General features: G+C 42.3%; 11 protein-coding genes across 18 annotated transcripts in view; 4 read left to right on the top strand and 7 right to left on the bottom strand.

The window, feature by feature from the left end:
• ccdc22 (coiled-coil domain containing 22) overlaps positions 1-3,301 on the bottom strand; it is a 19,787-nt gene extending 16,486 nt beyond the window's left edge. The window contains exons 1-3 of the mRNA XM_012826155.3: positions 2,828-3,301; positions 2,034-2,211; positions 954-1,086 (exon numbers count right to left, since the gene is read on the bottom strand). Of these exons, the coding sequence (XP_012681609.2) occupies positions 954-1,086; positions 2,034-2,211; positions 2,828-2,877 (361 nt within the window). The 5' untranslated portion in view covers positions 2,878-3,301. The remainder of the gene's footprint in view (positions 1-953; positions 1,087-2,033; positions 2,212-2,827) is intronic.
• Positions 3,302-4,364: 1,063 nt separating this feature from the next.
• slc38a5b (solute carrier family 38 member 5b) lies at positions 4,365-18,579 on the top strand. 2 transcript variants are annotated; one of them, XM_012826162.3, is made up of 16 exons: positions 4,365-4,588; positions 9,232-9,378; positions 9,842-9,911; positions 10,021-10,136; positions 11,303-11,376; positions 11,731-11,823; positions 12,364-12,445; positions 12,757-12,839; positions 12,974-13,032; positions 13,541-13,654; positions 14,128-14,207; positions 14,567-14,667; positions 14,912-15,036; positions 15,640-15,784; positions 15,965-16,068; positions 16,312-18,579. In XM_012826162.3, the coding sequence occupies exons 2-16, from the start codon at positions 9,323-9,325 to the stop codon at positions 16,414-16,416; spliced, it is 1,407 nt and encodes a 468-aa protein (XP_012681616.1). In that variant the 5' UTR covers positions 4,365-4,588; positions 9,232-9,322; the 3' UTR covers positions 16,417-18,579. The 2 variants fall into 2 exon arrangements, with proteins under 2 accessions (XP_012681616.1, XP_012681615.1); XM_012826161.3 differs by lacking the exon at positions 4,365-4,588 and adding an exon at positions 6,950-7,106.
• Positions 18,580-18,949: 370 nt separating this feature from the next.
• On the top strand, positions 18,950-25,411 carry wasb (WASP actin nucleation promoting factor b). Its single transcript, XM_031566203.2, has 12 exons — positions 18,950-19,280; positions 20,485-20,625; positions 21,004-21,090; positions 21,393-21,489; positions 21,576-21,602; positions 21,730-21,765; positions 22,121-22,319; positions 22,433-22,475; positions 22,800-22,953; positions 23,267-23,715; positions 24,145-24,250; positions 24,561-25,411. The coding sequence occupies exons 1-12, from the start codon at positions 19,176-19,178 to the stop codon at positions 24,614-24,616; spliced, it is 1,500 nt and encodes a 499-aa protein (XP_031422063.1). The 5' UTR covers positions 18,950-19,175; the 3' UTR covers positions 24,617-25,411.
• A 794-nt stretch (positions 25,412-26,205) lies between these two features.
• Positions 26,206-57,279, bottom strand: sema3gb (sema domain, immunoglobulin domain (Ig), short basic domain, secreted, (semaphorin) 3Gb). 2 transcript variants are annotated; one of them, XM_012826012.2, is made up of 18 exons: positions 56,801-57,279; positions 44,115-44,242; positions 34,292-34,452; positions 34,014-34,076; positions 33,723-33,842; positions 33,459-33,552; positions 33,202-33,321; positions 32,865-33,010; positions 32,440-32,554; positions 32,272-32,341; positions 31,701-31,845; positions 31,215-31,437; positions 31,021-31,109; positions 30,864-30,905; positions 30,088-30,245; positions 29,895-29,962; positions 29,294-29,421; positions 26,206-29,115 (listed from the first exon to the last, which is right to left on the bottom strand). In XM_012826012.2, exons 2-18 carry the CDS (start codon positions 44,209-44,211, stop codon positions 28,639-28,641), a joined length of 2,316 nt encoding a protein of 771 aa, XP_012681466.1. In that variant the 5' UTR covers positions 44,212-44,242; positions 56,801-57,279; the 3' UTR covers positions 26,206-28,638. The 2 variants fall into 2 exon arrangements, with proteins under 2 accessions (XP_012681466.1, XP_031422062.1); XM_031566202.1 differs by having other exon boundaries at positions 29,294-29,418.
• A 10,458-nt stretch (positions 57,280-67,737) lies between these two features.
• On the bottom strand, positions 67,738-80,107 carry foxp3b (forkhead box P3b). 4 transcript variants are annotated; one of them, XM_031566201.1, is made up of 14 exons: positions 80,084-80,107; positions 79,416-79,457; positions 77,152-77,313; positions 76,684-76,758; positions 71,222-71,333; positions 70,681-70,840; positions 70,382-70,483; positions 70,142-70,229; positions 69,851-69,925; positions 69,397-69,553; positions 69,151-69,227; positions 68,939-69,040; positions 68,636-68,757; positions 67,738-68,510 (listed from the first exon to the last, which is right to left on the bottom strand). In XM_031566201.1, the coding sequence occupies exons 3-14, from the start codon at positions 77,290-77,292 to the stop codon at positions 68,477-68,479; spliced, it is 1,245 nt and encodes a 414-aa protein (XP_031422061.1). In that variant the 5' UTR covers positions 77,293-77,313; positions 79,416-79,457; positions 80,084-80,107; the 3' UTR covers positions 67,738-68,476. The 4 variants fall into 4 exon arrangements, with proteins under 4 accessions (XP_031422061.1, XP_031422059.1, XP_031422060.1 ...); XM_031566199.1 differs by having other exon boundaries at positions 77,152-79,457; positions 80,084-80,105; XM_031566200.1 differs by lacking the exon at positions 80,084-80,107 and having other exon boundaries at positions 79,416-79,665.
• Positions 80,108-83,651: 3,544 nt separating this feature from the next.
• On the top strand, positions 83,652-91,616 carry gpr173 (G protein-coupled receptor 173). Its single transcript, XM_031566197.2, has 2 exons — positions 83,652-84,817; positions 89,531-91,616. Exon 2 carries the CDS (start codon positions 89,813-89,815, stop codon positions 90,974-90,976), a length of 1,164 nt encoding a protein of 387 aa, XP_031422057.1. The 5' UTR covers positions 83,652-84,817; positions 89,531-89,812; the 3' UTR covers positions 90,977-91,616.
• A 6,713-nt stretch (positions 91,617-98,329) lies between these two features.
• Positions 98,330-104,153, bottom strand: suv39h1a (suppressor of variegation 3-9 homolog 1a). 2 transcript variants are annotated; one of them, XM_031566194.2, is made up of 6 exons: positions 103,934-104,153; positions 103,411-103,556; positions 102,575-103,243; positions 101,669-101,815; positions 100,278-100,407; positions 98,330-99,010 (listed from the first exon to the last, which is right to left on the bottom strand). In XM_031566194.2, the coding sequence occupies exons 1-6, from the start codon at positions 103,980-103,982 to the stop codon at positions 98,763-98,765; spliced, it is 1,389 nt and encodes a 462-aa protein (XP_031422054.1). In that variant the 5' UTR covers positions 103,983-104,153; the 3' UTR covers positions 98,330-98,762. The 2 variants fall into 2 exon arrangements, with proteins under 2 accessions (XP_031422054.1, XP_012681529.2); XM_012826075.3 differs by having other exon boundaries at positions 98,330-98,993; positions 103,934-104,146.
• A 1,523-nt stretch (positions 104,154-105,676) lies between these two features.
• On the bottom strand, positions 105,677-109,056 carry si:dkey-16n15.6 (organic solute transporter subunit alpha). Its single transcript, XM_031566193.2, has 8 exons — positions 108,790-109,056; positions 108,538-108,678; positions 108,290-108,441; positions 108,079-108,152; positions 107,671-107,826; positions 107,081-107,192; positions 106,486-106,738; positions 105,677-106,265 (listed from the first exon to the last, which is right to left on the bottom strand). The coding sequence occupies exons 2-8, from the start codon at positions 108,608-108,610 to the stop codon at positions 105,799-105,801; spliced, it is 1,287 nt and encodes a 428-aa protein (XP_031422053.1). The 5' UTR covers positions 108,611-108,678; positions 108,790-109,056; the 3' UTR covers positions 105,677-105,798.
• A 1,994-nt stretch (positions 109,057-111,050) lies between these two features.
• Positions 111,051-116,798, bottom strand: porcnl (porcupine O-acyltransferase like). Of its 2 annotated transcripts, none has more exons than XM_031566191.2 (13): positions 116,578-116,798; positions 115,727-115,880; positions 115,122-115,314; positions 114,816-114,859; positions 114,477-114,658; positions 114,165-114,295; positions 113,849-113,974; positions 113,595-113,695; positions 113,157-113,233; positions 112,742-112,805; positions 112,121-112,206; positions 111,676-111,786; positions 111,051-111,530 (listed from the first exon to the last, which is right to left on the bottom strand). In XM_031566191.2, the coding sequence occupies exons 2-13, from the start codon at positions 115,860-115,862 to the stop codon at positions 111,432-111,434; spliced, it is 1,350 nt and encodes a 449-aa protein (XP_031422051.1). In that variant the 5' UTR covers positions 115,863-115,880; positions 116,578-116,798; the 3' UTR covers positions 111,051-111,431. The 2 variants fall into 2 exon arrangements, with proteins under 2 accessions (XP_031422051.1, XP_031422052.1); XM_031566192.2 differs by lacking the exon at positions 116,578-116,798 and adding an exon at positions 115,967-116,567.
• A 5,895-nt stretch (positions 116,799-122,693) lies between these two features.
• pdzd4 (PDZ domain containing 4) lies at positions 122,694-138,599 on the top strand. Its single transcript, XM_031566190.2, has 8 exons — positions 122,694-125,320; positions 130,179-130,217; positions 130,734-131,020; positions 132,671-132,761; positions 133,082-133,180; positions 133,517-133,579; positions 134,092-134,193; positions 136,425-138,599. The coding sequence occupies exons 1-8, from the start codon at positions 125,261-125,263 to the stop codon at positions 138,465-138,467; spliced, it is 2,784 nt and encodes a 927-aa protein (XP_031422050.1). The 5' UTR covers positions 122,694-125,260; the 3' UTR covers positions 138,468-138,599.
• Positions 138,600-140,913: 2,314 nt separating this feature from the next.
• LOC105898897 (IQ motif and SEC7 domain-containing protein 2-like) overlaps positions 140,914-141,460 on the bottom strand; it is a 64,450-nt gene continuing 63,903 nt past the window's right edge. Inside the window, exon 14 of the mRNA XM_031565518.2 lies at positions 140,914-141,460. This exon is cut by the window's right edge and continues 3,354 nt beyond it. The gene's annotated coding sequence lies outside the window, so the exon portion shown is untranslated.

Below are 141,460 nucleotides of genomic sequence, written 5' to 3'. Positions count from 1 at the left end.
TACAAGAACTGGTAACTTAAATGTTGGGAAATAAATACAAAACAGGACTTTGTCCATGTTCTTGTTGGTTTCATCGACATTTAAGGAAAACATGTAGTTTTTTTTAGCTTTTCCGAAATACGTCTTTTAATCTCTGGTGTTATGCCGTTTGTGTTAAAATAGCTGGCATGCTGATTGGATATCGACAGTTTAGTCAAAGCAATTGTCTTCAGCTATTTTGTGGCATAAATTCACCACAGGGTTGGGCGAGCCTGAAAGACAGATCTTGCGATGAACATGCACACGCGTATTTTCAGGTCACACACACGGTCAGTTATTGATGCCGGTACTACAGCTTTTTTCCGGCTAGTTGCATATAGTAGCTTTCTCGAGCACAAAGTGCAGAAGCAAGCACCTGCTTCTCTTAACTTCTTAGTTACACCAGCTACCAAAAGGCTTACTGTCCTTCCCTATCTCTTCTATCTATGCCCAGCGCCATTTATTTCTCAATCCTTTATCAACTAGGAGGGCATCTTCCTCAGGATTCATGAACTTACTCTCCTACCTACTCTCCTTCGGTGAGATTTCTCTACGCAGCATAGACAGAGCGATAGAGAAAAGTCGGTGTTTGAAGCACATTTTCCCAAGACCCACCCCAATCTACTTCTGATTGGCTAATAATGTTATTTTGAGAGCGGGAGAGTTGTTCTCCTTTCATTTCATTGGCAGACGAACTCATAAACTCGAAAGTGATGGTGATGATATCGAGACGTGTGTTTTTTTTTTTAAAGATAAGTCTTTATTCCACAGCCAAACGCTGCACGCCGGAAATCCGGCACGGTGCCGGAATACTTTAATCCCTGACATATACAACAAAAAAATCCCTTTATATATTCATGCAGGATTTAGGCAACACATTTCCTGAGGTTGTGAAATACCATAGAGAGGAAAGGTCTGTCCATTCTGTATTTTACCTGCAGGCTGATCGGAGGCCTCTGCACTTTCTCTAGGAAGCTTCTCCACCAGGAACATAAGCAAGGACCGGATCTCTGGTTCATTGCTGTAGAGGAACGTCTGGTAGCCAATCTCCCCCTTATAGCCCAGGTCCTGGGCAAGACACAAACCAATATGATCTTTAAAGTGTACCAGCAGCAATTCTGTCAAAGGGCTGTGTGGTTTTGAAGCATACTCCTTACATACCCCTTACAATCTAGTAGTTACTATTGGCTTCCATGGTTGTGCTGCTCAACTCCCATTCAAAAGATTGTAAAAACACTATGCATTATAAGATAACTACAAATAACCCATTCAGTATGAACTGTATTGGAAGTTAACTGCTTTAAAACAGACACTGAACTGCTTTGCCTGAGTATAGCCAAGGTCCTTAACTGCTTTTTCCCAGTGGAAAGGTAGTTAAACCAAAGAGCAAAAAACGCTTATGTTACACAAACTGATTACACTTTGAGGACTACTAAATTGCAACCCCTAAGACACAACTCTTTATGAACATACCAGCAGCAAAGCAAACTGCAAAACCAATGCAGTTGTGAACTGTCTCTGACTTCATAGATCAAAGAATGTTGTTTGATTTATCTACCAAGCACTGCTTTTAGTATAACTAAATCCCCTTTGCAAATTATCTGTTTTATGGCCTCATGCTTCACATTCACACAAGTTTGTTAGAGCCACAGTTCAACTGACAAGTATAAAAACAGTGTAATAATTGATTCACACATGCATATTATAACCCCATGCAGATGGTTCCTGCTTCACAGTATTGCCTTACTCTAGGACTAGGTGAACAAAGCTGTACATAGACATGCATTTAGGGCAAAAATGCAATGATTATTCCCATGTCCCAGTAGCAGTTGGTTGTATTTTATAGCAGCTGGTTCTATTTTAACTACAGTCTGTTTTTGTAAAGCACTTCAACCAGGTGACCAAATACAAATGCAAGTACCAATTCACATTCATGAAACAACATGAATGCACATAACTCATGCTGCCATCGATCACACCCCAAAGACCAACCTACCCCAGCTCTGTGGTCTTACCTGACAGGCCTGGGCTAGACTCATGCCCAGACGGAAGCGGGCAGACATCCCAGGGGGCAGCAGATGGGAGAGGCCGCTGCCCAGCGCAGCATCGATGACACGCAGGCATCGCACCACAGCCTCCACGATCAGCTCGCTGGTGAACTGCTTTACACTCTCCACATCCTCTCCCACATCCCTATGAAGAGAGAGTTACAGACTCCTTTTAAAAGTGACATTTACAGAGAAAGATATTAACAACATACCAGTTTATGCATTTGCTACCAGTCAGAAGTCTCTTAGGGCACACTTTATGTTGGCCTACACTTGTGCCACTACAGGCAATGCTGACACTGTAGACAATGTTTTATTTCCAAGGATAAGGCTGACAGCACGCACACCAAGCATTAGGACAGACCACTGAAGCATGACAAACCTACAAGTGTGTGTATATGCCAGGTCTCATGGCATGCAAATTGAAAATGTAATGCACAACACATCTCTGACGAATTTCCCTGCAATATAGAAACGTATTGCTTGAAATGTCCCAATAATTCACAACAACTTTATAAGCCAAGTAACACTTAGATCGGAGAGACATTTTGCTACCTAGGTTAGGCCATAACTGTTAAATGTTGAACACCTGTAAAACAAGCAGCCAGTAAAAAGTACAGTGCCATTGGTGATAGAAAGGTTGTGCAAGTTTTTCGAGGGTTGTCCCGTGAAAAAAAACAGTTAAGCTGAAGAGGTTTTGCTCACAAGAAAGAACATAGCCAGTCTTAAGAAACAATCTCAGTGAACATCAAGTTACTTACGTGCCAACCTGCCTGAGCGAATGAATCAAAATTCTGTCAACTTCCTCCATCGCTCCAAGATATTGGCAGCTTCGTGATAACTCTCTTCTGAAACGATAAGCTCCACCACCACTGCCGAAATGGAATTCATATGGTTCTTCTACAAAATCACTTTTAAAGCATCAACTGCACTTCAAATTAGCTTACGAGCTAGCTAGCTAGCTACTGCAGGGTGGCTAGCTTCTAGCGACCAGGGGTCTCCAAACGCCAGGGTAGCCGAGGAAATTAGCTAAAGTCTGCTAGCGATTGAAAATACACTTTCGTCCCATTTTGTAAGCATGGAGACTTCGATTCTTTTTTATCAGCGCTATACTTTTCATCACACCGCCTGTTTCCAGTTAACTACTCTGCTCCTATGTTTGACAATCGAAGAATGTCTAAAATTCTGCATCTCAAAGTAGACAGGAAGTCATATGCGAGCAGTAGTGTTTCGCATTGCCTTGTGGGACTTTTGGTTTTGATTAATCTACAATCGCAGGAAGCTTGAGGAAGCAATATCGGTAACAAAACTACATTTTCAAAAGTGCATTTCACATAAGGGTCGCATGACCACGGATGACGCTCAGACACGTGCGCAACATCGAGTGGATGAGGGTTGTAGAATCTTTTTTTATTACTGGAAATAATACACGGTAGGCTAAAAACCTACTAGTAAAAGGCTAGTAAGACACAATATTGTACAAACCGATGATATATTAAATATAAACCACATGGTCGTTGATGAGCCACAGTTTTTTCCAGGTTATATCCACCCCCTTCAGGGTAGTTTGAACATGAACCAGGTCGGAAAAATTGTGTATCATACAAATGACAAATTATTTAAAAAAAAAAAGTATAGCCTATGTATATCACAAATATGCAATTTTACATTGTGAATAAAAGTGACAGCACAGATGTAATAGTTTTAATGAAGTTGTCCACATGCAAAAATGGAAACAGAATCACACTGTTAATTTAAAGCTGTGCTTTTTTGATAACCTAGTCTACTATGACCTGCGTCTACAGTCTGATAGATATCACAAATAGGCTGCTGAAATGTAAATGCCGCCTAGCTGCAATAAGCAATCAGGGAACCTCAAAAAGAGATAGACATTTCTGCCTGCCAACTATTTTATGACTGCTGCACATCCAGGGCAAGGGTGAAGTCCTAGAGTAGCTAGATAGGCAAGAACAAAACTCTCAGCATAGTTCATGTTTCTTGGCAGAAGATGTAATGAGTGATGCAATTTCATTCGAGAAGCTGCCTGATAAAAACAAACGTGATACTTAAATGTAATATCAAGATGGTAGTGTGCCCATCTGTCAGTACTGTGGCATAGTATGTGTTTACGCCAAAACTTCTGGTCCCAGTAGGTTCCTTCCCCATGAAGCTCAGTACATTCCAAATTTGCAGTAATTTTACGCGTGCATCCAGAAAGCCCTCTATCCTGGTTTCAGCTGGCACTAGGAGTGACTTGTTAGTGTGACATCACAAGAAATTTGAGACAGCCTCCCTTTTAGTGCCTTTCCTCCACATGTTCACCCCCCTATCTGACTCTCCCTTCTCTCACTCCCTCTCTCTCTCCCTCCCTCTCTCTTTCTCTAGATCTATAGTGTCTTTTCTGTTGGCTCTTATTCTACTCTTACTAACAACACTGAGAAAGACTTTACCTTAAGCAATACACTTCAAGGCAATACTACAGCAACTGGTTTTTGGAAAAGAGACTTCCATTTGCAGCAAAGGTGAGAACTCTGCATTTCTTTTCAGAGCACCCATACTAGCCACATGGGCCATAAAAAGACGCAACTCTTTTAGACAGGAAGGGTATAGCTGAGGAAACGTCCACCTTCAGGGTGAGAATGGAACCTTTCCTGTTGGCAAAAATCAGTGTACATTCTTTTCTGCACTTTTTTTGCCTTTCCTTCACATTAATTCTGGTATTTGACAGTCGTGTTGGCCTTCTCTTTTGCATAGCTGGGTGTTAAGCAAGTATGTGCAGAGTAGCTCTCCATACCATAGCATCAACAGTAATGGCACACAAAGAAATACTATGTAAAAAGGGTTGTTTTTCAATAAACTGTACTACCACTACTTTTGTCTCAATACACTAGCACCGGACACTGCTAAATGCTAATTTTGTGTACGTTTATAGTTACAATTGCATTGCTCCTGTTATCCGATTAACCTCTTTGTGCTACAAAAGCTTTACACTACAGTATTGTGCATTATCATATTGCCTGCATTCTAGCTGGCATTTGTGAGTTGGAAATGTTGTGATCAAAATGTAACACACTTCTTAAAATATTTGTTAGAATAGTCTGTACCTTTAAGTGAATAAAACCCGATGACCTTAAAATTCATTTCATTTGCCATTGCTCCCTAATACTCTTTTAAATGCTGAGCTACTTCGAAAAGTATGTAGGATCCCCAGAGGGGAATAGCTCAGCTAACCTAAGCGAAGTTTACTGTACAGTATGTTATTCAGCAGCCAGTGTTTAGGTGAATATGGTAGGTGGATATATGTAGACTCTAAGTAAAAACATATGTTAATCTCGATAGCTCACTGCAGTTTTATTTGTCTTGTGAATAGGGTGAGTACATTGTTAAAGTGTAGGATTACATTTTGTCCAACCCTCTGGATGAAACACCACTTTTTATGTGTTATGTAACATGCAAGCTATACCCTCATAGATGGGGAGAAAATAGGTCAAGAGGAATTGTAGTGTTTTTATGTTTGATTTATTTTGGAATAAGGCCGTTTGCCGTCATACCAGCTAGATTGCTGGCTATCTATGAAAGAAAATCTCTTACCGAATGCTGAAACTAATATAGTTTATTAAATTAGCTTCTACCACTGCAATTTCTGCAACTGACTGCAATTTCACCATTAATCTTGTCCTTGGAAGTTGTGAGTATTAAATTAATGTTTTTGCCCGTTGTGTTGAATCGTCACTGAAATGGTAAAATGGGTCAAAAGAATCAACAAAGTGAAATTGAGAAATCTGACTCCCCCTCCCCATGTTTTGTGACTCCCATGTGGCATTCTGCGTCATGCAGTTGGACTATTCTCATGGAAATTTTTAAAACTCTCTTCCTTTTCTCAAATACTCTCAGTTATGAGAAAACCGTCTGGAGTAGCAACAGCAGGAAGTTATGGGCTACAAATTCATTTGATACATCTAAAACATCCATGCCTTACAATCCACCAATGGGCTTCTGCCTTTTGCGCCAAGCATGCATGCTCATGCGTATCCTGCCATTATTTTGGCCTGCAGTTTATGACTGCAAATGTGCCCAGTACATTATATACAATGACTTGTGGAAATAGCCATTATTTCTGAGGCATTGTCATCACAATTGCATACGAATGAGACTGCTGTCATTAGTTAGACCAAAATAGTGTTGAAAGCGGATATTTCCTAGCTGTCTGCAAACAAACATGTAACTAAAACAAATACAAAATGTGTAGAATTTGTGAACACACCTTCTTTACAAAGATGTATTGAACTCAAAGACATTGACACAGTTGGGTGGAGGTGTCAAGTCCCCTGGGAAATTCTGAGATGCAAGTGTAGGCATGTCTCTATAGTATCTTTGTGTGTCTGACATAAAAAGAGCATTTGTATTCTCCTCCTGGCCCAGTCGTGAATCATGTAGGTGTCAACACCATGAGGATTCATTTTTTACCCTGATTAAAAATCTAAGTAAGCCTGAGTTTGAACTGAGGATAAAGTCACTTATAGGTTCTGCTGAGACAAGACAAGGTGAACAGACAGAGAACGGACAGTTGGAATGAATAAGAAAGTTACCACGCTGTTTGATTGATGCCAACAGATGACCCTTGGCTGAGATATAGACCGTGACAGTAAGCTTGGTTTCAGTTAGAGAAGTGTTTCGAGTGTTAAATCACAAATATACATTCATACATTCATAGATTCAAAATTCTTTTGGCTTTGGGCTCAATATTCAGGCACCAGGGAGATGTAGTAATGAAAAAAAACAACAACACTAATATCGAAAGTTATTCAGACAGGAAAGAGTTAAGAATGGGTGTTACTAGACACTCTTTCCCGCCCCTCTCTTCCAAATGTTTTAACAGAGTGCTAAGAGGGTTAAGCAAATAGCTCATTGACTGGCTGCATATATACCCACAACATTCAAAGGGTTCATCTGGGATAGTAAACACTGAAGAATCCCTGGGGAGAAGTAGTGTCGCAGAGATCAGTGTTGAGAAGTGATCAGCAAACTTTTCCATTGTGGGTAAGTTTCCTTGGGGAAAAAATGCACCAGTGAGGTTAAATGGTTTGCTATAAAATTATGTGTGTCTAGATGACACTCTTGCATCATACTATACATCATACTACTAAGAGACTTATAATCTGTCTCCTTCACTTCACGTGTGTGTGTGTGTGTGTGTGTGTGTGTGTGTGTGTGTGTGTGTGTGTGTGTCTGTCAAATGTCCTGTCAGGTTAAATTACATGGGAAATAACACGGGGGAAGGGGGGGGGGGGGGGGGGGGGGGGCTTTTGCATCTGTCATGTGTAAGTTATAGCTGTCAAGCAAGTTTTTGTCATTTCTTGGGAGAATGTAACAAACCATATACTGTACCATGGCTTGTCTTTAATGTCCTTATAAACACTAGATGTAAACACGTTTACTAGATGTTTAAAATCTGTGTTTAGGTTTACATTAAATATTGTCCACTTTGTGTTTTTCTATCTTACTCATCAGTATTGAGGTCTTGTTTTATGTCTTATTCATCGTTAGAACTCTGGTTGTCCACAGGCCACTTTAATTATTTAAATGGATGGGCCTGGTGAATACTGAAACTGCACAATGTAGAAACAGTCAGTAGTCAATGTATGTAATCAGAAAAAGCATGACATTTCAAAGTGATTGAGTCTTCACTAATGGAAATACATATACTTTTTCAATGTGTATTTTCAGAACAGGCCGTTGGGAAGACGTGCAGTGGTGTTGAAATGACATGAAATATTGCTCTCTTGGTTTTGCATTCCCAGACTTGCTGATGATATGTTATGAGAAACAAGTATAACCCTAACAATTATGCTTGACAAAGAATATCTGCTACACAAATCTCTGATTTTATTGACCTCTGGGATCTGTATTTGCTGAAAACAAAGTATGACATTTTCCATTTTGCTTGTCTTCCCATTCAGACTGGTCTTTCCTTTCCTCCAATGACTTTATTTCAAATATAAATCAATGTTAAAGATCTTGTGATGTTGTGAGTGAGAATATAATCTTGTCGGTGCCTGGTTATATCATGTAATACAACAAGGCTGCACCAAGTGGTGGGGAGTTGCTTGTAATGTGTGGACTGCATCCAAACTCTTTTGAGCCACGTATCCATCCCCCAAGTAAAAATACTGCACTGGAAAAATACTGGACAGCTAGAGATGCATGGATAGTTCACATCCAGGGCAGTCTCCTTTGTTGGAGTCAGAGTATTATATGCAGGGAGACTACCACTTCCCTACCTGTATGAGTACATTTACATTTACATTTAGTCATTTAGCAGACGCTTTTATCCAAAGCGACTTACATATGTGCGACTTACAATGTATACACATTTTACATTTACACTGATGGCACACTGCACATCAGGAGCAATTAGGGGTTCAGTGTCTTGCTCAAGGACACTTCGACAGGGAATCGAACTAGCAACCTTCTGATTACTAAACGACTTCTCTACCACTGTACCACTGAGTATAGTAATACGTTTTATGCTTAGCAGTGCATCCTCTGCATCATTTCACTTCTCTACATAAGTACAATGTTCAGTGGACGTTTAGTAAATACTAAATAGTTTTTAACATCACAACATCAGCCCTACTATTGCCTGATTGCTCTTGTACTCCTATACTAATTCATGCGTTAGTTTTATGTGATGTCATTTATGCTCATTGTGTCATAATTCAATTTAATACGTTTTAAAGATGTCAGTCGAAGGAGATAACAAAGTTTAGGGGTCCAGAGAGATCTCTATAGACTCCTTCCTTCCGATTAAAATAAAACGTAATCTAAAGGGTCTTCACATTTGAAAAGAAGGGAAGGGAAGGGAAGGAATGGGAAGGCTGAGTGGAAGTGGAAATCAATCTCCTTTTTCCACATGTCAGAAGGCTGTGGGAAGCAGACACATGGTATCACCCTGTAATCCTATGGGCAACATCTTGACAGGTCTCATGGTTACTCTTTAAACACGGCCTTGCGACCATACGATTTTTTTTTTGCCACCCTGTTGAAATTGTGTTCCCCGAACATTGGGGGAAGTATATATCGCTCAAGGAATCTTTTCTTTTTTTCATTGAGATAATATGATTTTATGTTTGAAATCCTGAGGAATTATTGTTTTATTTTACAGAATTTACCTGAGGGAGCTCAAGAACCGCAACACTCCTAACGTCACCGTAAATTGTGCATATCAAGAAACTTGTGCCTCTCTGTTAAGAAGTATGGAACTGCATAAGATGTCAAATGGTCACCACGACTTTGTCCCTTTGGAAGAAGGGTATGTTTCCTCTTTGACTGAAGTTACTGATACCCAACATTACAATAGAAATAATAATAATTCTTCATGTTCTTCATTTGTCACCTTAAGGATTGTCTCTTGTGATAGAGGTTGATTCCGATAATGATTGAATTAGCTGGTGTGCCATATCTCAGGTTTCAAGCTGGAGATCTATCTAGGATTGACTATGAAGTGACTATGAAACTTAATTTGATTTGAGTTCAGTTGTGAGAGCACAGTGGAATTATTCGTTTCTGGAGCCTTTTTTGACAATTTGATTACATGCTTTCTCAACATTTTTCTTCTAAATGTGTACTGCATTCACTTGCTCTGTTAAGTTCAATCATAATACACAAGACATGACTTATAACAGTTGTAATATTCACAATCAGTGCACAGAAGGTTTTGTGGCACAGTATTGTTTAGAACATTAGCTTTACCTGTCCTCTTTCTCACATCAAAGGTTTGAACCTGAACAAGAGGAGTTTCTGCCCCACAAGGATGATGGCCAAAATAAATCACAGTTTAAAGATGTGAGTATCTTTGGCCGAATGAGGTTGAATGCCACTGTTGCCTTGTGATGTTATACTCAGGCCATGTTGATTTAGTCAGGTCTAGTCATCTCTCTTGTATTTCTTTCAGTTTGAAGGCAAGACCTCTTTTGGGATGTCTGTTTTCAACCTCAGCAATGCCATCATGGGTAGTGGAATTTTGGGACTGTCATACGCCATGTCCAACACCGGCATCATCGTCTTTGTGTGAGTGACATTATAAGCAGAACTGCAAATATAATATATATATATATATATATATATACTGTATATATATGAATATACACACACACACACACACACACACACACACACACACACACAGTATATATCCAGTATTCCCTGCATAAATGGCCCAATGCATCTAGAAAGAAAGATAAACCATGAATCATTTTTTCTGAGGGGTTCGATTGTTCATTGTCCACAGGACTTTGTGGCGCTCTTGGCACACAAATGGGAACTGCCCACAGAATTCAGCAAAAAGTCACAGTTGATTGTGAGGGTCTTGACCGATCAAGAGGCTGTGTGTGTGTGTGTGGGTGGGGGGTGGGGGGTGGGGGGTGGGGAGTCCATGAGGTCCCCAAATCGTATTACAGGACTTAAATATAGCCCTGGGCTGACAGATGAAGTATGGCCTTGCCTGTGAAACAAACTGGTGCATGTGGGGTGACTGGAGGGGGAGGAACCCAAACACACGTGAGATGCATTGCTTGCACAGGGACCTGTGTTGCATGTGTCAAGGTGGCAGGAAGATAAAATGTTTGTTAACACTCCATTGTGCTGTACACTGGGAGGCAGGGCTGAACATGTGCAAGATAGCGAGTCCAGTCTCAGTGGCACTGCCTGATGGGAACTGTCCAAATTGCAATAAAACAAATAAAGCAAGCAAGCAAGCAATGGAACAGATTTCTGGTTCGAACATAGACATATACCACTCTCAAATCAATAGGCACACTATACTGTGATGCAATAAGGTGAAACAGCTTGATATTTAGTCTGTTTGACATATAAGTTCAAGTAATAACTGGCTTTTGACTAGGAATAAAGAATAATTTAGCTTTGTCTGTGACATTTTTGTGTGAAATTCAAGCATCCAAAATGTACAATTGTTTGTGCCCAATGTTTAATGCCTGGTTTACATGTGTATATTTCTGTTTTATTTCTAAGGAGGTTAGAAACCATGTGGGTTTGAAATAAAAAATCAGGCTTAATTGGGATTGGGCACCTTATTTTTAGACCAATGTCGTACAAACATTGGCCCTCAGTGTGGTGTGATGCGGTCGGCAACCCACATGATTTATGATTGGAAACGTATGACTTTGGTTAGCTTGTTTACCCAGTTGTCTTCAAATTGCTGTTTTTCTCATCACCAGGATCTTGTTAACTTGCATCGCTGCTCTGTCCTCATACTCTGTCCACCTGCTTCTAAAAAGTGCTGGAGTTGTGGGTAAGGAGTTTACAGTCTCAGTCTCAAAAGCACACTATATTTGTGGCTTTTAAGTTGAAAATGAGTTTATCGCAGGTCAGTTAATAATGAAACTGAACAAACCTTGGAATTAAAATGTCTAAAATAATGGTTTGTTAACCAAGGAATTACACTTCTTGTCCAATATCTCTTAAATTACATTTCTCAGCTCATAAATATAAACTATTAACTTCAGCATGAAGAGACATGAAGTACAAGTTAATTTCCGAACTTCACTCACATTAAGTACATCATTTAGATGATATTAGTTAAATGATTCATTACTTTTATTTGAAACAAGAATGAAAGAAAATAAAAACCTTTGATCATTTCCAGGTATCCGTGCTTACGAGCAGCTTGGCAAGCGTGCGTTTGGCCAACCCGGGAAGGTGTTAGCTGCCGTTGTAATCACCATGCACAACATCGGGGGTAAGTCTTGGCTTGGTATCACATCAGTTATTTGTTTCAATTTCTCATTCATCATAAATGAAGTATGCCAAATGAGTATGCCAAATAAAGTATGCCAAATGAGTATGCCAATGGTCTAGCACCCAATTCAGACCTGTCATACTCATGACCATTATGTCAAACATTCGCTATATGGTGTTAGCAGGCATTGTATGTTGACGTTAGCTCACATAGGTAGGAGAAAACAAGAAAAATGAGGCCACATCTTGTTATACCAGGAACATGTTATTCCACTGTGGCAGGGGCTAATGTTGGATCGGGCACAAGCCAAAAACCGCATGGACACTCTCTCACTCATAATCACGTGGAACATTGCTACCGTTACGCAACATACCCTTGTGGCCTATAAAACAAATATTGAATTGTTTGGCACCAGGGTTTTTTGAACATTGCTGCAATGTTTTCAGCCTCTGCTGAACACAGAAGGCCCAGTGCAGCCACTCGTGACTTTACGTGTTTGTGTGGCGACTGCCTGAGAGAATCTTTTGTGTCTCTCCTCAGCCATGTCCAGCTACCTATTTATTGTGAAGTATGAGCTGCCCCTGGTCATCCAAACTTTTTTGGGAAAGCATTCCAACACTGGGTAAGTGACATTCCATTTTAGTATAGTCTGGTGCCGTCCAAGTCCAGCCCTCTCCCTTACCACATATTCAATGTCAGTTTGTGCAAAGGTCCAGGATTAGATCAAACTTCTATCATTCATAGTGGCCACGTTCTAAATAGACCTGCTGCTCTAAATCTGTAACACACTAGTCAAGGGTAAAGAGGAATCTGTATTTATATTTGACACTACAAATTAAACCTGCCATATGGAGAATAAAAGCCTTATCACGATAGCAATAAGAATGGCCTACATGTAGTGTAGAATTTTAATATCTTCAAACCCCTCCACAGGGAATGGTTCCTGAATGGCAATTACCTCATCATCATCGTCACTATCTGCATCATCTTCCCTCTTGCCCTCATGAAACAGCTGGGTATGTCTGCATTCTCCAGTAGGACGCTAAACTGACTGACTAAATTGTCAGCTTGCAAATGCCCTGTACATTGTTGAGACACAAAGGGCGCAACTTGTAATTACTTTATAAATGAATCGTTAATTTATTTGCAGGGTACCTTGGCTACACCAGTGGTTTCTCTCTGACCTGCATGGTGTTCTTCCTATGTTCGGTAGGTGGACTTCATCAGAACAAGTCAATTCAAAACTGAAATGTATTGGTGGTGTGGAAACATTTCATTTCATAAAATAAAGTCCTTACCAGTTCCGAAGGTAAAGGATAAGAACAAAATGAATTAAACAGACTTATCTGCTCTGCTTCTTGATTCACTAATTGTGCAATTACTAAATCTGGATTACTCCAGAATAATAACATAATATAATTATTACATTTACAAATTTTCTTTACTCTCTTTACTATCTAAACAGTTTGTAAAATGGTTAACATCCATGAGTGATTGTTCAGTACATTACAACCTCTTTTGACATAAACACCAGAGGAAGTTTAATATTTGACTATACATGGCCCTGAGCCATGACTTCCTCCTATCAGACACGTATGCAGCAGAGCTCAGAAAGCTGAATGAGTTACCACACATGGGTTGTATTTCACACCAGTGCCTCTTCTCCTCACCCTGTTATAGTGCCTGTCTGCCTCATTGTCATAATGCTGCTTTGCAGGTCATATACAAGAAATTCAGCATCCCCTGTCCTTTTGAGGAGTTCGGCAATAGCTCCATAAATGCCACGCTTGAAGAGGATTGTGAGGGGAAGTTCATCACCATTAACCAACAGGTTAGGGCAATAAATGATTTTCCTTCCTGGCTAAAGGTGAAAAAGAAGTGTCTAAAAGTTGCCAAGATTCAAGCGCATAGAAATTATTAAATGTCGGAATTACTTTTGGGGAGCCCTCGGTGAGGAGCCATCACCACATAAGGTTAGAGGCTATTTATAAAGATTTTGGAGAGGCTATTTATTATGCCATAAGATCTGTGCATCTAAACTGCAGGCTTGTTACCAGGCAGGAACCACGTGCTCGTTATGATATCGTAGTCTTAAAACATCTCAACATAATCTTTTCTGCAGACATTTGGAATCGGGCCATTTGTGCCTAGTTACCTCAATTGTGTTATGAATAATCTTGTTTTAGAGTTACTACACCATATACATTTTGTATGTGATAGCTTTGTCAATATTAGTAATACTAATATTAAATATGATACGCATGATGAATTAAAATGATTAATAATCTCTGACATTGTGTTTAGACTGCCTACACAGTTCCCATCCTGGCGTTTGCCTTTGTGTGTCACCCCGAGGTGCTGCCAATCTACACTGAGCTACGCAAGTATGTCGTCTATAAACGCTAGCTCACAGCATAAATAGTACTCAACTGTATGCCAAACATCAAGTTAGGCTGTTCTTTATGTACACACGTAGTGCATGTCTGCAGCACGTAGAGTATACCCTTCTAAGAACATCAGCGCTTCCTAGATTAGTTCTGTTGCCCCCAGTCTGCACTCTTGTAGTGAAGCTATCTGCTTAATAGAGATATTAAGGAAGCAATGGCTGCTCTTCTTGGTGGGATTTTCTGTTGAATAGAAATTATTTAGAACTGAGATGTCCGTGTTTGTGATAATGTAGGAACATCTTGATGCTTTTCTAATTTTTTGTTTTTTTTGTTTTGTTTTTCTTTATCTCCGTCAGTCCCACCAAAAGACGCATGCAGTCAGTTGCAAATGTGTCCATATTGGGCATGTTTGTCATGTACCTCCTCACTGCAATCTTTGGCTACCTCACCTTCTATGGTAAGAGAAGACCACTGATTTGGTCAAATTCTGCCACCATTGGACATTTGATTGGCTGGGTCCCAGAAGGTCTGAAATGAAATTTGATTGGCTGGGTCCCAGAAGGTCTGAAATTACATTTGTAATGAAATGACAATCAGGTCTTTGTACTCTGCATCTTGCCCTGTGAATACCTAGAAGTGGTACTTTGGCTGTTTATTGTACATTTGTACTTGAAGCGACATCAATTGTTTTGAACTGACAGGAAATGTGGAGTCTGAGCTGCTTCACACATACAGCAAGGTGGACCCCATGGACACGCTAATCCTGTGCGTGCGATTGGCCGTCCTGGTGGCTGTCACACTCACTGTGCCTGTCGTACTCTTTCCGGTGAGAGCATATCAGGCAAAAAAAAACTCATACTCATACTCTGAAAAGTACTCAGCTTGCATACTCATACACTGAACAGTACTCAACTTGCATACTCATTATCATACTCTTATTAGTACTCAGCTTAAATACTCATACTCTTAAAAGTACTCAGCTTGCATACTCATACTCTGAAAAGTACTCAACTTGCATACTCATACTCTGAAAAGTACTCAGCTTGCATACTCATACTCATACTCTGAAAAGTACTCAACTTGCATACTCATACTCTGAAAAGTACGCAGCTTGCATACTCATACACTGAACAGTACACAACTTGCATACTCATACTCTGAAAAGTACTCAGCTTGCATACTCGTACTCATACTCTGAAAAGTACTCAACTTGCATACTCATACTCTGATTAGTACTCAGCTTGCATAATCATACTCTGAAAGGTACTCAACTTGCATACTCATACTCATACTCTGATTAGTACTCAGCTTGCATACTTATACTCTGAAAAGTACTCAACTTGCATAGACTTATATATACATCAAGAAAAAAACCAAGTGAGTCACTATCTGATCCTGTGGGGACTCATGTTGAAATGCCTGTGTTCAGATCCGCAGGGCGTTGCTGCAGCTGCTTTTCCCAGAGAAGCCATTCCACTGGGCCCGCCACATCTCCATCGCTGTCTGCTTGCTCATCGTGGTCAACATACTGGTCATCTCTGTGCCCAACATACGAGACATCTTCGGCATCATCGGTAAGATGGGAGAACCGCAGGGCTTGGTATCAACCTGCAGCTCAACAGAACTTCAAAAGCACACTTTCCAGCCACCTTTCCAGTTGCACTCATAGTGCAATTATGAAATCTCTCTGTATTTTCTAAATCTCATGAGGTGTCCTCACCACATATTTTTCCGTATTTTCTCATGTTTAACAGGAGCAACATCGGCACCCAGTCTGATCTTCATTCTGCCTGGCTTGTTTTACATCCGTATCGTCCCCACAGAGGATGAGCCTATGAATTCCAGAACAAAGATCCAGGTAGGCCCTACCATACATTTCACAGGAGCTTCTGTCGCACATACCACATAAGAAATGTCTTATTAACATGAGCTAAGCTCAGGTGTGGTAGTAATGAAAAACACTACTTTCAGCATAAAAAAGAAGACTGAGACAAGGCATATACATGAAATCCTTATTAGCTGACAAATATCATCATGAATAAATGGTCATAAATAAATGGTCATAAATCCTCCTTGTTTCCTCCTCCCCTTTCACCCCCAGGCTGCCTGTTTCACTGCTGTGGGTTTCATCTTCATGATCATGAGTCTGACCTTCATTGCCCTTGACTGGATCAATGGAGAGAACAGGAGTGGCGGTGGACACTAGTGCCACCCCCTGTCCAAAAGAGGTCGCGGCGCCTGTCCAGGGACCACCCTGTGGCCGTCCCTGGCCACAGACTCAGGTCGGCTCAGTCAGATAAGCGGAGTCAGTCACAACGGACAGGCCGGACCCCCTCCCTCTGATCACGGTTTTACCTCCCTGTGTTGTGGTAAAACCATGTTTCCCGCCACCACCTTTGAAAAACAACAAATAATAATGTCTGTTAACTACGAACTGTCATGGTAGCCATGATAGTCGCAGAGGAAGTGGAAGTGAGGTCACGTCCCCGTGTCAGCAGTTTGGGGAGACGTCACAATTGTTTCAGAGAAGATGACCATTTTGTTGCAAATCATTAAATAATTAAAAACTATTAAATTAAAAATACCCAGAATATGTCTTAGGCAGGCCCATCAAAATGGTCCAAAACAAAGAGGATGCCAGAATAGGAGAAGAAAAGAAAAAAAAGAAAAAAGAGAGTGGAAAGCTAAATTTGGAAAGCTAAATGTATCCGTTCAAACAGGACCTGGAATTTCCAAATGCCGTGCTCCTTTTCTCACATCAGTGCTGCCAAAACTTTTTTTTTTTTTTTGTTCTGCTTGTTTGCTTTGCTCTTACCATGGAACCCTGGGTTTGACACAACAGTGCAACAAGATGTGGGCGTAGAAAAGTAAACATCTTAAATAACTTGTATTTTTTTGGTCAAAAAAACGAAATGCTGCTAGACCTGTAATAATGGTGTACGTCCGAATGGACATTGGAATGATAATGTACTCTGGTTCAATCCTTCATCTTGTTTCAGATGTTACAATTCATTAGATTAGATTTGTCAGGGTCTGAAAAAATATAAGTGATTTGACTAAAATAGCTGTTGTGAGTCTTACAGCATTTTTTTTTTGACAACAAATAGTATGTACTACATCTTTTCCCAAAATCCCTCAAAAATATGATAATTTCAATTGTTAGCTGTGGAGATTTGTCAGATCAACTGATGCTACTGTGAAAAAAAATGTGCTGGAGAATAATTAAGCAAATGTAACCCAAAGACACCTTTGATATAATTATCAGTAATTTATTTATGTCCATTAGACCAGTCAAAACTGAGGAAAATGTTTGTGCTTCTATGTGAAATGTTTTGGGAGTGGAGGTACCAGAGTATCTATTTTTACATTTTCTAAAGAGGATTCATTTCGTTATACAGCTATACACTACATTTGCCTTGCCCAATCATATGCCGCTTTTGTACTTTATCTGGATCTTGAGAGTAGCGAAACGCTTTGATCTGTATTTTTTAGCAATGGGTTGAAATGGGAGTTTCAAACACTTGCTGGTGCTGTCGAGGGCTTTGTAAGAGCAATATTTTTAGTTATGCTTTACTTGGAACTCTCTGCCATGAGAGTAACATACCCTTGCCACAAACATGTCATGGTAGATGCTGTATCCGGTCATTAGTCATAACGACAGATGATATCCAGTGACAAGACAATGTCATGTTACCATTATCAGTAATCGGCATGGGTGCTCTCTGAATTTCAGATGTCACATGCTTAAAAGCTGGTACTAATAATATAACACTGTCACATCATTGGACACAGACTCCCTTGACTCTAATGAGAGGATATGACATGTGCTGGACATGTTTATGTCATGCTTATGGCAGTATTATTATTAAGGGTTAAAGGAAATTGTTGAAATATTTTTCACCATCTGGCTTGTACAATACATTAATTGGAAATTGCTTTGCATGTTTACCTCAAGGATTATATGTATACTATGCCTAGCGGTGACAATCACCAATGCAGAGATGAGACAGAAAAGGGAGATGAGGGTTATGAAACTGTTTCGTGATATTAGACGTATCATAGACTAAAGAACTGATGTGAGTATTTAAACAAGCATTGCAATTCAGAGGAAAGAGGTACCCCACATCATCTAAAACTTCATTACTCAGTAATGGAGTGAATCTAATATGCTTTCAGGCATTAAGAGAACTTGGGTCCTTCTTAAGTTTCGTCCACAAGTTGTCATATGTGATGACTGGCCATGAATCAACAATGGAAAGAGCTGATCTACCCAACACCCGTCCAATCTGGGGGTTAATGCTCTGGGTCCCTGAGACTGTGAGACTCAATTTGTTTTAATGTGTTTCAGTAAAGGTGATTGGTCATCAAATTTTGTGTATGAGTGTTCTTTTCACTTTCTGGGGGGATAGGTATGATGAATGGATATCTTGTCACTGATGTTGTTATTTAAAAGTTATGGAATCATTCTTTCCATACACAGCTGATTGTATTTGTGTAACTATAGGCCCATCTTCTCAAAATGAATAGAGTAAGCTATATATTAATAGATTAAATTACAGCCATGTACCACATACCACTGGAAAAGTACACATTTATTCTGGATACCCAGACATGTCAGCGTGTACAACAACAACTTTATCAACGACAACAACATGTTTTTACAATATCATGAGAAAAGAGAAGGCATGACTTCACATAAAGCTCCTCAGCAAACCTCAAGCAGTGCTAACTACAGGAGCTAACTACTCACACAACTTGTGCATGCAGCAGGGGTGTGTGCATGTAGCACTCTGCCTGTGTGGTTACCAGACATCCACTTCCTCTTTAGCTCTCACATCAACACAACGTTAAAACACGGAAGTCCTGGCAGCACTCTGTCTCTCAAGAGGCTTTAAGCTAACAGGGAGGGCGGGGGTTGGTTCTGAACGGTTCTGGGGCTCCCAGGTGATCCACGACGGATGAGAGATGAGTCGAGGAGGGAAATCAAAAGCTCAGGACCACGTCCACAGCGTGCTCCTGAGCATCCAGGAGAATGAGCGGGTGGAGGACATGCTGGGGAGGAGATGTGTGGTAGGCAAAACACTCTCTAAAGCTTTGGTATTTTCATATAATAGGGCACCTATCAAGGTATCTCCTGTGTGCATGGACAAGATAAACCTGGTTTATAATGACTGTACAGGTTATTTGAAACAAAGGGGTGACTATTGCCCCATCTCTTGCAGCTCATGTCTCTTTCATGAGTCATCGTCAAAAAACTGTTTTCATACTAATGACATGTCACATACAAAATTAGCGAATGATGAAAAAATGCTACAATCTCGGTTTCATGAGAGCATCCTTAGCTGTTACAGTCACAAAGTTTTGCATATTTGGCTACTGCAGGGTGCATCATGACTTCAGAGTAAGGTGACAGGAAACTGCATTTGAGGCCATTTCCTGAGGTGCCACAGCATGTTGACAGACTCTGTGATACATGATCTACTGAATGGAACAGTATAGTATACTGTATACTATACAGTATACTTCATGACCCCTTTTCAGTCTTGAATTTAAATCTCCTAAACATCCAAATACAGAGTTGCCAAATTTCAAGGTTGACTTGATAATGGATTTCCCCCCCCATGCTGGCTTGAAAACGTAACAGAAAAGCATGTGTCTCACACCAAAAGCATGAGAATTGCCAACCCTGCCAAATATGATGTCTATTGCAATAGATTTCTACAATTGAAATAAATCGAAAGTGAATACACAACTTTTTGTTGTAATCAGCTGTAGAATAAGTCACAACAAGGGTAGGAGTTTTAGGGAAATTATGTTTGTGTTTTACACCGTAAAGCCCGACTTCTCAGTTACGTACTTCCTGAAGTTTCCCAAGAGTTGACCAAACCTTCTTCAGAAGCAATGTGTGACAGATAAGGAGTCTAAAGAGAGGAATTGGTGCCAGCTAGATGAATATATATAGAGAAGTTGAGCAGATACTTCCACATTTTTTTCTGTGTAAGGCTTTACTCACTGTGCAAAACACACATTCATCATGCATGCAAACATAACTGCTTTGCCTTCCATTTTGGTCATTGTGTCTTTTAAGCCTTCTCACAGCATTGCATGGGCAGGTTAAAGCCCCAAATAGAACAATAATCTTAGAGACCAACTCACACAAATTCCTTTGGTGTGAATTTCTGACGTCTTATGCTTTCAGTCCAACACCGCTCCTGAACAGCAGTCACAAATGTGAAAGCCCCTTTTCTCCCCTCTGGTTTGTTTACTTGGCCAGACGCTGGCGACTGCAGTGGTTCAGCTGTACATGGCCGTGCCTCACTCTCCCAACCAGTGGAGCATCCAGCACACAGCCATCGTTTGCTTCGTCAAGGACAGCCCCAGACGCTCCTACTTCATCCGTCTCTTTGACATCAAGGTTGCCGCGGTTACTCCTCCTCTCTCTCCTATGAGCATGAGTGCATTTGATCAGAGTATTTTCGTCAGCTGTGTCACTGGTCACATAAGGACAAGCATTATTAAAGCCTCTTAATATTGTGTATGAGAATATTTGTTGACCTGACCCTTTTCATGCAATTATTTGTAAATTATCGTAGGTTTATTTTCTAATCTATGTGAAAATAAGCATGTTTATGTTGATATACTGTACCTGATATTGGCTAACTATTCACATCACACAGTACAACACTGTCTTTTGACAACTCTGTCTAAACTGGTTTTCATAAGCTCTGGTGTCTTGAGTGTCTGCCGAATGTCAGTGTAAAGTATGCAGACTCAGTGGGCATGTTTTTATCAGGAGGGAAAGCAGATATGGGAGCAGGAGCTGTATGAGGAGATGACATACTCCAGCCCTCTAACCTATTTCCACACCTTCTCAGCAGATGTGAGTACCCACAGTCCTCTGGGGCCCTACTGTCAAACATGCAGCCTAAGGGTCAGAGTTCAAGAACAAAATGTGCTGTGTTGTGATTTTTTTGTGGGCTGGAAGATTGATTTTCCACCATGGTGGCTGAACTAATTTGACGTGGTGCAATAAATACACCCAATATCACAGTCATTGGGAGCACCAACACAAAATAGAAAGACTTCCTGAATAATCCAATGGGAACCTATTGTGATGTGCTGGACAGTCAGGGAAGATGATTCCTAGCCTTGTGATCCAGCAGTGGGTGCTTTTCTGTGCAGGACTGCCAGGTGGGTCTGAACTTTTCGAGCGATCAAGAATCCGAGGCCTTCAGGGGAGCCGTGGAAGACAAGATTGCCCAGAGGGCTCAGCGCCAAGGTCAGTTTGGTCCTCAGATACAGGAGTATTTCAAAAAGACTACTACACCCACAGTGTCATCCACTATCTTATTTATTTTATTGCAGAGAAGAGACAGCATCATACAAGTAAAGGTATGTTTAAATGTCTCTTTCATATACATCTGAAACATGTTCCTGTCATTTTGTCATGTTGACTTCTCATGTGAAGTGTGAACGTCCATATGGGCTTGCTGCTGTTTGACATTTCTTCTTCTTTTAGAGAAACGTGGCCTGCCGCCACTGCCCCCTCCTAATGGTGAGTCATTTTCCATGTGTCACACTCAGTTTGCCTTCTGCTATGACTAAGTGTGAAAAGAATAGAACGCGGTGTCGCATTTTTTTATATGGGTAGATCTACGTAGATCCAGTTTCATAACATTCTGTAGGAGGAAAACAGTTTTCTGACCCATATTGCAGAGATGATATCAGTGGTGTCAAAATTACTCACACTTCATTCATTTATGTCAGTACACTATTCAAATGAGGTACTGTATATGGCCAGCTTACTCCTGCTGTGTGTATACGTGTGTGTTCATGTGTATGTATGTGTGGGTATGTGTGTGTGGGGTGTGTGTGTGTGTGTGTGTGTGTGTGTGTGTGTGTGGCATTAGGACCTGGTCCAGGATCACCGGTAGCATCTCTGGCCACTGTCGACATCTCAACCCCTGACATATCGCCATCACGCTATCGACCCCCTGTCCCAACTCCTGCTGGTCTCTCCAGCCTGGGGAAAGGAAAGAAGGAGAAAAAGAGCAAGAAGAAATCAGGCAAACTCACCAAGGCCGACATCGGCGCTCCCAGTGGATTCATGTAAGCCTGTTGTGCAGGAAAAGACAGCTCCTGCAATCATCCAGAGATGCCCGTTTCACCCATTAATTTATCATTTTTTCCTTTACATTAATCTCTTCTTTGCCCATTTGCAGGCATGTGACACATGTTGGATGGGATCCAAACAAAGGTTTTGATGTAAGTTTCTTGAGTTTAATGAGTACATTAAAAAACACATTATGAAGAGAAAGTATCCTAATGCCAGAAAAATATCTGGCAGAGACGGGGCAAATTATAACCTAGGTTACTTATTAAAGCATGTAGTAAGCATAGATCCCTGCTGTGGTCTGCAGTATGGAGCCAATAATAACCTCCGCTGCTGATGAGAAGTGGTCTTATGATACACCAGATTACTTTTTGGGCCAACACAGGTCACAGAGGAACATTGGCTGAACTCACGTTGCAAAGCTAATGTCATTGTCACTGCTGTCTGTGCCTCCCTGTACTCTTCCCTAATGACAGACCCAGAACCTGGACCCAGACCTGCACAAACTCTTCGCTAAGGCAGGAATCAGTGAAGATCAGCTGATGGACCCGGCGGCCTCTAAACTCATTTATGACTTCATAGAGCAGAACGGGGGTCTGGATGGGGTCCGCATGGAGATGAGGAAAGACGGTGCGTGTTTTTACTGTCACCTCTCTCTTTGAAGGTGGAATTAAAGGGTGGTTATAATCTAATTCACTTTCTGTCAAATTCACCACATTTCTCGTGGTCCTCTATGATGTTCGTACATAGTTCTGGCTCTGTGAATGGGCAACAAACAAAGGTCCACTGACCAAGCAATACACTGTGCCAGTGAATCAACCATGTTCTCTTCAGGAGCACTGCAGTGATCTTTTACCAGGATTGAGGACTCACCTTTGAGAAATGCTATGCAGTGGACTGGAATGGCCAGTGTTCAAGATGTGTTTGTGTTTTCCACATGCAGAAACTCGTAGTGGCCATTCCGCTCCTGCACCCCCTCCCCCGCGCGGTGACCATGGCCTGCCCCCTATCCCAGGTCATCCCCCTCGAGGGCCCCCATCCCGAAGCCCAGGGCCTTCCTCCAGTCGTGGTCCTTTACCCCCTCCTCCACCTGTGGGCAGACCAGGGCCCCCGGCACGTCCTCCGCTCCCCTCTGGCCATGCGCCTCCCCCACCTCCTGCTCATGGTGGTGGCTACTCAGCAGCACCTCCACCGCCTCCGCCAATGGGTGGAGGAGGACCCCCGCCTCCCCCTCCGCCTCCGCCCCCGCCACCTGCCTCTGGTCCGGTGTCCTGCCCCTCCAGCAGTCCTCGGAGCCCAGCTACTTCCAATCCTCCTCCTCCTCCTGTTCCAGCTGGAGGGGGTAGAGGTGACCTGCTGGACCAGATTCGGTCGGGGAAGAAGCTAAAGATGGTAAGATGTGTCCCACTATCCTCTTTGTTGCCCTCAAATACCCACTCAGTAACCAGTGTCACAACAGGAGCGCATGAGCAGGTGCCTCCAATGTTAAGGACAGTTTTCTTTAGTACCTCATACAGCCGATCACAGCCTACAGTGTCTCCAACAAAAATCCCATTCTAAATAGAAATGAACCTCTACTGGTTATTCTGTTGCTTCTTCCTTTTGAATTTACGAGGCACATTTCCCTGAACTGCTTTTTTGTTCATGTCCACACATGAACAGATCCAATCTAACTGTGAAACTGTGGGAGGCACAGTGGTTGTTACTGTTCCATGTAAATCTGGATGTGTGCCATGAATAATTATAAAATGCTGATGGGTTCTTTCTGGGAATGCTGCATGTTGCACTGTGACATGACGTTCTTCAAACCTGTGTCACCAGGTGTCAGATTCAGACTCAGGCCCCCCCCCGGCTCAGCCCGAGGAGGGAATTGTGGGAGCACTCATGATGGTTATGCAGAAGAGGAGTAAAGCCATCCACTCCTCAGGTAACACCCACATGCCTGGAGCTCGCATGTATAGCGCGTGTGTGTGTGCGTGTTTGTGTGGGATTATTTCATTTAGAGCATGGCTTTAATGCAGAGAAACTCTCTTTTCACTGTTTTAATTATGCCTGTGCCTTGATACTGGTGGCAAGTTCCAATGTTATGTAACTGCAGCATTAAGGTGGTGTCAGAAAAGGGATGTGACCCAAGACAGGAGGCTCTCAGATTGTGACATCAAAAGATTTTTCTTTTAGATGTATATATTTACCAATTCTATTCTTGTTCTATTCTATCCTATCCTATTTTGTGTTAGGAGATGAAGAGGATGATGGTGGTGATGATGAAGACGATGAAGAATGGGATGATTAATTTTGTCATGTTGGTTATTTTTCAAAGTTCTGTCTCTACAATTCCCTCATGTTTTCTTTAGTTTGACTCAGTGAAAACCAATGTAATATCACAGCACTGACCCGTTTTGTAAATATATAATACCTTTGCAGATATCTAAGTTCACATAAATGTCCTACAAATAATCTACAATCTACTTAAGGATGAAAATAGTTTACACTGTTCCTTGTCCTGTCCATGAAGTAATATTGAAAGAGGCTTCAGTGTTTTGGGTACACTTCAGACTTTAATGCCATTGACATGTTTTTGAAAAGGAGTCCAATATAGATTCATAACGCACAGAGAATGATAAAAAAATAATGTCCAACTTTCTGTGTTGCTGGTGTTCAATACCCTAACTGTAGATTTCCAGGGAGAATTTTTGTCATTATTCACCCGAGCCGACAGGATGTTTTCGTGGTCTCCTGTGTGGTTAGTCCAAAACAATTGAAGTCCCCAGAACATACAATAAATCTGAGGGGTTTGGACCGAGGATATAGCACCCCCCTCTGCAGGACTGGCTGAGTACAGCAAAAATGTTGGCAAAAGTTTGCGGAAAAAAACTGTCTATGTGGCAGTGCACACTGCCAAACCATGACTGGTAACTGGTAAATCATTAAGTGCTCGAGTTTTTTTATTATTTTTTTAAAGAGCTGTCCATACTGTCCAATTGTTAAGGACTCCCACCGCTGACACGCACACACATACACACACACACAATATGGTTCTCCAGAAATGAAGTGTGAGTGAAAGTCAAATAAAAACAAAAACACAGAGCGACTGCTTCCCCAAGTTTATAAAACAGTTATATATCTATTGAAATTCCAAAAACGCAAGAAATATAACAACAATAATAAAATAATATTTATTACAAACAACCACGTTCACTTAGTCTGGCAAAACAAAAAAAAAAAATTAAACACATCTACAAATACAAAGAACAATTAAGATGTAGCTTGATTTAGTTCAATGACAAAACACTCAACCCAAAGCACAGCAAGACAAATAGGAGCCAAGCACTAGCCTCTAGTCACGAGCCTCCTCTGTGTGCTTGTGGTTTTTCACTGGGAGGACACCAGCCTGGCATGGATGTTGGCTTCAGTGATGGAGTGACTACAGAGGGAAACATGTACCCTCTGCCTGTGCAAGATTATTGTCTTTTTTTGTGTTTTCATACTGTCTGTATTGATTTAAATCTTTCGGACTGATCAGGAACGGGCTTGACATGGATGTGGTTCCTTTTGTCTTGCTCATGTGATTTGGTACAAGTGATATTCCATAGAAAGTGCTAGAAGAGGTAGACTTTTCTTTTTTTTAAATAAATCCTGCAGCTAAAATTTCCCTGTTACATACAGTACGTCTTCCCTAGCAGTTCCCTCTCTAACATCTCATATACCTATTCACTGAACACAATTATCATTGAACAGGACTGTTGTATTAGTTCAAATAGCATGAGCACTGTGGGCCTAAACTCAGCCTAAATATCCTTGCAGTGCTAGTATCAAGGTTTGTTTACAGTGCTGTGGCTTCACCTCCATCAGCATTCACCCAAAAAGTCTACCTCTTTTCTCTTTCCATGAATACTGGTCCTGTTAATGAAAAACACACAATATTAGAGGGCTCACCGAACCCAGTCCCCTCACCCCATCACCAAAGTGCACAACTTACAGGAATATGTACAGTCTCAAAATAAATATTTGCCATGGCGAGGGTGGAAGAGAACAGAGGAGTAATGAATAAGAGCAGTACCTCAATTTGACCAATAGATGGCACTGTGGTAGTAGTATACCTAGTGTTTCTATACACATGTGGAATCCGAAATCCATTTTTTTTAGTAACAAACATGAGACAGAAACTATCACAGGTCATCATAAAGTCTGAAGTCCTGTGTCATGCTGACATGAAATTGAAACGTTTAGCATCAGGGAAAATTGCAAACTGGTTGCTTATAGTTAGATTTCACACTGCTGTAAGGGGTTTTCCCAGTGTTTGGGGTGGGGAGGAAAATATGCACAAAATGATATTCACTGTTATCTAAGCTACTTTTCCAGCACAGATGATACATGCACTAGTAAAAATGAAAACATCTTACTTGCATTTTTTTTCTGCCGTGAGTGTTTTACAATAAGTACACAGGTTGACTGCCTCGCTGTAGGCTATTGTATATATGCTCTTTAGTTTTTTGTGGACTACAAATGCAACAGTGATAAGGTCTCAGTATATCTTTGTAGGACACGCAGGACACATAGAAAAAAGACTACTGAACTAGCAGAGGACTTCACCTCTAATAGTATCACTCGCATAGATTAAATTCATAGCTATATAAAAACATGACGGCTAATTCAATGACAATATTCGCATGACACTGGCTCTCATCCAGTCCAATAGCCTTTAGTGCAGATTTTGCTGCTTGAGAAATGAAACACTGTGTCTTAGCAGTAGTAGTAGTTTTGGTCCATAATTTAGACTTGTGACTTGGTGACACATTGCCTTGAAACTGACAAATTTAAATCATGTATTTTTGTCTTGTTCTGGTTATTATGATGCAGATTTAAAGAATATGCACTTCTTCTACAGTGGGATTGAAATACATTGGATATGCAAGAGGAAGTACAGATATTATTAACTCTTTTTACATTTCGAAACATACGATAACATTTACATTTACTTGCTGCTGGCATTTTAAGTACTGAAACAAATTATGTCATTGTAAGCCTAAGGGGACATTTCACTTAATTGAATTTGAGCCAAATGAGAACAAGTGGTCCTAACCCTTTAAAGACAGTGTTCAGGAGTCCTTCAAAGGTGCTGATTTGAAGGGGGTGAATACTTTAAAGTTGCTGACTACAAGCACCATACTTGCTTTCCAAATGAATAATACTTACGACTTAAATACAACTGAAAATATTACTGTTTGAATCTTAAAACATGAAACACATACTGAAGGCAACATAATGATACAGAGGGTAAAAGGGGGCTTTGAACGCAAATTGCTCTGGCTCTTTGTGGTATATAACAGCCAATTCATTATCCCCACAAGGTCTTTCAGGCTTGTATGCTTCATCCTTATATTGTCAATAGCTTGGTCTGATCATGTTACCTGTTGTATTTTAGGGTTGCTTCCACAGGTCTGAAGATCATCATGTACAGTATAAACGCCCCTTGCGGCTCTGTGCAGCATTGTATTTCCATTCTAATCCTTCTGTTAATTCACTTTAACAAACTACTTAAATGAGCAGTATGAATGTAACAAGTATTTAAATACTGTTTTTGAGTCATCTGAGTCACAGACAGTGAATGCTTTGAAAATGATCACTTTGTGAGATGGCTGCAGGTGTGCTACGGACTGTGAGCTTTCTGAGTTACGATGTTACATGCAAAAGACAGGGCATGACCAATGTATATCAAAAGGTGAGCAAAACAGTACCTCCAGCCATAGGGACCACAACACTACAGCGGATGTGCTGAGCTAACTACGGCATTTACACAAATGCAGGGCCTGGTTCGCCAAAAGCATCATAGTGCTAGGGCCCGCTGTGAATTAAGGGGGGAAAGGATGAGAACACACTCTCTGTTACGACCACCTTAGCATTACAACAGTTGTTGTGAAGGGAGCCCAGGTGTTGTGCTAACTCATTATATGAAGTGACAGTGTGGTCAGTGTTGTATTAAGCCTCTGCATCAGGGAGGTTCCAGCCCTTCGCCTGATGAACTAACGCCACAGTCCAGGACGTCTCAACTTGAACCTTTCCTTATCTCAGTCAGCACAGCGATCGCCACGTCAGCAGATCCCAGCAGCTCACACGGACTCTCTGTGATGGAAGCAAAATGAATCTGGAGCATCTCTTGTCTTGGAGTGAAGGTGTCTGGAATGGGGGAGGGGGTTAGTATTTTAAGGATGTGTGTGTGTGTGTGTGGGGGGGGGGGGTGGTGGTGGTGATGCAGTGTCTATGACGTAGGACAGCGGGGCTGGAGAGTGTGGGGCAGGGGCTGGGCTGGGCGTGTTAGTGGTCTTGGGGTTCCGGCTCGTCGGCTTCATCTGTGTGTCTCCGGCTGGTGCGCTTGGGCTTCTGTGGACGGACGGCGCCACCAGCGGCGGGAACAGCGCCACTCTGCTGCCAGTAAGACTGGCAGTACTGGTTTATGAGGCGCACCTCTGGCTGCGAGGGGAGTTTGGGAGGGTACGCCTGGGGCGGGGGAGGTGGCGGTGGGGGCTGCCGCTCCTGCTGCTGCTGTTGGTGGTGGTGGTGGTGGTGGTGGTGGGGGTTGTGGCCGTGGTCCGGCCTGGACTCGGCAGGGATGTCGGGGGCGGTCAGGGCCTCTACGATCTCGCGGTCCAGGATGCGGAGGGAGATGCGAGCCAATGTGTGCTTGAAGTTGTTCTCGGTGGCCAGGCAGTGATAGATGCCGGCGTCCGACTGAGACAGGGACTTCAGCAAGATGCCGTGGCCAGTCTTCAGCACCTCTTTGTCACGATTCAGCTACACAGGTGAGAACAAGGTTTGTAAATGCTATACTTGAGAACATGGACATTTTGTGCTGTCACCATTCACTGAATTTACCTATGAGAGAGAAAAAGTACTAGGATAGACAATACGATGTGTGTGTATGTAAGACATTTGATATTTCACTTGATGACTTTATGATTTATCATCTTACTGCTTTCCTTCTTCCATCCTTCTGGCAGAGCCATTTGACTGAGGCTTGAGGAGACCTGGGCTGACACTCCAGGAAGGTGCTGCTCCCCTCAACACCAAACTGCACAGTTTCCCTGAGCCTCTTCTCTACTGGGAAGACCACAGACACACACACACGGGGACAATGCAGATGTGTGGGAGGAAAGAGTTCACTTACTGCAGTTCAGTTCAAATAGGCGAAGGCAAACACAAAGGCTGTTTGATACTGCTAAAACTCAACATTTGTTACGACAAATCCAAGGCCGTGAGAGAATTTCTTTACATCTAAACCCAAAGTAACCTCCACAGGAAAGAAAGGGATTGGACAAAAAACTAGTGTGCAATTAAAACTACAATTTCTACATTGTGCTTGATTGTTACTTTTCCCCACAGTACTAAACATAGTTATTTAACTGGTAGTGCACATAATAAAAAAAATGCCTATCTTCAACTCCACCATAAATACATGGATGACTTGTGACTAAATGAGTAGCATGCTGTATTTGTGACAACGTGCATTATAACTCCTATATAAACTCCACACCTCTCCTTCTGAGTACGTGAGCGCTGTAGCCATGACATACCTTTGGCATTAAAGCCTCGACACTGCCGCAGGGGGTCTCCATGTTTGATGTCCTGTCTCCTGCTCCTCCTAAAGCAGGCAGAGGACAGGCCCGGTCAGCTATGTGCCTGTGTGTCTGTGTGACTGTGTGACTGGGTGGGGGGGGAGCACCAGGGACACCTCGTGAGAGGGCTTTTAGTGGGAATGGCACGCACCTTTTGGTCGACGGTGTGAAGGGGGCACAGTTCTCGCCGTCCCAGGCGCAGTAGGGGTCCCGCGCCAGGCAGCAGTCCGAGCACGCCTTCCCGTAGACGCCGCATCTATGCAGGGACACCTGGGTCAGGCCCCGCTCAGATGACACGTACAGCTGTTGCTGTAGGTCAAAAAGCACAGGGGACAACACAGTAGTCAGAGATACAGTACGCTACGGCTACTGCATTCAGTCACAACTGGTCTCAAGGACTGTGCTCAATCTGAACTAATTCACCTGTACACGTGCACTAGAGTGAGCATGTGTGAGGTGTTTTCTGATTCACTCGTGTCTGAAAGCAGAGGCCTTTGTTTGCATTTTGTTGTGGATACCGGTGGTCTGATATAGAAGTCAACTGCTGACAATAATTCTTCCCACATAAGCAGGTGCTGCTAAGGCTGTGTGCTGTGTGCAGAGTGTTTACATAAGCTGCTGCAGTATGCTGAGCAGCTGAATACATAGTTTTTGAACATAGGCTTGACATTGGGCATGGACATGCAAAATGGCAATGGATATTATCTTAATTTTTTGTGTAGGCTACATACTCATACTTTCTGTTGTGTTTTCCACAAAAAAAACCTCAAACATGTATAAAATCGGTGTGAATGAATTAAAACCTCATACTAAGGCTATGTGGTCCTGGCTATAGTGCAGACATTCTATATATGGTACATAGAAAACAACTCATTCTATACATGGTACATATAGATGGTGATTATAATAATTGAACTTGAATTGAACCCTTTTTGAAGAAATCCTCATTGTTTTGACTGGAGCGGTAGTCTGGAAAAAATAAGTGTAAGTGTACAATTATAGTTTATTAACATAGCATTAACTCAGACTCATAATGTAATCCCCACATAATATCACAGGTATGATGACAGAGAGGAGTGGTTACCCTAAAAACTTCCACCTCCTCCAGAACGAGCTCCTCCGTAGAACTGAGGTCTTTAGGAAGGACTATCACTTTCTGGACAGTTCCAATATCTAAAAGTAATGGGGAGCATATTTTGAGTCAAACTTGTCGGAGTAGATTCTTTAAGTCCTGCAGGTGCTCTAATTCATGTATGGGAAGGGAAACAAAAGGCATACCTGTCCCAAGGAAGAGAACTTCGTACCGCCCGTCGGAGGCATCCACCAGATCCACAGCGATGGTGGTGAAGCGGTAGTCGACGCCAGTGCGCACCACCAGAGGGCGCTTGTGGAGAGGGTAGATGGGGTGGTACATGAGGGGATGCGCACGGACAAAGTTCACCGCCTCATCCGAGAACTCTTTCGTCGTGCGAAGGCCAGGCGTGAAGGTTCCCCCAGGGCACTGAAGGTTAAATGTGGCAGATTACACAACCAAATCCAACCCTACAGCTCATTCGAGGCATTTTTGTGGGAAACTCTTTAAACAAAAGAGGCAGCTGAAAGTTTACACGTCTACACATACTGCTATGTATAGAGCTGCTATATTAAGGACCTGCTGTGTCACAAAGCAGTATTCATTCACTGTGTTTCAACAAATACGCTTGACATAATCTCTAAACAAACAAATGCATTGATGTGGAGCCTATGACGCGGTGGGGTGCGTACCGTTCCCGGGCGAGGGTAAGGGATCTTGCCCGTGTAGGGCGTCCACTGGTAGTTGTGCCCGTGCTTGTGGGAGAAGGGTCCGTTAAAGACGTTGCGGATGTCAGCCATGGAGTAGACACACACTGCCGAGCCTTTGAACACAGAGCTGAGGGAGAGATGAGAGATGACAGAATGAGCCACGCAAACACACGCCAGCAGCTCTCAAACAAGGGTGCTGCCAAAGATTACTGGAGGACAGAAAAGGTCTTGGCCTTCTTGCTAAATTATTATGTTATGGGGGCCCCTGCCCAACTGTGGAATGCCTAAATCTGTCCATTCTGACTTGTAAGACAACACTTCATTGGATCCCCGTAGAATTTGACCGACAAAATCATTGCTAAAGTTAACCGCAATATTATTTACTAACAGACAGCTAAATGGTAGATTCTTGTGTGGTTTCCTCAGCGATCCTAAGAGGACGGAAAGGAAATCCAATCTGATTATGTGAACAGTAAACTGTAGGGATGTAACCAATCAGACTCAAACTTGGAGAGGGATTTTGTCGGTGAAGCAAGACGTATACAACACATACCCGGCAGTGGAGAAGACAGCATACACTATGGGGTTTCGCTCATCTTGAGTGGACAGTATGAAGACATCTCCTGAGAAAGACATGGCATGATTGACATATGATTACTGGATGAGAATGCTGACAGAGCTACAAGTAGAAGAGACTGTGAGTTGTAGGAAGTTGCCTTACGTAGTTCATCAAAGTAGGTCTCCACCCCGTCGCTGCCGATCACCGAACACACCAGACGAGCTTTCAAGAAGGTTGTCCACCTGTTCACTAATGATCTTTGACCTCCGTCATCATTCTACAGCAGAGAGGGGAACAAATGAATCCTCAGTCACTAAGTTATCTTATTTCACTTTTTTTTTACGTGTCCTAACATCACACAACAAACAAACTCTTCAACAGCTCATTTAAGTACTATTTTGCAAGTTCTCAAAGGAATTGAGATCCATGGACAATAATGACATTTTAATACTATGTATAGATTTCACCAAAGGAGCTGCCTCAACATTGTCAATCAAAAGAAGTTGATATGCAGTTTCAGAGGTTCTCTGAGGAGTTTTATGGGAAACTACAAGAGGGTGCATGGGTCTGTTGGTTGAAACGCCTACCAGGCAGACGCGTCCAACCCGGGACAGGACACCCGGGCTGCCCCCTCCAGCAGCATCCAGGCTCTTCTCCCGGAAGAAGAAATAGAGCTTGTCGTCATTCCTCTCTGCACTATCCGGAATCTTCTGGATCCGGACAAACACCGGGTCTAGGAAAAGGGAAAAGCAAGACAAAAGGTGAAGCCTGAGATTGTTGACTAAGAAGAAGAGAAAAACCAGTAGGGGTAAAACAAACAAACAAACAAACAAACAAAAGAAGCAAACTTCTTTGTGGAAGTGGGGCAGTCATTAGTGTTTCATCATGCGTTCGTCCTCTGCTCTGGCCACGGGTCAGACTCACCATTGAGCCACCTGGAGTCGTGCTGCTCGGTCCTGACAGCTGGCCTGTCTCCCAGAGTGCGGAAGATGGCAGGGTCCGTGCCCATGAAGTCCACATGGACTCCTGCGTACAGATTCCCATCTAATGACAGCAGGGATTAGGGGAATAACCAGAAAGAGAGACTGAGAGAGAGAAACATGGTGACTGATGACAGACGGTGTGTTGCCAAAAGCTAATTTGCTATCAGCACGACGAACAGAGACAGAGGGAGGCCTTACTGATGAGAGCTGCGGCACTTTCCTGACGTGGGTCGTAGGGACACTTCCCCTTGCCCGAGTCTGAGTAACCAGGGACCAGCCTGAACAGGTACTCCTGCAGGGACATACACACACACACACGGGTGAGAGGATAGGTTGGTGTGGGGGCATACAAAGAGAGGTGTTAATTACATCTTGTTTGATGAGATCCCCATGGGAGTGAGAAACCATGGTGACCCTGCAGGGGGCGACACAAGTCGCTATGGTAACAGGCAGTTGGCATACCTCCGCTCTCCAGCCACGGTTGATGAAGGTGCAAATTGGCCGGTAGCCGCCTGTGCCACAGGTGTACAGGTGTGTGCGGTTCCACGGCTCAATAAGACGGATGAAGTTGGCACACTCACCCTAATGTGTGGACACAGAAAGACAAAATTAGAAGATTAGAAATACTAATTTGCTACTACACACCACAATAAAACACCTAGACAGTGACATTAAAGCCATTCAAAGGTAAAACGATAAAAGGAGAAAAAGCAATAAAACAACAGGCATATTCCATCCTGTCTCCTAGGTTACCTGTCCACCTTTTCCAGTCAGTCTGCATTCTCCTTTCCTCTGAGTTGTGGCAGGCCAGTGGATCTGAGGAAGGACATGCCACTGAGTAAACCTTTTCAGACAAACTGTTGCTATGCTCAACTCAGCTTTAACACAAACATCACTTTCAAAACATCATAGTGTCATGGTAACATGGCAACAATCATTTGCTTAATATGTTTTGAGTCCCATGTGAGCAAGAGACGGACCTGGCATATTCATGTCACATCAAATATCCTTATAAAAAACAGACTTCATACAATGAGCGGCTCCTTGTTGATGTTCTGCATGTCCAGAGCCACCACGTACTCCCGACTGCCCAGGTAGAGGCGCCCCTGGTCATGGTCCATGTGTAGGATGCGGTAGTCACTGGTGTTGAAGGAGAAACTGAAGGGACGGATAGTCTTGGTCTCCAGCAACTCTGAGCAGACACAGACAGACAGACAGGCCGACAGACAGGCAGGCAGACACAGGAGATCATTATAAGCATTATACTCTTCCAACCCAAAACAGTCATTATGGCTCATTGTCGATTTCAGTGTTTTCCGGCTCATTAAGCGTGACTGTGGGTTCATTGTTGAGGTGTATTCATTGTTAGGTAAAACTGCAACCCTTTCTAGCTGAGAAACCCTGGAACGTTTAATTTAACAAGCCTCCCTAAAAAAAAATTGCTTCAGAAAAGAAGGGTGTGGTAAACGGTAAAATGCCATGTAAAGAATATAACTAATATAATAAGACAAAAAAATTACTTCTTCATCAAATTAGTGAATTAAGCAACTGTAGTATGCACAGGGTGCCAACCCACTGAAGAACTGCACAGGGTGATAACAGCATACAGTCTGCAGCTGCAGAGGCTTTCCCCCCCGCCACGCCTCTTTGCTCTCTCCAACAGCAGATGGCACTAAAACCACCTCCCATCCCCTCCTCCTCACCACCAACACCCCTCCCCATACACACACCAACACACACACACACACACACACACACACACACACACACACACACACACACACACACACACACACACACACCAACACACACACACACACACACACACACACACACACACACACACACACACCTCCCTGCACCCCCAGAGAGCGGAGCAGGTGCTGGGATGAAAGATGGGATCAGATGCCTCCCCATCACGCTGGCCCACGCTACACGGATGGGTGTGAAGCTCAATTAAAACACCTCTCCTTTTTGGATAAATGTAATGCTCTATAACACTATCCCTGGCTGTAGAGACAATAGTGCCTTTGTTAAACTGTACTTTTCCCCTTCCAATTCCCAAGTACTGGACTAATGAAGACTGGTGTTACTGGTGTAACAGTGAAATATCTGAATAGGGAAGCGTTTTGAAGTGTTAAAGTAAAGACTTGGGGTCACTGTTTTTTACAGTGTGCATTCACTGAAATGCTACATTCATTTGACTTCATTAATACGACACTGGACCATTTATGCAAGGCATGAGGTCTTTGACATGGACAAAATAACAGACTGGCACACTGAGAGAAAGAGAGAGAGAGAAAGAGAGGGTGAGGGGAGAGGTGTGAGGGAGGGCAGTTGACTTTAGACATAAATCTAAGCTTATGAGGACGTGAGGACATCACTGCCCCCGCATAGTCCTGGTGTAAGAGCGTGTTTGGCGCGCAGAGCTTGGGCGCTATAGCGACTCGGAGCGAATCCATAAATTACTCATGTTAACCTCCCCGCACCCGCAGCCTCCACTTTGATCTCTCAGGCATGAAAGAGCAGCCTTCCAAATGCTAACCTGTCCAGCACCAGGCCCCTGAATTTCATGGAAATAAAAATAGCGTCAACGCTCGTGGCAAAAAGGTCACGGCCATTCACTTGCTGCTGTTCTTGGAACACAGTTTAGACAATACTTCTAGGGTCCTGCTGATTTACCTTCGAAAGCTGAGATGCTAAATACATAATAAAAATCCAGAAAAAAACTAAACGATAAAATAAAGTAAAAGTGGGTCACTGAAAAACACTTTAAAACAATTCTATTGAATCAAAAACTTGAAATGTTTGAATGGAAAAGCATGTTAACATTTAAGTGTGCAACTGCACACAAACCAGTTGAACAAAAACACAAATTTATGTGAGTAAATTGAGAGCTATTATGAGAATATATTGATAGATATGGTGACAATATAATTGTGCACGTCAACTCCTATGACACACTTGCATGTCTCAGCATGACAATGTGTAGACATGTACTCCATCTCTCTCTATTTATAGACCAACAAGTAGGTGAGTATGGGACTGAATGTTAGTGACAAAGGGGATATGCTTGTGTGCATATGTGAGGAGGTCTACAGTCTACTGTGTGCAGCCATGTTTGTATGTCTCTATGTGTGTTTAAGTGAGATAAGCCAGTCATAGATAGTCATGTGTGTGAAAATAGACTATTCATTCTTCATCCATGTGAGTGCATATGTATGTGTATGTCTGTGTGTGTGTGTGTGTGTGTGTGTGTGTGTCTCTGTCTTATCCAGGGGGCTCTAACTAGGTGGCGAAGTGTGGCCCGACTGTCTGTCTCTTGCACAGCTGTGGGGGTGATCCTCCAAACATGCCCAGAATGCCGTGCGTCATGACTCCCAGGGGAGCATGGGATTCCTGGCCACTCGCTGTGCCGCTGGCTGCTGGGCTATTCTCAGTGTCTCTCTTATCCCATTCCAAGTGGCTTTATCCCCGAAAATCCACTGTCTTTGGGCAAGGGAGGGGGTGAGGCTGGGCTTCCTGAGGGAGAGGACGCACCTGCTGAGCAGAAAGGTCAGACCCAAAGCACAGGGCTGGGTGACTACCTGCTGGAGAGAGACCGAGGGGGACTGGGCATTCGTACGTCTAGGGACTGCAGTAAATTCATACTGTTCTTAGATGATGTCAGTTTTCTCTTCACAAAGGATTGAGGGTTCCTATTGACAAGTTGCTCAAACATTTGTTTGAGTTTTTTTGCCTGTTTAAGGTTGCCCCTCTTGTAAGTACTGAGTGTTGTTAAGGAATCAAAGCTGTTCGTATTGCTTGACCAGTTAGCAATCTAGCCAAGCCAATAGGAGTTTGAGTAAGTTTGGTAAAAATGATCCATCCTCAGAGTGTGCATTTAATGAATAACAGATGCTGAGCACAACATTCACAATACATTAACCAAAGCTGTTTATCATAAATACCCTCATATCTCTAGTGACTTCTTAGTCCTCCATTTTCTCACACCAGCTGTTCATGACAAAATGAGCTTTTTTTTTTATTTTTACAAAAACAAGTAAACAAAAAGGCATGAAGTGTTTAAACTTCAGATGAGAAATGAGCACCAGACGTGGACAAAGTACACAACTTCGTAACAAGACTTTGACTAGATTTGACAAGATTACTTCAGGACTAGTCAGTAACATTAACTCGGCATGTTCGCTAGGTAACTATTACTATGCGTCAGCAGTGGATTCACACAGGATCCAGTCCCAATGCGACAACTTGGCAGGCAAATCCAAACAAAAATCCCCAACCTACTAGATGCACAGACAATCTCATTGAAATGGTTTATCTGGAATTAAACAAATGTTTCCGGTAAACAGAGCAAACATTTAAAACAATATAAATCTTCATTTCAGAAATCTCAAAGATGAACTTTAGATATGGCCATGGGGAATCAACTTTCAGGTTTCCCGCCCATTTTCATTGACAACATTTCAAAACTTTTCCATTACTTCAAGTCAATTCAAGTGGAAACTATCCCACTACAGAAATTTGTACTACTAAACATAATCCATGGAAGAGCACAATAGCACAGATAATTCCATTAGACCTACATACATCAAAAAATAAATTTCATGGCTTTTTCGATTTGATTTTCGATTTCGATTCCATTCGATTTGATCCGATCTGATTCAATTTAATTCAACACGGTTGGACTCAGCTAAAGAAAGTAAAGAAAGTACTTCAAAACAGAGAAACCTTGAGCACACCCGAGCTCTGGAGGGGGCCCATGTGAGCCTGGGGCAATGTCTCCAACTCTCCCACTGTCTTCAAATGAACAGAGTTCTGGTGGAGGCTGCATACAATGAATAATTCACAGCAGCTGGAACAGTTGGTGCATCTACACACTCCACACTCTTTATCGGCGCGTGGAATGAAAGATTAGTTGTTTTTAAAAAAAAAGAAGAAAAACCTCATGTAGGCGTTGTACATGATTAAATGAATCAAAAGTGCTTAGGGACTAGAGTGTGTTAGGTATGGCAAAAACAAAGACGGAACATGCAGCACTGTGAATGTTGTTTATGGCGAGGGAGGACGTTTGCTGAGTGTATATTAAACTAATGTTGGAAATTATGACAAAACTAACATCTCGACCTCCTCCATGTTGGCACTTTCTACAGAAAGAGGGAAAAATAGTGAGAAAGACAGGGCAACCAAGGCTGAGAGAGAGGGGGACAGATAGAGAGACAGATAGAGAGGGAGAGAAAGAGGGAGAGAAAGGGTAGAAGTGAGAGTGAAGAGTTTGAGGGAGTGCCATTACCAGGGGTGGAATCTGATTTTGGTTGCCAATTGGCCACAGCGATGGCAACTGAACTGCATGTGCATTTGAGCGCGTGCCACCGTGCGCCCGAGCCAAGTAGCGGCCAGGCCCTATTGCAGTGAGATCGGTTCCTGAAAGAACAAAAGTGGTCACTTTTTCCATTCGCAACAAAAAACGAAATGGTCGAAATTAGTGCAGCTCTCCACAGGGAGAGCAGAGCTGAGTCTTTACTTAATTAGAAACAGAGTGATGGAAACCGGATCTGGAGTTCATACACCAATATGGAGGACTCAAACCTATGCTGTTCAACAGTTTCTCCTCAGATATCATTTGCACCCTGTAAATACGTCATCTTTAGGCAGAATTACTGTATGTATCTCAGATTTTTCTTCTCTCCTGAAGCCTTCAGTGTAGTTTAATCAAGTCCATCATTTACAGGGGTGACTGCTCTAAAGCAATTTGAGTGTTAGAGTGAAGGCACCACTGAATTTCATCATCATCACAGGTTATAGTGGATGTGTCCTCCTTGTCAGTCAAGGCCAAACTGACAGCATCTCCAAGAACAATGCTAATCGTGACTTGAGCCTCCTCAGTGCCAGTTGTTGCTGCTCAATGTATCTTTTCTCCAGATAGATCAACACTTAAGAGTCGCAGAATGACATTTAAACCTAGAGACGCAGGAATTTTAACGATCTCATTCCCCCGAGAGAGAGAGAGAGAGAGAAAGAGAGAGAGGGAGAGAGGGGGCGAGAGCGAGAGCGAGAGAAAAAGCGGTGTGGTGCAGATGAGTTTCAGAAGCTCGGCCAAGTTTGGTAGCTCATTAAGAGCCATTAGTGCCTCCTGTGCTGCGCTTGTCATTCCAGATCGTGCGGTTTTGGGCGAGAGCCCTCCTTTTAGCTGAGTCTCAGCACAACCTCAGCACACAGGGACGCAGAACACACTCAGAGGCCCGGCTGTAAGCAAAGCGGAGGAGAGGGGGAAAGTCAGACCAGCGTGAAAGGAAGGAGGCCCCCTCATGCAGTGTGTGAATTACATTATGTAAGGTAATGAGGCAAAGAACGGGAGCCCACATATCTCTCAATTGATTCCCAGCAGCAACTTGGCTTTCAGCAGATGCACTGTCAGTGTAAATATACTCCTAATGTTTGCAATGCAATCAGGCCCACAATTGCTGAGGCACACTAATAAGTCTCGCGTCATCGTTGTTATTTTTTTTTGGGGGGGGGGGGGGGGGGGGGGTTGAAAAGCGCATATTTCAGCTTTTCAAAACAAACTGTTTGGACTGTGGAGGCTCGCCAACAACTCTAAAAAACCTCTTCAGAGAGGACAAGCACACAGGCACACATCCCGCGTGGCTCTCTGGCCCTCTCTCACGGTTAATCCTCTTTAGAGCCACACAAGGGGTTTCAGAGTGGCCTCTAACCGGGGATCCCACTGGACTCCGGGGCCCGTATCATTGGTTCTCATTATGAATCGGCTAAATGAGCAAAGGGCCCCATGATGTGGGCTCCTAAAACCACTCCAGACATTTTCATATTCTCAGCGCTCCGGGCCGGAGGAGTGGCTGGTGGCCAACTCATGGAGAGACGCCAGGTCTACGGGCCGGACAGTACCGCCCGAGAAGCCCATACAGAAAGGACCTTTTTTACAAGGCTCGGACGGCTGAAGTATGTCATTTAAGAGGAATCTGACAAAGTTTCTCCAGGGATAGAAATGGGGGTATGACTTGAAATTCACTTCCCAAAACTTGTAGCCCTTAAGTCCATAGGCTTTTCTCTTTTCCCTTGTTAAAGCTTCCAACAATGGAAACAAACCGTCGTTTCTACTAACCATTTGCAGATTTGTGAGGGACCGGTTGAAGGCATATCAGCAAAGCCTGGGATTTAAGTTGATGTGGTGTCTCATGCAGTTTATCTGATTTAAAACAGTTCCTATCAGCATATGTGTCTAAGTCTGTCTATGTGCATGTGTATGTGTGTGTGTGTGTGTGTGTACACTGCACATGTAGTCACTAAGAACGCCATACCAAGGAAACTGCGTAATGAATAATACACAGATTGCGCTACCGCCTGCTTTATAAAGTGCCGAAGGCAGAACATTCAATCACATATCTGGCAAAATACGGACTACATTGGACTATTACTCAACTGCTGTTTGTCATGGTGTTAATTTTATTTGACAGTTTTTGTTGATTTCGGGTACTTTCAGTTATGAAATGCGTAAAATATCTAATATTATAACATTCTGAGATGAGAAGTTGAACTTTATCTGACCATGGCTGAGTGTTTGCTTGAATGTCTTCATATGATGTATTAAGATTGGCTTTATGTTTTTAAATGTTTTTGGGAAAGTCACGGCCAGTACTTGACCACTCTCTGAGTGCTGAAGTCAGTTCTCAGGTTTTGGAGTCTGCCCTTTGTCGGACTGTAAAAGCAGGCAACATCTGCAAATGGAAAAATCGCTTCCCATAAGGTTATTTTAAAAACGTTTTGGCGATTAGTCCATTCGATGTCTCCGTCCCTTTCCCACATTTGCACTGGAGAGGAGAGAGGAGGAGCGGGAAGGAGAGGCATTGTCGTTTTTGGAGCGAGGTTCCATGGGAAACAAGCCCAGACCCAGTGAGAGCAAACAGCCTGATCCCGTCCACTTTCCTGTCACTTGTCACAGTGAAGAGCTCCCAACACACACACACACACACACACACACACACACACACACACACACACACACACACACACACACACACACACACACACACACACACACACACACACACACACACACACACACACAAACACACACACACACACACAAGCACAGGCACACAGATAACCTCACACACTGACCACTCAACCATCATCACAGCAGAGAAAAATACACAAGCCTATTGTTGTGGTGGTTGAATCAAAGTAGAGAGGCAGTCGGATAGTTAGATCAGGGATAAAATCAGACACTTTCAATCCCAGCAAGGGATTCATAGTATTTTCTTCTAACTGTACTAAGCAACAAGTCAATTAAACCGTGTATGCTGTGTCTCCACAGTGTCATTTGGATATAATGATACAGAAGAGATAACACCAATACTAATACACTGTACGCTGTAACAATGGTCATATTGGAGATAAATATACTGTTGGCGTATAGATGGATGAATGTGTGTGTGTGTGTATGTATGTGTCTGTGTGTATGTGTGTCTGTGTCTATTTTGGGGGGGTGGGGGGGGTGGTTGTCAGTGGAGACAGACACAAAAAGAAGTTTAAACAGACCATCAAACATCCATTGAGTGTTAGTACGCGGTATTCCGTGGTTTAGGGAGTATATTTCAAATACTGGAACCTGACCAAGGACGTCAAGGTCAGAGCACTTGCTCCAGCCTTGGAAGAGAAATGAGGAGGCGCTGGCCCCTCAGCCCCTTTAAGCCGTACGGTTATGGGGTGCATAACACATGTGCCTCCCCGGCATAACCTTCGTGTCTCCGCTGCATATTGGGGCAGGTTGTTGGAAGCGGGCCCGCACATTCTTCAGGGGCTTCCCTGTGCCTGGGTCTGAGGTAAACACAGCAACTGTGTGTGTGTCTGTGCGTGTGTGTGTGTTATGGGGTGGGGGGTGGATGGGTCTTGGTCTATTTATACCTCTGGCTCACGCTGTTGGCCTATCCCGTTTCCCAGAAGACAAATCTGTTTCCCTGTCACCTACGCACACAATAACCCCAGGCAGCCCACACCTTCTGTCCCCACAGGCCAATTCTCCTGGGGTGACCCCCCAAAACCTGTCCACCTGTCTGTCGCTTACGCTTCCACTCATACTTCACCATCACAAATATCTACCTATCAATCAATCAATCAATCAATCAATCAATCTGTCTGAACCCCCAAAAACCTGCTGTCCACCTTTACTCTGTCCAACTATCAATCAACCAATCAATCAATCAATCAGTCTGTCTATGTCAGACTGTCTATCTGTTTGTCTAACCATGTTTGTTCGCTTTGCTCTAAGTTACCCTGACTGCTCAGCCTTACTTCTGTCTGTGGCTCTTACTCTGCCACGGCTCCACACAGATCCCGCTTCTCTTTGTCTCCTTCATTTTCTCTCTGCCACACCCTGATTCTCTCCTATTCTCTTGTCTTCTCTGTTGTTTAATGCTTTTTTCTCTTTGTTTTCTCCTTCTCCCTCTCCTCATCTGTCGCTTCTCCAATCCCTCCATTAACTGTCTGATATTGTTTTCCATATAATGCCAGCCCAGCTTGCCAGCAGCTCAATGCACTGACCTCCCCTTCCATGTTTCCCCTCCCCTCCCCCTTCCCTGCGCAGTGGCACCCTGGCACAGTGCCATCTGGTCCTTTACTCCCGTACCCCGAGGGAGGGGTGTTGGGGTGTGGTGGCAATGGAGGAGGAGGAGGAGGAGGAGGAGGAGGAGGGGTGTGGTGGTGTCCCCTTTGTCACACATACGGTCGATCACAGATCACAGGGGCCTCGGAGGCTTGCGGTGAGGAGCGGAGTGACACCAGGAGTTGGGGGGGGATGGGGTGGTGTGGGGGGCACGTTTTATGAAGGCTCTGGGAATTGCACTCTCTACCAGAGCTGAGAGCATATTCATGTTCATCCAGCAATAACATGCACCCACCTCGCATGTACCCATATTTTTGGGAGTAAACACAAGGTCGTATATGACCTAATATAACTTATGCTCACAGCATAGTGAAGCAGGCAGCACACAGGATAGGAATAGGACAGGAATGCGTGCACTTGTTGCACTTGTCGCCCCCCCCCCCCCCCCCCCCCATTGTAATCTGGTTTTTCTGGTTTATTTTAAGTATGCTGTGACACGTTGCTGTGCAGGAGGACAGGGAGTCACCTCTCAAGGGTATAAATGAGGTGATGAGCCGCAATGGCGGCAGCATGCAGTGGCGAGAGGAGAGCAATGCCGCGGAGAAGGAGGAAGAGGCGGAGGAGAAAAAGAGATGAGCCATAATGGTGGCAGCGTGTGGGAGCATGAGAAAATTCTGGGCTGCTGGGCTGAGGGCTGCATGCAAAGTTAGAGGGTTGAGCTCCTCAGCAGCATGATCTTTTTTCGGGGGCTTGATGGGGTTTTTCAGGGGGCTTGATGAATGATGCACCGCATGTGGGAAATCACTTGTAATCAGAGAGCTTGCTTCATTGGAAAGTCTGCAAGCATTTGGACACTCTCCGTTCTCCCAATACAACGTCTCATTGTTAAATATGTACGTGTACCTGTGTTATTCCTGTGCATGTTTTGATAGGTGCTAATGTTATGTAAAATGATAACTACTGAATGCTAAATACAACAGATATGATTACAATTTGTATGAAATTAGCACAAGTAAATAGTAGTAAGCTTTCAAAGAGAGGCATTTTCAATGGTGTGACCTAGGTTAACAACAGTCTGGGCTTTGTTTGAAGGGCTCGCTTTAATGTTTCATGCGAAGTTGAGAGTGGGCTTTCTTGAACCTGAATGTGAGAGTATGGTGAACGAATAAAAGAGCGGGCCAACAAAGGATATGTGTTTTTCATGAACATGCAGAAAATAAAGTAAGCCTCACCTTTGAAAGACAAATGCACTCTCGGGGTAGAGCGGGGGTTGCCATGACAACTGTAGACACACAAACTCAAGAGGAGGAGGGCCTGTGTCGTCTCCATAGCGATGACAGCCAAGTTAACCTCCTGAGACCTACAAAAGAGGTTAAGAGAAGTTGAGAACAAAGTACAGCTTTAACAGTAGCTGCTGAATTCCCCATTTACTCCACGGCGGCGGCGACTCCCCACTCCAAGCCTCTTACCGCCTGCAAATGAGCCTGATGTTTTTTCAATACAGGATCTACAGGTCAGTGCACAAGTGAGGAAAACAGCATTGCCAAAAATGTTTAAAATGCATTCAGCCAGCCCTAGGAGATTACTCTCCTTCTGCACTGTAAAAATCACCCACGCAGAAGAGCTGACCCAAATGAAGACTGATTCACAGGTAGCATATAGGAAGGAAAATGGATGTTTTTTTACCCTCTAACACACTAGAAATGTATCAAACTAATGCAATCAAACTCAAATTCTGCCACATGTCGATCAAATAATTTAATCTTGAGTGAAAAGGGGGAGCAGGCATATTGAATTGAGAAAATGACAATTTCACACATCACGCTCTACCTGTCTGTGGACATCAACCATCACATGTTTTTTGTTATCACTGAAGGGAGCAGCTTGCCCTGTGCGGAGCCACACTGAGCTCCATCCCAGGACCCTGTGACAGTAACAAAGTGCTGGATTGTGTGGGAGAGGGCAGCTTAGGGTCTCTCCTTGCAGAAGTGACACGCTCCAAAAGAGATTAGAGAAGTATGCACTTGGAGAAAGAAAGAAAAAAAATGAGGGGAGTTCTTATACACGGCTGCCAAATCCTGCCAGCTAATGCAAATCCCTGTCACACTGTCTTGGTTTAAATCTTAAAGTCTTAGTCTAGCGGCGGCAGGAACCACAAATAAAGAGAGGCGAAGGCGCCCCTCCCGTTGGCCCCTCCGTGTTCGTGTCTGCTGGGCGTGCGGGAGGGCAGAGATGCTACGTGTAAAGACTGAACCGCTCTCAGCTCTCTGGTTGTCAGGGCTAACCTTAAGAGGATCTCCTTACCACACCTTGTAATTTTACAACATGGTTCTTTTTTTTCCCCTATGACTGACCTTCCATTTCATCCAAGACCAAGCCCTGTGTGTGTGTGCATGTGCATGCGTGTGTCCTTGGCCGTCTGCAGTGCACCACAGACTTCAGAGACCTCTCAGTCCAAAATCAGAGATTTACATGTAAAACAGTAGAGACTGTGTGAACTGGTGCTTTCAGAGCCATCTGCCTTCTTGCAGAAGAAAAATGTGTCACCTTTACTTGTCATGGGATTCTACTTACAGTAAGACAGATGGAATATAATGGTGTGAGGCATACTGTACTATAATACCATTTTAATGTAACACTGATATAGTAACTATGTAAATAAACCAGGCCTCTAGTGCTCTAGACTTCTATACTTCCAAAAATGATGTGATCAAACCTTGCTGGGTCTACTGTTCTTCTTCACCATTCTTCACTGTCTGTTGCCTTTATAAAGTGCAGGCAGTTAAACGAGTTTTGAGTGACTCTGACATTTGGACCACATCACATACGTCAATGTCAAGATTTTGCGACATGGCAGCAAATCAAAGCATTTATCCAGCAGCTATGTTCCTTCTCTTAAAAAAATAAAATAAAACCACTCCCTTTAAATTTCCAAAAGGTTGTTAAAGAGTAAAAAAATTATGATCTTATTTGACTATTACATTGACCGTAGCGAATGCCTATCTAATAAACAAAATAGGCCATACAAGTTAGCTATGTCACTTTGAGTGCAGGAAGAGACATTGAGTTGAGATCTCTAGCAGTGCCATATTCAACGTCTCAAGACATACCCACCACACAGTGTGTGTCTATGTGTGTCAAAGCATGGAGGAGCAGAGTCCAAAAACTGAACATTCGACATATGTTTAGAAGTCTGAACATGCCTACTCTCTAATTATGATCCACAAGTGGCTGTGGGTTAGTTATTATCAGTCCCAAGCCAGTATGAGTTTCAGAAAGAGGACCACACCTGCGCAGTGAAGACAGCGTAATGAGCCTTAGCTATGCAAACAGGCAGAGTCTTAGAATAGCAGGAGAGATACAGTCATGCCGAAAGGGCAGGCCTGAAATACAGAGGAGAGACAGCAGGGCAGGAGCCCTTTTTCTTTTTCTCACACGGGGATGGTCCTGTACATTGTGCAGTTATTTATATTAATGTATTAACAGTCAGCAAATGATGCGTAACAGAACATAACTGAGAGACCATCTGAACTGTACCCTGCCAAAGAAAGATATGATTTGAGAAAAATAGCAGAGGGAGCATCTTCACAACAAGCCTAATTAAATATTTGCGTAAGATTGATCAAATGTCATGTGTCTGTGCATAGGATATGGTAACGCACAGTCAATGAAAGCACTGCTTTATAACATTGAAACAATAGCAGTACAATAGTGCAGTGTTATTTATACACCACAACAATGATGTTAACCGTTTCTATTGGAGCCGCAGAAACAATCCATCTGCAGCTTCTTATCTGCAACCCACACCATCTCAATTAGTCTCACTGCAAAGACTCTGCCCAAGGTTTCTTGCAGTTGTGACGACCTTTGATACAATTTCCTACTTCCAAAAAAGCAATAGTACAACAATGGGAGAAAGAGATTGAGCCAAGAGAGAAAGAGTGAGCAAGATGGTGAGATAGAAAGATAGGCCAAGAGAGAAAGAGTGACCGTGTGAGATAGAGAGAGAGCAAGAGAGAAAGAGAGAAAGAGACAGAGAGAGAGAGAGGGTGAGTAATTGATGTTTCAGAGTATGAAAGTAGAAGACAAACATGGAGTTTTCAACACCAGAGCACCAACGAGGCTGTTTTCAGGTCACGCATTATAAATGGATGCTTGCCCACAGAAGATGAATGCTCAAAAAATGCAGTTATATTTCCACAGAGTTATTTCTATTATTCTACCGACAGCATGACCAAAAAAAATGTATAGTGTTCCTATACCTCCATATGTGACTGAATCATTCCAAAGACCTTGACAAATGGAAAATTACTTTCCATGAAAAAACTGCATGGATCATGAAAGCGGCTTGTGAAGGGTATCTGCACGTTGAAAGGACTGAACACATGGAAAGTACAGGTCATGGAGTGGAGTCAGCACGGAGGAGAGGGTGAGATTTTCACCACTGGGCTAAGAGATGCACTCCCTCTTCACGGCTGCAGGAGATGAAGTCTTTGTCTAACCGTTTCTACCCCCTTACCCACCCCCTGAAAAAGCCTTCAGAGAGGCGCCTATTGAAGCGAATCACTGAACTGTGATGGCGGGGGGCCACTGATCCACTGCGGTTTTCATTTTAGGGTCAGTTTGACGTGAAAAGCACTTTTACCTCTGAACATTCAGGTAGAGAAAGGACGCATGACGTTGAACCTTATTTCCACTGAGGAATGCAGGAATGTCTTCTGTGGGATGCAGACAAAAGCGAGCCTTGAGAATCCCTCAAGGAGAACAGAGAAGAGAGAGACTAAGAAATCTACAACCACGGACCCAAAATTCTGCATGGCAGAAGAGACAAACGACACTACGGCAAAACTGCAGAAAGCGCTTTTGAGCTTTAGAAATGTGTTTTCACTATAACTCTATCTTCCATGTGTCAATCATTTTCTTTGTCTGCTAACAGATAGATCAGGATGTCAGAAATCATAATACATATCTCAGTGGGGATCTCAACTCATGCAGTGCCACTGGTGTGTTGTCAGTCAAAATGGGGTTAATTTTCACTGAATAACTCAGCTGGACCACAGAACAGAGGGACTTCAAATATCCTTCAACTTGCAGAAACAGAACAGGCTATTCCTCTTTATTTCCCCACTCTCATTTTCATCTGTTTTTCTTTTCTCACTAAACAAACTCCTGCATGACTTTCTCCAGACACTGGAAGCTTTTGATTTCCCCTTCACTAGGAGAAACATTAAAGCTATCCATAAATTATACAGAATCTATCCACTTCTTCAGAAATGATGACTGCATTTGCTTATTACAAACAGGGAGGGCTCTTTGTTTCCACTGAATTTCTTGACAGGGAAGTGAAGTAGAACCAAGAACTGGCAAGATGGGAGCAGAGTAATGAATCCCAAATGAGTAGCTCTGCTCTCCCCTGGATTTTGCAACAAAGCTGTAAAGCTGATGTCAGAGGCTCCCTGGTATCCAAGGTTCAGGTTTGGAAAGGACTGTTTTAAGCCCTTCCAGGAAATAATTGATGTCAAATCATAGCAATGACTGGCCACTGAGAGTTGCAATTAAGAAGTCACAAAGTTTACATTTCTCAAAATGGCTGTGCTAAATCTGCTAACTGACACACCTTCAGATCAGCCCAGGAATGAAAATAAATCCATAATTACATTTAGTTTAGCTTTCTTTCTGTGACATAATGTCAAACAACCCATACGGTTTCAAAATGCCTCCTTTTGTGGTTTTTGTGTTGACATAGACGGTGAACATGGGGCGGGTCTCACGGACAGCTTGTCATTTTCACTACTTATGCTGTGCTACAATAGTCAAGCAATGTACTAATTAAATCAGCCATCTCATACAAATGAGCTAATAGATAGTTACCTATCTTATACAAATGAGCAATCAAAAACAAATAAAAACCAGAGGGATACCTTTTTGTTCAGTATTAGAAGATCATAGCTTTGGTAAATGTACATAGCAGAAAAACAGGTTAAATACTTCAGTTATAATTCAAGCATGTCCTTCAGGAGCAAAGTACCACAACATCTCCTTGATGTTTAGCAGGTAAATTGCCTAATGCCATGTAATCCATTTTCCTGCAGAGAAAAACTGTGAAAGTCTAAAGCGGAATAGGGACGTTTAAGGAGGTCCTACTGAGCTGCTTTTGGTGAAGATGGCAGTGTTTCATAGCATCTCAGAATAAGAAAAGCCAATACTATAAGCTTGGACACAGCCAGCTACATATAAAGTCTGGAAAATGTGACTTTCAACTACAAATGATCATTTTCTAAATATGATTGTTTGCTGCAAGATAACTGATACTCAGAAGTTCCAGTAATACATAGTTTCCTGCACATCGATATTTTTATGCTTTAGCCAGCTATGCCTATTGATTTGGACGCTGTATTTTTTCAACACAGTATTTATAAGCTTTTTCCCCTCCTAAATGATGTGGGTATGAATTTAGGGAATTGGCTGTAAGGCAAATTGTTTCATTTGTACCAATTTGAATGTCCATAGTAAGTTCTGGTTGAAGTGACAAACTACATATGTTTTTCTAGGTCACCTGGTCTCACGAGACACAAGGAGCCCATAAGGAGCCATCTTTCTGTATGTGCACAGTACATTACAGGCATGAACACTATCTGCCATCCTTTTGCTCAAGTCTGCAGAGATGGCCATAATTATTTCCCATAGAGACTAAGTAATATGAAATGCACATTTTCTTTCACATTGAGCAGCAAGATTCTCTACAAATGGATTTGAACTAAGAGGTCTTTGAAAGGGTGTTCGAAGAAATGACAAACTTAATCTAGTAGTGCACTCATGATGAATAAATCACAGCAGTCTCTAAAAACATGAACACACTACCATGTCGGATGATGAAAACAACCAGATATAAAGATAATCCAGGCCACACTAAATCACTGAAGCCTTGACATGTTGCATTGAAGTTTGACAGACCCTTCCCAACTCTGGAAGAGCCAGCTCAAATCCTGAGGTCATATTTCCTATGCCTGAGGGAAGACCCTCCCAAACTCTCCTTTCAGAGGCTTCTTTGGGGCTGTGGAGGTTTAACCAACGCCTGTCAATTAGAGACAAATATGATTCTTTGGGGATGAAAGGAAGGGTAACATGAGTGCTTGGCTAGACAATCTGGGCCTGGGGGGGCTAGAACAGCACAGGCCAGGCTTACTGAGGCAGTGCAGCAGTAAACCTCTCTTCCGAAGCCTCCAAAAAAGGCACAATGGTAACAAAACTAGCAGTGGCTAATTAGCTTTGCACCTGACTCTAAGCCCTTAGATTTTGGGTTTGAGCCTGGGGAGGGTGAATCTTCCTCATAACAAAGGAACCTGGGTGAAAAGACCCTGAGGCTGGTCTGGAAGCCAAAGAAGTGACCCCTGTGCACCCTCCATCAAATTTGTCTTTGGCTGCCCAACAGCTAAGCCTGAGATTGAGGGGTTTTAGTCCAAGGAAGCTAAATTGTACTCTTGGAAATGCAGCAAGCAGGGGGCAGAGGCAGCAGACCCTGAGGCACGCTGGGAGGCATAACAGCCAGTGCCTGCACCTCTCCACACGAGCCAGAAAAGAGACGGAGAGAGAGGGTGAGAGAGAGAGGTGGCGGGGCTGAGCTGTCGACGCGAGATCTCATTAGCGCGACCCTCTCGGGGAGGAAGCCACCTGCAGCAGGCTTGGAAAGTGTCCCCTGGAGGAAAGGAGACTCGGACAGGGGGTCAACCAGGGTCTGGTTTCCACATCACGAGAATGAAAGGGGCGAAAAAAAACCTGCAACAATAATTTACAGAGCGCGCCCGACACACTGCTGTTAGCGCTGTCTCCCATCTACTACCCACATGCCCACCCAGATACGCAAGCACCTACACCGCACCTAATAAGTAGAAACATAGCTGTGGTGAACAGGGCAGAGGCTCTTAAAACATTTATTTGAAAGGGAGAATAGAAGCATCTGGGGGTGTTGGAGTGCTAAAAGGTTTTCTCACACTCTCTCTGAAGCCATCTTTTCTAAAATGAGTATCTTCTAAGCCACTCTGATATTTTAAATATGTATTCACGTACTCATAAATACTTGCCCTGTGCTTCGTGACATACATTTCTGATCTGACTGTTGCAAGTTCATCAATTGGGAAATTCAAATAAATACACACAATTAAAAGTCCTTCGCCCTCTCCCAGTCTTGTCTTTGGTGTTTCCACATTTCGACCTGTCAACAGCTCTTTAATTCAGTGGATAGGACAGCATGTCTGCGAACAGTGGGGACACAAGCTTCATTTATCAGTAGCTGGTCTGCTGACACAGACATGGAATGGTTCATTCACAAATAGCCGCATACTGTATGTTGACTGGTGTTCTATCTGTCTGCAGACATAAATGCTTGAAATAACATACACGTTAAATAGAAAACCTCTCCAGTAGAAAGACTGGCGTTGACTCAAGTCAAGTCTAAAAGGAGCTTCTTTATTGACACGAGTCACAGAGAACTCTAACTGCCATAAACTGAGTAGTTGATTCATAGGGTTTTTAGCTGTATGGATCTTGCTATTTCAAGCAGCGAGGGCGAAGTAGCTTTTTCCCCAGGAAGAGGGCCTGCCACTCCTTGTGTGCTGGCCTGAGGTCCAACGTTTAATCCAGGCCGCATGGTGAACTTTGGAACTGTCCGCTAAGCTTCTCCACTCTTAAATACCGGATTCAGCACCTCTCTTCAAAAGGCCGCTAAGCTCTCGCCATCTTATCTGGTCCTCTTTGAAGTCCCCAGTGCCGATGACCGGTTCTTGCCCTTGCATGACAACAGTTGGGTTGTCTTGCTGTCCCTAACACACAAGACAATGATTTGTTTACTACAAGCATCAGCGGGAAAGGAAACTGGAGGTTAAACAGCACATATGAAAATATCCTCCCTTGGGATGATTTCAGAATCGACTGCCTTAAAAATGCTATGATAAACACTGCCTATTTCTGGGGGATTTCCTTTTAAATGACACCACATGAGGTGATTTGCATTTTTTTCCCTTCAAATCTGCAGGATGGATCTTGTCTAAATGTCACAACAACTACCTCAAACCATGGCAAACCTGTCTGCCGTTTTCACATACTTAATTAACGGGGCTACAGCACAGCGAGAGAGATGGGGGAGGGGGGGGGGGGGTTGCGAGTGTGGACTGCCCCGTGTGACACTACAAAAGGGGCGCTCTTGCGTCATTTGGCATTTATGCACTTCATCAAGCATCCCGCCCCTGTCTCTCTGTGTGTAATCCTGCCTCACCCCCCTACCCACCACCCAGCACTTCATCCTTCAAAGCGCAGGCCTGCTGCTGTAATGGTATAAAATGAGCGGTGGGACATTAGAGAGCCATTCCACTGGCAGGAGATCAGAATGAAGGGGAGTGAGATTTGGTTGTGAGTGTGGGGGGGGGGGGTAGGGGGGCAGAGAGATCATCCACACCCTAACTCGCCCTCCCGTCACATTCCGACACCTGTTTCAATGGGGGCTTGCTCTTTTCATTTGCACAATAAACACCGGATTCCTCTGCAATTACCCGAACTTTGTGTCCCGGCTATTTATATGCTCACAGCTGTTTTCTAGCCTCAGATACTGTTTATGGCGGAACATGATTTTATTTACCCCCTCTGTGACGTCAACATTGGCCATTCGTCCAGGTATGGAGCGCGGCAGGATTTGCACTGTCTTTTGGAGCATTAAGTGATTGTGTCTCATGCATATCATGACCTGCAGGTATTCCTGACCACCAGAGTTATTTTAAGCCCACTGTATATTATATCCAAGGCTGATGCAAGTGCAGACACTTTGCGTCAACCATCTGACTCGTGCTATAAAAAAAATAAAAAAAACATGTTTCAGTAAAAATGTAAGCAAGACATGGGGCGGTAATCACAAATATCAGAGGAGAGAAAGTACCATTGAAGAATGAATCCAGGCAAACACTCGAGGCTGAAACAACAATGACTACAACAAGGGCAAAAATGTTGCAAAGCACAAAATGACGGAGGGAAAATCAAAAATTTGACCTAGGAGGCAATGTACAGATCAGGGGGGATACTTAGTAATGAATGTGAGATTTTTTTTTTTTTTTTAAAGTGTTCAGGCATTGACGTCACCAAAAAGGGAGCCGTCACCTTTTACTGACTGCACTGTGTCTGTCTGCAGTGCTCTCTGAGCTCAGTCTCACACTAGGAAAGCTTGACAACCTTGTGGTCTCCTTTTGTGTCTGAATTTATTTTTATGCGTCTGGTCCTTCATGTGATAATTTATGACTCTTGTGGCTCCACAGTACGACTTTCTTTTCTCTTTTCTTTCAAGAATTCTCACGAACTCCCGGCTCAGTTAACGCAGACAGTGTGACGGTCCCTCTCAAAGTGACTACAGTACAGTAGGGTCTTCCACTGGCACCAGCCCAAGAATGCTCAGAATGGGGGCTTAATACCCCCTGGGCTGACAGCTGCATGGATTAGCTACCCTTGCCCGCTGTCATTGACGCCCCTGTATTGTGCCTTTCCCTGTAAAAGCCGCACCAGAATTAGGAGGGAGAGTCACTGGGAGGGGGGCCATGGGTTAATATTCTAAAGTCATGTCAGGTGCTTTTTTTTACGTTTGAAGTCCTGGTGGCATGCACAAGTGTGTTTGTGGCTTCCACCCTACAATATTTATAAGGTATTAATGCTATGTAATCTGACCGACAAGACCCTGCACTGTCAGTAGCAGGACAGCAATAATATTAGGGGAACTCAGTCCTTCCCTGGGTAAAGAGGAAGGGATTGCAGCCATGGTCCTTGTGTATTTTTGGTGCCACTGGGCTATTACTATCACAACATGTATTAGTTGATCTTTTCCTACCAAAACTGATTGACTGATTGACCTGGTATGGCAAGGACACTTCCAAAGGTGGCATGCTGCCATAGTCACCGGTATCACTAAATTATCACTTTCATACCCTCTCCCCCTCCTCATGACCCCTGGGAGCCCAGACTGGCCCCTGTTTGACCCCCCCCAACACTACCCTGTATCTCTCTGCAGCCGTCATGACGACCGTCTCAAGAGGACTGTTGTATTTACCAAGAGGTGGAGCCTGGCAGCCGCCTGACTGCACAAGATCCTCGATGACAAATGTGAGACACAGAGTGTTGGGGAGTGTTGACGACTGGGAGTCAGAACAGTGACTAAATGGATATCGTGAATCCGACAGCCATTTCACAGTCTACTCCTAATAAAAAGAGACAAAACGCAAACTTCTATCTAGAGTATGCCACATCTCATGAGCAGAAAAACTGGTTTGAAAACAACAGGATTAATGTCTAAAATGTGAAGAATACAGTCGTGGTAGTGGGTGGTGTTAAGTGCTTTATAGGGGTTAAATACAGGGAACAGTATATGTAGGAAAAAAAGAGCACTGTAGAGCAGAATTCGTTTTAAATACTTGGAGATTTTGCATAATTATCTTTCGTCTGGAAAACGAAACAGCTCAGTTTTGTGGTCTAGGGACACTCCCTGACTTGAACAAGATAAGAGAGATTGTGAGACTAATTACAGAGCAAGAGGAGAAGGATTTATGTGCGTTATTACTGCAAATAATGTATCTGTTTTTCAACACAGTCATTTCATCAATACCAGTGCCAAGATTAATGACCCTAATCAGGTTGTTGGAAAAAGTGAGTCAGTGGCACCTCACCTAATAAGAGGTTTTAAATGTTTCTTTTTCCAAACACATCTTTGATTTTAAACAATTACATTTAAACCTTGACCAGGGGTCTTTTGTCTAATGGCAGGCTACACCTCACACACATTAATGAATGCTTCATAGCATGTCTACTAAAACCTCAACTCCTTGAGAGAAATTATTCTCAATACTCATCATTGCAAAACAGCTTGAAGACTACAATCAATTCCATTCTAGTACTCTGTGTAATCAAAGCCCTTATACAAAGGAATTGCTTTCTGTGTGTGTGTGTGTGTGTGTGTGTGTAAGAGAGAGAGGCTTGAACAAAGAAAGTCTATATCTCTTTGAAGACGCCAAAGTTTTGGATCAATATTTCACAGTAAGGGTGAAGAGGGTGGGCAGAGAAGAAAACCTGAGGGATTTCTTGAAGGTACACACCTTCTCTTTGTGCATGTTTTACAGCAATTTGTTAACCTTGAGCAATCACAATAAAACTACCTTTGCTTCTCAAGGCCTGACTTCTAAAGAAACGTTGACAGTGATAACTCGGCAGTGCTTTAAAAAAAAAAAACAGTGTTTCTTATCAGTTCTTCAAAACTGTTAAATATTTTATCATTTTTGACACATGGGGGAGTCTATACTTTGAATGGATTGGGTCTGGTTATGAAGCGATATTTTTGTTCATAATAGGAGATAGAGATGCTCAAAGCTACTCAAATCTCTCATTTATTTTTCTGATGTTGCTAAGAAAGTCAAAATGATAGGTGTCCTTATGAAGCCATCCTTTAATATTTAACCCACTTGAAGGACACAGACATCATAACAGCTGTACAATCATAACTGCTAAGAGCCTTTTCATGTTTTCTCTGGTATATTTGAAAATGTACCACTTACAAAGTGCAAGACTTTACGCTCTACCACACATCAGAAAGTCAAGTCAAGTCAAAAACGTGTGATGTCACCATTAGTATCAATGAAAATAGTATATTTGGCCTCAATGTTGTATGGATTCTGTAGATATTGTGTGTATTCTGTGCATGAAAGGATATGTTAACTATGATAGATAAAATGCTTATAAAACATTATAGTGGGGCTACCAATGTGCTGGGATGGAAAAGTACATATGTGAGTAGCGCATACATCCTATACCAGAATTGTGTGTATATATGTATCAGCATGTACGATTTGCTTTCACAGTTGAGGAAGGATATTCAGATTCGTCTATTGTCTTGGCTTGGCCTTGTGTATGTGTATGTGTATGTGTATTTGGAACTTCTTTTGCATTGTATAGCTGATAGACCCCCCTGTATATATATAATGATAATAATAATATACATACATGTGTGTGTATATATGCATTGGATGGATGGGTATGGATGGATGGATGGATGGATGGGTGGATGGATATGTGTATTTATGGTCATAGATAATGTATGTATATATGTATGTATGTATGTACACAGGGCCCAAAAATAAAGCTCGTTATTAAAAAAACAAATAGGGTTGTACAGGTGAATACATCTGATCATTCCAATCTGAGTCTTGACCAGGGGGGATACTTTAGGGACAATTTCATCCCGGAGCACTGAAATTATAAAGGAAAGCAGACGCGACAGTGATCTCTGAAAATATGAGGATGGCAGATCACAGGTCACAGGACGATTTGCTTCTAAGTTAAGATACATAATGTATAACCACTCCAGCCAGGAAACCGACGCATGCATGAATAATACAGGCGCCCACTAAAAGGAGAACACATAATGTGCATTTCAAATGTTATCGCTCTGTTCTCAAAAAGTTACAGTGTGATGTTAACTTAACTGAAAATTCAAGGAAAATACGTCTTTTAGAAACGCAAGTGTGCGTGCGAAGTAAAGAACAAATGATGGTCTTCACAACATGACAGCCTTAATGAGAACGTTCATCTGCATAATTCAAACAACAAAGTTAAGAAACTAATGGCCACAGTAGAGATAGTGATGAGGAGTGCCCACGCTGATGGTTGAGGGTCTATGTGTCACAGGTAACACCGAACTCCATCATGAGGGTGAAACTGAAAAGCTTTCTACTAGCCTTTAAAAACCAGTCCGGAAAAAACGGCAGTGTCACGAGCACATCCCAGGTTAAAAGTTAATTTAAACATATTTGCATTATGTTTTAACATAACACTCTATTGTGAGACTTGTAAGGCATCGTATGACAAAAAACTCTAAAGTAAGCAGTACAGCGTGACTTACTTGAAAAGCAGGTATGATAACTCCAGAAAACTGCAGCGGTTGAAGATGTTACATATCGTGGCGCTGTACACGGATGTCCATTGGCTATTACTTGGGCGAAATCTCTTCTATTGTAACGTCTGAAAATACTTAGGTTAATGCTGTGTGGAAACCTGGTGAAGTGCAGGATCCCGTGTTTTTCTTAATAGTTTGCGAAAGTTCCCAGAGAATTGCATTCAATTTCATCAAACAGCAGCGAGAGCATGTCCGGGGTAACCAAGTGTCTGTCAAATTTTCATTCTGAAGTTCGTTCACGTAGACATATCCCAGGAATATTCCTTAGCAAACTGACTTTTCTCGTCTCAGTCTTCCGTCAAGTGCTGGCAGGTGTTGAGGGTTTAGCTCTCTCTCTGCCGCTGAGCCGCTCTTTCCCATTTCTGTTACCTCTGTGAGAGCCAGCCAACCGTGTCACAGTTAACCAGATCTTTGCCAGAGCCGAACATCACAATGGATTGCGAAAAGGGCCAACCACTGAGAAATACAGTGAGGTCTGGTTTTAGTCTCACTTGTTTAAAGTTAAGTTGTGTATTTATTTCCTGTATATTTTCAAATTAATTTAGGCTGTATCATTACTAGAGCTGTTTTGTACAGTCGCATTTGCCTGGTATATTTTTGTGCCCTTCTCACAAAACAGCCAGGAATGTAAAGCATACCCTACATTTATTTAAACCCTCACTGACTGTAGAAGGGTTATAATAAACCATATTATACCAAGCAATAGTGGCATACCTTCCATATCTTTGCGTTCATGTTCCCATGTATGTTATGTGCGCTGAAATCTTCTTTGTTGGTTTTCACATGTCTAGTTTAACATCAATGAAAAAAACAATGTTGAATGCAAGTTTATATAGAGACATCTCGTTGCCCATAAAGATGACCTCGTGTGGGGTTCACGTGGGGTTGACATGCCGTGTTGGGGGTCTGAGTCTGTAAAAGCAGTTGAGGCGGCCCAGGACAGGACTATTGGGGAGTAGGGGGTGTTTGGGTCAATACCTCTCTATTATGTTACGACAGTGTGACTGAGATGGCTGAACAGTCTCACAGCCCTGCAGAAGTACAGAGGGAGGGCCACAGAGTTATAAAGTTCAGTATGCTCCGCTGGTTTCATTCAGGTGTGAGGCCGCTTGGAGGCAGGCCAGGAAGCAGATTAAAATGGTTGCAGTCACAGCGCTCAGTCTGTGATGTGTCAATATACACAGGCAGTGTGTGTGACTACCACGGCTGTGACATGTTTGACACCATCGATTTACAGCTTTATATTGTACAGGATTTTTCAGAGGAGAAAAGAGAGATCAAAATATCTTCTCACTATGTGAAAAAAATATGTTTGGATCTTATTTAAATAGGATAAACCTGTTTCTGTCATATTATTGTAATCGTACATGCTTTTTGGAATTTAGATTGTATGACAGTTATATAGTGTGTGGAAGGAGTGACAGATAGAGAGCAAGAGTTCTGGAAAGAGAGAAATAACGACAGAGAGGAAGTAAGGCTGGGAGAGAGTGAGGTAGATGGAGAAGAAAGATAACTAGAGTGAGAAAGAGTTAGGCAGGGGAGCTAAAGAAAGAAAGAAAAAAGAGAGAAAAAGAGGCAGAAAGAGAGGGAGGGGAACTGGCCGAGGTGGCCTCTGAGTTCACGCAGTGAGCCCCGAGGAGACCCGAAGCTGTCATTGTGCTCAATGGCACCATGAGGGAATGGGAAAAAGTGTCTGGGGATTCTTGACATTCCTGGCCATCGAATCTCTGTGGCACACAACAAGAAACACAGGGGTAACCAGGAGGGGGATTATAGACCAGGATTCCCATTGGGGGAGGGTGAGGGGGGGTTATAACACTCACTCCTCCTCCTGTGTGTTCTCCCAAAACAAACCAGGCTTCTAGCCTGGGCTTTGTGCAGGGGTCATTCCACCATGCCGCAGGGCTGGAGGCCTTTTGGCCCTCAATCACGTTCACATCATCGGCCTGGCCTGCGAGCACAAAGGTGTGTTGACGAACTTGCGGGGGCATCCCTGACCTGTTGAGATGGTCACGAACGTTTTGCTTTTTAATGCTGGCAGAGGAGTCTTTTGAGGATGAATGTTTTGTGTGGAAGCACACACTGCCTATTTTATGCTGTCAAGCTCTCTTGAAATGTTGCTGTTAAACCAAGAATAAAATGCATAGGCATAGAAAAGCAACATAGCAATGTTGTTAGCATGGCCAGTCACGATGGTCACATATTTGCGCTGTTTGACAGTCCAGGGTAAAGCAAAGTTGTTTCAAGACACACTGTGTCATTAAACCAGGCCTGTATTCACAAATGACACCATGTGCAAGAAGCCATGCATGTCAGTGCACACCCAACAACCCCCCCCCCCCCCCACACACACACACACACAACCTTGCTCAACCCCCCCACACACACACACTCCACACTATACATCTGAAACACTTGGAAAAGTAATTTATAGACCATGAAAAGCAACACTGGGATGTTAACTGGCAGTGTGTTTTCTCGGTTGTCTGTAATTACACCCATTACAATCTCCACACAGCATTCACTCAGATCCCTATAACCCGTGGTCCATTTGTAACAGCAGTTTGCCACATGAGGCAGGAAATACTATCTGTGTGGTAGAGGGCGTAGCTGTGTAGTCCACCCAGGGCACAGCAGCTTCGGGAGGATATCCTCAGTGCGCCTACTAACACGAGGCACCCCTGTGGTCTCTGTGCGTGGTGTTCACTGTTGCACCTTGTATCTTCCGCTTGAAGGAAATGACAGCATTATCATGGGAAGGGTTGTAAGGTTTGATGCCTGCCCTATAACATTTGGCACACCCTGTTGTGTCTTTGTGTAATATCACGCAATACTGCATTGGCCCTCGCTTTCACTTTGTGTACATTGTTGAATATACAACAGAGTAGATTTGGATAAATAGATTTGAATGGTGGCTGGCTTACTTGAACAAAATATATCGATCAATCCTACAATTCTCAATCCATAAAAGCTCACATTTCAGTCCATGTCTTCTCTTTTCTGTCTGCAGCCAGTCTCTTCCCCACCGATTCCTGAAATAGATTCTGTTTCATTTCTCCCTAATATGTTCATGTATGCCCTGTGCAAACATATTATATAAAAAAAAATGTATCCAGCAGTGGGCCTGTATTATCTTTAATAACATGGATTAAGGCGGACACCAGGAGATAAAATTATCCGTGATCCGAATTAAAAACATCAGAAGACTGATTGGGTCATGGGGGATTTATCATGACGTTTTTTTAAACACGTAACCTCATATCAGGTTAGTGTGAAGGTCGGTTTCCTCTTAGGGAAATGAACAATTTCCCATATCTGATCCATGAGAACAGGAAAGAGGGTGACGACAGTGAGTCCACACCTGTATATCTGCCTCTGCCATTCCCACCAAACGTCCATCCGTGACGATCGGGAAGGCTGGAGTGTATCTGCTGCATCCTCTCATGGGAATAGTCTACTAACAATCCCTCACTCTCAAGTCATGTCCTTTCTCTTTAAACTCTTTATCACCATTTCTACTTTTTTCTTTCATTCTCTCTCTCTTTTTCTTTGTCTTTCCATACCCCTCTCTCTGGTTTTGTCTGGTTCCATCTGTTTTTCATTCTTTTTCCTTTTAACTCTCTCTATCTCTCTGTCCCATCTCTTTCACTCCGAACTCCCCCCTTCCTCTCTCTGTCTCTTTGGCCTTTTGTTGTGGGATAGCCTTCCTTTAGAATGTACATGGTGTTGTCATTATAGTAACTGCAGAGAAAAACTCCCACCATCAGATATCAGATTACCTGAGGGATGCACAGCGTTTATAAATGCAGTGATTGATTTAAAAAGCCCAAGTTGATGGCCAAAGATCTGCCGTCCCACTTGGATTAGCTAGTGCAGTGCTGTTTTCATAAATGTTTCATACTGACAGGCTCTTTTTGCAGAGAGGTTAAACAAATTACCTCATTTTCTGTGATTTATGAAAAAGATTTGCGTGTGTTTGTTGTGTGTGTGTGCGCGTATGTGTGCGTGTCTGTGTGTGAGAGAGACTGTGACAGAGAGAGAGAGAGAGAGAGAGAGAGAAATACATCAGGCATTTTGAGCATCAGCCAGCAATTTAGGTGAAATTCCTTTAACACTCAGAGAGCAAAATAGCAAAAGTAATGATAGTGCACTGACTTCAGAAATTGTACGGTCCATTTCTCCTGTGACATGATAAATCTGTCACTTCCTAATGTCAGTTGAGGAAACTGCATAAAAACAGCAGCTGTTAATGCCTTTACTGCTAAAAGATGCATGCTCTTTCTCTGCAGTGGGCCTCTAAGTGAATTTACTCTTATAAGCAGGAGCATCATTTTCCTTGGTTTCCTCCCTCTCTGCACACAAGCACTATATTGAAGTGGTATACAAAAATAAAGTATCACTGTCATCTGTGACTTTAGAGTGTACGTACTACTTAACATAAGCATAGACCATTTCAATGGATAGTCATGTTCAATAGCTTGTTCAACCACTGACAAGCCAGTGGAAACGTTCCTTTATGGGGTATTGTGGTTAAACAACTTTCTACTGTTTTTCATGTCTAATCAACATCCAGTTACTTGGGGATGGTGTAGCCAAAATCCACACCTACCTTGTGTGAGTGACATTAACCAATCTCATAGATGTGTGTATGAATTCCAATGAGCATATTCGGCTGCGTGCCAGGCGTGTCGTTTGCTATTAATCACCGTAATTATTTGAACGTTTTCTGGTATTCTTGTGAAATGTGCTGTTTGGTATTCAGTATGCCACTGTCAGGCAATCAACGCACGTTTGAGCAACAACCACATTCCTTTGAGGTTGTTCTCATTAAAAAAAAGGGGGTATTTTGGGCATTGGCAGGGTTTTTTTTCTCTCTTTAACCAAATCGCTTGGCCTCTCCTGGGCTCATTTGAATGATGGGGATGGGGAGAGACTGGGGGATGGGTATTAAGGGGGAGGAGACGGGGGTCGGCCAATGCCGCCTTTTCTATAAGGCTCATCCATCTCGCCTGCATATTTTTGTCAGATCCTGGGAGATGGAGGGTGGGATGTGGGGGGGCCTAATTATCCAGCTATCCGTCTTTCTCTCTCTTTATCCTAATCTCTCTCTACACCTCTAACTTCATCTTCTCTGGGAGTTTGTGTATATGTGAGTGTGTGTGTATATGTATGTATGTGTGTCTCTGTGAGTGTGTATGTGTGTGGGGTGTGTGTGTGTGTGTGTGTGTGTGTGTGTGTGTGTGTGTGTGTGTGTGTGTGTGTGTGTGTGTGTGTGTGTGTGTGTGTGTGTGTGTGTGTGTGTGTGTGTGTGGGTGGGTGGGTGTGTGTGTGTGTGTGTGTGTGTGTGTGTGTATGTTTTTGTGTGAATGGGTGCTTTAGTATGTGTGTATGCATGTATTATCTCTGTGTATAGCATTCTGCTGTGTACACAGCAGTGATGAATGTGTGTTTTCATGCATGTAAGATTGTTTATCAAGGGGTGCTGGTATCATGATCTCTGGATGACATCGCTGTCTCGGTTAAACTCAAATAAACAGCAACACCATTCCACTTAATTTCAGCCCATTGGAAAGCCCTGGACCAGAAGAAACCCAGCATGTCTGTGCATGTAATGAAAACATCAACTGACAAACATTGGCTTTGTGTGTATGTGTGTGTGTCTGTCTTTGTGCATGTGTGTGTGCGTGTGTGTGTGTGTGTGTGTTTGTGAGTGTGTGTGTGTTTGCATGGATGTGAATGAGTGAAATCCTACAAGCAGTACAAAGCTTTCCTTGATGTGATGCTGTAACATAATCAAGATAAGTACGTGACAATGTTGTGTGCATGTTTTTATCCATGTATTTTGACATCCAAAAGTGTTCAGTTGCCCAACGCCAGATGGGTCATATCATACTTAACACACTTAGCACCATAACTACTATCCGTAGTCATTAGGCACAGGGAGAAGGAGAGGAAAAGAAGCCAGACTCACTGCTCGCATTATCATCCGCCTGTCCTCCAGCTATTCCTCTCAAGTATCATGACATGAAAGTTGTGGAAAGTCCTGAGCTGTCAGGATGCCTCAACAACTGTCATGCCCTGCGGTGCGAGTGTCTCCCTGCTTGAAATGGAATCCAGCTCCCTTTCATGTGGCGTGTGATGGGAGACACACTTTCATTCTAGCCAGAGACGATTCTGACAGCTCCCCTGCCATTCGAGAGCATCAGCAGCACCAGCCGTTTCCAAAATCGCAGCGGGAAAGAGCGATGCTCCTCGCACCCCAAATCGATTTTTTTCCCCTCTTTTTTTTTTGGAGAGAAAAAAAAGGGAAATGCCAAGAAGAAATATTCTGTGTTTTACAATTGTTTATAAAGGGGTTAAAGGCACATGTAAATTGGGAATGGAACATTAAGGTGCAGTTAGACGCACATGCCTGCTTTTGGCCTGTGGAAAGAAAAGAATATTTTCATGGTGCTCAGCGCTCAGGGCTCAGACTCTTTCTAAGCGAAGGCTAATGGGCATCAAAGGGACATGGATTTAAATAACTCGCTGGTCATGCTCTTAAGCTGCTTACCAAGAGGGAACAAGAATGTATTCTTCTGTCATTATATCAATAACTAGGCACACAGTTGTTTTAAAACAAGGCATTCTTAGTTAGCGTGGTATTCTTCATATAAAGGGCAGAATATGTTGAAGCATGTTATGAAAACAACCTGAAAACATTCCTGAGCACGTTCTATGCTGCAATTACAGATTCAAAAGAGGAAAATATTTAGCATTCTATGTGTGAACCTACCAACATTATTTCACTTTGTTTTCTTCAAAAACGATCTGGGAAGCAGAAGTGCTGAAGTGAATGTTTTTGGTCTCAATGACTCAAATGAATATTGTACCAAGCCACTCATGACCCAAAACCACTCATGACTAGTCAGAGGCAGGTATCAGTTTAGCTCAAAATGAATGAATAGACATAAGAGATTCTTGTGATTTTATTGTACAGGAATTCATCTTTATTTTTGCCAATTCTAGCATAAGGACAATTGATCCATTGGTTTTAAAGTGTGAGATGCAACCAGAATAGAACCAGAATTGCGATGGATTACTCTCACTCACCCCCATATGTGCATTTGCTTAGACGTGACAGACAGGCTTCTATAACATAAGAACGCCCTTTATCCTTATAATCCCCCTCTAAACACAGACTGCAGAGTAACCAGTCAGGTTGAGTTGATATGATGAATGTGAAAAAGCTACAGTGCTGCTGACAGAAGAGGAATACATGGCGGCAACACAACCGAGCAGTTTCCCTAAATAAACAACGAGAGATCTTTTGTACACAACACCCACAAATTAATTTCAAATAATTTTCCCTAAGTGATCTGATATGCACAGCTGAACAACAAACAAATAGAATGTTTAATTCAAACGACTGAATGATGATCTCAAGCCTTCAGAAGCTCTTATGTTCAGCAGCAGGAATCAACTTGCAGTAATAAGGATCTTCTCAGGGGATAAGTGGAGAAAAAATATTTGAAATCCTTGTTAAAGATTTAGTCAATGTTCATGCTAAGCAGGAGTATTTTGACATGCAAGCTGCCTTCATGCTAGCTGCCTAATCTTTGCCTTTTTGTCTGAGCGGTAGTAACGTATTTATGGATGGGTCTTTTCTAGCCATGATTTATGGTTCTGCCAGTGATGTAGAATCATAATTCTGAAGTGTCATTTTACCCCAACCTTATCTCTGCCTAGACCTGTCAAAAAATCCTGCGCCTCCAGCTATGTTCTGAGAACTGGCGCGTCTGGCCGGTGTGAGAACGTCAGAATGAAAATAAGAAGCACTTACTTTTTGCTGGGTTTTAATGGATATCTGGGTTTAGTCTGAGCCATACGCACATGGCTTTTCCCCCATTTATTCATGGGGCTAAGAGATATAATCAGTAGTGAGTAAAAGGCAGCCTTACATGAAATTACTCTCTGATGAAAAACATACTCTCCTGGCTTGACAAGTGCATTACACAAAGCAGGTTACATTCTGAGGGTCAGGGTCAATTACATGCCTTCATTTGTCATCTTCTGCATTTGTCAAAGTCACCTCTGTGTAATTGGGTTCAAAATATCACTTAACATACGTGGATCCCAGTAAAACCATATAATATAGGGTGTCATCCTATCTAGGTGAAGTTTTCTTTGGGTGCCTGAAGTGAAACTGTTTAGCATGTGTAATAAGCAATGAGTGCAGACTTCGATATGGGCAGGGGGCAAGATGAGTCTAAAGGGGGGTTATTAAAATAGGCGTAAAGAAACAAAGTCTGCATTATCAATATCATTGTGGTCATGAAAATACTTTCAATTATCAATAGACTTTAAATATTGTAGACACAAAGTTGTGACACAAGTGACACATGTCTGAGTTATCTATTTCATAACTTTTTGTTTCAGTTTTTTAATTTAGTATAAGCTATTTATAAAGGCTATAGTAGACTGCAAGTTGGTTAATTTGCTAGTGGCTGTTCGGAGACATACACTATATGATATTAATTTATAGTTAAATCCATTTCTCCTCCTGTGCTGAGCCCATAATGCTCAGTTAATAGTGCCTGGTCCCGGAGGGGGTTGCCATGTCTTGCAATGCTGCATTTGAAGCCTTTGGAGCAGTGAATTCGAAGACAAAAGAGCCAAGGGCTTGGGCGTAACCAACTACCACCTCCCACCCCCCGGCCAACTCCTACGCACGTTATCACTACATGTAATAGCTGTTGCATGAATCAGACCAAATGTGACAAAAATTACAGACTGTGTATATAGAACATTATCTAAAAGGGGGAAAAAACTGTCAAAGAGAGGGATCCGTTTTCTGCGTTCACAAACCTTTTTTTTTTAGCAAACAGATGAGTGCCAAAAGGACTGTGATTATGGTCCGACTGTCTACACTTCACAGAAAGACTGTCCATTAATAGGGCATGCTTTCCCTGCCGGTTAAGGGGGAGAGAAAGCCCTGGAGGGAATACCTGGCCGATTTCCCCCTACATGTTTCCACCCTGCGTTGATCTAATGAAAACACAGAACACATAAAACTTGCATGGCCAGTGGCGGAGACACCTGTTTGGTGGCTGGAAGCAGTGGAGCAGGAAGAGGTCGTAATAAGTACCTGCCAGAATGAGGCACAGGCTTCTGGATTTTGGGGGGGGTGGGGGTGGGGAGGGGTGGAGGGTAAAGGGGCGGTCAGGGGCTGGGGGGTAATTGTAAGTACTGGCTACTCCCCAGGAAGTCAAGACAGGGTGATTATTTGGGTAGTGACTAATACAAGAACACATGGACAAAAACAATGTCATAATATAACTGCAAGCAGCGTTAAGGGGGCCAAGCAGTCCATCAGGGCATTGTTGCCATGAAAACTTGATTTCTTCATGTGAAGTTGGTGACTGTGGGCACTAACAGCAGGTTTCATGACTAGTGACCAAAGATTGATTGAGATATAGCATCACTTCGCTACAGAATTCATTGGCCTGTCTTTAGAAAATAAAAGATCAATCTGATAACTTTTGTGAGGCTTATTCTAAAGATCGTCTCTGCCAAATTTGGTGAAGATTGGACAACATTTGTGGTCTGTGAATTTTTTTTGACCTTTTGATAAAATCTAATATGGAAGACGAAGCCAAACAGGCAAAATATTTGTTTTACTTATAACAACAATTAACCTCAACAATTATTAGTCGAAACACATTACTTATTGCAACGCCCCCTAGTGGTACCAGGTCTGGTTTTGCTACATCAAAGCGTTGCTGGGACACAACCTCACTTCCTGTTTGGTGGCTTCGCCACTGATTTTTATTGATTGTAATGGGTGTAATGCTTTCCAGTTTCTAGAAGCCAGTGAATAACTTTTGTGAGGCTGTCTGATCGTCTGTGCCCAATTGTGTGAAGACTGGACTGTAAAAACTTATTTTTTATAATAAATCCAATATAGTGGAACTTGACATCAAGAGGTGCATTGAACTTGGCTTGATCCAAGGAAACCAATTGTATTTTTGAAAATCGAGCATACAGTTTAAATGCTACGTGCGTAAATGCACCTCCAACTTTAATTCGTCGGTGGTGCTACAGCATTCAACATGCCGACATCAAACTTCAAAGAATCATGGGCCCGTCCCCAATCAGTGTGCCCTTATTTCTAATCTTTTTAGCATATGGCTCCAGGGGCTGCCATAGACTCCCTAGTCAGAAAAATAATAAGAAAAGGTAGAGACACAATGCGTGTGCTTCACTACTTGGCCACCAAATATGTGTCCTTATCTGACGTCAGAAATTATCAGTGTCATTTTCAAAACGGATGCATGCCACTTCTAAGTAGCTTTATAACTAAGTGCAAATAGGGAATTATGTCTGAGGACATTGGTAGGTTGGAGCTATACATTACCATGTTTTAAGATTCTGTTCTATAATGTGAAGTCAAGAAAGAAAGTGTGCAGCATCCCATAAAGACATGAGAGAGAGAGACAGAGAGAGAGAGAGAGAGAGAGAGTGGGAGAGAGAGAGAGAGAGAGAGAGAGAGAGATAAGTTGGGTACAGTTTCAGTTTGTAGTAGGTTTCTCAGTTTCACAGGTTTGTGACAAATCAGCCATATGCTGACAAAGGTATTCTCCAAAAGATGGGTACAGCCCTTAAACAAAGACAACATCCTTCTGATTTCAGCATACAAACTAAAGCAAATGTGGACATTGGAAATTCAAAGTTAAAGAGCATATTTTCCTTGATAGGCAGATTACATTGTGTGTCCTTTAATGGTCATCAGACCACTGAGACCATTTCAACAGACTTGAATATTCTTCACAAGTAAACATGTTGCCATTACCTTACCAGGTTGCTATCTATCCCATATCATTGTCATATCACGTTCAATAGAATTGGTGATGAATAAGGTTCTTTATTAAAAACAAAACGAAAAGAACAAAATTCTGAATTATACTATGCCATCCATTGTTTTAATAGGAGTAATGCCAACCACACCCATAGTTGTCAGACTGTCCTGTGTTCTATGGCCCTCTTCTGGTCACATGCTGAAATAACACCCAATTTTATGAATTTCATTACATTTTAGAAAACTACAGATGTGATATTCCCTGGACAGACTTCAAATGGTTGGGTGTTTATATCCTGTACAGCAGTATACTTTGTACTTCCTGTAAGGACTGTAATGCTAATGCTAAACAATATGAATTTAAGGTGAGCTGAGTTTCACTCGACCTTGGCCTTTCGTTTTAACACAACACATCAGACACCAATGCAAGAAACATTTCCCACGCCTCAATACATATGAACATGAAAGGGGAATTTGAGTTCTAAATGGGAATTTATTTCACAACGTTTTATACCAATTAGCTATCAAAGACAAAATTCATTGCTCAAAATATCTACACAGCAAACCGTTTTAAAACAGAAGCAGTTTGTACTAATGACTAAAATTTTAATTTCATATGTATTATTATTATCATTATTATTATTATTATTATTATATAGTTATTATACACCTTTATTCAGGGCAGCATCGCGGTCTGGATGAGCCTCATATTAAATTTATATAGTCACTGCAGAAAAAGGTGCCATGTCTCTGCTTCAGTGAGAGTCTGGCTTTGAGGGAAGACTCTAGTAGGGTGTGAGCCATCTCAACATGTAGTCCCTGTAAAACCACATTAATCTAGATTATTTCAACTATATTTCTCCTCCGTGTCATGAAATACATTTTTATGTGTTAAGATAAACCTGAATGGGCATGAACTTCACTTTGGAAAACGTATAACTCACCTGTTGAATTTCTGTTTTTTTCTCTTCTGAAACTCAGTCTCATCCACTGTCCAAACGGCTCCTTTCCCTCCCTCAACACGCACAAAGCACTTGTGCAAGCTCAGGTTGTGACGGACTGCATTCTATTGAAGCAGTGTGCATAATTATTTCAAAATAATAACTTCAAAATACCAAATCACAGAGTCATATTAATACCTCAATTCCTCATTATTAATGAATTAATTATTTAATTATTTATTAATAAATAACCCATCATTAATGTGAGTTTAAATCACATTTGGAGTCACTGAGTGTCAGTTATACCTTCCATGCTGTATTGTTGTGTCTAAAGTAGATGAACATTTGCATGAACCAGTTGTAGATTTCATTGAGAGTCCGCTGCTGGTCTGGGGCCTCCAGTATTGACTGGAAAAACACACGAAACCCATTAGATGAATCATATTAACACCTTCCTGAACGAAACACGTAAAAAAAGTAAATGACAATGCTTTATCACCATTGTAATAGATACTAACCCATCGTATTAGGCAAGCGTAGGTGTATGGAGGTCTAATATTGGTATATTTGTAAACATCAAAGCTGGCAGTCATATCTGAAAAAAATGCACAGTTGTCAGTGGATTAACAAGTGCAGCATGCATGGCTCTCTTCAAGCCATAAAATGAGTGATCACACACTGTCGGCGTGTTACGGAAACACCAGGTGGACATCAGATCCATCCCTGTGTTTGGTCATTTATCTGGGCAGGGCAGTGGGTGGTACCTGGCAGCAGGTGTGGGAGGGGAGCTTGCCATAATTTTGGAAGCCCCCGCTCCACTGGTTCCTCGCTGGCAAACTCTGAGGCACCATATGCTCCCTCTGATCGGGCCTCTCTCTCTGCCAGGCTAGCAGGCAGGCAGGAGCTGGCTTTCTGCACGGGCTTTCATAAAACAGGTCATTCACTCAGTCGTGTCATGCAAACAAAAAGGCTTTTACGCATGTTTAGTATTTGACTGTGAGGGGTACCTGCTTGGTTACATTAAAACTTTATTCTGTCTGCAATGCTAAAATGCTTGACATTTTTAAAGGAGTAATGCAAATACTGATTCATAGATGCTCATCTACAAGAATGAGCACAACAACATTTGGAAAGAACTACATGATAGCCACAGATGACATGTCTGTATGTAAGTCTGTTGTTGTGGTGTACATTAGACAAGCTGATCAAGATACTCACTGAGGTTGTTGATCTCTGGTCAGATAGGTTGAGGTGACACTCAATGGCTTGGAGTTTCTTTTTCTCCAGTACCAGCTGTGAACGCAGGTCACACACATACATTCAAATCAGTCACAGCACCAACGCTTTTACCCAACAGTAACATCTGTACAACCACAGCAACCACACGGACAGCCCTACTTTTAGGACCTTGTTCTTGTCCTGGTCTGAGATTCTCCAACACAGTGAAATGCGTTGACTCATGACTTCTATATGATAATACAGGCCAGGGGCCACACTCTGAAACATAACCTGGTTCTCCATGCGTTGCACCAGATCTCGCTGTATTTTCCACTGCGCACTGCCGTTGACATCGAAAGTGTGGTCACTGATAAGGTGCCTGGCAAATTTAAGTGAGAATGGCACAGTTCTGCTGGTGGCAACTTATTGACATATTAAACGTTTCACCTCTATGCAATTCTCGACAATACATCTGCAACTGTTTGCTTTATTGTTACTTTATGGGCAGCCCGGCATAACCGTGTGACTTACTTTTGGAAATCTGCATAGTCCTCAAATCTTGCTTCACATCCTGGCCATCGACAGAGTCCGTTAACGTAAAGTGGGCTTTGGTTTTCTGAAGACTGAGAAGGCCTGTGCAAGAGAGGATTTGTCTTTACAAGAGTTAAGAAGGAGAACTTCATCAGTGTCTGCCTGCTGTTGCATACAAACAGGATGTTCCCCATTTAAGCGCATCTCTCACAAATACAATTATGTTATCACGGAACCATAAGACCTAGTTTGACCCAAAATCAGAATCAGATTTTGACTCTGAAAAATGATTTCCTTACTCATGATGTGTGTGCCCCCTAGATCTCCTGTGCTGGCTGAGTTTCCAGGACTGGGCTGTTTCAGCGGTGCATTTAGACGGATGTCCCACTGACGCTGTGAGGTAACGTCTGATCACGTGAAAGCCTTCATCTGAAAAGGGGTTTGACCATCTTGGCTGATCTGAAAAAGTGAAGTTTGTTATTAATAATGCTTTATAATAAATAGATAACATATGGGTGCAGGTATTGACTAAAAGCCCCTTACATATGTTCAAGTGTTGTAGCAAAAAACTCAAAATCAATGGCTATAAGCCGTAAAGGGAATATGTGTGGGATGAAGAGTTTTGGAGAAAAAAAAGGGGAAAGAGTGTTAAGCCTGAGAAGCAAAAAAAAATTATCAAAATGTGATGTGATCATGGAGAAGTCTGGGAGAACTGGGTGCATTAAAACCATGTCCAGGTTGAGTAGTTACTATAATGCATATTAAAACAAACTTAAACCACCTTCTGAGGCTTGCAAAATAATAAAAGTAATAATGATAATAATCGTATCTGGCACATACCTTGTTGCAGAGGATGAGGAGGTCGTCTGAGGACTGAAGGTCTACTCTGAATGATTCTGGGGGTCATGGATGTCAGCTGCACAAACTGTTTGCCCACCTCCTCACTGGAGCACTGTTAAAAACAATAACATGTGCCATCAACTGGTCAAACCCTCATACCTATATACAGTACATCTATCAGAAAGATAAACCACACAATCACTGCTACAACCTGCTGCACACCCAGCTGGCCTTGCAGTGGCCATTGCTTACTAGGGTTGGGTACCGAGAACCGGTACCAATATGGAACCGGTTCCAATACAACCGGTACCTACCCGGACCGAAATGCAACGCAGATTTCGGTGCTTCATTTCGGTGCCTGAGCCAATTGAACACGGTCGCTAGGCAGATTCCGCGGGGCACATGTAAAACTGCCCCAGCTCCCAATGTAAACTTTGTCCTGTGTCGCTCACGCTCATTGGTGTTTTCATAGCAACAGTCTTATGACAGTGAAGAGCATGCAGCATTTCACAGAGCAAGCACAAACAGAACTAGCCATCAACCTTTTAACAGAGAAAATACCGAAAGGTAAACGGTCAAAAGTGTGGCTGTATTTCGCACCAAAATATTCAAACATCGCGACGTGCAGCAAATGCAACAAAACAATTGCGTGAAAAGAGTGGAGAGAAGGCAAAGAGTCAACGGCAGATCAGCAACCGAAGACTGAAAAATAAACGGAGATGACAGCTATACTTAACCTACGGTAGTCTCTTAAAGGGGCAGTACACATTTTCTCGTACTCAGTGTGTTCAAGTAACAAGATTAACTATAAACAAGATAGAAAAGATAGGTATAAACAAATCATAAAATGGTGAAATTTCATGAAATAAATGCAAACAAAATAATACATTTTTGACTCCAAAGGCAAATATGCTCATATTTTTGCAAAAGAAGTTTGAAGCTGTTTTTTGTATTTATTTATATTTATTTAAGTATACTATAAACTGTTGTTTACAGTTAATATAATGTTCATAGTTTGAAGTTAAAAAGTTTGAAGCCAAGTGTTTTGTATGTATTTATATTTATAATATACTTTAAACAGTTAATATATTGTTCAATTTGAAGAAAAAAAATTGAATTGAACAAAAGAATTGCTGAAGTATTGAAGCTGTAGTGTGTGTGTGTGTTTTGTATTTATTTGTATTTATTTAAGTATAGTCTAAACTTTTGTTAACAGTTCATATATTATTTAAGTTTTAAGTTAAAAGGTGTTTTGTATTTATTTATATATATAATCTACTTTAAACAGTTCATATATTTGGCAATAAAGCCTTTCTTAAATGTCGTCAATCGTAAACATTTTTTTATTTTTTATAAAAGTATCGGTTCCGGCAGCGTTTAGGCACCGGTATCGTTTTAAAAGTATCGGTTATGTACCGGTATCGGATAAAAACCAAACGATACCCATCCCTATTGCTTACAGTGGCAATTGCTTACACCTGAGAGGGTGTGAACATGTTCTGTTTATCTTTCATTTTCTGTTGATACTTTTTTCTGCACTGCTCTTAAGTGTTAAGTCATAAATGCTAACTCAAGTTAAGTTTATGTTTAAAGTTTTTAAGGTAAACCACACAGTCACAAAGTATTAAATGAAGGGGAAAACCTCTGATAGGCTTAGGTCACCAACTATGTCCGCTACCATCGGTTAAAATATATTAATGGCATGGTTTAAAAAGTTCGGGAAAACTGTGATTGAAATAGTTCGGGAAAATCCAGCCAGCCAGATATGTAGACTTTACACTGACATCAGGTGAAATATGGATTGTTATTAATACTTTATTTTTAAAAAGAGATTTTACAGCGCTTTGTGCTCGGCAATAAGAAAAATCAACAGGGAGTAGTACAACCGTTTTTACAAGAGCACCAGAGGTGTAAAGTAACGAATTACATTTACTCACGTTACTGTAATTGAGTAGTTTTTTTGTGTACTTTGTAATTTTTAAGTAGTTTTTGAAATCAGTAATTTTACTTTTACTTAAGTAGATTTTGACTGAAGTATTGTACTTCGCTACATTGGAAATTACATCCGTTACTGAGTAAAAAAAAAAAAAACATAGTTCAAGGCAGGAAACCGAAAGGCGTGAATCCCGCACGACAATTCTCACTGCAGTGGTGGATGCTGCATAGAGTGGATGATGGAGTCGATGCAAGCTGCCGGTGCCGAGTCACGAAAGATAGAGATGGAGGAAGATGATAGTGAGGACTACCAACAAGCTGCGGGCGACCAACAAGCTGAAGCACCGAACTTTCCGGCAGTTGAAATTAAAGAAGATGAAGAAAACTCGTGGCCACATCTCAGCAAGCAGTTTGCCTTCCAATGTTAGAGGCAACAGCTATAATGCTGTGTAGGCTGTGCCTGCCCCACAAGACAGAACTTTCAGCTTATAAAAATGGATCTTCAAATCTGCGCAAGCATGTGTTGGTAAGTACAGTATTTGTCCTTTTCCATTAGTAGTTCATACAGCGTTTTTGTTGTTTCATTAGCTTTGCTCCATTAAGCAAAATATGCGTTTCATGGCACTAATTTTGGCTAGCACTTGCAACTGCCCTGAGTATGCTAACGTCGACGATAGGCTAGCTATACACTCGTGTACACCCCTCGTATCCATCCTTGTGTTTACAGCCGTCATCCAATAGACTAATAATAATTCCATCCCTGTCTTCCATTCGTTTCAGGTCATAGCATTATTTTGTTCAGTCTCTCATATTGTGTTAAAAACTGCAGATCAGTCATCAGCAATGAAATACACATAAACTGATATTAGGCTAATCATTTGGCTGCCTCCCATGTCCTGAAACAGGAACGATGTGAATGCGCACACCATCGTTGTCAGACAGTTGGACAAGTCAGTGTCAATGTGTATGTCGTTATCTGGAATTTATCACGATTAGTCAGATATTGATAACGACAAGTGGTGGCTTTGCAACGTGCGCGTCTTTCATGTTTATGCGCAGGGGTCTCGGTTAGCAAGAATTGAGGATTATGAATTGTGATGCATGTAGAAATAGAAAATACCGTAAATCCTCAAATAAAGACCGGGATGCAATTAGAGGCCGGGCTTCAGATAGTAGCCGGGTGCGTGGTCCATACGGACAAATAAAGGCCGGGCCCCGAATACAAGCCGGGGGTAAAAAAAAGGTACCGGTAGCATTTTGTAAAAAATCACGGAAGTATGGAATATTTGTTATGGCTTTTTAATAAACACTAAACACGACACAATGTAAAAATGGCACGGGCTTTATGCCCTGGTACAAGTTATCACGAAGAGACTGTGCAACCGTCACACATCTGTATAAACTCAGTCCCAACACAGAACAACAACATGCAGTAAGGAACATTGTTAAGGAACATCGTTGAGCGCTTAGTGCATCAGAGGAAAGTATGCGCCCGCCGCACGGCATTATGGGGCGATGTTCTTCAGGCTAATAGAACTTTAACGTTCCAGGTGTTGTGTAGCAACCCATTACTTACTGACTTCAAATTACAATGACTTTCCGCTACGTTAAATGACCGGACTTCTTGCTGAATGATATGAAAGATGTGAATTAGAATTGCCAATGACAGCGGTCATTAACTTTTCGCAGTGGTGAATATCAAGAAATGACAGACATGCTAACGTTGGGGTGCCCCATTCAAATCAACGGAACTTTTTTGAACATTCTGAAGAGCCGTAAGAAATAAAGGCCTGCCCCTAATACAAGCCTGCCCCAAATACAGGCCGGTGCGCTGTGCAGCCTAAGTAAATAAAAGCCCCGGCCACTATTTGAGGATTTACGGTAATGTATATATCAAAATTCTGTATATATACTGTAGGTCTGTCATCTAGAGTAGCTATTTATAGCTATTTCTGTGTTATGATGCACTCTTGATGGCAGCTCAATACTTAATTGTCAGAAATGTTGTTTGTCATTCTACAGGTCTGGTCTATGGCAGACAACACCTTGACCGGATGGTAGAGGCTGGAACAAGTTGGACAACATTCATCAGATGAAGATGATTTATTTTCCTCAATGAAGTCCAGAAGGTCAGCAGGTATAGGGGAGTTAAAAGGGTACCTAGCCTGTGTCTCAGTCAATATGGATCTGTTGAACTCCTTTCAGAATATCAAAAAACTGTCCCTGTAACTCAATACTGGCCTACCTGCCTCGGCCGCCTGCGAGCAACTCATTGCTGTTCGCTGCAAAGCAAGCCCGGATGAACTCTACTCACCTTGAAAATCAGCTGCTGCTCAAACTCAACAAGAAGTTTGTAGACTAATGCTCAAAAGGTGGACAAGTAAAGTAACCAAAGTTTAAATATACAGTGGGGCAGCGGCATTTTAGCTGTCATGTGGTTCATGTCTTGACATGTCCTCCCAAAAGTTCTTAAATGTTGTTTTGACATGTTTAATGTTTAATGTTTGAGATGTTTAATGTTTAAAGATTCTCCTTTAATTAAAAATAACTAGTTTTTGTATTGAATTTATGACCCCTTGTCTTTTTTTGCAATATATAGGAGCGGCCCCCATCAAGTTGTTGAAAGTAACTAAGTAACTTGTACTTAAAGTACATTTTAAATGAACTACTTTTTACTTTTACTTGAGTAGATTTTTAGATGGGTAATTGTACTTGTACTTAAGTAATATTTCATCAAAGTAATTGTACTTTTACTTGAGTACAACATTTCAGTACTTTTTACACCTCTGAAGAGCACTACACAGGATCAGGATGGTCAGAGTTGGAGCGTGTTGATATCTCAAAAGCGCTAGGAGGAGAAGCAGCCCAAAAAAATTTGGGGAATAAGAACAAATAAAAAGAATAAAAAGAAAACTTAAGAAGATCAATAGTGTGCTTGAGCATCACACCAATAACCCTAATGGAAAATAATTCAAGAAACAATATTAGGTACCAATTATTATTATTATTATTATTATTATAGTAGGCCTCAAGCAAATTAACTAATTAGACAGATGAAATATCACTGCGGGATCCGCAAACAGGGATAGAAGAACCCATAGGAACAAACGTATATAGAAAAAAAGGAGGGGTCCAAGTACCGATCCCTAGGGTACACCAGTGGAGGGTTGGTGAGATTTTGACACTTGTCCCTACCATGACTAACTGAATGAACGTCCACTGAGGTACAGGATATCATAAACTTGCTTGAAGACAATCTTTCCAAGAATCGTTGACAAAAAAAGAAGATAAGGAGATTCTTGAAAGTAGAAAAAAGTTTTCTGCTGTCTGTGGTATTGTCAACCTTTTATTTGTAGAATGCCTTTTTAGTCGCTGTGACTGTAGAAGTTACATTAAGTGGAGTTTTACTTTAACTTAAGTTGTGTTTTAAGTTAACTGAAGAGTTTTACATTAAGGTACATTTTGAGTTAAGTTTTAAGTTTCACTTTAAAGTTAGGGTATGTTGCATTACATTTGTTCATAGTTACCTGCTGTAGTAGTAAAGATGTCTGAGCTGACCTGATCAAAGGGCTTGACAGTCTTAACATGAGCGGTGCAGAAATCTGTGGGTGGATGAATATGATAATTAGCAAATTCCAATTCCATTTCCATTGTGTCACTCCTGTGTGTTCTATGCATTTTTATTCATCGTTCCATCTGTTGTTTTCATGGTTAGAATCAACAAAATTCAACACAAAGCCTGGAATTCTTGTAGAATAAAATCAATTTTGTAACCCAAGCATTTCCATTTAAAAAAAAAAAACTGCCTTGCTATGTCTTATGTATCACTGGAGGCATTGGAGGCCAATCAAAATGAAAACACATCATTAAAAAGCATCTCAGTTCATGTATAGACGTAACATGGCCTCTCAATCCTTGATGATAAAACTTCTACCAGTAGCTAGAAACACACCACCCGTCCCACCAATGGCATACTGCAAACAGTGATGTGGTACCTGCACTGATGTGGCCAGGCCTGTTGGCTGAAGTGAGTGTCTTTGTCTGTGCACTGGCACAGAACATGGCGCGTCTCTGGGCTCATCCTGACACACGAGCGGCAATTCGCCAGAGTTCAAACTCCCACGCCGAGACCTCATACTCACTTTCTGGTGTCTTTGCTGCAACATTACAAATACACACAAAGGGATTTCTGAGTAATATTTCACCACATGATGTCAACTATGTCTACTATCTTAATATGAATGACTATCTGTATTTAAGACAACGTGTTTTTACTTTTGAATTCGTTTTCTACATTCAAGAGTACAAATATTCTTCGAGCAAGTTCCTTGAATGACTTCAATTCAACTTCCTCACCCACTAAAGTGAAACAAATACGTGTCTGTGTTTCAATAACAGTGTAAAATAACATCTCAAAAACTCTGGAGGTGTCTGAAACAGTGGTATGCACATTCATATGTTAAGTGAAAATGCTTAAATAGTAGGATGATTCCCTTGTGTGAAAGAAAACACAAGACTAAAACAGTCACATTCCATATCCCTTTCTGGCTCTGTGATTGTGAGAGTTAGAAAGTTGAAGTGATATTTCTTGGCTATGCACAGGTGCGTGTGGTTGCGGGGGTAGTACTGTTGCACTGTTGCACTGTAAAACCACCAGCTCCATGTTTTTTTTTTCAAAAACCATGCCACCTCTGCTTTGTTAGTTTATCTCCAACGTGCATGATTTGTGTCAGCATGTCTAACAAATGGACAAGCAGATATTACCCTCTAAATACAAATCTGGGCTTATCGTCACCCTGTATCGCATTTGGCATTTGCAACAAAAGGAAGAACACAAAAGCATCCAAAACAGAAACAGGACAAATGTATTTAGTCAGAGGAGAAAGTGCAACGCGTTTTTTGTGGTTGACACGGGCCTTTTTCATTCACAGATAAAAGATCTTAACAGAGAAATATAGAGCAAATAACTTGATAATATCAAGCCAGCTATCACGGTAACTTTTGTTAACAACAATAATGATCATCTTACATTATACATGCTTGCAGCGCTAAGTACAGCAGAATAGCATGTAATAGTTTCATCGTTCTAGACTGATCTAATGCTTAAAAACACTTCAAACAATACACATATGATACCATGCACATTTGCAAAAGAAAATAATTTTACTTAATTTAACATTCACAGTATTTTATACTTTATGTAACTTTGATTATTCAACCTTAGTCAACCTTACTGAATCCTGGATATTGTTATTTTAGCTGATTACAGTTTTATTTTTAGTATTTTAGTTTTTGAACCTGAGGAGCAAACATCCTTCTGAATAAACTGAAATACCTATATCCTTATCTGTTGCTTTCAGTTTGAACAATGGAAAATTACGCAGAACATCTCTAGACATTTCCTTTTGATTTGAATGAACCGGGCTATAGAATGACTTTTGCGGAATATCATTCAGATATACTGTAGCAACTATTTGTCAAATTTTAAATAATCACTATGGCCTAAAGGTCCTTTCCCTTGTCTACAGTGCAAGTAAAAATGACAGGAATACCTTTCTATTTAAATTAATAAAGACATATTAACACACATTAAAATACTAATGTGGCAGAAATGTGAGTTTGTAGAAGAATAATTACATAAATAAATACATAATGATAAAGGCATTGCCTCTACAAATAAGGATACCTACAGACATAACACCCCTTTCACTATTATTGAACTAAGTTTGACTCGCCATTCAAATGTTTCACATTTCCATTCTTCCTCTACAGAAAGTTTTCTCATATCAAGCCATAGGTCTCTATATTACAAAACTTATTTGGACTCTGAGTCATATAAAGAAAAAGGAGTTACTCACTGCAAGATGTAATTTGGAATCTACTAATGAAAATATATTAGAATGCAGATAAAAACAAATCAAAACAATAACAATTGCATGAAGATGAAAAGCTGACAAATGTTGAAAAAATATTGCACTGCATCCGGGATAGAATTTCTGTCGTATATCAACCCACACCTCTCAACATAACACCAACAGGAACATCACTTGGCATAAACAAGAGTAATCACTGTATAATAATCAAGTAATGACCACAAGCTGTTCAAGTCACTTTAAATCATGGATTATTCTGGCCCTTAAGAAGTAAATAACTACACAAACTCATCTTGATCAACTTGATTCGAGCAAAGAGATCAGTCCGAAACAAAGACAGCATTTAATCTTCAAGCTGAGAAGAGCAATCAGTGGGCCGCACATACCTTTGCGTACTTCCTCTACCCACACAGTCACTGAGGTGCCTGCTGAAAAGAAGGTGTTCAACTCTTCGCTGGAGTACGGAAAATATTATCTTTAAGAGGCAATCGGCTATATGCTGAGAAAACTATACAGTTCTGACAGTAGTGTCACATCTACCTGTTGTGCAGAGTAGGAGTAGGTGGGCATGTTTATGACGTATTGTTGCACGCAAGTCTGTAGCCTGTACATACTGTCTCTAAAGGAAGTGGGTTTGCATGGAATGCAATCAAATTGCTTGGAAGTGAAAGGTTAAAAGCCCCCACAATACAATTGTATTATGTACTTAATGAGACACAGCCCTTGCCTGCATGCATATATGACAACCATAATAGTAACTATAGTATTCAGTGCAGATGTAATAACACATGCCTTTTCTATTCGGTGCAGTTCACAATTTGCATGTACAAGTTTCAAGTTTCTTGATTAAATTATTCACAAGACTATATGTTACATCTGACACAAATGTGTCCATTGCAAATGATTGTATGATTTGCATTGCGATCAAAATATTGTAAGAACTTTTTCAAGAAAATGCAAACACACAGATTTTATGGTAACTTTATACTTGAAAATGGATAACTAATGATTTCTTTGTATGTATTATGGAGTTACATCATGAAATGTCACTCACCATAGGTGCCTTCCTCTGGCCTGATTTACATATGAGAAGATTCGCATCGAAAATGAGGTGTATTTATACTGACAGGACAGGAAAAAATTGTTTTTCTATCAAAGTGATCTCAGTGACCGCAAACGGTTCCCCCACGCAAACACATCTAGGATAAACCATTTTGCGTAACTGCACAAATTAATGTTGTGAACATGCATGGATGGGAATAATTCTGTCTATCTCTTTGTCAAGTGCTTTAATAAAGTTTCAGTTATTTATATTATCCAAAATTATCTCTCTCTCTTTTACATACACACATATAAAGATATTTTGGACATACAAATCCAGGCAGATGGCACCAGAATAGTCATATAAACAGTAGTCCTTACTGTAATGTTTTCTTCAGTTTTCAGTTCGACTTGACCCATGCGATGGACATTTGCCCCAACCTACACACAGGCTGATGACATCTGCAAGGTCAAATGATCAAAGAGACAAAAGTACCTCATCACATAGTATTTGAATAGTGGTCTGACTCATAATTTCTTAACGTTGATGCTCTCTTTAAGAAACCTCTGACTAACCAAACCAAAACAGCTGACCAGACATTTCACTTGCAGTGAAAGTAGAGTTACAGTCAAAGTACAATCTGCTGAATCTGAACATCTAACATGCTCTCAACAAGTTATCCTTGACTACTGGATTTAAACATCAATGTATGACCAAGAGTGCTTTAGAGACGGTCACAGTTAATTCAGATTTAATTGAATTAAAAGGTTTCATTTATCTCTACTTTATTGGTCCCTTTCCTGTTATATCAATATTAAGATCAGAGTTGATAACAGCTATAACGAGAACATCTTATCTGAATGATCTAAGGTGTTATAATTCAAATGAAGAGACTTCTGTGGAATCTGATACGAGTGTGACGGATGTTAATAGAGAAAACAGTAGGCCGGTGAATGAAAGTTGGCACACTGTGGGCTCATCGTAACCCTGAAACCACTGTTTTGTCGTCGTAATTTATCAATATTTGCATTTCTCACATGAAATGGGACAAACGGAAAAAATGTACGAAGACGCTAGTGAGAAAACACTAACCGTATAGGAGCTGTAAACATACACCTGAACGCAACATTTCACAGCTATGTGATCAGTCAAAACCAACATGTTTTAGCGTTGTCTCTTAAACAAGTAGGATTATTTTGGGTCAGTTGCCCTCATGTTTTTGTCAATCATAGAGTTTAATGGGTCCATTACAGTTTACCTAGAAGAGGTCTCTGAACGGTGTGTTAAGCACCTGAAATGTGTTTATGCAGGGCTTGTTTTTTCATTGATTTGACATCTGGTTTAAGTATACATTTAACTACATGCTCTGAAAAATATACATTAATTTGCCATTCTGTTTTTGATCTCGGTATAGGAGAAGGGACCTTGAAATAGGATGGTAAATATTTGAACTCTACACCGGAGAAACCCAGATGGTGATTGTGAATGGTTATCCATCACTGGATCACCATAGGGATGCGTCCTTTTGCCACTGTAATATATCTCATGCATGTGGCAAGCATATAAATAGGAAAATAAGTCATAAGTAAATTATGACACAATAATGTTGTTGTATACTTTCATCTAAGGCAGAACGGGACATTGCGCTATGGTCACATAAGAAATCTAAAGCTAATTTAAAAATGAGCAGGCATGTGGAGGTTATCCACAGGTTGATGTAGAACTAGAATAAAAGCCGTGAAAAACTGTTTTTTTTGGCTCCTTGCGGTGGCAAAAGTGTGACGTTTTTTGCATTGATGGACCCAAACTGAAATATCCCTCCATCTCTTGCATCAGACATAGTTACTGTGTTTTGAGGGATTTTAGTTTCCTTATTTCCAGTCTTTTATTGTGTATCATGTATTTAATAATATTAGCATTTTGTTCTGAAACACTTACTGTCATATTTTATTGACTCAACTTTTAACCTGTCATCTAATGTGTCATGTGTTTTCAGTGCCTGTTTTACAGCTGCCCTTTGGGATTATAATGAAACTGAATACACTAGACATCATATGCTACTTGATGACCTTTTTTTAGCAACACGCATAGATGAAAGTTGTCCAAAAAAGCGTTGGTAAAAAGCATTGGCACCACAAAGTGACAGAACTTAAATGTATTTAGGTTTCAACTTTCTCACTTCTTGTAGTGTTTTCTGCACTTACTCCCCACTAGAGGGCGCAGTCAGCAAGACTGTGAGATGAGTGTCAGTCACACATTCCTGCACAGGCCTTCCTCCCACAGTAGCATACTACGAAAGCTTCTTGACACCTACAATGGCTGTGCCAGCATGGAGCCACTATGAGGATGACACCATAATAGTGATAATGATATGCATTTTAATATGAAGCGTAGTGGCTCAAGTTTCTTGTTATTAAATTCAGATCTTACGAGCGAGGAGGTGCTTCCCCTCTTTGTTTTTGGCAAAATGTGCGTGACAACGTCCCACTTAACCTGTGGACATGCGTCATCGCCGAGTTGTTGTTTTTTTCTGTCATGTTTGTGTAATAATGTAGGATACTGTATCAGCATAGATATGTTTCCTTTTCGCGCATGGCCTTGCGGTTAGTACATGCTGATTAAGATACCAAATCATGTGCAAAAGCTTTTTTTTTTAAGTTGCACAGTTAACTGCAAAACCATGCTATAGATTTCTAACAAGCTCCTGAATTACATGTATTTCACAGTCACTCACTACCACAAGGCATATGTATTTGCACACATCATGGTAAATCGTACAGAATAAGAGAGCGAGAGACAGAGAGACGGGAGAACTTCAGATGACTATCGGATCACATTCCGAAAATGTCTGATAGTGCAACCTTTTTTTTCAAGTGACACGCTGCCTACGTCCAACGCGGCTGCAGCCGTTCCCTTTGTCAGGTGAAGCCATCTGTTCCCATGGCTTCCAGTGGTCAGGACAGCTGTTATCACGGGCATGGGGGCTCACTGCAGAGCGCTGTGTCATGCAGAGACAAAACACCTTTTTACGAGGAATTTACAGACAGACCAAGAGCTTGCCAGGTGAGCTGGCTTACAACTTCCAGTTTGAAGTTGACTGTGAGGCCAAAGATAATCATTTAAAAGGCCAGTGAGAGGAGCACATACGACATCTGTGCTGTGCACCTGTGAATCTGAATATTGCACGTCTGTATGGCAGTAAAGCACACTTTCCAAAAGGACGCAATAATATCTGCAACACGTTAGGGCAAGAATCGCTTTCTCATTCTACAACAACCATGTTTACAATCCCCATCATTTTACATGCAACGTATGTGATAGAAACAAATATTTTACCAAATGCATCTAGTTACCAAACATTTTCCATACCATACAGTTAATGTGTTGTATTATTGGGTTGATATTCCCATTCAAGTTTGTGTTGTGTTACACATTCTCGTTAAGTAGCTAGATGTTTCATAGCAATAGGCTACTATCTGAACAATCATGAGCCGTTTTAAAATGCTTCAACACCTGATTTGCTTAGATTGTCTCTTAGTCGTCAGAAGTGACATGATCACAGGAGTTTACATGACAACAGCGATCATCTTTCTCTCTGATTTAGAGAGAGACACTACTTAGACTGTCCTTTACCGACATATCCCGAGTCCCCTTTCCGAAGTTAGCCGAGCAATGACTGAAGCTGAACGCAAAGACGAAAGCCGCTGTGTCCAATTCACCATCGCATAACAGCCATTTCACAGTGGTCATTTTTGTTTCCTCTTTTGAAATCCAGCAATGACTTCAGGATGCCGAAGACACTGAAATACTTCCGAACAAGGATTCGGGACTTCTCGTCGTGAGCAGGCCTATTTTGTATTATTATCATTTGTTCACCATAGATCGAAGCAGGCGGATGCGTTTTAAATATAGGGCGCCTACATGCACTGTGTACATATCTTCACATAGGATGACTATACTCTATGATCGGAGAGATTGCTCATACAGCTGGACTTACTGATGGAAGATTCGAAGGATTACCTTTAACGTTTTGAATGGACAAATTGGATATCAGTATGGTTGAAAGAGGCGTCCTAGGTTTTGATCTCGGTTTCAAAACGAAAATGAAGATTCAAAGAAATCGCCTGGCTCTGTAGCCTAATGTGGTAATCGTAATTTACCAGTTGATAAACGCCTCAAACATAATGATATAGCATTTTAAAACGGCCGTTTGGCGCTTACTAAGGAAATATTCAACCTATACACTAAAGGGATTTTGAGGCGTCAATTTATTTATTTTATTCTGTCACACTGTGATGGGGATATATTGCTGAACCTTGGGTGAGCTTTATGGAAAACCTGAAGACATGACATGCACACGAAAAAAGAGGAAACGATCTTTTTTGTTTTTTAAAACCTGTGTTAATTTAAGATATATGCAACTGGCATAATCCAAGAGGGACGTTGCTCGACAGTAGACTGAACATTAAACCAGGATTCGGTTGATTTTTTGTACAGACGTGACCATACCCCGTAATAATTAATTAATTTTTATGTTTTCAGTAATTTGTAAAGGACGTCAAGTCCATCTGGGATTATATTTCGAATTCATGGTCATTTTGCTGAGCCTTTTGGGCCTTTTAGAGAAAACAGATTTTTGTCTTTTTTATCTGTGTTATTTGTTTTATGTTGACTGCAACAAGCTCTCATCGCGGCCTGCTATCGAAGCTAGAGCCATTGTCTCGAGGACAAGCATAAGAAATCCAGGTAAGATGTTTTCACATTTACATGACATTTTCTTGGTCTCCCTCGTCATACGTGGGCTATATCTGTAGGTGTTTGTTTGTTATGGTATAGGCTACATAATATGGTCAATCTATCGATGTTCACCCACAATAGCCAGTGTTACGGAACAGATTAATGTATGATTCCATTGGTACACGAACACCACAAACATCATTACCTACAAATTTGGGCCTGTATTATCCACTTGTTATCATTCACCCTCACTCTTTCTCTCCCTGTGTGTGTGTGTGTGTGTGTGTGCGTGCGTGTGTCTGTGTATGTATGTGTATGTGTGTGTGTCAGAGAGAGGAAGAAAAAGAGCATGTTTTCCTGCATTCGTGTGGGACACATTTAACACGACTTAAGCACGAAGGGTACTTGTTACTCTGTGTTTACTCTGGTATATTTACCATAATGGGTTGTATGTGGACATCTTTGTGGGGAAATATCATATAGGCGCTGATACACAGTGTTGATACAGGTCATTTGCACTTTTGTGTATTAGATGCATAGGTATTGGCTCTCAGAGGCGCGTCATCAGCTTTGCCGTAATAAATGATTTTCAACCTCAACAGCCTTTTTCATGTATTCAACCAGGGTCGATTGGGCGCAGGTTGGGCCGTGCAAATAACTAGCTACCCTTCTGTGTGTAGATCAGTGTATCAGAATGTCGCATCGGCCTTGTGATCAGTCAATAACTTCATCTATAAGACTCGAAAAAAACTGATTAATTAACAGAATTTCTGTGTTTATAATTTCATCAGCGGGTTAGGTGTGTTCATCAGTCGGAGTGATTCAGGCTCTGTTTGGTTGGTGAATTCCGCGTCGCCTCCTCCCACCGAGACCACGGTAGCGGTAGCCTACTCTCTGCTGTTGCTATCCAGTTCTTCAGTATAGCACAACCCCCTACCTCCAACCAACTCCCATCTCTTCAGGCTCCTCCCTTCATTATCCCGATCTCCTCGATATTAGTATGAGACTTAAACGCGAGACTTTTTAACTTGGAGTGGCAGCACATGCAATACCTATGACACAGTGTCATTATTGCCAGTCTAAATACACAGTCACTGATTTAATACAAAATCTCAGTGATGAAAGTTATTCCAGAATTCATACCATCAGGTCGTGATCAAATTATTTTCAGTACTTGCATTTGTTTTTCAACAGATGCTTTCTCTGCTCTCACCAATTATATATATGTCTGCCTGCAAGCTGGTGGTTTCCCCCCTAATTTTCTAAGTAACTATTGGCAACCTCATGAGGGCATTGCGTGCAATCCGTAAGATATCCTCCATGACCATGGAAGTGTTACCATGTTGAATCAAGAGTTTCAGAGAGGCCAGAATGAATGAATGAATGAACGGGCTATATATTAGGCATTGCTTTCATAGGGACCTCTTTACATATTTGGGAATCCTGAGGGCACGACAGGAATTTGGAAAGGGATCCTTACTGGGAATTGCAATCCCTTAAAATGTCTGAAAGAATAAGTGGAAAAGGTAAACCAAGGATTAGATAATAATGTACTTTCATGCCTAACACATCCACATCTAACCTCAATAACATCACAGTCTCCATTCTACATTGTGGGCTATTAAAGTGTTTAAACTATATGATTATTTAACACTAATTATGATTCCCACTAATGATTCAAAAATTCAAAAAAGTGTTGATTTCATATTCGGGCTTGGGTAGGAGAAAGTGGTCCTTGACTCCCATCAAGAAAAGATACCTTACATGTTTCTTTAAATCAATCATGGATAGAATTCTGAAACCTTGCATTCACATTTGTTTGCTTGTGTGATCCTCTTCAGTGGCTTATTATCTCCTTAAAAGCCCACCCTCCTCCACCTCCACGCAAACATACATTTCAGTACATGCAGTTTTTTCATACACATCCACAGTACAAGGCATAGGGTCTTGTAGCTTAGCAACAAGCTGTTGTAATTACTGTGACAGAAATACATTAGTATGCCTACTCTGAAACAATGGGCCTTCACGTTTCCCTCCCATCTTGTACTTGGATACACTCTGTGGTCACCTGTATCTTTTCTGAGGGTACCAAATGTCTCGGAAGACTCTATTAAAACAGTCTTATTGGCAGTCAGATTACCATCTCCGTGACATACCCAGACTGCCGCTCTTTAAGGTTTAGGATTAGTTTTTGTTCTTGCTGGCACGCCTCGCAGATAAATGTTTAGTTAGTGAAAATGTTATCCAAACCACGCACACAAATATGAGGTTTGAACATCACCTCAGATAGCAAGTGATCCGTTTTCCATCTCCATTCTCCTCCCTATAGCTCCTTCTTTCCAGACACACACACACACACACACACTTGCATACACAGATACCAACTCTTGATCTCTCTCTCTTTCTCTCTCATACACACACACACACACACACACGCCCACACACACACACACCTTTGCATACACAGATACCAACTCTCTGAATCTCTTTCTCTCGCATACACACACACACACACACACACACACACAAAAATGGATGTTAGGTGTTGTAGCCTAGCAACAGGCGAGGTAATTACCGTGACAGACTAGTTGCTGGCATGCCATGTAGCGTGTGGAGAAAACAGCTGATCAGATACACGCTGAGGGGGTCGGAGAAGATGTTCCACAGCATGCTACAGCAGATGCTTAGGGGCGTCGCGTGTCCTCTATTCAGGAAACAATTGATTGATGCATTTGAAGGTGGAAGATTAAAAGCACTTTTTTCCACAGATACTTATCAGTCGTATCAGTGACTGTGCACTTTTAACCAAAATGTAGAATCAGTCTGAGCTAGGAAACTAAGCCAGAAACCTAGTGGCTCAGAGAAGTAATAATGACTCGAGATAAATTATGAAATATGATACAAAAATCATATTTAAAAAAGGTCAGTGGTGTGTAGCAGTTGAATATTCCAACTGTGTGTGGTTTTGCTAAAGTAATCAGATCATTATTATGGTAACGGTAGTTTGTGTAACCTAGCGGCACTGAAGGCTTGTGGCAGTCTTCTGCTCAAGTTTTCATAAAACAATAAGTGGTGCATCATGAGCTTGTTGACTACTGTATAATTAATGTAGGTCTTCCTTAACAGATCTTACTGTCCTGGTATGACTTTTACAATGAGGATGTCAACATGACAGTGTTGCACAGTATGAGCAAGGTCTACTAAAGGCCATTTACTGTGAACTGTACCATGAATTTATACTGTACTGTAATCTTTTTACAATATCACACTTTATAGGCATCAGATTGCCTACAAAATCAATGTACCTGCTAAAGCATTATTTTGTTTCTCTTGGTGATACCCAAAGCTCTGTATGCTAAAATAGTATTTGTTACTGTACCTGGTCCACAGTGATGAAGACGTGTATATGTTATGAATGCAAGTTCAATTAGTATTGAAGACTATATGGCCCTTCATATTTATTTTACCTCCGATTTTTTTAATAAATGTTTCATTTTTGAAATAACACACTCGCATTGAAGGGCTATAAACAGAATTATTTTATACTGCATGTAATTCCATATACATGTCTTCTTACACTTACTTACTTCATACACATTTACTTTTAACCTTTTCATGCATGAATTAAGACAAAAATTATGAAGATTTTTATAGATTGTTTTATTATTCCAAATTGTGCTAAAAGTGAAATCCATTAAAACATTTTAGTTAAAGGAAATTTTGTGTTTTTAAGTTAATCAATTGTCCACGCATGTGGACACCATGCAACAAAGGAATAAATAATAGGCTATAAATCCACAGATTACTTTTTTCTCTTTTTGAAGTTATGTTGAAAAAAAATACAATATGTCTGTTTATGCATGTGTAAAGTTGGAATTTAAAGGAATACTTTGCTATTCTGTGTGATCATTTTTGGACATTGGTTTGTGTAATTATAATATAAGACCATTTTAATAATCTTTGAAAAAATACAATAGATATAATAGCAGATTACACAAACAAGACAAACAAGACTCAGAGATAGTCTGAGTCCACTGTTGCATGACGTCCACATACAGGGACAGTTGTTTTTTGTAGTAAAAAGACCACATTTTACTCTCAGTTTTACTAAACACAGACATGTTCGTCACAGTTTTATATGCATTCTTATGTTTTCTAATATTTTCTACCTGAGTTGACCTCTTTGAATTGAAATGTCTGACATATCTGCCTGAAGTATTTTGTGCATGGCTACCACTTTACGCCATCTTGGATTGAGAATGTCAGCAATCAAAGAATTTGTGGAATACGAGATAGTAACTACTGTAACGATGTTGCTATAGATCTACTTATACTGCCCCTAAATTATTTGGAGAGCTTCATCATGATAAACTAACCCAAAATGAAATTAAATAAAAAATGAAGAGCTATATTAACTGTCAAACACCATGTAATTAATTAATATTAGCTGATTATACAGAATGTTTCAGTAAATGTATCAATGCAAACATACTGGCCAAATAATTAGCCAAAATAGCACCCAAAACAACAAGTCAGTTCCTTATATAGTATATAGTACTGTGTACCTCATAGATTTGGATACAAAATATTTCTAATGAACCTGTATGTCAAACATTCTCACATTTAGTCAAACAGCAGCTGTGTCTCAGGTCCCATGCCCTGTGTTGAGTAGGTTTGTGGCCTGTCAAAAGTCACCTTGATGATTATTTCCTTTGTTTCTAGGTGCTGTGGCTGGGCAAACGGGAAAAGGGGAAAAGTGAAGGTACAGGCGAAGTGTGCGAGAGGCTCTTTGCAAAATGGGGCAATGCAGAATGAAGCTCTCTGCCTGCATGTGAGACTCCAAATAGAGGCAACCACGAGGACGAACGAAAGGTCAGCCGTTGGAGGAGGAGGAGGAAGAGGGGCAAGAGGAGGAGGGGGTGGTGCAAGAGGTGGAGGAAGAGGGAAGAATAAGAGAACCACCAGTGCCGCTGGAGAAGAGGGCGTGAGGAAGCAGGAAGAGCAATGGCCAACGGCAACGAAAGCAGCGAAGGCCAGGGCAACCCCCTGGCAGCCGTGGTGGCGACCACCGGGGGCATGGTGGGCGGGGGGGCATCTTCGACTGTGTCCACCTATGTCAAGCTGGTCCTCCTAGGCCTGATCATCTGCCTCAGCCTGGTGGGCAACCTGGTGGTGTCCCTGATGGTGTTACGGGACAGGGCCCTGCACAAGGCACCGTACTACTTCCTGCTGGACCTCTGCCTGGCCGACACCATCCGCTCGGCTGTCTGTTTCCCCTTCGTCCTGGTGTCCATCAAGAACGGCTCGGCGTGGACCTACAGCGTGCTGAGCTGCAAGGTTGTGGCCTTCATGGCCGTGCTCTTCTGCTTCCATGCCGCCTTCATGCTCTTCTGCATCAGCGTCACGCGCTACATGGCCATCGCCCACCACCGCTTCTACTCCAAGCGCATGACCTTCTGGACCTGTGTGGCGGTAGTGTGCATGGTGTGGACGCTGTCCGTGGCCATGGCCTTCCCGCCCGTCTTCGACGTGGGCACGTACAAGTTCATCCGCGAGGAGGACCAGTGCATCTTCGAGCACCGCTACTTCAAGGCCAACGACACGCTGGGCTTCATGCTCATGCTGGCCGTGCTGATCCTGGCCACTCACGTGGTCTACATGAAGCTCCTGCTCTTTGAGTACAAGCACCGCAAGATGAAGCCCGTCCAGATGGTGCCCGCCATCAGCCAGAACTGGACCTTCCACGGGCCCGGCGCTACCGGCCAGGCAGCAGCCAATTGGATCGCGGGATTCGGACGCGGTCCCATGCCCCCCACCCTGCTGGGCATCCGGCAGAACTTGCACAACCAGAACCGTCGCTTGCTGGGCATGGAGGAGTTCAAGGCCGAGAAACAGCTTGGCAGGATGTTCTATGTGATCACTCTCTTTTTCCTAGTGCTCTGGTCCCCCTACATTGTGGCCTGCTACTGGCGGGTCTTTGTCAAGGCATGCACTATACCCCACCGGTACCTGTCCACCACGGTGTGGATGAGCTTCGCCCAGGCCGGAGTGAACCCCATCATCTGCTTTCTCCTCAACAAGGACCTGAAGAAGGGACTGAAGGCTCACCTGCCTCCTTGTTGTAGGACTAAACCTCAACTGCCCCGCGAGCCTTACTGCGTCATGTGAAGAGAATGTTTGTTTGTTTTGTTTTGTTCTGTTTCGTTTGCTTTCGTTCTTTTATGGTTTTTGGTGGAGGGTGGGGGATGGGTGAAAAGTTTGGGGTTCAAAAGAGGTAGTAGAGGAGGTGTGAAGGGCATGAGGAACCATTTGAGTTGTTGTGGCCTTTGATTCAGTGCAAGATGGTTTTTTTTTTTTTTCATAAAAAAACTGCTAAAAGGAGAGTCTGAATTCACCTCGATGCTAATTTTTCCAGTGTCTGCTCCTTTAGGGAAGGGTCTGGGTTTTGGCACGATGCTATGTTCAAAATTTTATGTAGATTTAAAGAATTTTATCCGAAGCATGACAGTGGTATTGCTTTTTGAAAGCACTGAAAAAACACTAACTGAAGTTCCAAAACCTCTTTATTGAATGTATGACTACACGATAAAGATGATGGTAAGAAAAATGCATAATTGTTACATTTGGCTGTTAAATCTGGCAAAATAATTGTCACAAAACATGTTTACTGAAATACAGTCATTTAAGAGCTTTCTATGCCCATATTTTGAAAAGACCAAAAAGGGTCTTCTAGTGGGGCAGTATGCTCTCTGTAAAACATGATTATTAAGAACAGCCTCAGTGCATGTATGTAACAATACCTTTAAAATGGAAAAGATATGAACCTGATAATAATAATAGTTCCATTACCAAGTACAGATGGACTATTAAAAGGCAGATGATGCATTTTAAAAGTAAAAAGAGTGAACTTTTAGGGGACTAAATATTTATTCAGAATGAGAGAATGACCCTGATGGAGAAGTCAGTCCCTTGTGTTCTCATGCCCGGTGCCAGATGGTCCTCAGAGAATACAATGTACACAGAAAGAGAAAGAAGTGTTCATGACTAATCATTTCTCATCTGCTTGAATCAAAGGCATCAGGAACATGGCCAAGTTGAAGTATGAAAAAAGAATTTGTCATGAAGTACCGCATATATAATTTGCAGTCTAATAGTCTGAGTGAATTTGCTACAGTTTCTTTTACCGTGTCATATAGGCTACGTATCCTTAAGCCTTTACCTTTGTCTTATAATGATTTAATCATTCATGTAATCTAAGGAAAGAAGATATTTTGTATCTTTCGTCGCATTGCACAACCCTCTTACAATCCTCATGTCAGGAACGAATTTGTGTGATGAAGCTTGTTCTGGATTCAGCTGGTGGTGCTAGTGTTCAGCATGCAGCTATCTAGTTCATGTAGGGCCTGTCGAACGATGCAGACGATTTGACTGAATAGATTGTTGGCCCGATTGATAGACCACAACAGACTGAGCATAGCATCATCTTATTAGAGCGAATGTATTAGTTAGTTTGAGTGAGATTCTGAGAAAGAACTCCCGTAACCTTCCCACTGAAATTCCCCATCAAATACACCTGGATCTGGGAGAGGTGTTTGAATTACTTGAATTTGTTTTGAGTGCACAACTGGCCAATCGAGCATTCAAAATGTTGGTGTAGTTATGTTGCGGAAGTCTACTGTAAAATGATAATAGTGAGTTATCATGAAGGAGCTATACCTAGACCCATTTCTCTTACCGGATTTCTGAAACTTATGTTAATGTTTACACAGTGTATATGTAACTCTTGAGGAGCAAAACATCAGTTTTACTCATGGTATTTCTGAATAAGACAGTGAGCAGCACACTGCAATAGAATTGCAGGGACAGAGTTAAGACCAGGCAGTCCAGATAAATGCAAGCAAAACTGGGTGCAGTCCATGCTGAAAAGGAGACTCTTAGTTGATGCATTCATCCAAGACGTTGATGTGTGTCGCATTCTGATCTGATCCAAAAGTAGAAACTAGAGCGGAAAGATTCAGAGTGTTGAGAGTTTTAGTATTACCATCCTTAAGGACACAAACAAGTCATTATAATAGTCAAGGAAGACTGGCTCGGACTTCTGAGGAATGTTTGGATTGTTCTAGAACTTATTCATCTTTAGTCTCAATTAGCTGAGCTGACATGAGGAAATGGGGGAAGGTGACAGGAGATGCCTGATAATGATGAATTTGCACACAGCTTGAAGAATTGTTGATCAATTTAGTATTTTATCTGACATTTTATTGACTTGAAATGGAATTCTGCTAATGTGTAGACTGGGACAAAGAGATTGTAATATTTAAGTGAATGTTACAGACAGCCTATGGGGATGAAACATGCAATCTGTTAATTAACTAGGCTAGACTTTGGGTTTGGAAAGGTGTTAGTCCATTCTTTTCCGTACCAATGCACCCATTGTTGCAAAAGAACAATATCAAGATAACAAAAAAAGCAGAAATGATTAACATGCAACAGGAAAAGTAGATTATTTTTTTCAGTATTCTACATTAATGGCCTTACTCCATCATGAAGCAAGAGATCTGACAGCTTTATGCCTATATTTGATGTAATTTACATCCAGAAACGGCATAAAATATAAAACTGGGGAAACACAACACTGTGTATTTGTTGCCTAATTGAGGACACGTCTCTATCCCCCCACACAAACTGGAGGTACAGAAAAAAAGATCAAACGTCAAAAGGATCAAAGAAACTTTAAAAAAAAAAAAAAAAAATGTTGCCAAATTGTGACATAAGTGTCCAATTTTGCAGAGCAAAAAGCGAAGGACTTGACTACAAACTTATTTCCCATGGAATGAAAAGAAGACTTCCTGGATTCTTGTGGATTATTTTGAGACTTTTTTTGTTTTGTTTTCATTTTTCTCTCTCTTATCATTGGGTGCGTTGGAGGGAGGACAGCTGGGTATTGTTCATATTAAACCATGGAAACCAGGATTGGAAAAAGATGAAAACTTTGGGTTGGTGTTGGGGAAGGTGCTTTGGGCGGGTGGGTTGGCTTGGGGGGAGAGGGAGTGATTTTGTAACGAGCAAACATGCCTGTTAGAACTTTTTTTAGTTGCTTCAGGCATACTATCTTTTGTAAATTAACTGTGACCTCTGTATTATTTAATGTGTATTATATGGACAATGGACTTACTTCAAAAACAGTTGGGATGTGGGTGACTCTTGATCATCATATTTTTACCACGCATGTGTGTGTGTGTTGACATTAGTATGAATGTGTGTACGTGGCAGGGAGGGTTGGACCCGATGAACCACAGAAAGTCTGTGGGAGACTTGAGGCCACAAACATGGCAAATTTGAAAAATGTCACTCCTGTCACATCAAACACTTGACTCCTTTCCCCGTTCAGTATTTGCATCTGCTTTGCATACACATTTCTGGAAACATTAAAAAAACTGAGATCATCCAATCTGGACAGATTATGCTCAAAGATTAAAAACGAGGTTCGTTCGTTGAAATGTATCGTATGTAAAGTGACATACAAAATGAATCATGAAACACAAACCTCTTACCATATGGAACAGCTGGAGGATGAGTGTTTTTAATTAGATTGTAAAAAACAGTTGTCTAATTCTTTACCAGCCCCGCCACAGTAAGGCTATAGTTAACGACATAACTGAACAATTGCAACGCAAATGAAGATATAGATGGTGATACAGCATAAATGAATGTTGATGCTTAGCTCAGCTGTCCAGCCAGACAGCTGAAATATAGCATACGCAGCAGTATTCTGAGCAGAAACCCCTTAGACTCTACAGTCACTACATGGGAGGTCACTCTCTTTTTCAAGTTACTGTGAATAAAATGGTCAAATGTCTTTTGAAACCAGTATAAAAAAATGAAGAATCAATGATTTTTTCTTTCAGATGCTAGTTGTACTTGAAGGCATTTAAGCAAGTGAGGCACACACAGGATGTAACAGTAGCTTTCATTAATGAAATCTGGATCATACTAGTTCATTAGGTGTAAGGTGTAAGTTCTTCTTTATTACACTTACAGTATACTATTTTTTTTAAATAAGTATGGCCATTGTTTCATCGTATGTTGAGATAGAGTACAATACTAATTTCAATTTAAATATAAATTAGGAAAAAAAATTACATTAACATGAAAGAATACAGTGCAAACATCTGCAACTGTGTAGTGCATTATAAACCAATTACAGGCCCAAAACGGAGCTGGTCAGTTCCAACAAGTGGATCTGCAATGCAGATATCTTCTACCGAGATCACAGCTGTTTCTGGTGTCTTCTACCGAGATCACAGCCGATTCTGGTGTGATTCTGGCTTCGAACTGATCCAGAGTCAGCGGCTTTCTGTTTACGGACTTCACGCTACATTCAGTATTGACAATGAACCAAAAGTCTGCCAATGCCTTGCCAAATTCTGTGGCAAAAGTGAGTTACTCAGAGCAGCAGTCCATATTTTGGGCTTTCTGCCTCTAAAGATTCATGACTTCACCCACATTTTGTAAGTGTTGGTGTGGAGGAGGACTTGTGATTCACGAGTCTCGAGTGAGTCACTCAGCTTGAGGTGGGTTACTAACTTGAATCCTAACCTCATTTTACACTGTTTATCTCTCAGAACCTCGTTGCTGTACCATTGACATTGCAGTGGAAACGAAGAGACAGGTATCTGCCCTGCACGTCCCCAAACAAGACATTTTAAAACACCACCATGTTCCGAAGAAGTGCCTGTTATTCAAAACGATTGACAATGATGCAAGTTACATCACAGGCAACTCTCCGCCACAGCTATGCTTAGTTAATTAGTCTGTGTGGTGCAACATACAGGCATCTATGACAACAATATACTCCCCACAGCATTCATGTATGTCCAGTCTAAACACTAAGACAGCAAACCAGCCAGGCTAACAAACAATACACAAGGTCCTGTCAGGTTCTGAAAGGATGCAGGCGATGAGTTTTTCTTACCCACCAGGAGTCACATTTTTCATGAGTGCATGATGTAAGTCAACAGGAGAGAGGGCAACCAGTTCACATGAGTTTAAGAAACTGTTCTGTAAATTAAAACTGGGGATTTTTTTTCCAAACATGACAATAAAGGTTTACTTTTGTTGCGTTTTTTGACTGTTAATGTGGTGTATATTTTGTTTAAAATGTGACATTGTTTGAGCCCCTCCTATCCTGCTCAGCCTATACCTCACTTAAAAACTTTTTTAACTTTTTTTGTTTTGTTGAAAAAAAAGATCTGTCCCCCTAACAGGTTTAGATTCTCTGCTGCCTACTGGTTAAATCTGATTTAGACTATTCACGTTCTTCCCAAAGCAACCACTCAAGCTGCATCGCCTATGTGATGAAGCTTCTCTCTGAATTCCCCTCATCTACTGTACAGCATCCATCAGAAGGGCGCCAGAAGTCGAGCGAAGGTTCAGTCACAGTTAAATCTGCGCCTGCGGCTGCTTCCGCGTAGCAGCCTATACATGTAGGACCTGTGATGTCAGGGATTTTCTTTCTCACTCCTCTTCACTCACTATCTAGTTTTCTTTTCTTTTTTTTAATCTCTACCCAGTGCTGGCTGCCATGTTACAAGTGACACCCGGGGTTCATGGGGCAGAGGATTAACTCAACCACTGGCCTTAATCTGCGTTAGATGGCTAATCAGGAGCAAAAGGCGATGATGAGTCTGCAGGAATGGCCAGCAAAGCTCAATGCTGAAGCTGACCCTACTGGCTAATGCATTGTCCTCCTTGGATTTGTGATATCTCTTGTAATGAAACTATTGTAGCCGATGGTTAAATCTTACATATCCACTAATGGGCTGATGGACAGATAAAGTAAGTGAATAAAAAAAGAGATAGCTATTAGAAAAGTATAGTGGGTTATCCTAACATGGGCGTAGTGGGGGGGGATGCTTTTTTACTAAAAGACCAATTAGGAGAAAAGCTTTCATGTGCAGTGGATGCCGTCCTTCTGATTTCACTAAATAAAACTGTTGTAATGAGCTTTAAAAATTGAACAAAGCACAAAATAAGATATGGCGGCAGCAAGCAAGCAACCATTAACACTCCTAAAATAATCCAATGAACCATCCAGTGAAAACCAACAGCAACAGCGCTCCACTTCACCATCCAGACTGGAAGTGGTAGGCTGACTTGAGTCTGTTTGAAGCACGGGCCATCTGTGTGAGGTTGTGCTCAATTTCCTGGGCCAGTCGCCCTGCTCTGCTACCCCCCCCCCCCCCCCCAAACACACACACACCACCCCTCTCTCTATGGCTGTGTGCTTAGGAGGTCTGATCCACAATAAATCCACTCCAATCCAATAAGGGCTCAGAGAGGCCTTTCCACACGCGCATTCAGCAACACAGCATAACTGCTCTGCTCTGCGGTTTGCTCTTACTGCGTGGTGAGGTGGTGCCTGGCTGGGGGGGAAGGGTGGTCGGAGTGTTCAAACTCCTGACTAACCAGTTCATGCTAAGGCTAATGCCAATTCCTTGCCGCGACCGTCTGTCTTCTCTTCCCTCATAAATCGCCTGTAATGTAGGCCTCCATATCCACTCCATATCTCCAGTAAGTTTGCAGTTCCAGCTATAACCAAAACACTGAGGCTCTCATTTCTTTCAAGTTGAAGCACCAGCTATTGTATAAGCCTACTGCTACAATTCCCAGACTGAGAGCAGAACGGCATACATATTTACAAGAGATGCAAACACACAGCAGCACCCACCCACACAATTTTTTTGTTTAGATACTTCAGGGCAGACTGTGACAATAAATACTTAAATAAACATCCACACTGAGGAGCTGGTTCAGAAGTGACATGCAGCACGACAGGCATGAAGCAAACAGGTACGCAGCATTCACAGATAATCGATTAGTGGCAACTCACGAGTGAGGCCTTAATTTTTCTGAAATAACAAACAAGGCGTAGGAGAGGGGTTTGTGCGAGACTCCCAGTGTCACACAGCCCGAGCGTGTACCATCCACTGCTTATAGCCGTGGGGGCCGCACTTAATCTGTAAGAGTGGGAGGAGGTGAGAAGAGCTAGCGCTGAAGGGACAAGGACAGACAGTGAGGAGGACTGAGTGGGCTCATCAGAGCCAGTGCAGTCACGCAGAGCTTCTGCCACCCTCACACTCACAGAAACAAGGCAGGAGCCTGTTGAGGTAGAGCCAGGATGACCCTGGCTAACATATGTTGTGTAAATTATTCAGATTTGGGTGACTGGGAGAGGTACAGTGGGGATACACGAGAGAAGTAATCAGAAAGGACAAGTAGAAGTTTTTTTTTTTTAAAGGAAGTGAGAAAAGGAAAATATAAATGACTTACAGCAGTCTGTTTGTGACGGCATGGGTTTTTAGGAGGCTGGGAGATGGAAATAAAAGACAACTGCGCCATTTAGTGGAGACCAGCGGAACTGCAACCTGTAAAGGTTTTTCAAGCATCTAATGTAAAACAAAGTATTGGTGGTAAAAAAATTAATACAAATAAATAAATAAATGAATCCACACCATGATAAAAGAACTATAATACTTGTATTTTATAGAAAATCATTAAAGGATACATTTAAGATGAACCATTAAAGTTGTTTCTTAAATAAAAGACCAAGAATGGTCTGAAGCCACCAATTCTTATGCCATGTTGAGCAAAGTGAGACATTAGTGAAAAAACTGTTGAGAATAAAGAATGCAAATTAGACACAGGCAGTATCTTAAAGCATGTTCACACTGGCCAGTTAGTTGAAAATGCATACAGTTCTATCTTAAAATAATTTTAAAAGTTTTCTTATATCTGTTTGAATTCTGGGGAATCTAGCATATTTTATTTTTCAAATCTGAGAAAAGGGGCAATAAAAAAAGAACATATATATACACAATAAAACAATACACATATAAAAACCACACACAGAACAAATAATTGCACATATCTTTAGAAAAATATGGATTCAACATTAAAACCTAACTTCCGAACTATAAAACATTTTGCTATGATGGATCAGTTCACACTTCACCCTTCTCAGGGCCTCAAGACCTTGTCCTCTTCTTCTGCTCCTGTTAAAATAAGTATTTGCGACAGGACTCCACACCACACTTGCACTCCACACGCATGCGTTTCCTGGAGGGCCCTTCCACAGTGGCCAGGCTGAAGTCCATCTTTGAGCTCTCTGCATCAACTGGGTCAACTGTGGTAAAGACTGAACTGATGAGCACAAGTACAACCACATAACACACAACAGTACGGTTAAAAAAATACCTAGCAAACACACAAAGCATTCAAATAGATAAATACTAAATAACTAAGAACAGGAAACACTAGTAACACTGACAACCTCCATTGGTCGAACGAGTAAATACTTGACTGCAAGCAAGGCAACACCAAAAAAAACAATTAAAACTGGTGCCGTTTCTCAAGGTACAGGTTCAAGCGGTCCTACAGATACCAGGTATACCATGAGAATCCCTTTTCTCCATTGACCTTTACTTTCCCCAGTGAAATTACTTTGTTCCTCTCCCCATCTTAATTGTCATAATGAGTTCTTGTTCTCACAAAACCTACAAAGTGTTCTCAACCCCAATCAATGGACCACCACTAAAGCTAATCAATGACTCTTTGATGTCGAACATGTATCTCTCTCCTTTAAAATAGCAGTAATCAAGTCCCTTTTCACATTCTTGACTCAGATAACAGAGCCAACAATTAACCTGTTTGTAACCTCCCTTTGGGTCTGCTTTGAAAAGGCAGCTCTGTAATCTGACTAAAACTGAAGGACGAATGAAGGACCCTCCTCTGTTACAGGCCCCGATTGTTCAATTTCACCAGTCTATTTGATCTCTGTTTTACACAAACGTTTTTTAAATAAATGTTCATAATATAAAAGAGTGTGTCAAAATATATCATCTTTTTCTGCTTCAGCTACAAACCACTACACTACAAGAGAGGTTTCAAACACAAGCGACTTGAAATGATGCTTCCTCTGTTCCCGTTCTTGCCCCTGCTGTAGACACTGCCACAACAGTGATCCACTGACGCTGTGAAAAATCACGAGGGCATCATGCAATTAGTCACCTCCTGTGATTCCTGGTTGCCAAGTGCGACAGGGCTGACGGATGGGAGTAGTGAGATTTCAGAAACTGCGGTCATTCAATACGACATGCTCTGTGACTAAATATCATTTTGAGTCGTGTCAAGAGATTATTTCTCATGTTGCATTTCATTCTGCTGCCACGACCAGTCTGCTGAAGTCCTGCATTTCTTAGCGAGAACCCTGATTAGTACCATTAGCTTAGCACTACATCCCAAGAAGATTGAATACTATTTACAGACGGAATCTAGAGGTCAATATCTTCACTTCTGGCAGGCAATGCCCTTGTGAGACACACTGGCTATGTTGTTTAGGTGAACTAAGTGTACATTTTTATGATGTTATTGAAGTGCAACTCATACCCCAAGAACAGAGCTCACTTACTTTGCATTTTATAGTCGAAAGTCAGCTCCTCCCCAGCCTTGATGTAGCGGGTGGCAAAGAACACGATCCTGGGTAGTCTCTCATCAAGGTTATCGATGAAAACATTATATACCTGCAGGTTGGGTTCACACTGGAAGATGGGGGGAAAAAATGTAATGTAAAGAATTATATTGATGCACTCTCACACTTTAGAAATTGAAATCTCAGAAAACAAGACATGCATAGCCTACTTAGATATCTGAAAGTATGGGAATTACATGACATTACTGCTGCTGATGTCTTCGGTGACCAATATCATATCGCAAATATCTCGGCCCTGTGTTCTGAAATCTTTATTGTCTGTCCTACCCATCATAAGAATTTGAATACTTACAATTGTTAAGCGTGCATAGAGATGGAATAGGTTTTATTTTGTGTGTGTGCTAGCAATGACCTGCATGTTAGCTAATATAGGGCAGAATGTCTATACTTCATAAAGGAAAGATACTATTTCAGTATTTAACCACACCCTTCTCACAATTCCTCGTTGCGTACCCTTGCGTATCTCCTGGTCACTGCTAGCCTTCATCTATCCTCTCTGCCTCCCCTCTCTGTCATTGATATTTTGGCCAAATCATATCTAGGTACAAGTTCATGCAGTTCCTCATATTTATGTTTAATAAAGTATTCCTCTTCCACAGCAGCACTGCGGCGTGGGACTCTTGGCCCTGGAAGAATAACACTCATCTCTCATTAGGCTGATTCATTCTAAAACCGTCACAACATTCATCCCTCTAGCACCAGTATTGCACTACGTTCAAAACATTTAAGGAGACACCCAATGCTTACGCATGTGATGCTTTGAGAAACAGGTTGATGCACTGCAACACTTGCTTTACATGACAAAATGTTAAGTTCCTGAACTTACTTTGTGCTCTGCAGGTCTCTCTTCCTAGACTAGATTAATCAGGGCCTATGTACATAAGTAGTTATTTGAAATTATTTGACATTATGTCATTTGACAGAGGGAAATCTAAGAACCACTGATAAAATTCAGTTTAGCTGAATAAAAATCCCCTTGCCCGTCACACTTTGCGTAACACCACAAATGACCTGTAACATGGTTGGTATGGACACTTTTGTTGTCACTTGTTAAGAGGTTGTGCAGAATATAACAGGTTATATGCACATTCATTATTTGATACACACATTCATTATATGATGTTGTCAGACACCAAAATAACGTAACCCTGGCATTCAGAGATTTGCTTCAAATGTGTTATAATTCTACTGTAAGCCTGTAGGTAAAAGAACATGTCCAAGTTTCTTCCAAGTCCTGGACCTATACGCCTACAGTGTGGGTGTTATGGGCGTTTGAGGTCCTCACACCTGTCCATCTGAGACTCACTTACACTGTGGTTGACAAAATGGGATACATTGCCGTAATTGGCTGCATCAACAGTGAACACATCCTCCACATAGTCGAGATCAAACAGGTAAGTGGCGCCTTGGCTGTCATAGGCTTCCCCTCTCCTCTCCGCTTCTTCTGTTGTGATGATCTGAGAGAGATTAAGCAAAAACCAGAGTGAATCTACTCGCAAAAGGTTCAACAGTCAAACGCAGTAATTCACGTTTAGGCTGCACAAGAGCATAAACATGCCTTCTTTCGCAGTTGTGCGCATACATGCATACATGGATGTCTATATTTCAAGGTTTTTTCTTACAACTAACACATACTGTTTTGTGGCCTGCTTCACTGTTCAGTTCAATCATAGGCATCAATTATACAGGAGAGGCTGGGGACATGTCTGTATTCCAAGCGCAATAAAAAAAAAGTGTTGCTGCACTAAAATATATATATATATATATATTTTTAAAGCTGGCCAGGCTAATCTTTAACTATCTACTAGTTCATAAAGTCTAGCATAGCTTACATTATACTTGAGAGAGTGAAATACCTGAATAGATAAATAGATAGATAGATAGATAGATAGATTAGAGGGAGGTTCAAGAGTAATAATCCGGGACTGGTCATGGAAATTGCTGAGTTCTGTATCTGCTCGCCACTAACTGACAGAGATACATAGCTGTTTTGAACATATTTTAACATTTCAGTTGTAAAGCACTACAGAATCCCAGTAACCATTTTTTTTTTTTTTTTGCATTTCTATTCGAGCTTTTGTATTCATTGTAATAGCAGCGGCACAACGTAATAGGACACTGACAGGTAGGTAAATCCCATCTATGTCCCCAAGCACTTTTCATTCCATACTGACGCCCATGAATACAATATCCTATCATGTTGAAACAGAACCTACCTCCCCAAGATACTCCATGACGAATGTGTTCTTCAGGATTCGGTCCAAAGTGCGCACTCCCCAGCCACGACCATTGTCCGTCCTAAAGATGCACAGGTCATACTGAATCCCCCTTTGCACTACCCGGTTGATGCAGTCAGGACCACATCTGCAGCGCGAATTGCACTCGTAGATGGGCTCACCGGGTCGCACGCGCACCACTCCTCTGTCAGTGTAGGCAAGTCGATGCTGCGCGAGGCCAGGGCAACAGCCAGCCACGGGGTCCCTGAAACAGTCTTTGCATTCACAGCCCACAGCCGTTGGTGTTATCTCCACACCTTCACCTACCCTGTAGTCGTCGATGTAGGTGAAGTCTTGGGGCATTCCTTCCAGGTCCACATCGTTTTGTACGTAGATACGACCGTTTTGACGGCTGCTCTTGTTTATCCGAGTTTCCCAGCACTTGAGTATCTGGCGCTGCTTGGCTTTCTGGATCAGGTAACCGACAGCCTTCTGGTCCAGTTCTATAGAGTCCTCGAACCTCCACCTTTCCTTTGGGCGCCGAAGTGCTGCGTCCAGGTCGGACATGAATACTTTCAGGAGCTTTGGACATTTCAGGTTCTTGCGCGGCTCCCAGGTATTCTCGGACTCCGAATAGCCCTTCCATTTTATTAAGAAGTACTCCTTTCCCTGAACAAACAGCAACACAACACTTGCATGCCAATGATGTTTAGACTTTATGCACATTCACATGCTTACAGTAGCGTTTACGACGCAACAGGCTTACACAATAAACAAACATGACAAATGACTCGGGTTGATTTCAGTGGTGCGGCAAGTGAAAATTACTTACTTACATTTTGCTTCATGTAGTCAGCGACATATTCCACTTCATATTCATTGAAGCTACCTTTGTTCACCTCAAGCTCGATACACGCTACCCTCGCCCGACGACACAGTGCTTGTAAATCAGTCCATGAAACTTTGCAAGCAACGAAGCAGGCTGCGAAGACAACCACTTACATTGTTAGATTTACAGTACAACTGAATAACTCAATTCGTTTTTTTACAGTGGTCAGGTTGAGTGACTCAACTTAAGTCTATGGAATGCCTTAGTGGTATCTCTCAATAGTCTTTAATTTGTGTCTTCTGACGAACTGCCAATCTTGACGGAAACTATTTTAACCAAGGAATTTTGTTGACCATCCACAGGGAGGCTACATATTTATCCTTGCTACCACGTATCACGATAGAGTTGTTTGCATGCACCCACCGACAGGCATTCCTTGAACTGTTGTAAATCTTAGAATGTCCCTTGCTACAAAAAAACTTTTCTGCAAATCTGAGGTAAATCAACATGCAACAGTTCATGGAACAAACCTTTCAAATGTTGCGCCATCTTAACCTCCAGTGCCAATATAGACCACATTTTGACGGCGACAAGGAAGTACTGATTGCAGGTTAGTGATTGGTGAGAATGTTACTGGGGGTAAAATAACGAGCTCCCCATTGGTCCGCTGTTAAAGGAATGTGGGGGCACATTTGCAATATGACAAGCTTGGACGTGCGCTACCCAAAGGCTGGAAGAGTACCCTGCAACATTACATTACAATGAATTTGATAGTTTAAAATACACTGTGGAACATATACCAACTGATTTAATGGGTTTGTTGTGTTTCGACGGTAATTTGTATCTATCATTGCTGAAATCCTACTGGTATGACCTAGAACTCACAACATTTCAGAGGCAGCACAAACATATTTGCAAGTTTAAAAAGGATTGGCTAATTTGTGTCATTCAATTGTATATCCCCTGCACATATGTGTACAAATGTGACGAATGCAACATCTGAGCCCGAAACACCCATGCTAAGGGAGCCCTTTAACTGATGTTTTACACCGACAGGAGTTTGTGTTCAAAGTACCTCTTTTTATACAGATGGATAGACACTAACCTCTTGGGCCAACTTAAAACACAACAATGCACATTATATAAGCTGGAAAGAGGTTTACTTCCTTAAGGCAGATACATATTTCAATGATGTGTAGGCCTACTCTCATGTACAAACAATTACAAATTTGGGCAGACCAGGTATATAGTTGTAACACGGAGACCGTTCATTTCTCAGCTCGTGTCATAATGTAATGGGATGAAATGTACAGACATGTGTGATGACATCAGCATGCTACGTTCATAGCGTCAGCTAGTTTCTCAATCTCTGTCACAGACAAAAGTCGGTTTGAGGGACAAATGTATAACTTTTAAGGTTTGCAAAAATGTTTAACTGCACAGTTGATGTGTTTTGACAGGAACTCAGGACAGGATCAGTGATTCCGATCTAGACTAGTTTTGCGCAAGATTTTGACTGCACAATGGATGCGTTTTGACAAGAACACAAGTTACAGGTGGTTGTGATGAGTGGTTTCCGATCTAGATAGTACAATTATAGCTGCTTCCAATGTGTTATTTTCCAGTTGTCTTATCAGGTAACCAACTATACAATCGGTTGCAACCAGCAAGCACAGCTAGCAAGTAAATTAGGCTAGCCGCTTTTGCGAAAAGGTGACGACACCCTTTGTTTGTAAGCCACTTTTTCCCTCGCACTTTGAAATCAAATACTGTAAAGACTACAACCTACAGAAAGCCCTGATCCGCCACTATTTTGCTTTGAATAATGCATGACTGTTTTTTTTTAATTATTCTACTTTACCCCTTCAAACTGGCATGTTAAAGTTATCATGGGCCACTTACAACTGTCCTCGACACGTTGGTCTCCAAGGAACTCGCTGCATTTAGATGAAAATTAGGGAACATGTGCTTGAAATAGTGAAGTAGTTGCCTCATCTTTTACATTTGTACAATACACCAGATTTGTACAATGTTAATTCATTGTTTGCTTGTCTAGGGAAAACTGATTTCTTCATGTTAAGACTTTAAGTTTACCACTGATAAATATGTTAAAATGAAAGGTGTCACTTATGCCGATAAGACAAAAAGAAGGCTACTAAAAAAGCGTTACAACTGTAGGTCCACATGGTCTCCCCTACATGAATTTAAAATGTGTGTAGCCTATATATGACTTGACCAACAACCACCGTTTATAATTATATCGCCACATAGAATTATTTTCACCATCATGATTATGTTTTATTTGTAATACTGCAGTAGCACTAAACTATAATAATGATTCCATATATACTGAAATAAATGTTAATAACTGCTACAACCTTTGGGTTACTGTTCGCTAAACAACGGTGACATCTGGTTTTTCATCATAGTTGATTTCAGCAGTGACTGTCACTTTGGACAGCTCCAGGGCAAGACAGTCCCCCGTGGACTCAGAGTTGGCCTTGTCTTCACTCGCGTCTTCCTGACGTCTGGGATGCAGAGGGAAAGGGAAACGGTCCAGCGGAGCGTGCTCTATGCGGCAAAGGCTGTCCTCGCTGTCGCTGTTATAGCCCGGGTTAGAGGCGCCACCACCGCTACCGCCGCCTCCACACCAGCCCGACCACTGTGCCTCCGCTGGGGCGCTGAGCTGCACGCTGAGGGACAGCTCCTCCTCCGTCTGGACGGCCTTGTCCTGCTGCCCGCGGAGGAAACAGTCGTCACCTCTGTCCCCCTGCTCGGGGCTGGGCTCCACTTTGCGGAACGTGTTGCGGGCGAATAGGCAGATGCAAAACATCTCCACAATGACAGCGTAGTGGTAAATTACTGGCAAAACATACAATATGAGTCAGTAAAAAATATAAGTCAGTAAAAAAGTGCAACATTCTACCATGAGTTCAAACATTTTACAGCAGTCACAGGAAAACAACTCCAAACCTCATTCAATAATGCATTGCAATAATGGATGCAAGAGAGAGACAAGCTCAGTTGAGCTCATGAGCTACAATTGACCATCAGTTCTGTCATCTCTAGTTAGGCTACTTACACTGAGACCGCATGAGTGCTGAGAATGGTGGGGTGCAGGGGACTAAATTCAGGGCTCCCATGGTCTCCAGGATCCCACTTTGCAGTCCGCACAACACCAGGACCACAATGATGCATACAAATTTGGCCCTGAGACCATAGCCATGCAGGGCACTTTTGGTTGCTTTGTAAAACAGTAGATATCCATAAAAAGACAAGAAGGTCGACACACCTATGATGGCATTCACGTACATGTTAGGATTTACAGAGTCCACCTGTGAATGATCAAAAAGAATTGCACTGAATATTTCAACACTCCCCACAGCATGTGAATTGCCAAAAGAATTCCAATACTTCTACATATTGCATTACATGCTGTACATGTGCTTGTTATAAGAAATCATTTGTGCAGTAAAAGTAGGTTAACTTGAAGAAAGCTGTTTTCCCTAGACAGACAAACTGTAAATTAACATTGTATAAATCTGGTTTAAATGTCAAAAATGAAGCAACTGCTATCACTACATTCATCCCCGTAGTCAAAATGTCAAAAATGAGGCAACTGCTCATTTAAATTCTATCAAGTGGCAAACTAGTGTCACTACTGTGTCACTACATACATCCCCGTAGTCATACTGCTCATCTGTCCAGAGGACCAGGGTTAAGAAGAACAGGATAGTCCGCACCACTGACAGCTGAAGGACTGCAGCCGTCATCCAGCCCAGGCTTGTCCTAACGTTCACAACATTGCATCACAGGACATCATTTAATTACACCATGAATAGAAATGGGACATGGAAAACAGAGATGTAGGCTTCTTATAAAACAGCAGCACCTGCCCTACTTAGGCCAGATGGGAGGTTTTACACCTATTTCTTGGCAATACATATCCGAATGGAGACTGGAAGGAAAAATGAGAGTTGCAAGGGGAGAAACACTGCACTGAACTTGTAATAAAATACAATCTGTTGCAATGGCAAAGTTGTAATTAATCACATGTGGCATAAGGGTGCTAGCTGGTTACTTTCAGTACATCCAAGGACATTCTGACATTTCCACAGAGGACTTTTGACCGCAGATTGTCCTTTAAATACTGCTCTACCAAACAGGATCAGAGTCTTCAAGTGCCTTCAAATGCATCCTTTGACTGAGCTGCATGTGTGTCAGTATTCATCTGCATGCATTGTGTTGCGTCGTAAAGCAATGATACCTGCTTATGGCAATCATTGGAAGGCAGCAGCAGAAACAACATGGGAATGGATTAGGGGAGACCTTCTCTTCAGCCAACACCTCCAGCATTCTGCTTTTGCCCCCAAAGAAGTCTGTTATAAGACCCATGAACTTCCACAAAGTGATAGAATGGTACCTGAGAAGATAAAAAAAAAAAAAAATTGAATATAAAACATTGAATATATCTTGACATTGACATGCTTTGTGGTCAGATCACATGGTAACAATAGCATACACTGTTTTCACAGAATAGTGGACATTGACTCATTGGTTAATGTTGAAACTACTGTTTTATAATCATGTACTGTTTCTATGTACACAGCTGAATTAAATTATTATATTAGAAACGTTCCTATTGACACTTGTAAGGAGATGCTCTTTGTCTTACAGGGCTGCAATAAAATTGCAGAGTGAAGACGACCGTGGAATATAAAGAGCAATGATAGAGGTCAGACCAAATATCTATGACAGATAAAAAAAAAGAGGTCAGAGTCAGATGCTTGCATTGCACAAATAAGGAGGTTCAATTTCAATTTTGAAGAATACCTAGAGCCAATAATGTGGGATGAAAGCATGAAGGGAAAACATTTTGTTTTTACCGGGTACATTCCCAGAATCCACAGGTAGAGCCGCCTCCGCCTGGAAGAGGGAACATGCCTGAGGAAGAACCCAAGCTCCTCCAGGAACAGGGCCAGCAGGAGAAACGCCAGGGCAGCGGGGATGAGGAAGAGCCAGATCTCATTCTTTATTACTGGTGAGCACATGCAAACACATAACAATCACACGCTAGCTCGCTAACTAGCACTGTGAGAACACTGAGCCACTGTATACAGTGAAGGATATTCACCTCTGAAGAATTCAGATGACAGAGGGATCTCTGCCCCTACCCAGGTGCAGTTGCCTCTTACCCCCAGCATCATTTTGTTTTGGAGTGGGGGACTACACTATTTTAGCCCCAAGTAAACATGACATACTCCATTTTAGTGGCCTGAAAATTCAGAACATAGGAATTAAGATCTTCTTATAGTAAGTTAACATGGTATATACTCCCAGTAAGACAACCATAACCCGCTATGTCAAATTTTATGTTCAGACTCACCAAAGAGATAGAAAGGGATCCAAGAGAAGACAGCTTACTTTTAGCCAAAAGGTGGCATCTGCGTTGTGGCTAGGTGGTGTCCTTTTGTCTGAATGATACCTTCCTGATCAGCATGGTTAATGATTGACTACACACAGGTATATTCATGGCTATGGGGGCTAAGTCCATTTTGTGAGATATCCTCTGTAATCTAACACATCTTAGGTGTGTACGGTTTATCAATTCATGTTGTTTTTGGTATATGGGCCATTCTACCGAATTGGTGCAAAGTCAGGTTGGAAATATTTTGAAAATGATTATGTTTTATTCCCAAAACTTTGTCCGTATATATATTGTACCATATCTAAAGTACACATATCTAGTAAATGAACCGTCAATTTTTATATTGTATTTTCAGAATGTGTTGGAATGTTTTTCCTCTCCCAAAAATGTTTACTACCGAAACATAGTAATAAACTATAGTAAAAACGTATTATTATTAACCTGTTCAGATTGTGTTTCCTTCCCTTTTCTGAAGAGTATTTTTACAAATATTTCTTGAAGGTTTTCACAATGAAATCAATAAAAATGAAATTTTTACCAAATTTCAAAGTTCAATTTATACAATTCATCAAAATCTAAGTGCAATATTTCTTTGTAAAATGCAAAATACTGATCATATTGATTCCAGAGTTGATGATTGATGAAATTTAACATACATTAAACCAATCAGTATCATAACATTTTAGTTGATAACTCAATATACTTTATTTTTTACAAAACATCCAGTGTTTCGGTAGTGACTGCACTGTTTCGGTAGTGACTGCACTGTTTCGGTAGTGACCACAGTATTTTGTTTGCAAGGTTGTATCATATTTCCTCAACCTTATTGCTTAATCTTAACTCATACCATGCTTTAGGTTGGGAATATTAAAAACACAAATGTTTTGTGCTTTTGCTGTCTTTTGCTCCATGATTTTCTGGCCTTCTTTTGCTCCCTGTTGGATAAATCACTGATACATTTCAACTTTCCTTCTTCCTTTCGTTTCTTATTTCTTTCTCTTTCCTTCCTTAAATATTCTTGGTGTTTCACTGGGTCATCCCTCACTCTTTGTCGGTATTCTCTCAGCCTCTGTGCTCCACTTTTTCCTTTTGGCATTTTGGTGTCTTATGATTCTTTCTCTCCTGAACAATTTCAGATAGAAACCAGCATTATCTACATGTTTACCATTTAGTCCACATAACACATTTATTTCAAAATGATGGGATTGAACTACTTACCATTCCATTTTGTCACTACCGAAACGATCATGTCACTACCGGAACTTTACCATATGTTTTGGTAGTGACTGTTTCGGTAGTGACAATTCTAGCTAACTTTGAGCATAAATAAATAATTCTAGCAAGCACATGGCTAGCAAACAAATCTTTGAAGAGGTGTACACACAAACAAACATAATACTTTGCATAAAACTCCAAAAAGTTTACTTAATTGAAGAAATATATGTGTTCGGTAGTGACAATTCTTAAGGTTACACACTGATTTTTAGACTTTGGAACACATTTATATCAAAAGTATGGGATCTAGCTACTTACCATTCAGCCATGAGGGACAGGGATGCAGTATCACTGCCTGGTTATAAATGCAGGGGTGTGGCTAAAAACCAGGCTCAGCCAATGGACTAAAACTCCTGTGTTTCGGTAGTGACATGAAAACTATGGACGTGATTTTTTGAGTATAGTTTATTTTGTTTTAAATTAAACCCACAATAAATCTAAATCTTCCAAGTTCTGTTTAAACGTAATCATAAAGGTCTTTGAAATTAGATCATTGAAAAAAATCTAAAAAGTGTTATTTACAGAAATTGAAATTTAGATGTCAGGGTTGGGGACAGCTACTTCCCAATAGAAAGTACCCTATAAATGATGATTTTGTATATATTTAGCTTATCCCTATCTCATTTAATGTCTTGGGTTTAAATAGACCATAACATATTCTCAATAAATATCTATGTCTGAATACTTAATTGTTTTGTAAATAGTTTTTCTTGTTGTGGGACCACACTTTGCACCAATTCGGTAGAATGGCCCATATATGGTATATATGGATAACATATGTAATTTACCTGACTGACTCACTTGTATGGTATTTTTAAAGACATGTTAAAGTCTCTAATTATACTGGAAACTGTAGCTAAACTGGTGATTTTTAGTGTCTGCAATTTAGGTGTAAATGCTATGCAGAGCAATGTCAAAGAAAAAAAACAACAACAACAAAGGGATAGAAACGAGCATTTAATAGAAAAATAAATAGTTCTAATGAAAATGGTAGATACGGTTTTAAGTTTTAAGAAATACAAATTAGATCCATTCCAGATTTTTCCAATAATCTGTGAATCTAATTGTGTATATACTGTAACAGAGTACTATTAGTGACCCAATATCCCAGTCAACTGACTGCATACTTTCAGTAAGGTACATTCATTTGACCTACACTATTGAAAGAGAGGCTCAGACATGATTTACATGACTGATGTGTGACACTGGCTGACTCAAGTGTAAGGGATGCAGTATTCTTCACTGAGTAGAAAGTCAGCCAATGAGTCACAAGCTTCTGCCATTCTCTGTAGGGAGTGTATTCGTAGGAAGTCGACTGATGACGTTCATATGAGCCAGTAGAACACAAAACAGCCAAACATAACCTTGTGGCTCAACCAGCTCAGTTCCGACCATTTTTGGATGGTGTGATTGGCCAGGTAACCCTACAGTGAAAAGAAGGGGTTGATGTATAAATCAAATCTATTTATTTATTTATTCAGACTTAATTGGGAGAATCCAACAATATCTCCCTAAAATCGAACTTAATTGTGACATGTCTAATGCATGTCAGTAGCAATAGGGCCTTACCTCTCCTGGATCCATGTTGTCCATATCAGTGTCAAACATAGAGCCCAGATAGGTCAGGTGGACAATGGCCAAAGTACTAAAGATTATATTGATCCCAAACACCCACAGAGCCTGCAAGAAGGAACCCGTGATAAATGAGAATTCCTTTTCTTTACTTTCAAATTCCACAAAATAAAATATTCAATTACAAAGCTGCATGGATTATTGGATTGCACTGGATTATTCAGTGTAAAAAGATCCACCTTGTGATTTATGTGAAAATCGTTAGGAAAATAAATTCCTAGACACAGTATATTATGTGAAGATGTGACGCAGTAGTCTTTTTTGTAGTCTTTGTAACTCTACAATACATTGAACTCTCAACATTTTAAAGAAACGTTTTGCACCTGCCCTACTATTCAGCCAATTCAACTTTCAAACTAAAGCAACTAGCACTACTACATACCTTCTTGTTTTGATGATTGCAATCAGGTGGACAACTCTTTGACAGGATGCAGGCACTGAAGATGGCAGCCAAGCGCTTTCTAAGAACTGAAATCAGACATTTAAGTCAACTTAAAAAGTGATACATCATCATCATCAGACAGAAAGCTGATGTAACATACTGAAGGGGTTCTTACTATCCTCAGCTACCACTGATGGTAATTCCTTCAGCTCCACACTGCATATGCAAATTCCAACTAGTAGTATGGGTGTCCATCTCTTTAAAAATTCTTCATACGTTCATACATCATTTTCAGTTGCTGATTAGAGAGTCTTTCAGACTTTTGTCTCAGAGCAGTGAGTTACAAAAAACAGCCATCAGAATATTAAGGCACTTACCTTAAATATTTAATATTGAATTTTATTTCCTACCACAGCACTCAACAACTAATGAACCTATGATGCCATCTTCTGGGCATTTTTCAGTAGAGCTTCCCTGCATGTCATAAGACGTTGAAATAAAGATAACTAAGTGATTTCTGAACAAGGGTCTGCTTGAATAGCGTTAATTCAGAAATAGTCTGAGTATACTTGTATCAGTCAACCTGGTTAGTTTTTAACAGTAAAAAGTGTAGCGAAGTACCGTGTTCCACATAGGTGATGAACCCAAGAGATAACAGGACTGCGCCAAGGTGGAAACTGAGACCCTGAAGAGACACACACACACAACACATTCTCACTTATGTAGCACAAGCCTGACAAATTATTCTGCCCTTTTATTGAAGAAATACAGTAGATACATTTGATCTATGAGGCATTTGCAGCACCCTTAGCCTATATAGAAGAGTCTGTCTGTATAGACTGATCTGTCAAAGGCTTCACTTCAAACAGAATGCATAATGTGTTATAAACCTGAAACCCAAGCACGTCCATACACTAAAAAGCTGAGACTTTAAAAACCACAGCTTTTAAATGTTTAAAATTCCATCAAAGACATGACTGATTTCCACACCGTCAAGACTGGTTTAAACAAAATATGAACAGAAATTCAGACTCACATGCAGTAAGGCACTGGCTGTGTAGGTCACCAAAATGGCAGGAAATGTTCCCAGTTTAAGTGCACTTTTGAAGACATCTGTAGGAACAAATGACATGTCTTCATAGGGGAAAAAACTAAGCAAAAATATGTATTGGGTAATATTTCTGCTATATGAATTGTGGCCTTACTAAATTTGTACTGTTATTGTATTTGTAATTGAGTGCTCAGTATTCTGACATAAATTTGAAATCAGCAGGATATCAGAAATGTGTTAACCTAACAAATGCTAACACTACATTTCTATGTTAAGTTAAAGGTGAAGCCCAAAGTGATTTTCCCAAAAAATAATGAATTGAATACAACAGTTTCCATTAACATTAGTATCTTGCAAGTGACTTTCAACTTTGGAAAGTTATTGATCCTAAGAAAAGACTAATGAGCATCGACGTATACTTACATGTATTCAACCAACGAGACATGGGCACATTCCAGGATGTCACAACCTCTACCATGGATCTGGGTAGTTCCACATTAACAGGGTTGGCCACAGTCATGTCCCTACAGGAAGAAAAGCACACATCAATTATTCAGTTCCCTACAAAAACATTTCATTTTATTAAGTTAGTGACACTTTTTGTTTAAGTTGACTAACAGCATGGAAAAAGGCACATTTTGTTGACTTAGGTGCAAATAAACCATTTGACCTCTCACCATTTGACATTGTCCTTGTGATCAGTGAAGCCAGCTCCAGCCAGGGTGGTGGTGGTTTCACTCAGGAAGCTCACAAAGTAGTGACTATAGTGAAAGGACACTGCATTCTCATAGGCATCAAGCCACCTATGGATAAAACACACTGACTTATATAACACCACACATAAACAACACTGGTTTGAAGGTCATGAAAATTCAACCAACCCTCTCCTCAATCATGGTCACTCTAATTTATGATAAGATAGTTTACGATAATGCATGACTAAGGCAGTGGTTGAAGTGTGTGACACAAAACAGTGACTTGGTCCTCAATTACCTGTTCAGAGATTCCCCTCCATCGACTGGGATCAGGTATGGGAAGAGGTATGGTGCAATGCAAGTGGACACTACCAAGCAGAGCTGACACTTCACCCAGCTCCCAGAGATCTTTGCAAACCAAGAAAATTTCTGTAGAGTATGAAGGTTTATAGTTATTGCCTGATACAGAACACAGTAAGCGTCTCTACATATCTGCCAGCTTTGGAATAGCATACACAGGACACTTATTCTTCGGTTGACCAAAGGAACTGGATTTTAACCTATGCCTGGTTTAAAGCAGTCTGAAAGACAAACAGATGATCTTACTCACCAACTTGCGGCTATCGAGCGCATCTTTGTAACTGGTGAAGCTGACCCAGGGACCAAAAATGACGGTGCCCACAAACAAGACGTAGCCCATGAATTCCAGAGGCGAAGGAAAAGCAGAAATGACCCCTCTATCTAAATCAAAGGCCAGTGAGATAGCCTTCATCGCCACCACCATCTGGGAACCTGGAGAGGCAATAAAAAACAAGTGTCAGTTACACTGCAATTCACTGCACACATGCTGGTGTGTTGAAATCACTTCTGTCTAAGGCTGTGATGGAATGACACAGACTAGATTGGAATAGTAGACACTAGAAATGTTGCATGACAATATTTCATTCACCTCTTATTTTTAGCCAGGTTGTGGCATCCACCAAGTGCAGCTCCCTTGGAAACAAAAACAGCAGTGACATAATACTTAATAATTTAACACCAAATACCAGTGTGACTTACAGTGACTTTCATTCAACACGCAGCTAACACCTATGGATTTCAAGTTTCAAGAAATCAAACTCATAACTATGCCGTGGGTAGCCCAAACTTCATCATGAGAGAAATTACAAGAATTTCAAAACCAATCAGTCAGCAGTCATATTAGATCAGATACAAATCAGGAAATGGCTAAGATAATAATCATCATCATCATTACCCCACGAGAAGATAGATAAGGATGGCGAGGGAGAGGAAGGTACCACGGCTGTTGGAGTAACAGACCAGGAAGAGGGTGAGGTAGCACAGGACACTCAGCAGCAGCACCCAAACCATGTGCAGCTCAAAGAATTGGTACAGGACATAGAGCCCTGCAGCCAAAGAGCACAGATGTTTCACACTGGGTGGCAGACCTGCAGGGGGATCAACAGCAGAGAGAGAGGGCAGCTAATGAAGAGGGCAAGAGTCTATTTCATTTTCACATTTTAAAAAGAGGTTAGGGAAAACATCAGTGCATCTAATGGCACTTCATGGATATGGCCAAAATGACAACTTGATCAATCTACCACAATTTGTGAAAATACATTTAGTTCCTAGAAGGATGTACGCCATTATAAGGTTTAACTATAACTAAGACATGGTTGTGTGGCAAATGACAGTGTGGCAAAAGTTTATAACAAACTGGGCATAATGACAGATCCAAGCATTTAAATGTTTCCTTTGTTTAATAGGCTACAGTACAATGTGAATATGGGTCGGCTCTGTGGTGTGCCTTCATGAGGCTTGTATATTTCTAAACAGAGAAACAGTAGCAGACATTCTCACCTGTCCTGAAGAGAAAGCGACACAGCAGGCATACAAAAAGGAGTTGCCATACTTGATCAAAGCCCTGCTGAGCAGCGGGGAGCACACAGCCCACTGCCAACTCCTGGAACAGCTCCCACCTACTATATGTTGCCATGGCATCTCCTGAAGGACCCTGGGGAGAACAAAGTAGGCTTACCTACACACACAAATGGCACCTTGCGATAGCTGTTTTGACTTATGTGCGAAACTACAACTGACTTGCTGTGAAAGTTAAAAGTAACCGTGCTTTTCCATGAGCACTGCAACAATGTAACCGATTGTTACAGAAACGTCTTTCCTGTCTTCAAACAACCATGTATCCTTCATTAAAAAATAGCAGTTAGGCTAACAACACTAGCTACCGAAACTCTATCTGTGGGCAGATGCATTTGATAAATCCGGTTATGCCTGCAGAGGGTGTTGTTGACCTAGCTCTGGTTAATAATGCTGCAGCTATCTTTAACCATGCTTTTCTTGCTAACAATGAAATGTAACACAGCTTTGTCCCGCCTGAGCGTTTGATCTTTCGGCCGACTGAAAAGAGAACCGAGAGCTGAGCAACTAAGAACATGATTCTGTTGGTGTAGGTTTGCAAACAACCAGCGACATATCGGTAGCCACCACGCATAAATGCGTTTTATTTACTTAAACTAAAACAAGTTGAGGAATGTTCGCCGAGCCCCACAAATCCTTGCGCATAATCCAAATGTATGAATCTACAGATTGCGACCACAAAGCCTTCCTGTGTTATTAAACTCTGTTCGATGGTTAAATGGTTTTAGTGTCCCCTGAGTGCAATACTGCGATGTACTTAAAAATTCCTGCCTTACCTCAGCCAAAGCTCACTGCGTTGAAAACGTGGATTCCGGAAGTATCCTGCAAATCTCGATACGAGAGCTCAGATTCAGGGACATCACAGAAGGGTATCCAGATGTTTTCAAAAACGCTGCATATAACGGATGACAGTAGCCTATATATTACAACCAAGACTGAGATTTCTGGCTAATCAACCAAACTACGAGTAGGAGGGCTAAGCCAATGGTCATTGCTGAAAATACATGTGACGCGATAAGTCTTATAACGGTAGGCCTCTATTGTCGTGTGATGATTTTGTGTGATGCTGTTTGTATGTTTGAGTGTGTGTGTGTATGAGAGAGATGAGAGAGATTCGCGATGGAATATTTACCGGACACACATGTCCACTACAAATATTCCATGATGTAGGCTATTGGCCGGTAACGGACAAACTGTTGAATGAAACCACATATTCCAGTGCATGCAGTAATATGTCCTTTTCAGTTTAAGAATGAAGAAAATAGACAAGCCTAACTTAGTTCGTTTTACAAACGTCATTTGTATTTCCTAATTAGACTGAATTAAGCAAAAGGGCACTCTTGTCATAGTACCTTTCATGACTGGTAGGTCTACAGGCAGGCTGCAGTACTACCAGTAGCTGGCATGGTGTCGCTCTTGCCTGCGTAACCAAAGTCCTTCAGGGCTAAATTATTGTCTGTCTCTAATTCATCACCACCCCCAGCAGCAGCCTATTTATACACCTGGGGGTTTGTGCCGCAGCTCACCCCGTCTCAGGCTCGTTCTCAGAACCAGCCCCTGGCTTCCCTCCCCCATAGCTCCCCTGTGCTGCTGACCCACATGGAACAGACATGGGACTTCATGAATTAGGCCTTGAAATATGGCCTCTCCTTCTCTCTCTCTTTCTCTCCCTCTGTCATTCTCTCTCCCTCCCTCTCTCCCTCTCTGTCCCTTGCTCTCTCCACCTGAAACATGCCACTCTGCTATTATGTCGAGGGTCTCTGAGTCATCTGCGCTGGCACACGCATTGACAGTTTGTTGTAAAGTATGGGTTTGAAAGTCAGCACGTAATCTGCATAAACTAATTAACAAACGAAATATGTGTGGAGGTGAGTGGAGAGTAGAGTAGAGGCAACTGGAGTAGCGGGGCTGGGTAGGGCCGATCGAGTGAAACACCAGCCTTTGGGGGGATGGCCCACAGAGACTGAACAATCTCTGCCTTATTGCTTCACTTAAAATGGCTGCAAGGGAAGTAGTGTGCAGCCTTATTTACTGGCCCAGTGGGTCAATATTATTGGACCAAGGTAGACAGAACACAAGGCTCTAACATAGAAAATAAAACCCTTTGCGTAATACTGCTGCACAGAGATGCACACAAATTCCCAACGTTGTATATCAAAGGATACAACTATGCAGCTTACGTGTACTAAGAGTCGGCAAACAATAAATTGCTTCCATGCAAGAGCCACATATGAGGGAACATACTTTCAAGCCATTTTGGAAAAGATGGCAGGAGCTGTTGGGGCAGTTTAATGCACTGCTCTGATAAGCACCAAATGTGTTGAAACACACTGAGGGAGAGAATGTGCTCTGAAGATTAAAGCCTTCTGCAAGTGCCATCACCTGGAGGGTGAGGGCGTGAGGCTCTACAATACAGTTACACATTCACGTCACTGCTACTACCTACCCTTCCCCCATCGCCTTTGCTTCCTTTATTCCTCTCTCTCTCTCCTCTTTGCCATAGAAACTCAGGCTATTCTGTCTCCCCCTTATATTGCTTGGTTCTTTGGTCCCCCATCCCCCAAGTGATGTGGACGTTTTCCCTGGTACAAGTATTTGACTACAATTCTGTCAATTGCATTGCTTGGGCGAAAACAAAGGATGTCTACTAGGCAAGAGAATGGCGCCGTCAGTGAATGATTGATGATAACAAGGCTCATTAGTTCCAATAGTTCTAAGAAATTGTGAAAGTATATGTGCTGATTAAAAATCTATGGCGTGCCTCTTCATTTGATTATAATCACTCTATAATACTACATTTCAAGTATCACTTTAAGGGTACCAGCTTATTCATTGGCTGGTTGCCTATCAGGCAGAGAGCAAAGAAAAAGATGTGACCTTGCCACTGTAAGAATCTGACATCATATCAATGTTTTCTCGCTATGTTCTCACATATATATTCCCCAAATGCTTCTGTTCCACTGCAATCATTTTTCCTCCTCTTAAATGTCCCCAGATACCATCGTTACTCCGCTTCCTCTGTATCCCTAATGTCTCTCCCATTCATTAAGCCATGGAAGACAAGGCCCATGGATCATCCTGGACATCAGAGGAAATCTACTATCTCTCTCTGTCTAATCAGCTCTGTCTTTATCCTCCAATCACTCTCCGGAGCGGTGTTTCCTGCGTTGGTCCACGCAGGGTTTTCCTACACTTCTGTTCCAGTCCCCTCTGTTTGACCTCTCTCTCTTTCTCTGCCTTTATCTATCTTCCCTAGTTGCCATTAACAGTGTTATTAAGGTGGGGTTGTAATTAGGGTTATTTAGCGTGTCAAATTAGCGCCCTCACTAGTCTTCGTTATTTAGTGTCCTGCTTTGCAATAGATGGACAGAGGAAAGGCATGAGCTAAGCATGGGACGCTGCATATCTAAGAAATGTATGTATGAAACATATGTATGAAACTATATAGATATGGATACATACAGTGTGCATTTATATTTACAGTATATTCAGTGTCAATGTATTGGTCAAGAGATGGGTGTTCAGCATCAACAGTGTGATTTCATGCCGAGTTCAGTCATGTGAAAAAAGAATATATGAGACTATTGATTCAGAGGTTAATATGATATGTATTTTTTCATTGCTATTGCAATTCATTTCAAACTAAGTGGCTGTACAATCTGCAGTATTTTCTATTATGTATTTTTAGATTTCATTTACTGCTCCAGAGTATGTTATCCAGTTGTAAACACACACACACACACATTACAAAATTGCTGACAGTATAATACAATAGGACACAGAATAATTAATTTTCCTGGGCAATTGTGTCCTCCCTTTGGTGAGCAATAGCTCAAGTATTGTCTAAATTAGAGACACTGTGAATGCAGTGGTATATATCTTTGCTTTAACGCATATCGAGAATATTAAGCTGACAGAATCTTCATGAAAATAGTTTCCAGTATTTTACCATCTCTTAACGCTTTGAAAGATTTATCCAATTTCCACATTCCAATTTGTAAATCTTATCAGACCCCATAAAGCATTTTCCTCTACACCCAGCTGATGTACAGCCAAATATATCTCCCAGTTCCTCGTACCCCCTAGACCCTGTGCTCAACCGAGGGAGGGGGAGAGCGATCCTTCTCGTCTCCTGGTGACAGCCAACACTGCCCCTCTCATCACGGTCCCCCTCCCTGCCCTCTCCCTGTCTCTCTTCCCTGTCTGTTCTTCTGCGCTGCCTGGGCGAGTACATTACAGATACCTCTATAATTGCTTGTCAAATCCCTCGCTATCTGAAATCCCGTGGCATGTTGTTCAGGATGAGCTGGGATGGTGTGTGTGTGTGTGTGTGTGTGTGTGTGTGTGTGTGTGTGTGTGTGTGTGTGTGTGTGTGTGTGTGTGTGTGTGTGTGTGTGTGTGTGTGTGTGTGTGTGTGTGTGTGTGTGTGTGTGTGTGTGTGTGTGTGTGTGTGTGTGTGTGTGTGGAGATGTGTGTGTGTGTGTGTGGAGATGTGTGTGTGTGTGTGTGGAGATGTGTGTGTGTGTGTGTGGAGATGTGGGTAGTGTGTGTGTGTGTGTGTGTGTGTGTGGAGATGTGGGTGTGTGTGTGTGTGTGGAGATGTGGGGGTGTGTGTGTGTTCTGGTAGGAGTGTGTTGTTTACTCGTGACCTTCACGTTAAAGCTCTCCTCCTGTCCCATTCTGGATGTTTTGCTCAGACCCTCTGCGCAGTAATGGATCAGGATATCACATGCACCGAAAACCCATTCTGCTCTTGATATGAGATAAGCAGAAAGGGAAATAGCACTGGGCTAAGATGAAATGTCGCCTACTCTGGCTGTGTGTGGGCGGCAGGAGAGGGACTTCTGCTGCATGTAACTGTAAGTGCTTTAATGGGGGCATTTGACATAGATAGGAAATCGCTGCTGAAGAAATACATGCACATGTAATGCAAATAAATGATGAGCCTACAAAGAAACTGAGTCGATAGTGGGTACCTTGCAACTTTGTAGCTGAAAGATAAAACTGCTTTTGAATTGAGAATGTTACTGTCTCTGTTTAAATATAAATGTGCACAGACACGCACTTGTGCACACTCACTTGCACACAAACATGGAAACACAAACAGAACCGAAATGAAATGAAATAATGAGATCTGAAACATATGTTGATTTCCCTGATGGATTTCCAATGTTTATTATTTACAACACACCAGTCCCTCGGAGTTGAGTCAGTAAATTAGTCATGAGCACATTGTTAAAATTCAGTCTGTCTCTCGCTATTCAAATTAATTCCATATGCTCGAATGCATACTAATGTCACACTGAAATATCTCAATCACAGAGCATGCTATTCAGGTAGACAAAGCCATGAAAACCAGACACAGGGTAATTGAAATAATGTGTTATCTTTAAAATATCCTGGCTTTGGCAACAGCTTATCTTTTATTACCTCTTTTCTATTATTTTCTCAGCAAGCAAAAAACCATTCACATAGATAATTCACACAGAGAAAATAGTAAATGAATTTTCCTGCAAGTTTTCTAATCATTGCTCTTTGTGTCATTATACTACTCTCTCTCTCTCTCTCTTTTTTTCCCTCCCTCACTCCTCACACACTCTTCCCTTTACCTTCTCTTTGCCATTTTCTCTGTGTTCTTTCTGTCACCTCAACAAGATAGGAAACAGTGTCATCCCTGAAAGGGGCAATGTTAAGGCTACACAGACAACAAGCTCACCAATGAGAACTTGACTGATATACCGTATCCACAGCTGACAGAGAGAGGACACATTTGTGTATAAGATCACTGGGTCAGTGAGTCGACTCCAACTGCAACAGCATCCTGTCACAGATTTTTCCTGGTGAATGGATGGCAGCTCAAAGAATGTAATACGTTTCTGTGTTCACGTCTATCCACAGAGTTGAAGCAAAAAAGATAATGTCCTAATAATCCCAATATAATATATCCCAATATATTTAATCCCAATATAATATCCCAATATATTTAATCCCAATATAATGGGATTAAATAGAGTACATATGTGTGTCTCTGTGTGTGTATGTGTATGTGTGTGTGTGAGTGAGTGTGTGTGTGTGTGTGTGTGTGAGTGTGTGTGTGTGTGTGTGTGTGTGTGTGTGTGTGTGTGTGTGTGTGTGTGTGTGTGTGTGTGTGTGTGTGTGTGTGTGTCAGAGTGTTTATGATGCAGCAGGGAGTGATGCATGACGGAGAGGTGACTCAGGGCAATTGCTCTCTTGGTGATTAACAGCACTCACCGGGCACTGATGGGCGAGTGGCTGGGCAAAAAGGCAAGAGGGGACGAAGACTAACACTCTCTCCCATTACACACCACACAAGGCTTTTTGCTCTGTACCACACGCCGTCCTACCCCAAATAATAACACAGACAAAATCCCTCTGTGTCTGCAGCCTGGGATAGGGAAAGAAAGATTAGAGCCAAAATGTATTCCAGCGCAGACCGTGTGGTTTAGATGGACGTATTAAGGGAGCAAAGACGACAGGAAGGGGTCAACAGATGATCTGAGGGTATTGTGCGCTGGTGTGTTGGGATAATCCTGGTCCTCAACAACCAATCTGTTGCTGCAGTGGCCATAAATACCCTGATAAGAAAACAAAACCGAAAAACCAGTCCTCATTTTGGGGGGTGGGGGGTATACTGAGGTAGTGTGATGGCGAGGGAGAGAAGCCACTGTGAGAGAAGCTGAGGATTATCTGTGGCACGCAGGGAGGGAACTATCAAATGTAATTTACTGTTCTGCCATGACAGTCTGTAATAGTCAGACAGGTAGCGTCCTATTCATAAAGATATGGGAGACCAATAACTCAGGCTGGGATTACAGTATTATCTGACATTAGCTCTCGTGACCTTTTCCTCATTGCCAGTAAGCACGCCATATATTCTCTCCTTACAACCACCTTCTGCTGTCGCCTTATATCAGTGGATTCAAATTTATAATCAAATGTTAGATTTGCACAAAAGTCATTAGTGCCTGAAGATGCTGTGTTTTTGATTATAAGGAACCCTTTAAGCACATCAGCTTAGCAAAGGGCTTATATATATATTTCCCACTGAAAATAATCAGCGTAACAAAAGCACAATGTGTGTTACTTGGCGGGGATGCTAAGCTGTTGCTCAGGTAACAGGGAAATGCATAGAGAAAGAGAGAGGGGGGGGGGGCAGAATGAGAGAGGTACATGGAAGGGGGCAGGGAGAAAAGGGAAGCAGCAAATAAGAAGATGGCAAAAATCCTGGTGGGAGGGAGCAGGGGAGGGGAGGAACCACTGCAGGCCCACCGGAGAGAGAATGAGATGTAGCTGGTGGATGCTGGCTTCTGCTGCAGCTGAGCGAGAAAGAGAGAGGGAGGGAGAGAGAGATTTCTGCCGCCGAGCCGGAATGGTGTCAGCCACGCCGTTTGGAATGCCATGCTTCTCGCGGCTGGGCTCAGCCTTTGTGTGCGACCACGCAGTGAGGGAGCTTAGCCTGAAGACGCACACTGAGACGTGATCATCTGGTTTACTGAATGGATGAAGGCATTTTATTTCATGTTTTTTGTCTCAATGCAATATGATGATTCACTCATCAAAGGAGCTTAGCTAAACTGGATTATTCTAAAGCCTTGGTAGAAGAAGCAAAAGGCTTGCATCAGCTGTGTGTTTTCTTTTTTTGGGAAAAAACATCACCTTGGAGTTTTTTTGAGAGGAGGGGGGGGGCACCTTTTTTCCCTGCTGGACAAGAACTAGCCTATCCATTCACTTGCAGAGCCAGAGCGTCTCACTCTTGGTGCTCCTCGTTTAATCTGCGATCGGCTTTTTCCTCGTCTTCACATTTCTCCACAGTTTCCAGAGCAACTCAACCAATCTCAGTCGCTGTCTCCAAGATAAATGAGTCTGAGTGAGGGCAAGGTAAGAAATCCGAAACACATCCCTGAGCTTCCAGGGAGAGGCAGAGAAATAGGGAGAGAGCGAGATAAAAGGGGGAATAGAAGACTGTCAGGTAGAGAGGGAGGATGGATGGGTGACACTAGTTCAGACGTGTCGTGACAGCAGCAGTCACTCACTTCTCAGAAACTTATAGGATCGCAGCATGCTCATTTGACACAGGCAGCGGAGGGGAGTGGGTGCTGTGCTGTCTGTCTGTTGGTGACAAACGAGAGACACCACCCATCTGCAGCGCTCAGGGAAGGCAAAATGCAAATAGAATTCAGGTAAAATCGGCTGTCAAGACATCTATTAGACACAGATTGTTATCTAGATGACTTACCATTATGCCATGGTGCTTTCAGTTAATTCACATGGTAGAATTTGCATTGAGAGATAAAGATTAAAATGAAGACGCAAATATACATTTTATAAATACACTTTTTAATGCGAAGAATTAATGTAATGTTGAAAATTATGCATTTTTGATGATAAAAGTAAATCTGTTATTTGATGGTAAACTTTAAATTAGAGCACTCAACAGGTAAGCCACCTCCACACACAACTTGCAGTCTTCAAATCTGTGAGTGGTCTAGTTATGCAAATGCTGTGAATGTGAATGTAATATTGGAACCTGCTAACAAGTCGGGAGTAAATAAATGCAGTTGATTAACATTCGTCTAAAAATAGCACAAATAAATAGTATGAGTACAAAGGAGAGGCACCTAGGAGATCCCACAGGGAGCAACTCAGTGGATTAGGTTGTAAATATTTGCATAAAATCAGGCATTCTGCTATTTAATTGAATACTGAAGTGCTCTCATAGGGGCATTGCAGAGAAACTCTAAATAAATAAGCACATAACGAACTAAATGTGGTTATCAGGGAGAACAACACACCACATATGCATTGGCATCTAACTGTCCATGAATATACATGAAAGCACATTTTACTACTGAAAAGTTCTATTTTTTGTTTTGTTATTTTCACAAACGTTGAAACATAGGAAGGTTAGGAATACATTTGGAATGTGAGGATTAATGGAGTAATTTAAGTTTCAGTAAATTTGAAAAGAAAATCTAGACACGTTCCTCCCACACATATTCTCCAATTCTTTCACCAAAATAAAATCTACTGATGGACTGGTTTTGATCGCATCGCAGTGGAAACTCCCTGGCATGCTGCTCCGTCAGCCCTGCTGCACCTACCCTATGGACCACTGACCGCGCTGCCTGAAGGAGAAATGCTACATCTTTTCATCTCCTCTGGCTCCGCTGCATATTTAAGCACACTTTCTTTTTTGTAATGCCTCTCTCCACCAGCATCACTGCGCTGGATGAATGCATAACACAGGCTCCAAGAGAACATCAAAGGTGTTCTCCCTGCTAGGGTCACACCTGTGATCTCACAGAAAGGCTCCTGTAATTGGACTCGGGTGTAATTGGACTTGCCCAGCCGTCCAACATCTTCAGTGTTAGAGGAGAAGAGGACAGGACAGCAGGGACTGATCAAGAAAGTGCCAGAAGACATTGCCACCTGTTTGAGATGGGGTGCAACATGTGTGTGGTGAAGCGCCCGGAGGAGCAGTACCGGATCATGTTCCAGGTGAGCTTACTGACCCCCCCTCAGCGCTGACCTCTGACCTGCAGTGAGACATCACTCCAGTCAGACGTCTTCTCCCCTATTGATGCTGTCTGGCATAGAGTTGTAGTCTAATGTAATTGAAGTGTAATTTAACTTGTGGGGATTGGTGATGGCATTGGTTTAATTGGGTTAAAATGCATGTCCCTCCCTGACCTTTGTGTTAAAAACACATCAGGAAAACGGTTGCATGCACTACACATGTAGCTCATCCCAACAATAGAGTTTCTATGGATGAATGGGGAATAGCATGCACACACACATACATTCACACACAGGAAATGAGACTTGTCAGTGGTTGTAAAACTCCCAGTGAAATCCATATACATGAGTGATACACTCTTAGGACAGACTCCTGGAGGTGTCCCACGGGCTGGGTATTTGTTCCAGGGGGACCGCCATCAGGTTACATGATTGATATTGACTGTTCAATGGAACTGCTTAAGAAAGAAGACTGAAAGAGGAACAAGAGAATCCTCATCATTATGGATTCTCTAGGGTCTGATTGACTCTAATATGTTTTGAGGTTTAGGTTTGTGACACTGGTGAAAATGTATTACACCAAAGTGGAAAGACAAGGTAAAGTGAAAACAAATCGAGCCCTGACCAAATGTTTGAGCTACTGAAAATATTGTGAGCGTGTTGTGCTGTTTGAAATTGCATTAACGTTCGTTGCATTAACCTTTGCTCTGGGCTGACTGCTGTAAAATGTCACCGTCACAGTATCTGTCTATAATGGGCCTGCAGTGGGCTTTTTCAAAACGCAAAGGTCAAGAAACTGTCTTCTCTTCTGATGTATGCCACACTAATATGAGTTCTTCCATCCTCACTTTTATAAGTGACAGCCAAAATACAGGGAAGCACAACGTGAAGAACATCTTCTTGAGCACAGTCTCTTGGACACATGATATATACAGCACACTTGAGAGATATTCTTTCAAAAGTCTCCAAATTTGACGTGGGTGGAGTGCCCCTGTTCGGGGTGGCTGGTCCTGAGCATTTTTCACAAAGCCATTCAAGGTCTCCCGGGACCCTTATGTTATGGCAGGATAGTCACAGCCCCTTCTAAAAATAAGGGGGGGGGGGGGGGGGGGGGGGGATCTCACACTTGATCCTCTCAATTTTCGTTTTTTTTTCATTCCCCAGATTATTTTGATCTCCCTTTAGCAGCCCCAGGCAATTCACAGATGGCTTTCCTTTAACCATCAGCCCAGCCTCTCAACACGCTCTCATAACACACAGCCTCTTCAGCTGTGACAGAGAATAAATCAAAACCACACATGACATCATTAATGATATCACTAGATTGCGGCGGAAGTTGGGGGTGTTCACGCTAACAAGGAAACGCCAACTTCACACTTGAAAATTCATGGCATCACTTCGCCAGGCTCATACAGTATGTTGCACAGGCTGTCTCCCAATTTCCTGACGTGTGGATGTCGTTTTGCTCCTGTTCAGTATGCTCTCTGGTTGGCTGGATAATAATAGCAACCACCAGTCCCAGACAAGCTCGACTGCCTTGCTCTACTGAGGTGATTATTGATGTGGAGATGGCACTGCTCCCTCATGTACCTTTCCCTCATGCCTAATTCAAGTCTAACGACACCCGGTGCTGGATTGCAGGCAGACTGCCGTAATTTAGTATTCACGCCGCATGATGAGGCCGCCATTTAGACAAAAAACCACGGCCGGTGATATTCCAAGTCAAGAACTGGCTTTGAAATAAACGATGAATATTAATGGTGGGGAAATTTAGTGCAGAACAGCCCCCCCCAAAAAAAAGAGAGCGAGAGAGCTCCTCTATGCACTCTTTCACTAATCCCCCCCACGACCCACCCTCCGTGTCTGGTGGTCTTCTCTTTCTCTCTCTCTCTCTCTGCACGGGCTGTCAAATTCGTCTCTATGGGATGCCGTTGCCATGGCAACTGGGGTCATTAAGCAAGACTTATATGCTTTCTCACAGTAAAGCACAGACACACACTGACAGCGACAAAAATGAATACACGGTGACACATAGACACACACACACACACGCACACGCAAGCGCCTTTTTATGTGCAAAACCTAGCATTAGTAAATACTCTCATCCTTCAACACCCAGCAGCACAATCCCCACCCTTTAATCTGCCGCTTGACCCACAGTAGTCACCTAACATCTCACAACCAAACACTAAAGCCCACCTCAGGCCCCTGCCTTGTCCCTCCTGGAAGTTCATGTCAGCCCACCTGAGAGACATTACTGTTGAAGTGGACACAGGATCAATGGGGGTGATGGTTCACTCTGAGCTCCCTGCAGAGAGAGATGAGGCAGGGGAGGGAATTAGGGGCGAGAGAGCTGGGGGAAATGGAGAGCTGATGAACTGTAGATTGGATCAGACACTAGAGGGGCAGGGGGTGGGTGGAAGAGAGAAGGGCAGACAGTGAGGGGGAGAGAGGTGAAGGGAGGGTAAAGGTGAGAAAGAGGGATGGCGACAGAGCAGGCTGAAAGAGGTTTGGAAGCAGAATGAATGAATGTACTTCAGCTCAATCACAATCACACACAAAAAGCAAATCTTCATTTCCTTAACTCAGCATCAGTCTATTTACATTTACATTTACATTTACATTTACATTTAGTCATTTAGCAGACGCTTTTGTCCAAAGCGACGTACAATGGAGAGAACAGTCAAGCTAAGAGCAATAAAGAACATGGTGTAACAATAAATACTACTTTACATAAGAATTAGAAAAACGACCTAGAAAGGAAAAAGAAGTGCAGGAATGTAACTGCTGAAGTGCAAGTTAAGCGCTAGTCAAGGTGCCAGTTAGGAAGGGAGGTGCTCTCTGAAGAGTTGGGTCTTCAAAAGCTTCTTGAAGGTAGAGAGGGTCGCCCCTGCTCTGGTAGTACTAGGCAGTTCGTTCCACCAACGTGGAACTACAAATGAGAATAGTTTGGATTGCCATGCTTGCACAGACGGCAGTGCCAAACGACGCTCACTAGACGAGCGCAGCGTCCTGGGTGTGACATTTGCCCTTACAAGAGCATTTAGGTAGGTGGGAGCAGAACCAGCAAGCACTCTGCATGCACACTTGAGCTACTAAAAGGAGGCATGTGACAACAAAATTGGTGGTATTAAGAGAACTATATTCTTGGATCCATGCCCTTGAGTGATGAATGAACCCCAGATAAATGGGAAATGCACAAATTCAGAATTCCTAAGAAAAAGCTGCGGGCTAACAAGCGGGGGAATTCTGCAGCATGCAACAAATTGCCTGGCTATGCTGGAAATGTGCTCTTGTCTCAGACGCCTCTCAACTGGAAGCAATCAACTGATATGACGATTACAACACAGGCCTTTGGATTTTAGCATCAGTCTGGAAAACGATTAGAGCTGAATTGAATCCTGAAAAAGAAAGGGCACTGGTTACGCAGAGCGAGGCAGATGTGGCATGAGATGCCAGCACCCCTCTGGCCACAGAACCGTGTTAATTAAAGAGGCGATTGGAGGATAGAGGCCAAATTTCAAGGTCAAGGTTAATAAGGGCCTACCAACAGACAGATACATAATTGCTGTCTCTTGGCTTCATGTTGATAACAGTAACATCCACAGCATTACACCCCGCCCCCCCCTTTCACTGTCGAATCATTACGAAGTAATTGCTATTCAGTTAACATAATGCACAGGAACATACTTGGGCAATGAGGACCTGTAGAAATATAATTGAATCCATATTCATGTGGAGCCTCCTTCATAAGTAATTCACTGTTTGGATGCTCACCTCCACAGGTAATGTGTCCGATTAAATTATGGCCGAACCCTGGCGGATGTCCTCGGGGGAGGCTGGTAATGTCTCCTGACAGGGCGGGGGATGGGGGGAGGAGGCGTACTCTCATCCCCACTGCCATGCTTCATCAGAGCAGCCAGCGGTGAACCCTGACATTTACTCACAGGCCAGTCAGTCCTGCCCAGAATAATAAGCAATAAAGGGATTAATATCAGCAACAATAAGTATTTATCATCTCTCTCCCCCCCCCCCTCTCTCTGTCTATGAGTCCGTGGGAAGATGTGGAGAGGGAGATGTAAGGGTGAGATGGCAAAGGAAAATAAGGGAGAGGAGATCAAAGGGTCGTTCATTTCTGGGGTCCTGAGTGAATACCATGAGGGAGATGAGAAGGCTTAGAGGTCACATTTGTGCGTCAACAGAATTAACCCGGCATTGATTTTCGGATCACACTGCCTCACTGTATAAATCTCTCTCCGTCTTAGTGGCCCCACAGGACCCGGGGATGGCGAGAGGATGAAGGGGCGGTGTCTCCTCGTACTGTTGGAGGACGCACAGTCAGCCAGACAGCAGGTCACACAGAGAGGATCCCAGAGCAGCAGAGCATTTAGCACCTGTGACAATCTACTAAGCAACCAGGGGAAGAGAAAATATGATAATGTACAACTGAATGAGGGGATAGAGATAGCTCAGAAAAGGATCTGGGAAAACTGTGTGGGGCGTGGTGGGGATTTAACAGGTGTTAAATTCTCATATAATGTGTCTATATAATGTCTGTGCTTGTACCCTCCAAGTAGAACATAAACAAAAAAAGTGACATTTATGCCTAGGTAATGTCTGTGTGTGTATGTCTCCAAACTGACAGCTTTTGATGCAGCTTTGATGACATTATGAGGCACTATCCAGCTGAGTTTATTGAATATTAATTGTGTTCCACTGAAATGCGTTAATGAATAATACATTGTCTTCGTGCAGCACCATAATTGCCACAGTAATGACTGCCCATCCCCCTTCAAAACTGACGTGTGACTGTCAAATGCTCTCTCTCTCTCCTTCACAGAAAGGGAACATACTGCGTCCTATTGATGGCGAAATTAAGGTTGGCCTGTCACACTTTTACTTAAAGAATGTTAAATTCTGATCTGAGAAGGGTCAGATACGAGCATGTTTGATGACTGCTTTGAACATTGTTCTGCTCTTGTTGTGCGCTGATCCTACTGTCTACTCCGACCACAAAGTGCTTTTTGGTTCTGTGCCAGTTTCGCCATTAATTATAACCAACTTCTCAGATTGAATGTCAAAGCCTGTCCAACCCTGTTGAATAATGTGCCTTTGATATAGAGGTCCTTTATTCTTCTGCTCTCCATATCAGATAATCTTACCTCTACTACTGCCTGACTCAGTATCCATGCAATTAGTTTCATTACAGAATGTCTGTCTGTCATGAATGTTTCTTGATCTGTTTCTTTAAATAATTTAATCAATGTTATATGAATGTTAAATGGATATTAATAAAGCATTGTGTTTGCACTGTGAATTAAGAACAGCTTGTCTTCTTATGTCTTACCAGTGAATTTTTTTTCTTTCTCTTCTCTGTCTTTTTGTCTGACCAAAGCTCAAGGAGAAGAGAGGATGTCACTTGGGTCACAACCAGGATGGGCATCCCCATGATCCTTTGCTTCTTCAGGTGGTGCGCAAAGGGCACAGAAGGAGGACTGGCATGGCAGGGGGCACGGCCCGAGTGCTGGCCATCTCGGACTGCATGGACAACAGCACCCAGACGGACATCAGCTTTCAGAGCATTCTGGGAAATGGACCCTGTGTGACAACGAGTGGGACTCCACCACCACCTCCGTCTCCACCTCTGCCACCACAGATGGAGCCGTACCTGCTGAATGATCTGTGAGTAACCCTCCTGAAATGTGCAATACTGAATGTTGTACTGAGCCTGTGCTGGTAGTATCTAGTCTGTCAGCTTGTGCAGTGTTTACAGTGTTCTACAATGTGAAGAAAAAGCCCTGACCGGCAACGAAATAAGCGAAATATGCAACGCTTGTGGAAAACAAGGACATTTTGCAAAATGCTGGCACAAGGATGCCATCAGAGGTCGATGCAAAGATGTACACGGAGACACAGAGACACAGTTTCCCAACCAAAAGCAAATCTCCCACATGCAGAGCTAAAGGTCAGCGACTGCATTAAAAGTAATAAAACTGATGCTTGATAGAAGGATAACTGTGAATGTCATTGATGAAACAACTCATCAGCAATTGAATTACAAGCCCTCACTCACAAAATGTACAGTTCCCATCTTTGCTCATTGTTCACACACACACACCACTGCCTGCCACTGGGAAATTCAAAGTCACAGTTCAAAAATGCAACATTCCACTTGCTAAAAGGAAGTATTAGCAGTTTACTTGGCCACGACACTGCTAGTAAATTTGGACTAATATAATTATCCAATGCACTTCACACATCTCCGCTAGTGCAGCCCACATCAACCTCAAACAAGTGAATGCAGTAGATGATCTCCTCACTGAGTATGCCGACCTCTTTCATGGTTCGGGCAAATTAGATGACTGAGGTCAAGTTGCATAAGAAAATATATTCCTCCGGTCACACAACCTCACAGAAGAGTACCATTTTATGAAAGGAATCGAAGTGAAGCTGAATTGCAACATCTAGAGAACGTTGGTGTCATTGAGAAGGTTGATAGTTCCACTCCATGGCTTTCTCCAATCGTTCCTGTTCAAAAGCCCAAACCCAGAAGCTGCATGCATTTGTGCAGACATGAAGATACCAAATCACTTCACTGAATGAGAAAGACATCTCACACTTACAGTAGATGATGTGATACAATCACTCAATGGATCCAGGTTCTTCTCAAAGCTATATTTAAACTGTGGGTATCATCAGCTAGAATTAGAGCCATCCTATACCTTGATGCCTCTGAACTGATCCAAAGTTATGACAAACAGAGATCACCACTCTCAGTCATGTGAATTGAAAGTCATTGATGGCGGATAATCTGTCCTGAACAAACACCAGAGCCCTTAGCCCCTGACCCCCCTGGGTAACAGTCAGAGTCACAAAGTAAGGAAAAGAGGGTTGTAATGTTTACGGCTGATGGTGTAAGTTGATGACGTTTCATCTGTCCAGGAGGGGCCGCTCTGGGTTCATTGTGTAGGCATGCTTGAAGAAACCGCAAGACGTGGCAGTAGCCAAGAGCAAGTTTTACCATTAACGAATCAGTTGCTAAACAATTCAAACACTACTTACTGTGTTGGAGTTTTTATTTCAGAACATTACACACTATAACATTACACAAGTCTTTCCCTGAAAATAGCTGACCATCTCCTTTAAGTTTGTGTTTCTGCAATATCCTGTACATAGATATTCACTGGCACTGATGACACATCACTCTGCACTGTGCAAAAACATAGTTGTTTAATTTTTAATGTGAAGTGTGTAAGTTTCTTCTGTGGTACATGAAATGATGGTTCAGCGGACTGACCCTGTATCTCCTTTCTCCCTTTTCCTCCATCTCAGCTGTTCTTTGGAGCATGTGTACCATGACCCCAATGACTACTTTGACGTCACGCATCATGAAGTCGACAGACAAGACGAGCTGGAGTATGAGGTCTGAGTTCCATCACTTACTGTTCAATTATTACATCACGAGACATACAGAATATTGCATACTACTACAGTTTTCTTTAGGCTACAAACACGTGGGGCCTCTCCAATAATCTTCTCAGATAAGAGCTGATTTTGGAATGGATCCCCCACTGATCTGAGGAATCCAGGGGCTCAAAGCAAGCCCCGTTAGAGACTCCGAGTGGAGCAGCTGTCTGAGTTGTCATTTATCAAAGCCACATGTATTATTCATGAGGGCCAACTACAGGGCAAGGGTAGGCTATAGATCACTGGCTTCTGTGCTTGACTGTTCATATTTCTCAGGAGGTGGAGCTGTACAAGTCCAGTCAGCAGGACAAGCTGGGCTTGACCGTGTGTTACCGCACAGATGATGAAGAAGACCAAGGCATTTATGTGGGAGAGGTAAAGCACTACAGCTGTCATCAGCAACTACATCTTCATCAATGCGGTTAAATAAAAAAGCTCTTCACGGGTTCTTTGCAAAGCACAAGGCTACATGGAATATGCACTATACAAAACACACTTTTTTGGCAAAAACGTTGAAGAACCTTTAATTAGAACTTTCTAGACGAGGTAAGAACCCATGAAGAAGAATCTAGTGGTGAAGAATCTTGAAAGGTTCTAGATTGTACTCTGGTATTTCACCATCAGTCAACTTCTTTGGTGTTCATGACTAAAGTAGTGGAATAGGAATCTTTGGGACTGTTAAGACAAAAATGGTTCCTTTGATCTGTGCAGGTAAATCCCGACAGCATCGCAGCAAAAGATGGGAGGATCAGACAGGGTGACAGAATCTTACAGGTATGCTCATAATGTGCACTCTACCACTGCGATTCAACTGCCTTGTTAAAATGTCAGCCATCTGCATTACGAAGTACACCACATCCTCCCGCTGAGAAGTCTCAGGCCCCCAGAAACACGTGTGTAAAAATAGACAAGCCAGACAGTACCGTTTTTTACCCGGCGACAACAACAAAAAAAGAGGTAATATAGGGAATATAATCGAGTCCGCTTTTCGTGTAACCATGGTTACGGGCCCCGTGCCAGATGCTGGTGGCTCTTTCTCCCGGCGTAACTAAAGAGCATGAAAATGCACCTTCAGTACCGCTGTCTGGGGAGCATATTACACTTTTGCACAGTGTGCCAAATTCATTAACGTTGCCACCACCACCCATATTTATTGGCCGCGCTGAGGGTCGAGTGGTTTATTTCGTTTTCCACTGTGACACTTGGGTCCTGATTCAGCCGTGTGTTCTCTCTCTCTCTCTCTCTTTCTCTCTCTCTCTCGCTCTCTCTCTCTCTCTCTCTCTCAGATAAATGGAGTGGATGTTCAGGACAGGGAGGAGGCGGTGGCCGTCCTGACCCGAGAGGACAGCACCAATATTTCTCTGCTCTTGGCTCGACCTGAAAGAGAGGTGAATATCACAAACCACTGTCATAATAGAGACACATACACACAACTGGACACACACACACGCACAACGAAACACACACTCAACAGGCCAAGATCCCATCTATAAACTTAGTCAGACGTGAACCTTCTGCACATAAATACCAATAAACTCAGACTGTCATGCTGGAGGCAAATTGCACTCACAAATGAACATACACACACACACACACACACACACACACACACACACACACACACACACACACACACTTCACATACATACATAAATACACCTCCAATCCAATCTGTCTTTTTTCCAACTGGCTACACATCCCAAAATGAATGGCTTGTTTTGCTGACCGAAGTGAAACATGGCGTGCATATCAGTCACCGTGGCAATCATATGCTGACTGCGGCTGAGGGCTGACAGGGCATTCAGTGGCACTTCCATTAGCAAGTATCCCATGTGGAAAAGAAAAGACGAGAAGCAGGTTTATAGTTCTGAAGTTGAATACCATTAATTCACGCCGAAGAAGACATTGAGATGGAAAACGGGGGGGGTTGAAGGGGGTGAAAAGAATGATGGAGAGAGGCCGGTTGAGAGGATGAGAGGGGAAGGTGCAAGGGGGATGAAAAGAAATAAAATAGAGGAAGGAAAATTACTCTCAGTCTGTCGTCGCTCGAGGGCCCTCTCGAGGACATTTTTCTAGATCCAAACAGAAAATATTCACCCACGCAGAAATAGAAAAGCATTTGTAAGGCTCTCGTGTGGAGATGTGGTTTCGTCACCAAGAGAGTCCTCAGGCTACAGTTAGAGGAGGCTACAAATTGAAACGGGACCAGTTTTTTTTGTGTGTTAGATTGACATTTAGACTGAACACCCCCTGAGATATGGACACATTCAATTTAGTGAAGAAGCAGACTGACATATTGACTTGCCCAGTAACACCGCAAGGAGGATATGGTGCAACCAATCACCTGGAGCAGACTCTATCTCTTGAACACAGCATTTGCACAGTTGCACAGCATGTTCACACAGTAAACATGCATCACGATCAGACCAAAACAAATACATTAATCTCAAAACAAGCAAGCTTTCGATTGACTTGAATGACTCATACAGAAATAACTGCAGTTCACTTGTGAGGCACACAGTGGTAATTCAGTGGAGCACTGATTTACGGTAAATACGGTATGTGCTTCTCAAAACAAACAGCATTTTCACACCTTCAGCAGTTTGCTCTGGGCTCACCTCTCTTGAAACAAAAGAGAGAAAGATTAATGGAAGAGGGGTTGAGAGAGGAGAAACAAAGCTTGAGAGGAATGGGAGGGTGAGGAAATGAGAGAGAGAGAGAGAGAGAGAGAGAGAGAGAGAGAGAGAGAGAGAGAGAGGAGGTAGAGATCAAGGGCTTACTGAATCATTGGGGGGCATTAAGAGAGTGGGAGAGGGGGCCTTGTTGTGAATCAGGCTCACACAAAGAGCACAATCAATTGAGCATTCCCTGCGTACGGCACGGGAGAACAATACAAATGAAACTGGGATTGATCAAGGCCCTAATAACCCCACATAGGATGAGTCTATTGATGCCCTTCAAACCAGAATTATACATCTCATTAAATCAAATGCTGCTCAAAAGCTTATCGATCCCTAGGCTTATTGATGTCTGGTGAGGACCAGAAAAGGTTAAATATTCACAGGTCTAATAGTGGAAGCTTGCATGGCAATAGCACCCATTCAATAATAGATTGATGAGGTAGAAAGAGCGCTCCCCTGCGGTTTCACAAGTGAGAGATGAAAAATGGAGAACTGTGCTCTTTTTTGGCACTATCACATCGCCATCTAGTGTTTAAATGCTGACTGGCTGAATCATTGCAATATTTTTCTTCCATGTATGGATTATATATTTTTCTACTATCCCCAGATGACACTGTGGCCACCAATCAACAGTCAGTTTTTAAACTGTGTTGAAAATAATCTATACAGCTAATTTTCACGCTAAATGTCCATCTGGGCCCTGAGCAGCTGGCGCGGAATAATTATGAAAACTTTCCACACAGACGCGCGTGTCTACTGCCTCTTCTGGTCAGCTGGGGGAGCGAGACATTCAAAATGCCAAAGTCATCCGGTTACTCCCCACGGAGTACAGATAGAGAGGAAATGTATACCTTCCCTCTATCTCTAAGGGACACTTGCTCAGTATTTCTTCTGTGCATGTGTGAATGAAAACAATTCCTAATGTGTTTTTTTTCTAGTCTGATAACCCAGAGGAGCTGGAGCTGGAGCTGCCTGTGGGGATGGAGGTGGACAGCCTGACCACATCTCCCCTGTCGGGCATCTACCGACTGCGGCAGATGGGGGTGAGCACGGCTGCCGCCACGCCTCTTCACGGGGGCGCCGACGCCGAGAGACGGACGCCCACCTCGCACCCGGCAGCGCTCAGCACGAGCCAGGAGCTGGACAGCGGCGTGGGGCGGACCGACGAGAGCACCCGCTATGAGGAGTCGTCCGAGCACGACCTGCTGGCCGACGACCACACCAGCGCCTGCAACACCAACGCCACCACCACCCCTGCCAGCCTGCGCAAGTTCCGGCCCGCCGGCCTCGGCCCGGTCCACGCCCGGGGAGAAACCCCGTCCCCTCTGTTCCTCCGGGAGCTCCAGCTCAGCTCTGACCCTCTGCCAGGGTATGAGTGTGGTGGGGTAGGTGTAGTGGGCGGTGGGGGGTACATGACGAGCCCGGTGATGATGATGATGCCGGGGCTGACTGAGGAAGAGTGTGAGAGGTACCAGCAGCTCCTGCAGATCAAGTGCCAGTATGATAGGAACAAGAGCAATTTAAACACCCAGACAAGAGAGGGGGACGAAGTAGGAGGAGAGGGGCGTGGAGAGGAAGTTGGAAAGGAGGGCGAAGAGGAGGGGAAGGGTAAAGGGGTCTCGTTGGTGGACGTGAACTGCAACGTGAACCTGAACCTGTCGGAGCACGAGATGGCCCTGCTGGAGGAGGAGCTGCGTCACTTGGAGTTCAAGTGCCGGAACATTCTGCGCGCGCAGAAGATGCAGCAGCTGAGGGAGCGCTGCCTGAAGGCCTGGCTGATGGAGGAGGAGGCGTCGGGACGCGGGTCGCCGCCGCCCCCGCCGGGGCCCGCCGAGGCACAGCTCTCCGACATCAACGAGCTCCCGGAGAGAGAGCGCTCCGACAAGGAGAGCACCAGCGCCTACAACACGGGCGGGGAGAGCTGCCGCAGCACCCCGCTGGTGAGCGAGCACCTCTCGCCCCCGTTCTCCGAGCCCCCCCTCAGCCCCCTGGGTGTGCACAAGCACAGGGACCGCGGGGGGCGGCCCAACCTCAACTGCTCTTACTCCCCCACCAGCTACAGGAAGTGGCAGGCCTCGACCGTCGGCAATGGCAACTCCAACCAGAAGTACCGGTCCCTGTGCTGGGACTCGCCATCCAGACGAGCGCCGCCCGCTGAGTGGGGCACCCCGTCCCGAAGAGCCCCAAAAATGCCCGACAGGATGGGCGGGCGGAGCGCAGAGTCTAGCCCCTACTTTGCCCGCCGTCACCATGGCAACAAGCCCCTGGAGCACTACCAGAGCTGCATGCAGTTGGGCTCCACCCCCGACAGCGGAGCGGCGCTGGAGAGGATGGTGGAGGGGGAGAGCGAGGCCGCGGTTGGCAGCAGCAGCACGGAAAGCGGCACCAACAAGGGGGCCCTGACTTCAGTCCCGGGCGCTGACCTGCCCCCCAGCCCAGCCAAGCTGAGCCTGAACCTGCCACTGCCGCTGTCCCCGGCCTCCTCTCCACGCATGGAGTGGAAGGTAAAAATCCGCAGCGACGGCACACGATACGTGGCCAAGCGCCCCGTGCGCGACCGCCTGCTGAAGGCGCGCGCCATGCAGATCCGCGAGGAGCGCAGCGGCATGACCACGGACGACGACGCCGTCAGCGAGATGAAGATGGGCCGCTACTGGAGCAAGGAGGAGCGCAAGCAGCAGCTGCTGCGTGCCCGCGAGCACCGCCGGCGCCGCGAGTTCATGATGCAGAGCCGCCTGGACTACCTACGCGAGCGCGACGGCAGCGGCCACGAAAGGGAGCCGGCAGCGGCGGGGCAGCAGGACTCGCCGGCACGATCCACCTCCTACATCATAGAGCTCAGCCAGCGGAAGAGCATGAAGAAGCGCAACCGCCGGATCCTGGACAACTGGATCACCATCCAGGAGCTGCTGACCCACGGCAGCCGCTCAAGCGACGGGAAAAAGGTCTATAACCCGCTGCTCTCCGTCACCACCGTCTGAGACATGAGGGACCACAGGGAGGGAATAAACAGGAGGAGAAACAGACAGGCAGCCATTGCAGAGTGAAGATGAGGAAATCATTTCAGACACACTTGAGACCATCCAATACAATCCGTTGTGTCATTTTTAAAAACCCAATACACCAACCCTCTACTGACACACACAGATACCATTTTTTTCTACTGTTCAAAGTCATTTAAGCCAGCCTGACATTGTTGCTTTTGTTCTGCTAGGTGAAGATCCGGAGAGCTGTATATCAGGGCTATTGTGTGCTGTTGTTGTGCTTAATGCAATCACAGAAAGCATGAGCTTTTTTCACTCTCCTTTTTTATCAAAAGTCTTTGCAAAAGATGTACTCTCACTCCTGAATGTCAAAGAGATGAACGAACATTATCTGATATAAAACGCCCAATGTGGACACATACAGATAAATAGATGGACGTGTTCTGCTGCTCAAGGACAAGACAAACACTAGCCTGATCGGTGAGGTCAGTTTTGTCACCGCTAACAAGAAACAGGAACTTAAATATAACTTATTTATGAAAGGAAGTATCCAGAAAAGAATCAGGAAGTGGATGAAAGAGACCTGAATCAAATCAAGCACAATAATCCACATAATCAAACACTAGCCAGCCTAGGAAGCGACAGACAGCACAACTCCATACTATAGACTTTATAAAAATCATTTTAAGAGCTTCTTCTTTGAGAGAGAGACTTAACAGCTTCAACACTGGTGTGACAGGTTCCATCACAGACGAGTAGAAAAATGAAGATCCTTTCACGCGCATGGTCTCAGTAACCGGTTTTTGTACAGAGATTACATAGAAATGCTTGATGAAATTATCTATAAAATGACAAATATCATAGAATCCTCACTTTCATTAGGTATACACCGTACGTGGCTGAAGTTTTGAAACTATTGTTATAGCAATTGTGCTTTCCTATATCTGTTATTAAATTGTATTAAAAAGTGCCATTTATGATGTAGATCTATTCTATGTACTCCTTAAATGAACTGTCCTTCTCTTGTGTTGTTTAAGGCTCTCCATAAGGAGACATTTTAGAAGAAGTCATTTTGTATGTTCAATGTAAAACTGTCTACTGTCCGTACAATAAAATCCAATGGACCCGGACCTATGGTTAGTGACACTATATCATTCACTTATTTCCTCTATGAGCATTACATTTAAATGCCCACTTTGTATCACATGGATCAGGAACCACCAACTTGGCAAGTGTCTCTGCTTTCTTAAAATCCTAACAGAAGGTTAGGCTTGCTCAACAGTCATTTTGTACCATATGGACACAAAAATGGAGTAGATGTGTGAGCATCTTGAAAACGACTATTCCAAAGTCAGAGAGAGACAAGTTATAGGCTGACTAAAGGCTAACTAAATGTTTAAGGTCATGTGTAAAAGCTGCACAAGTTGCTATACAATAATGGCTTTCCATTTTGAATGAAACAGCTGTATGGCAGTTTAACACTCATGACCTACCATGCACCTATCCTCCTGGTGTCTTTGGTCCACAATGTGAGCCAATGTGTATCTGGAAGGATGTGAATTTGCCTACAGTAACTGAATGCCATTTGTTCATTCAGATATATGATGAATTCCTATATAATAAATATAGAAATCAGATATATAATGAATGAAACTTAAACATGAAGGTTTATGGATTTTGAATAAAAAAACACTCAGCAACAATCCCAACAGCAAGAACATGTTTTATAAGAGCAATAAATAATCACGTATAATTTCTCTGAATCCTTTTCATTGAAACCTCATACATATATACATATTAAATTCAATACATATTTGTTGTCTCAAAATAATAACTTCTCTGGTGATGCACACAAATACTGGTACAGGTTTACAATTACAGGTCATTCTCCCAAGCCCCAGGTCTCTGTGTTAAATATGAACAGACTGACATCAGCCCAGCCTCCATGGCAAGTTTAAAGAGACATATTTAGGTACAGTTCATTCCCGAGTACATATTGAGTATTTATACTGTATGTCGAGAGATTATTCTGTACATTCAGCTTTTATACAGCGTTCATTCATTGAAGTGCAGGTTGACATGCAACAGGGGGGGGTCACAAGGGGCAACACACTGGCATTTCCCATCGAAGACAATGACAGCCAATGCACACATTTCAAAGCATCTGGAGCTCCTCTCCCTAATGCCTCGTGGACGTACAGAAACATAATTTCATACTTTGCCCCCTCCAAACGTGGCAAATTAAAAGATTTGAGCGTTAGATACAAACACAAAGGTTAGAGGGGTGGGGTGGGAATGGGAACTGCTGTGCCTAGTCAGGCTTTCTAGGAACGTTCCAACAAATTCTCTGAACCTCGTCTCTCCTGGGATCAGTGAATTTATAAAACATTGTTACTGTTCACTGTTTGAAGTCCATCTTCAGCATGGGAGCAGACGGCGGGGGGGGGGGGGGGGGGACTGTGGTAACTACTGTACATCTGAAGCATGAACAGCCTGAGGCCGCACTGCCAACAAAACCCCAGACAACTACAGCAGCATGTCTGTACGGGGTAAAGGCTCCAGGAGCAGTGTGTTTTATAGTATTTGTGTGTGTGTGTATGTATGTGTGTGTTTGTGTGTGTGTGAGAGAAAGAGAGAGAGAGAGAGAGAGAGAGAGAGAGAGAAAGAGAGAGAGAGATAAAGTGATTTCCTGTGCATAAGTGAGTGTGTGAGTAAGAGAGAGCAAACATGAATTCCTGTATGTAACCTACTGTGTGTGTGTGTGTGTGTGTGTGTGTGTGTGTGTGTGTGTGTGTGTGTGCTGGCATGCAGGCATACTTCAGTATGTGTGTGCAGAGACCCAGACCTGTACTTGACACCACCTCCCTGATGAATATTATGGATTTGTTATTAGTTACAGAGGTTTTAAAAAATAATTTGACACACAGCTGAAAAGGTGTGTCACTTAAGGAAGCGGGGTAGTCATTTAGATGTCATAAAACTAATGTAGG

The sequence above is a fragment of the Clupea harengus genome, chromosome 4 (genome assembly GCF_900700415.2).
Source record: "Clupea harengus chromosome 4, Ch_v2.0.2, whole genome shotgun sequence".
NCBI classification, from domain to species: domain Eukaryota; kingdom Metazoa; phylum Chordata; class Actinopteri; order Clupeiformes; family Clupeidae; genus Clupea; species Clupea harengus.
Note: the sequence above shows the minus strand (reverse complement) of the source record. Positions and strands in the feature narration are given on the sequence as shown.

Excerpts from the sequence above, each read along its gene's own strand:
- slc38a5b (XM_012826162.3), top strand. The coding sequence starts at position 9,323 with ATGGAACTGCATAAGATGTCAAATGGTCACCACGACTTTGTCCCTTTG. Across the intron at positions 14,208-14,566 it reads ATCTACACTGAGCTACGCAA|TCCCACCAAAAGACGCATGC; the intron begins GTATGTCGTCTA and ends TATCTCCGTCAG. Across the intron at positions 16,069-16,311 it reads ATTCCAGAACAAAGATCCAG|GCTGCCTGTTTCACTGCTGT; the intron begins GTAGGCCCTACC and ends TTTCACCCCCAG.
- wasb (XM_031566203.2), top strand. The coding sequence starts at position 19,176 with ATGAGTCGAGGAGGGAAATCAAAAGCTCAGGACCACGTCCACAGCGTG. Across the intron at positions 22,320-22,432 it reads GGCGCTCCCAGTGGATTCAT|GCATGTGACACATGTTGGAT; the intron begins GTAAGCCTGTTG and ends GCCCATTTGCAG. Across the intron at positions 22,476-22,799 it reads ATCCAAACAAAGGTTTTGAT|ACCCAGAACCTGGACCCAGA; the intron begins GTAAGTTTCTTG and ends CCCTAATGACAG.
- sema3gb (XM_012826012.2), bottom strand. The coding sequence starts at position 44,211 with ATGGAGACGACACAGGCCCTCCTCCTCTTGAGTTTGTGTGTCTACAGT. Across the intron at positions 34,453-44,114 it reads AGTGCATTTGTCTTTCAAAG|AGTTGCTGGAGACCAAGACT; the intron begins GTGAGGCTTACT and ends GTGTCTGCTCAG. Across the intron at positions 29,963-30,087 it reads TTCACACCGTCGACCAAAAG|GAGGAGCAGGAGACAGGACA; the intron begins GTGCGTGCCATT and ends TGCCTGCTTTAG.
- foxp3b (XM_031566199.1), bottom strand. The coding sequence starts at position 77,322 with ATGTTGCAGCAAAGACACCAGAAAGTGAGTATGAGGTCTCGGCGTGGG. Across the intron at positions 76,759-77,151 it reads GCCTGGCCACATCAGTGCAG|ATTTCTGCACCGCTCATGTT; the intron begins GTACCACATCAC and ends ATCCACCCACAG. Across the intron at positions 69,228-69,396 it reads CCTCCCACACCTGCTGCCAG|ATATGACTGCCAGCTTTGAT; the intron begins GTACCACCCACT and ends CATTTTTTTCAG.
- gpr173 (XM_031566197.2), top strand. The coding sequence starts at position 89,813 with ATGGCCAACGGCAACGAAAGCAGCGAAGGCCAGGGCAACCCCCTGGCA.
- suv39h1a (XM_031566194.2), bottom strand. The coding sequence starts at position 103,982 with ATGTGGTCTATATTGGCACTGGAGGTTAAGATGGCGCAACATTTGAAA. Across the intron at positions 103,244-103,410 it reads CTGACTACATGAAGCAAAAT|GGAAAGGAGTACTTCTTAAT; the intron begins GTAAGTAAGTAA and ends CTGTTTGTTCAG. Across the intron at positions 100,408-101,668 it reads CCCATTTTGTCAACCACAGT|TGTGAACCCAACCTGCAGGT; the intron begins GTAAGTGAGTCT and ends CCCATCTTCCAG.
- si:dkey-16n15.6 (XM_031566193.2), bottom strand. The coding sequence starts at position 108,610 with ATGATGCTGGGGGTAAGAGGCAACTGCACCTGGGTAGGGGCAGAGATC. Across the intron at positions 107,827-108,078 it reads TGCAATTTTATTGCAGCCCT|GTACCATTCTATCACTTTGT; the intron begins GTAAGACAAAGA and ends TTATCTTCTCAG. Across the intron at positions 106,266-106,485 it reads AGCACTCATGCGGTCTCAGT|TAATTTACCACTACGCTGTC; the intron begins GTAAGTAGCCTA and ends ATGTTTTGCCAG.
- porcnl (XM_031566191.2), bottom strand. The coding sequence starts at position 115,862 with ATGGCAACATATAGTAGGTGGGAGCTGTTCCAGGAGTTGGCAGTGGGC. Across the intron at positions 113,696-113,848 it reads CACAAGGACAATGTCAAATG|GGACATGACTGTGGCCAACC; the intron begins GTGAGAGGTCAA and ends TTCTTCCTGTAG. Across the intron at positions 111,531-111,675 it reads ACAACATGGATCCAGGAGAG|GGTTACCTGGCCAATCACAC; the intron begins GTAAGGCCCTAT and ends TTTTCACTGTAG.
- pdzd4 (XM_031566190.2), top strand. The coding sequence starts at position 125,261 with ATGGGGTGCAACATGTGTGTGGTGAAGCGCCCGGAGGAGCAGTACCGG. Across the intron at positions 131,021-132,670 it reads CCGTACCTGCTGAATGATCT|CTGTTCTTTGGAGCATGTGT; the intron begins GTGAGTAACCCT and ends CCTCCATCTCAG. Across the intron at positions 134,194-136,424 it reads TGGCTCGACCTGAAAGAGAG|TCTGATAACCCAGAGGAGCT; the intron begins GTGAATATCACA and ends TTTTTTTTCTAG.